Consider the following 127837-nt stretch of genomic DNA (forward strand, 5'->3'; position numbering starts at 1 on the left):
TAACTTAGTGACACTATATATTTCCTATATATACATTGATATACATGATATATGCCGCTTCATAATCTGGCTGGGAATCTGACATGCTCAAACCAATGTGATATCTTATCTACAAAAAAAATATACATTAAGAATAAAGTATTTATTATATATAAACTTGTATTTATCTACAAGAAAAACTAGCAATCATAAGTTGCTTGACAACAAAGTTTAATGATGTAAAGAAATGAATTTATGACTTATACAATTTAATTGATAAATGAGAAGAAGAATAAAACCCTTTTTTGAGGTTCTATTTCTAAAACAAAATGTTCTCTCTTTCTACATCAATGTTTTCTTAGGTGTATACTTCATTGAAGGGTTACTGTCTAATAGAGGCTATAGCACTATACTTGTTGTGATCAATTTATAATACTTTTTTATTTTAAAATAGAATTTGTTGAATATTACTACCAACGTGACATGGTGACAAAGCAAATAGTATTTATAAGATTCTTCTTCTTCTTCTTTATAATCCATCAACATACTGATGATAACGTGTCGGGCACTTATTTAACTATGCCGCGCATGCGTGGGATCTAATTTTTATTTAGTCATGACAGTCATGACAGTGAATAATATACAAAAGATAAAAATAAAAATTTCAACATAATTTCTTTTTCTTGTTATAACATATATTTAAGTTCTACAAAATTAAGAGCATAACAAATCATTTATAACAAAATAATGAATCATACCCGGTAAAATCTTAAATTTCTTATCACAAAAGATGAAAAGTGTTAAAAATTGTTGTTAAGGACGCAATGCTGTCTCATCATTTGGAATCAGGCATGTCAGGGCACAATATCAATATACTCTTTTTTTTGCCCCGGGCAATTTTGAGGTTATTGCATATATACAAACCCAAGCCTTGAACATGTTGAAGGTATTCATAACACATATGTGACAAATTATAATTATTGTACATCACCCACCAGTGGCTATATAAATAGGTATATCATCGTCGTAACTAGTCCGAGATTACTCTGACGTCCAAACGTAACTAGTCCGAGATTACTCTGATGTCCAAACGGCTGTTTTGCCAGACAAGCTTGTCTCGGACTACATCGTAACATGTGAAGATTGGTTGGTTATTGGTTAATAAAAAAAAGTGACAAATATTTCATGCAAATTTAGGACGTGACAGTTATCAATACATTAACATACAATATGTAGGATTACTCGATCAGGGGTTTAGGTCTTGTAACTGTTGTATAGCCTATAGGCCATCCCGCACAACCATACCATTGTGAATACCCCACATGTCAATGCATGTTAGGCAATAAACAGGGGTGGATCCAGCCATTTTTAAAAGGGGGTTTAAACCATACTTGTTTATATGTAACTTTTTAAATCATGCATTGATCTTCCAAAAAAAATGAAAAAGGGGGGGGGGGGTCCAATCACAGGAACAATTTTTTAACAAGCCCAAATTCTTACTTTGCCTTTGAACAGGCTACTATCCAAGAGTGTGGAGTATTGGAACGTCGATTCATACCTGTATGCACAAATTTAACAAATGTGAACATTTTTCCTTCAAACTCTTGGGTGATGATCCATGATCAATGATTATTCTGATAGACATGTATTAAAATATTCATTTCTACTCACCAATTGCAATTTCCAGCTCAGCTTATATTGTACTATAGTTTCCTTCTACCATGTCAACGATTTTGTGTAAAATAAGTTAGCTATTAGAAGCGCTGACACTGCCGACACACATGCGACATGAATGCAACAAAAATAAAGAGGGTACGGTAACGTTAAATCGTTAACGGGCGAAGAATTATTTTCCGTTTTTAATTAAACTTGTCAGATTTGATTAATTATCGTCGAAAAATGTCCCTAATGGATAGTCATTCAAATTAAACCAGCTTTATTATGCTGTATGCATGTAATATATATGTAACCTGGTCTTTAAATGTACTTTAAGTACAGTGTCTGACGTATTTATAAACATTTTCTTGATTATTTATCCTATTTCAAATATTAATTTGAATGAATTTATAAGCCTTTTTCTGCTATAATATTCAAACTTTATTTTTTAACGAAGGCTTCTGGTATGTAGTTTTTTTTACAAAAGGCCCTCGAATTATAGACACATTAAAAAATAAAGATGGAAAGTCAAACGCATGAGTCTGGCAAAAATAAAGTTAACGGACAATGTCATGACAATAAACGGAAAACGATAAAAGACAGAGTTATATCTATATATTTTTTTCCCTGCCTCAAATTTACTCAAATGCAATTTATATAGGTAACATAAAAAAATAAATGATAATGCATTCATTTACAATATTTAAAAATAGTTACATCTTAAATTTAATTCAACATATTAAGATCACGTTTTCAAGTGTTCACGGCCGACATCCGTTATTATTAAATAAGGGTGTAAAAATGAGTGACAAATTCTTCACCACGTACGGCAGTCTGTAATTGCATATAAAACGTATTGCAATCACTTGTAAACCATTAAATATAAAGGTTCAGGTGCTTATATTCAATAATCAAATATTATTTCGGCAATCTGTTGATTTTTTTTAGTCAATTCGCGGCGATTTGTGCAGCAGTATGACTTCAATTGAGCTACTTTTTTTATTTATATAATTATAAAACAGTGTTAAATAATTAAATAGGAAAAAGTTAGAATTCAAATTGAATATTTGTTTTATTTAAATAGCATGATTAAGGGGACGTGGTAGACTTTCAGTTAAAAAAATCGTCTTCTTTCACAGTTTTATTTTATTCTTGAAAGGGGAGCAACCCCTGATAAATAATGGGAAAGTTTCACTCGTTTTGTGTCCAAATTATTAAAATCTGAACACGACTGGACACGGTCTGACAACATCTTGACGTCAGTTTGTATCCATGGTCTGTTTTGGTCTGACACGGTCTTAACGGATCTAAACAGCTCGCTAGAAGATACAGTCTTAAATATCTTGACATGCCTTAACGGGACTAATTTACCTAATGAGACTATCGATCCGAATGGAGACTTAACGAACTGACAAATCTTGACGTTTTCCTCTAGCGGTAAATCCAGTCAATTAAGATACGATCAGACCAAAATGACCGTTTCAGACTGAAATCGTGCTCCTAGTGCTCTTGGGTACGTTCGTACCATATTTTGAATTCACTTAAATACCAGTTGAATTGATTGATGTCTTGGATATTTATTTTTGAAAATGTTTTGCAAATGACGCAATGATTAACTGTAAACAAATGATAGCGATGTAAACAACTTCATGTCATCGTACAGCTTTCAAAAACAGGCAAACTTGTGACCCGTATCAGAGACATATATTTGTATATATGTCTCTGCCCGTATAGTATGGTTTAAAACATCGGGGCGGGTTTGTTATCATGCTATAATCCGTTTGGCGTTTTATAACAGTTTGTTTCTGTCATAAATATATTTAAAACTTGAAATATCTTTATTTCCAAGTATTTTTAGGAGTTTATTCCCGAGTATGCGATATATTTTTCCATTGCAATATTTTGATAATTAGAGTTATACCAAAACAAATTTGAACATGCCAATTTTCTAACAAACTTAATACTTAACATTTTCATTTAAAGATTTGTTTACCTGCACGAAAATCATCTGATAATTTTTCTCGTATCACAATTCCATGATTTCCGGAACACTAGACTAAGTCCTATAATCTAAGAAATCGGGGCCAATGTTTTCTATTTTTATGATACTTTTCTATTACTTATTTTTTGAATTGTTATTTTGTTGACTTGCAATTTTCTGTTGTATCTATCAATATGTCAACCGAGTTCATATTAAAAAAAAAAATATCAGCATTAAAACTAAAATAATTGAATCAGAGCACTGAATGTTATTACAATAGACTAATGGATCCAGCAACGATCAATCGGGCGATCCAGCCATTTTAAAAGGGGGTTCCCAACCCAGGACAAAAAGGGAGTGTTCAAACTATATTTCCCCATTCAAAGGCATTGATCGTCCAAAAAAGGGGGAACCCGGAACCCTCCCCCTGGATCCATCACTGTCAAAAGTAACCGGAACTGGCCTAGTATTCCGACCTTATATATCGGTCTATGATATAATTCCTTAATACTGCATGCTTTGCGGAGAACCGCAAAAGTTTTGGTTTCACCATGTCGCGATTTTGCTAGGACATACATCCGCAGCGTGCCGGGCAGTCTCAAACACTACTAAAGACTTTATATATAAAAAAAATCTATACTACTACTAGGTTCAGGAAAAGTTTGGATTGTAATTTAAAAACTACGCCCTGTATACACAAGAACGCTATATTAGCCGGTGATGTTGGCAAACTTTAACTTCTATCTTAATTTTTGACATGCTTTTTTAAAAGGTAAGCTAATAAGGAAAGTTCTTGATTAAAACAAATGATCACAAATATAGTTGAGTGATGTCAATGCGGCAAAAAATGTGAATGACAATTTTGTTTGTGATCACTGATTTGATCTTACCGTGGCAAAGAAATGCATAACTAATCATCGATCTATGCGTGATGATAAAAGGAGACAATGTTTTTTTTTTATTTATAATATTGAATTTTTAATATGAACTTTGGTGGATAATTGTTTCATTGGTAATCATACCACATCTGCTTAATTTTATATCGTATGGTTAACATAGAAATATGACTAATCTGACATATGACCCTTTGATTATACAGAATGTTCAAACAGCTGGATGTATACATACGAAGCCTCGTAGGGTAAAAAAGGGGAATTTTGCCTATACATGCACCAAGCGTAATTGTCAAATCATTTTTTTTTATGGCAGTCCATATACCTAGCTCCCGTCTTACTTTGCATAACTTTCATAATTGATACTTATCTGCATGTTCTCATCCGTATTATGCTTGAAATACTTGCCAGTGATCATTCAGTATGCACAACTTTAATTTTCATTATGTGCAGTCATATAAAAAAACGTAATTTCTGGGACTTTTATTTGTTTGACTATGTGGTATATCAGTTTATAGTAATTGTTGAAGTCCGTACGGGGACATAATTGTTATCTTCTATGTAAATTGGTCTCTGGTGAAGAGTTGCCTCATAAACAGTGATACCCATCTTCCTATTTTATATCCTACGCAAGGAAGTGGCGCAGGGTATAACATTTTTTGACCCATCCGTCCGTCCATCAGCCAGTCTATCAGTCCTGTTTCTTGTCATCACAACTCCTCTCAAACCACCCAACAAAATTTCATGAAATCTTTTTAGATAATAAGGACATACTATGCAGATGTGCATATCAACAGGAAATTACGATTCAAACTTTTTCTAGGAGTAACAAAATGTATGCCCCTTTGAACTTATTTGCTTCAATATACTACTGCAAGTTTGTCATCGCATCTCCTCTCAAACCGCACAATAGAATTTTATGAAACCTTTTTAGATAAGGACATACTATTTAGATAAACATATTTTTTTCCTAGGAGTAAGGCCCCTTTGAACTTATTTGCTTCAATATACTACTGCAACAGTTTGTCATTGCATCTCCTCTCAAACCGCACAACAGAATTCCATAAAACCTTTCTAGATAATAAGGACATACTATGTAGATGTGCATATCGACCGGAAATTACAAATTATTTTTCTAGGAGTTACGCCTCTTTGAACTTATTTGCAGCAGTATACTACTGCAAACAGCATGTCATCGAAACTCCTCTGAAACCACACAACAGAATTTCATGAAACTTTGTAGATAATAAGGACATACGATGTAGATGTGCATATCGACAGGAAAGTATCGTGATTTAACTTTTTTCTGATACCATTTTTTTTTCTTAGTTATTTTATTTCTCTAGTGGCAATGTGGGGACTGACTGCCAAAGCGGGGCTGGCTTCATAATCCACTAATAAGCCCCCACCCTATGTCGGACTCTGTAACAATCATCCCATCAACCAAATATTTTGAAACATATTTAGAATTCAAGAAAAGACAAGTCCATGAAAGAGGGACGAAAGATACCAAAGGGACAGTCAACCTCATAAATCTAAAACAAACTGACAACGCCATGGCTAAAAATAAAAAAGACAAACAGAAAAACAATAGTACACACGACACAACATAGAAAACTAAAGAATAAACAACACGAACCCCACCAAAAACTAGGGGTGATCTCAGGTGCTCCGGAAGGGTAAGCAGATCCTGCTCCACATGTGGCACCCGTCGTGTTGCTTAAGTGATTACAAATCCTGTAAAAAGTCTAATTCGGTAGGTCATATTCATGAAAGGGAAGGGGATGAAAATGATGTTAAGTTCAGATAAACCCTGCAAGACAGACATATTTGTTATTCATTTATTATTTTGTACATAAATCACTACAGGTATAGTTATTTCTGTGTTATTTGGTCTCTTGTGTCTCATTTACAATCATATCACATCCTCTTATTTGATATTTTAATTTGTTATAATACATTTAATAATAATTTTTATACACCAAATATACATGAAGATGACCTATTGATTACACAATATTATATAGCATATTAAAAGAGGACTTACTGTTGACCAATGAACCATACAGATTATGTGGTCAATGACAATTGCCAGACAGAATTGTAAATTATTTCACGCAAATAGTTTATCTACTACATGTACCTATTAGTATTTATTATTTTTGAGTATATGTCCGACATGCTGACGACGGACAGTCAATGGTATATACCATAATATGTCCTGAAAATTGGCGTAAAAAAAAGGCTCAACTAAATCAAATTTTTGAAACGTGATTGATTTTATTCCTCTTATATCTATGAGATCAAATTTATAAAACATCTATTAATATAATTAATTTCGATGTACTAGTATACATGTAAGAATTATTGCCATTTATACATCATGTACATAATAATTAGCTGATCAGCTCTATATTTTTATTATTTTTATTCTCCTTCACTGTTTTTTTTATAAGAGTAGACTCATATATATGATCTGTATTCATCATTGGGACAGGTAGCTATGTATATAGGTGAAGTAGGTCCTATTGATTTGATTTTTTAAAGGATTTTGACAGCACTAAAGCATATACATGTAGTTCCAATTTATAGTTGATCTTAGCTCCTTAAGTGGATTGTGGCAACACATATTGCATATATACATGTAGAATGTTGTTCTTAAGTTTCAGCACTTTACGCATAGTTTCCGGTTGCAAGACTAGAATATGATACTGGCTTCTCATGAAATTCTGTCAGTACTTTGCCAATAGTTTCCAAGTAAAGTTGAACATTCCAAGCTCACTCCTTCCATTTGCAATGTACATGTACACATGTACTTGCAGCCTGAAATTAAATATCAGAGTAATTCTGTCAGAAAATCAACAATTATTGACATTCAAAAGCATATATAGATGTAGACTTGTTCATAATGGTAATGTGTCCATGGGACACAGATGAGCAGCCGCTTCCATATATATAATGAAAAGAGTGACACCACCCAAAATTGTACTTGATCTGAGTCTTGCTGTAGTAAGCATTACATATAAGTTTCAGAACATTTGGATGAAGCAAACTTGTGTTTAAGAAAGGAACAAAATTTCAGCATTTTTTTTAATTTGTAAAGGGGCATAACTCTAGAAAAGTAAAAGTGACCCCACCAAAAATTCAAACTTCATGTGTGTTTGATGGTACAATGTAGTAAGCTTAAAGCATATATATATTATATATATGCATTAATTGTTTATTAGTTTCATAACATTGGTAGAGGCAAACTGAAGTTGGAGAACAGAAACCAAATTTGGGAGGTACATGCAAGTTTGATAAGACTGACCATGCAAGGGTAACCTTAAAAGAACTAAAATGGTCTAAATTAACATGTGTTTATTTGATAATAGGTTCGTTTTCATATATTTTTGTTTTCCCTTAAGAACACATTAAATATTTTTTTATAATTTAATTTGGTTGAATATTATACAATTACTGTCTTTTGATCAGGTAAATATGCGGTTTTATTGACTTTTGAAAAAATGATATTCACTGAGGCCGATGGCCGAAGTGAATATCAGTTTTTCAAAAGTCAATAAAACCCCATATTTACCGAAACAAAAGACAGTAATTGTTTTATTCCATAGTCTGAGAGAAGAAAATGTATCTAATGACAAACATATACCTTTTTTTTTTTTTTTTTTTTACATGAAACATTTTACCACAACGTTGCATGTAAAAGCGTGTGACGTTAAGCGCAGTGAATAACACTTTCTCAGGTGAATATGTTTTTTTTTATTCAAAATCCAATTCATATAGAGAAACCTACTAAAATAATACCAATATGGATAAACATGTATATCGAATTTCTGAACAGAAAATAATGAAAATGAGACACAAAAAAATATAACCAAAAAATAAACCTGTGATAATACTGCTTCTATTGGTACCAGGATGCTTAAAATCAATCCAAATTAATTTTTTTTGAAAAAATGTATACACCTATAGTTGTTAATGTCTGTGTCATTTTGGTCTTTTGTGGATAGTTGTCTCATTGGCAATCGTACCACATCTTCTTTTTTACATTATATACAATATATATGAACAGCTAATAATCTCAAGTGACAAATACTTATGGCCACATTCTGTACATGTTTAACCCTGATACTTCTATCATTTTTGTATACCTAACAGAATTAGGGGGGGTATGGTAAACAAATTGTGATTGATAAAGATGAATCCCTCGATATTAGATGTACTGCCTCCTACTGTAGGGTTAATCATTTACAAATTAGGCCAATTATATCATATTCTCAAGAAAATAAACAAGTCAATCAAACCCTAGACCTTAATAGAGGGGTGGACAGGAGTAAGGAGACAGGGGAATGAGGGATCAGAGAAAAGGGGGTATCTTTGAAATATATTTTGTCTTGGGGCAAGGAGATGGAAGAATTGAAGTAAAAAGGGGGGGGGGGGGGGTTTAGAGTAAAATGGGAAGGGAAATATAGTTGGGGTCAAGGAGTAGATAGAAGTTATGGGGTACCCCACATACATATGACCCTAGTCCGAGATTTCTCTGACGTCCAACGGCTGTTTTGCCAGACAAGCTGGGGCTATTCTCGGACTAATATGAACCTAACTTGGCTACGAAATTAGATATTAAAAATGATGATTAAAAAAGACTAATTCCTTGACACTAACGGTCAACGGTAGCGTAAAATTGACAGTAGGCTAGATGTCATCCTTCCTCTTCGGCCGTTTGCACAAGGATATTTTGCAAAACTGGCCAGACATGTTTACAACTTGTCTGTAAAAGGTAAAATAAACACATAAATAACATACCAGCTGTAACGATCTATAATATTAAACATGGACCAGAAATTGAGCCCGTGCAAGGTTTCAGCCGCAGTGATTTTCAACAGTAGCGAGTATTTTGAGACAACCCCCAAGTGTGTATTTTTCGTTATACTGATAACATTTGGCTGCCTAATATATCGAAATCTATGTTTTCTTATGTAATAACCCTACCTTCATCGTCGTATATTCGTCACAATGTCTGTTATGCATGTACATGGTCGTATTCATCAATATAGTATGCTGCTCGGTAATGGCGACCTTGAAATTCCTCTGGTCCGATAATGGCGCCAAATTAGAGGGAAGCAACTCGCGCCAGACAAAATTACCGTATTTCACCAAAATAATCAAAATTTCACTTTTTGATAACAAACAGTAATACGATAACCACATTTATATTCAGCCATCGTTTATTGATCTAATTACAAACATTATTTTATTAAAGCCATCAATAAAGAATTCACAATTAAGTAACTAATGGAGTGCAATGAAATCAGACCTTATGGGGTAAACAAAAGCTCGTAACTTTTTTAAAAGCCTGGTGACCCCCATTTTATTTTACCTTAAAGTGTTTGAAAAGTTCATAGCTTTGACATATCTGTTTTTAAAAAAAATCTACCGGGGAAATTTTACGAAAAATCGATTAAACCAATATTTTTTGCCTTAAACTAAAATTATAAAATGCAAAATTTAGACATAAATCTGAAAATAAAAGGATTTTTAAGTCAAAAACAACCAAGGAAAAGGTTTACATTTCAAATTCTAATGTTTTTTCACATAAAAATCATACCGACTTGGTTTTAAAAGTCTTTGAATTTGATGTAACGGTTATTGTTGGAAGGGTGGGCATGTTTGGAAATAGGGTCAAAATCGCACATTTCGGTTCAATTTGAGGAGAAAACGAGCCTGGTGACCCACTTTTTTCTTTGCATTTTTGGATTCAGCATAAAAAAATCTACAGAATATGTGAAAATAAAAAATTCTACCGGGGGTCACTATTGGGGTGAGCCACCTTAATTATAGCCAATTGTGTAAAGATGTTAATATCAGTGAAAATACACCTACTTCATGTAATTGCAGTAATTCCAAATACATTTATTGACCCATTTCCCATGTTATAACAGGAGATCTTAACATCGTTCAAGACCGAGAGTTGAAATCATTCCTCAGTTAAGGACCTACATGTAAATATCGTCCCCCTTCAACTATTAATTGGAATGAGTGTCGTGATATCATCCACGATTCACTCCGTACTTACTGTTTGAAATGGATAAAACGGGAAAAAGCTGACAAAAATCTTTGGACTCTTTTTTTAATTCAGTAATAAACATTGTTGATATACGTATTCAACATTTTAAAGAACATTTTACTCTTAAAAATAACCACAATAACCTACCTATCGTATCAAACATAAATTAAAAGAACTAGCCAAGGAATTTGTTTTTGTCCCGGTCGATAAAGCTGCTAATAATATTATTATTGTTTGACGTAAATTTTATATTGAGGTTTTACAAAAAGAAATCACCAATTCACCAACATTCCAACTGACTCCATTTTCAGAAAACGACATCTGTAACAAACATAAACTTTTAGCTACCGCTTTACAAGCAGAACCAAAAACAATGAAAGTCCCAACTATGTATTGGCTTCCGAAACTACACAAAACACCTTACAAATATAGATTTATTTCGTCTTCAAGCCATTGTTCCACTACTAAATTATCTATTCTTCTTACTAGTACACTTGGTACAATCAAAATCCTGATAATAAATTGTTCAAATAAAGCCTTCGAAAATAGTGGAATTAATTACTTTTGGAGTGTCAAAAACTCGTTGGAAGTACTTGATAAATTGCATGCTAATATTGGTGATTTTGAATCTGTTCAAAGTTTTGATTTTTCTACCCTATATACCACATTGTCTCACATTCTCATTAAAAAAAAATTCACACACCTAATTAAATGGGCATTTAAAAATTCAGAATGTGAATATATATGTTCAAACTCTTTTAGGTCATTTTTTAGTAGCAATAAACAAAAAAACTATGTCAATTGGACATGCTATGATACTATATCTGCTCTTGAATTTTTACTAGATAACATTTTTGTTCGCTTTGGAGATTCCGTATATCATCAGGTTATCGGAATTTCAATGGGGACTAACTGTGCTACACTTATTGCGGACCTGTTTTTTGTATTGCTATGAGTTACAATTTATGACAAAAATCAGCAAAGACCCATCGAAACAGCATCTGATACACAAATTTAATAATACTTTTAGATATTTGGATGATATTTTAGCTCTCAATAATGACGACTTCAGTATGTATATTTAAGAAATTTATACTGTTGAACTTACTTTAAATAAAGCTAATACTAACAATGACCACTGCCCTTTCCTCGATCTTGATATATTTATCATAAACGGAAAGCTTAATACTAAAATTTATGGTAAAAGAGATGATTTCTCATTTCCTATCGTTAATTATCCATTTTTAGATGGTGATGTTCCCTTGTCACCATCTTACGGAGTTTATATATCTCAACTTGTACGATTCGCTTGTGTATGTAACATTGTTTTAGATTTTAACGAGAGAAATTTATGTATTACTGAAAAATTATTACACCAGGGTTTTCGATATCACAAACTAGTCAAAATATTTACTAAATTTTATCATCGGTATAAGGACATCATTCGTAAATATAGCTCAACATGCAGACTTCTTATACGTTCGGGTATTTCACATCCAATATTTTATGGAAATATTCTTTATAAAGAACAAAAAAGTCAGTATTCACCTCAGAAGCTAACACAACCTTTAAATAGACTTATTAAGAAGGAATATAGTTACGATACTGTTGTCAGGTCATTAAAGATTGCATATTTTGGCGTTAATATTGATTCACTTATAGTAGCAAATTTACCTGACGATATCTGGATATGGGTATTTAGTCGGATCTTAACACGTACTTGTGATTCGTTTAAAACCAGTTTTAACGAAGGAATGTCGAAATGTTCAGAACTTAATTAAATCTGTTTTTGGGTAAGATGGTGCAAGCATACTATTTTTATTGCGTCTTACACTTTGAGAAGCGAATAATCTTTAGCTACTTTATTTAAATATTGTGTAAAAACGTTAATTATGAGCTATGAAAGTCAAGTGGCTCAAACATTTTACTGAGGAAGTTTTAAAAAAATGCAAAGAAATATTTTAACAGTGGGTTAGATTTCATTAGTCTTTACTATCTATAGATTAACAACTTTTGGTTATATTTATAATTTAGAATCATCATTGAAGGTGGAGCGCGATTGCACAGTTAATTAATTATATTGATGTGCCATTTGTATGCAAGAGTGACATTCCGTTGTATTATGTGCCAATTCGAAAAAGTAATGCGAGTATTGAACATAGAAAATGAAAGTGCCAAGTTCAGGTTAAAGTTTTTGGTCAAGGTAGTTTATGATGAAGTTAAAGTCACAACTACTTGAAAATTAGTACACATGTTCCCTATGATATGATCTTTCTAATTTTTTTTACCCCACTTTCACGGTCCACTGAACATGGAAAATTATAGTGCGAGTGGGGCATCCGTGTACTATGGACACATTCTTGTTTTTTAATATTTCTGAGACTATTTTCAACTTACCTTTTGCGTTTCATCAATGATTGGAGTAGAAGGTTTCACATTTGGTTCTGCAATAGATTTTGGAAAAATTTTCAAAGAAAATTTACTTATCCAATAAAATGGTATGAGCAAAAAATCATATCTTAATTTTGTCTACTTTTGACCAGTTCAAACCAGTTTGACCAGTGAATTGTAAACATTTTCAAATAATTATTATAAGGATTATATAGAATCTCCCCTTTTTTATGGGATACAATCACTTTTTTTAAATCTTTTTTATTTTTTGTACTTCAACAAAAAAGTATGAGTTAATTCTGTTTTAAATAAGAAAAGTACTAAAATTTGAAGATTTGTCAGATAAACGTATATTAATATTAGGAATATAATTAAGAAAATACTTTATTTCAAGAAAAATCACTAAACATGCTAAAAAAACCTAAATTCTAAAATTTCACTTATTGCCTAAAATCATGTTCGGCAATAGGATGAATAATCATCACCAAATTTCAGGTAATAAGCTTAATGCCTGGAAATTTCAGGCAATAACTTAATGCCTAGGCGTTAGCTTATTGCCTAGGATTTAAGCTTAATGCCTAATTTCACTTATTGCCGCTAACATATATACTCCATAGGATGACGTACATTTGTATATTGAAGTATGTTGTGCTACGAAATATGTTACAATTGTTGATTTTGAACAGGTGGCTCGTCGTTTATTATTCCCGATGGAGAATGTAGAGAATGTTCAGACGGTTCTGGCTGTGTTTATAGATGGCAATTATGTAATGGTTATAATACTTGTGACAATGGGGAAGATGAAAACGAGGATTTATGTAGAGGTACCAATTTAGAGGTTTAGATATTAATTGATATGTTCATTGGTTATGTTTTTTTTTCTATTAAAGCAAATTCACTTAAGTTTCAAAATACAGCATCCTTTTTTGTTTTCTTAATTTCTAAATACATTTTGCTAAAAAGCTGGTTATTTTGTTAAGAATCCTTTGAAACACTCTTACATGTACATGTACATACACTAAAACTATCATAAAAAGCAATCGTCCTCAACTGTTTCACAAAGTTACTACTAAAAGTATTAATTTTATAGTGCAATGTTTATTGGTCGTTACGGTTACAATCAAGTAGAATCTTAGTGCAGCAATGCATGATTTAAGTTTGAGAAAGAGTTAATCAGATTAAGATGTTTGGCGGGAAAGTTATTAAAGGCCTGCTCGAAGAATATAGAGATAATCGTAAGGGACTCTCTCTGTTTCGTAAGGGTAACATTTAGAGAAACCCTTATGAAGGGAATAATGTATTCGACCACGGGTATATAAGAGAATGCAAAACAGCACTTGAGGCTGTCGGTTGGCTGTCGATGAGCTGTCATCATTCAACAGACCGCGCGCGTTCGTCGGATATATTAAGTGCTAGAAGAGCTTTAATATTCAGAGGAAACTTTGTATTTGTTACAAAGTGAACGCACAAATTGATCGGAATGACAAGGCAAACTCTCCCACTCGGATGACAGGCTGCACCATCCCGCACTGTCTGGTAGTGACAGATTGTCCCACTAGGAGGACAAGTTGTTCCAATCCGTACTGTCTAGTAATGAAAGACTGTCCCATTTGGAGAACAAGCTGTACAAACAACATTGTCTTAGAGTGACATACCGTCTCAATAGAAGGACAGGCTGTTATATTGTATAATACTTGTATATATTAGAGTTCATGGTTACTTTATATCGACAAAGAGTAAACGTGTATATTTTAGTTCATAGTGCATAACGTAGATAGTTATAATTCTAGTATTGCCGTATTGTTTGTGGACAACTTGGATCCAAGTATTAACTAGTTATCAAAGGTACCAGGATTATATTTTTAATACGCCAGACGCGCGCTTCGTTTACATAAGACTCATCAGTGACGCTCAGATCAACATAGTTATAAAGCCAAACAGGTACAAAGTTGTGGAGCATTGAGGATCAAAAATTCCAAAAAGTTGTCCCAAATATGGCTAAGGTAATCTATTCCTGGGATAAGAAAATCCTTAGTTTTTTTAATATATTCAAAGTTTTTTAACAGGAAATTTATAAAAAAGACCATACAATTGATATTCATGTCAACACAGAAGTGCTGACTACTTGGCTGGTGTACAATAGAACGCCTGGTTACACGTTACAATAGTATATTAACATTTCGTGTAATCATTCTAACTGTTGTTTTTTCTATGGTCGGGTTGATGTCTCTTTGACACATTCCTCATTTCCATTCTCGATTTTATTAACTAATATGTAGAATCACTGGATTTAATCTGAATATGGCCTAAATAAATATGCTGTACCTTATAAATAAATAGGCATTATAAATACTAGCGAACCTGAAAAACAGACATTAAATAATCGACACAATAGTGTCATATCTATTTCTATTCAACAATACGCACATGATACGTAAAGGTTTTGTCCTATGTCTGTTATTATTTGATATTTAATTTTAAAAAAATCATGCGAATTATCTTTTAGTCAGCAGCTTCAATATCATTAACGGTACCAACTATACTACACTATATGTACACACTCTAAAATTGGTATGTTCGTTTGTAAATCATATATATGTAGGTAATGTGGTTAGGACTACCCCAAAAATATAATCATGGAATAAGGACTACACAAAAAAACAAACACATTCTACAACATAACATTATGAGTTAGAAACGAAATCTTTATAATTATCAACTGCTGCAGCACTTTAGATTAAATGTATGTTTAAGATTATAGAAAAGTTGTTTCAACTTAAACATGAGGATGAACAAGGGAAATCCATGAAAACAACACTCAATGTTAACAATGTTCTTAAGTCTTTAAAACAAAAACTGATACCAGTCAGACATGTCAGATGCTAATGTATATAAAATGTATATCCTTCCGGAGCACCTGAGATCGGCCAAAAATTTGTGGTTTGGTTCGTGTTGCTATATCTTTAGTTTTCTATTTTGTGTCTTGTGTACTATTATTTTTCTGTTTATCTTCTTCCTATTCATCAATTGTGTCGTCTGTATATTTTTTTATCTCGTAGTGTCGGTGTCCCTATGGTGTCTTTTGCCCCTCTCTTGTATACATTATATGTAATAAGTGATTTGGGATCAAGCATCTCCCTGATCAAGCTAGTGGAATAAACGTTGTCTTAAGTTTTACATGTCTTATGTAAACACGGATATCGTTTCGTTTCGTTTTGTTGTTGTCGTTTTATGTCTTCAACAAAGGGAACACTCCATAATTTCATATGTTATAGAAAAGAATTAATATTATATAATGCATTACGAAAATATCGGGTCTGTTATTGTATTGCTGATTGTTTATATAGAGAAGAAGGTGTGGTATTATTAACTAATTTTTCATCCAAGTCACAATGTATAAAATGTTTAATAAGTACAGGTCAAAATTAATCGTTTATCAGGGACAAATGGCTTACACCGAACATAAAGCCCAAAAAGACTAGCGTAAAACAATTCCAACAAGAAAACCAACAGTCTTAACTATATGAAGAAGAAAAACAGTGAAACACTTATGAACCACACTTACACAAGACAACTGCAGAACAGCAAACTCCAGTTTTAGGACCTGCACTTTAACTTAAAAAAGTAGTGTAACATAACAACATAACAATCAAAAGTAAAGAATATCAATTGAAACGCCTCAAAAATACATTTAAACTAAACACAAGTAATAGTAAAAAGAACACATAAGTTTGATCTATGACACAATATAAATACAGGTAGGAACAGTGTCAAAAAGACAACTATAACATGAAAAAATAAACTGACGATGATATCACAACGTACAAAGGATATAAAAATATATGATTTTGTTGATAAAGAACTTAGGTAAACATTTTGTTATACAATTCATAAGTTTTTCATTCATAGAAAAAGTACAGAGGTAAAAGATAGATCGTCACTCTAAATACTGAGACGAGATATATAAAAAAGAAAATGTGATACGATTACCCATGATACAACTATTCACAAGAGACCAACTCACACCAAACATTGACAAATATAGACCTTCAACAAATTGTACCGCATAGTCAGCTATAGAAGGCCCTGAAATGACAATTGTTAAACAAACAAGAAAATTAACGGCCTAATTTATGTACAAAAAATGAACAAAACAAATATGTTACACATCAACAAACGACAATAGCTGATTACAGGCTCCTGACTTGAGATAGACACATACATACAGAACATGGCAGGGTTAAACATGTGAGCGGGACCGTCACACTAACCTTGGACAGTGGTATAACAGGACAACAAAAGAACGAACTATCAAAATCAGTTGAAACAATAAAGTACTGTTAAGTTAACCCTAAAGTTGACTAGATTTCCGAAACACCATAATCCCTTCATTTTATTGGACCGAAAACCCGATTACAACACTTTGGTGTCTATTTGTTTGTACGGATTAATTAAGGTTTATGTGGACCCTTTGGCTAAAATGGCCGTATTTTCACCTCAAAATTTACTCTGAGTGCAGACAAACCTGTTCATCTGTAAAAGTTTTAAGGCATATCATCATGATCATGCCCTAGATAAATAAATGTCAAATATGTTTTATGTTATAGGTGTAATACCCCCATTGATTTTTCCCTATTAGTCTTTGTTAAATTGGCACTTTTAAAAAAATCGTACGGTATTTACCTTTATTTCAACCAAAGAAATACTTTGCATGTGTAAAGTTCAATCCTTTCAAGTGATACACTGAAAATTTCACACTACATTTCATTGCATATAAGAAAGTAACCACCCCCGAGGGTAGACAATCCAATTTTTACACTGTTATTTACTGGTTACCTGCTTTGGTAACTATGTAACCTTAACGTTCCAAAATATTTTATAAGACCATCAAATAAAAAAAGAATGATGCTTTCAGACACCCAACATACATATTTACGACTCAGAAAAATTTAAGTGCATTGAAATGCAGGGTTAATTTTCTACAACTGTCAAATTCAAGGGAATATTATTTTAGGCCTACTTTCGTATGCAACCGGATGTGACGTACCATGATTTGGTGGTATTACACCTATAGAAAACAAAACTGAACATGATATTACAGTGCACTTTTTTCATTCTTCCAGAACATGCAGAAGGTATCAAAATAAACTAAGTTGGGAAAGAGGTTTGAGATCTTCCCCACAGGTAATTATTGAAGTGAGCTGTTTTGTTTGACATGGACAATGGATGGACAATAATTGGTGATTTAAACTGTGTACCTGTGTGTACCATATCAAGCAAAACTCAACTGTTTGTTAATTTTATCGTCTTTTGCGGGGACGAAAAAAAAGTGCACTGCAAAATCTAGTTAAGTTATGAATTTTTCTGAATCATACAACATGTACAATGCATTTGAATTCTAGTTATCATGGGCATATTATGCCTTAAAACTTTTCCATCCGCACAGGTTTGTCTGTACTTAGAGTAAATTTTGATGTGAAAAAGCAGCCATTTTAGCTAAAGGGTCCCCATGAACCATAAATACGCATCATCTTTAAATTTGGTGTGTAAAATGTAATGACACTCGTAGTTTTACTGTCTATATATCCGTTAACATTTAAATATAACGTGTTTTAAAGGAAATAAAAAAGAGGAGCGAAATTTACCAGAAGGACAGTCACATCCTAAATTGAAAATTACCAACAATGACAAACAAACAAACAAAATGATTAAGCAACAGGAAATCCACCAAAATCTGGCGATTGATATGTATTCCTATTCAAAATAGATTCACGTGCCACTGACCTTTGATATTCACGTTTTTTTTTTCCAATCTGGTAGAACATTTTTTTTCAATCTGGTAGAACATTTTTTCATTAAATGCCCTGTAACAAGTTAGAAAAATGGCCATTGCTACATCATAGTTCGTTTCTGTGTGTGTTACGTTTCGGTGTTGTGCTCTGTTGTGTCGTAGTTCTCTTATATTTGATACGTGTCCCTCAGTTTTAGTTTGTAACCCAAATTGGTTTTTTCTCTATCGATTTATGAATTTTTAACAGAGGTATACTACTGTTGCCTTTATCTAATAAGTGTATTCAGATGATTTCGTCTTTACCATATACAAGAATTACGGAAATTTCAAGGCGAAATAACTCACGTGAATTTTCTATTCTAGTTCCAATCTTGTTCTCATCGTCTGGGGACCAGAAGTTAAGAAAAGATAACTCATCTAAACTAACACATCACCAATAGATGTCGTTTTGCCGTTCAATATATCGCGTAATTAATGATATTAGCAATTATACGGTAATTCCAGACGCATTTTAGAAGGAACCCTCACTATGACTATGAATAGATGAATGGTGAGAAACTGCTGACAGAAAAGAATTAATTAAAAAAAGGAAAAGTTTTGCCAGACCTTTACTATGGACATACCAGAGACACATGTACACATAAATATGACTCTGGAATGCTGGACATACCGATAATAAGAAAGGGAAAAAAGGCTAATGAAAAAAGTTGTATTCGTTGACAAATGTCCTTAAAAACTCTACGTCAGCGAAATAAAGGTTAATGATCCATGATTTTAGAAGACATTTCCGAAGCAGATATCAATAATAAATTATCTGTTCATTTTATAAATATGAACAAGGGGGTTATATATTACAGACCATTCTTTTGAATTGAATTGAAAAGTAATGGTGTAAAAACAAAGTTGTGGAATAGAGAAAAGCTGTAAAGTTTTTATTATGTCATTGAATGTGAAAATTATTTGCTTAAATATGTATTTATTGTTATTTCGTTATATACTTTATTTAAGACAAAAGTATCAACAAGTTTTGATTCATTTATTCTACATTTGCTAGAGGTACAATGTATATACATGTATATAGCGGGAGGGTTGAATTCTCACAAAACATGTTTCACCACGCCGCATTTGCACGCCTGTCCCAAGCTGCTGTTCTGTCTTTGTTAGTCTTGTTTTTTTTATAATTTTAGTTCATTTATGTTTTTTAATTTTTGGATGTCCATTTTCATTATTTTTTTCACCAATATTCGAAACTCAACTAGACCTAACTAACATGACTAATCCAACAGCGATAGACACAAAGTAGGAAATCTTCGTTATTTGCAAGTTTAATAGAGATAATCGCATATTGTTACCAAATATACACGGAACAGCAATTTAAGACATTTTATGAACAAAGAACCAGTAATGACCGCTAATACACAGAAATCTTGACACAAAATTGTTGTGATAAAGGAAACCTACCTTAAATTTTTTAAGAATATTTCCAACAACTGCTGTCTGTTTGCAAACACACGAAAATAATTAAGAACAGAAACAACTTATCTAATAGCGCAAAACATTTGTCAATGAGGAATGTCATGACACATGAAAGTCAGGTGCTCGTTTAGTTCACACCTTTTTTATTGTTTGTTTAATTATTTTTTTTTTTTAAATATTCGTTCATATTTCTCAATTTATTTTCACTTAATAAAATTCGTTTTTTATGTATAACCCTCCAGATCTGTATATTCTTATGTGTAGAAATAAGAATACTATTTCTATACAAAAGAATAGAGGACAACACATATGAATAGGTATGGTTAAATCGCCAGATTAAGAGTTATACACGAAAGAAAAAAAAATAAAATATGAAAAGAATATTTTCAAATAAAACTTAACAAAAATAATATAAAAAAGGGGGGTCACTCAACAAGAGCCGGTGTGTGAAATACTTTTATATGTTCAATATAATGCTTCCATGATAAGATAAAATAGTCACATATGGTATTGATTTGTGATACAGCACTCGAAATGATTTGTTGTGGCCCAATGGGACGCTTATATATGTAAATATTGACACACTATATACGTTAAATTAGACAGAGCCATTTGTTAGAGAAAATGATGATTTTTATACCATTTGATAGGAAAACTTTTTGCCAATACTGTATAATTTATAACTTTAATTTACAATAAAAAATGAATTAAATAAGATTTTTTATTAGACATGGTTACCTCGTATTTGGTATATTCAACTAGAAGATGCCCCTACGTTCAATACGATTAGGACACAAATACATTTCAAGATAAAGTGAATTTTATTACACCATTTTAAAACTATAAAATTGGTGCAATCTATAATTTGTTATAATATGATATCTATAGTATAGGCAAAGTATTTGTTTATCTAACTAGTGGTCATAATTCCCCGAAGACAATAACGTTAAAAAAATCAATGATAACTGCTCTCTGTGAGATAGTTGGTAAGGCCATCCAGCTGAGCTGTCCGCAATTCGTGTGTATGTATGAATGCAATATTCCAAATGGGATAAAGAAATTATGAAACAGTAAGTCAATAGTTATGACAACCGAGAAAGGTACTTATAGTGTAGTCAGTGCAATTTATGTAACATATGGTTTATTTTGGTGTATCGATAGAACATTACACAAAAATGAATTGTAATTATATTTTTTTGTCAAAGAACCTTAAGCTGTATGGAAGCTGTTATTATCATCAAGACTTTTTTTTATCGTTAATCAAAGTCAAAATACAAGTGTAGCAATGAGGATTTTTTAATTTTTTTTTCATACTGCGAAATTCCAATGCATACCATTCATTTAATAGTGGCACTTATGGCAACAAAGTCCATCATCAAAAACCTCTTCGCATCCTGTACATTGAACATCCCCTTACTTTTCTGCTTGACAATTCTTTGGGCGGTTACATCCGATGGCTGAAATAAAAGTTTTGTTTTACTATTGAATGTAATAGAAACTTTAATTGTTGTAAAAAATCATTGGCACAGCAAAGCTGTTTCAAAATTGATTCTGTCTTCTTATGGATTTCTATACCGTTCCGGGATTTGTTGGAATGTGTCTTAAACAATTGTAAGCTTAATGTTTTCAGTCTTCGTATACTGTATTGTTCTTGTTGCAAGCATATAATCGTCGTTGGCATATTTTTGGCGCTGCAAACTTCCGCCAGATACCTTCAAACGACCTTGTTATTATTCAATGTAATATTTCACATGTTCGTTCTGTTTTATAGAAGATACAAGACCGTAAGAATACTGTTTCATTTTGCTCTTTTAAAATAGGATATCTCCTCCTGCTATTAGAAGACCAATCGATAAAGTGCTAATTCAAATGTTCCTGCTTTTTTTTATAATAAATTGTTCTTTATTTTCTCATGATATTCTGTACACTTTGAAACTCTTTCCGGGAACTGTTTTTTTAGACTTGTTTTCTTTTCATCATTTTACATACATGTATGTGGTACATACGTATAATTATAAAACATAAGTTAGAGAGATAAAAATATCTAGTCTTTTGATAGAATACACCTTATCGCTATTCCCGGCTAACCCGAGAATCAGTCCCGCTTGAACTATTGACGTCATACAACAATCATTTTTCCATTGTGGCAACATATATAATTTGTATTATGACGTTAAATTTACTGGAACCTGTGTGATGTCAAGTTATGGGGGACAAATAGCGATATGGTGTATGCCATTGGTCGAAATGTTGTTAATCAAGTTTAAAGTGAATTCTTATGGATTCTTTCGACATTTTAAGCTCTGTTTGTAACCACATCTTTTTAAAAACCGTGCATACAAACTATTTCAAATCATGTAAAAATGAAAATGCGCTCTTGTAACTCTTTGCAGATTTTACAAGATCTGGTGCATAAAAATTGGTACCGTTAGTGGTATTATTCCTCTCAAATTTCAAAATTATGATTTTGGTATCATTCACCATAATGTTATAGACCTGATTTCATTTGATTTGAGATCTTTGACTTACAATTAAGTTTAAATATGTAAATTGGCAATATGATATTTAATATTTTTACCTTCCTAATACCTCCCGATTGGTACAGAAAAGCGTTTGGGTATTTTGCATTATGTTTGGCGAAATACATACTTCAATAAGAGATATCTGGAAATGAATTTTATGTAGAGAGGGTTTTTAAACTAATTCATGGAAACGATGTCTTCTTAAACTTAGTGTGTGTTTCATTTGAAATCGGAAATGATATTAGGAAAACCAGAAGTTGCAAGAAGTATATACGATAAAGCAAATGAATTTTGGAATCATATGACAATGCGATCTTTATTTCGAACAACAAAATAACCGATCATCTCTGTCAAACTTTAACAATATATATAGATTAATTAATTGGTTTTTCGTGCGATTTAGTTCAGAAATATCGAAATTTGACTACCATTGATATCTACATGTAAAAATATGTGCGATTACCCTTTCAAATCGCAACAATATAAGGATCTGATCCATTGGTCATGATATTATACGCAAGACTTAGGATACAACATTTGTGCCCTAAACACCAAATCTGGCAATTTGATTGGTTAAATTTTGAGTATGAATATCATAATCGAGCACGAAATATTGATTATCATAAAGCCTGATTACAATTAGATATAATGTAGTTATTTAAACTATTAATATATTGTTATTCCTTTTTCTTTTTTGGTTTTGACAGAAGAGACCTTAAATCAAAGCACGACAAAAGACTTTTACTTCTTTGTAACTGTTTGGCTATATAACTATTTTGATCTGAGCGTCACTGATGAGTCTTATGTAGACGACATGGGCGTCTGGTGTATTAAATTATTATCCTTGTACCTTTGATAACTATTAACTTACCTCTGTTTTTCACTGAAAGAACAAATATGAGAAAGTAATCACTAAAAAGTTTGCTTTACTCATATCATACATGTTAATCGTCATCATAAATTTCTATTTTTTTTTCACTCTTAAATCTGTAAACCAAAGTAGTTCGATCTAAACAAAACTTCAATGTGTCGATTCATATATGTATAGAAAATGAAAAGAGTACAATGCGGTTGAAGTATATAAAATATCTTACTTTATAAAAGATCGACATAACTATTCGACTACACCACGTGAACCGATATACACATATTGCGTAAGAAGAAACAATCTTGCTCTTCTTAAATAATCTACTTCCAAGTTACCTAGTTTCAACGATCTAAATGATCTCACCTAGTCTAAATAAAGCGGGTTTATAAAATTTCCCGACATGACAAATTGAAAATACCATTTTTTAAAGTCTCAAATTTGACAGGGTTACAATTGTAATTAAAATAATTGCAAGCTTCAATTGAAACAAATACCTGTCCAGAATTTAGGTTTTCAGTATGACGTTCATTTGATACATTATCATTAAATCATTTAATGTTTTCTCATTACATTCGTATGACTGATTATCTGATAGGTTAACCAACTTACGCTTCAGAGTGTCACATTTTGAAAAAGAAAACATAAAATATCTATTACAATTTCAACATATTCAATTCTGATCACAGATCAGTCAATCTGAAATTATCATACTGATCCAGTAATAGAGTCATACCGCAGCTTTTTTATAAGGTCCTTAATCTGTAAATTTGAATCAAAGATCAATTATAATGCTTTAAAACACGATGTGTAGTTAGAGTAAATGCTACAGTACAAAGCTTATGCACCAAACACCCAATCCCCCTACAACCCCTGTGTTATCGAGAGAAAAAGCAATGGACACAAAGCGGGGATGAGTGACCGACTGACTGACAGACATATAGACCAGCAAATGAACAGACAGACAGATGGATGTGGTTATTCGTATATAAACTCAATTCGACGGGTGCAGCAGGATTTGCTTCCAGTCATGAGCCCCTTAAATTATTTAAAGTTGTTTGTGTGATGTTCTGGTTATTCATGTTTTAATATATTGTGTTTGGAATTACTCTCTCTAAATAAAGATATTATTATTATTATTATTATTATTATACTGTTGTTACGTCTTTGCGGCGTTTTCCGTTTTTTTGTGTTTCCCGTGACATTTTCAGTTTGTTGTCGACATCTGAATTTTAATATCAAATAAGGTACATCCGAATTTAGATATAATATTAGGTATATGCCACCTTTATTTTCACTCCCACGTATCAGAATGGAAAAAAAGTTTAATTATGATTTTAGAAAGTTTTAAACATTGTGGTACTTACTGTTTAATTTTACATTATCGCCTGAAATAGAGAAAATAATGTATATAAACATATATGTTTACTTAGTTTATGTTATGTATTTTGGTGGTATCTTTTTAAAATCAAGCACACAGAAGACTATGTACGAAAACCTGAAAAAAACATGAAATGAAAGGGGATATACATTACCTTATTAGGTCTTTTGTGTAAATACTTTTTAGTTTTGTTCTAATAATTTTGTTTTCTTCCGCCAATTTTTTTTCTCTTGCGCGATATGTTTGTTTTTAAAGATGTTGTTTAGATTTTTGTATATAATATTCTGTGTAAGAATAATCTCCTGGAACACTTTTTTTTTTGTTATGATATCTCCTTTTCAACCGTAAAAGAAAGCGACAAATTTATGTTTCAATAATACTCAAAAAATTCTTTTATAAATATCTTGAATTATTTAAAACATTGGACAGAAATGTGGGTGTGCAAAATTAAATACTTGTGTTGCGGAATGACATTTTTGGGGCTAAGGTTTTTCCGGTTGTGTTATTACTTTTATATGTGTTTATTTTAATAGCTAACTGATATAATTAGAAATGACTACGTAGCGCAAACAAAAAAGTATGCAGAGCATAGCACACTAGTATACATTTAGATCATAAGCATATACTTGAAAAGTTCTATTCCATTTACTTAACGATAAAGCATTCTTTTTGTTGGCGCAAGCCATGTTAATAGATAAAACATGCCGTAAGATAAATATGCACAATTAAAATATGACTGAAATATTTATATTACTTGTATACAGATTAGTTTATAAAAGAGCACTGCTCTTGTTGCCTTATCCCTTTTTTTTGAATTACATGTATATTTCGTAATTATTTATTCTCGTTCATATATCAACAATATATACATTATTTAGAATATGTACGTACAATATTTATAGACAAATTGTTTGAAATTAACACGTATATATATATATATGTGTGTAATTCCTATGTTTACAGGGGTGTATTTGACTACAATACACATTGGCAAACTAAGAAAAGTATTATTTTTTCAAGATTAAAAATATTCAAAATAAAAATTAAACACCAAACACCGTTTGAAAAATATCAAAGTTACAATACAATAATATTGAATCACATAAACTTTATAAAACAAAATGTGTAAAACAAAAAAATCTTGATAATCAATTAGATACAAAACATACAACTATAGACTTGCGGAAAAGATAGTGTACATATAGTTGACTCATTGTAATCATACCAGGTCCCCCCTTATGTTATATTTAAAATAGATTTTTCAGTATTTTGTATCTAAAGTTGAGAATTAAATGGGGAATATGTCCATGAGACAACAACCCGACCAAAGCGTAGATAACAGCCGCAGGCAACAAATGGGTCTTCAACGCAGGAAGAAAATCCCGCATCCAGTGGCCGGACTTTGTTGGCCCCGAAACAAACATATGATTTAGTTCAGTTAATAAGGACGTCATAATAAACTCCGAAACATTTATATGAACTAAAATTTAAAAAAAATCATTCAAGACTTACATAGGCCATACACTCTTTGGACAGTCGCAAAATACGGCTGGGTAAAACATGTTTTGTGAGATCTTAACCCTCTCCTATATCTCTATCAAATATCGACTGTACTAGCAGTAAGACTAGGCGCTAGTCTGTGATTTTTTCACTTGGTCTTGATATCAATTTTGGTATTGCAGAGACATGGTGAATGGTTTTTTTTTTTATTTTACATATTATTCAGTGGATAATGTAGAAACGGAAGATATTTAGCAACATGGCTCTTGTATCATATGTTGTATTATGATATTGTAGTAGACACGGTCGATAGCTGTTAATGAAATATGAATTCTATTATATAAATCTGTGTTTAATTTTTCTTTATAGGGTAACACATTTTTCGGATGTCTTTAAAACCGGGAGATGGATCGATATTGATTATTTCGTCAGACACCAACCCAATCCATGCATCTCCTCGTAGATCAGATACCAACCTTTTGTGTGTCATCTATTGAGCGAACAACACTCAACGACATTATAGATATGTTTTCAACGATTTCTGTAAGTGGTATTTATCTATTAATATTTCATACACATTACCGGCTTCAGTTATTTCTTTTTCATCATATTTGTTTTGGGTTTTTTTAACAAAAGTTATTAAATCTACTAGTAGCATATAAAATGAAGGTTTTTTTATGTTATAAGTTAGGTTCATAGATTAACTGGAGTTGAGAATCCGTGTAAATTGGATTTGGTTATTTCTGTGAAAGAATGATCTTTGGGATCTGTTGGAGACATTGTTGTTAATAAAGAACCTATTACACCAGAAATTTTGCATCAAATTGTTATTCTATATTGTAACGAGAAATTTAATCTTGAATATGAAAAAAAGCTTGTATGTGTCTTTTTATAAATTTGGTTGTTTTTGTATGGTATTCGGAATCAGCAAATCTTGAAAGAAATCATATTGTTTTTCCTGATTCGTACATTGCTTTACTGAACATGCTGAAAGAATGGAAAACTGATATTTACCGTTCGAGAACTGAAAACATGCATGTCCTGATAAAATGTTAATGAGATATTCAAATTTAGCAAATATCAAGTCTGACAGCAAAGATTTAATTTTTCGTCCTATATCTTTTTGTAAATCTGTAAATGGTTACAAATTGAGAAAAAAGTAAAATGTCGTAAATGACTTTTTTGGCTAAAATACTTTTTGTCACCAATGGTCTGGGCGGGAGGAAATCTTTAGTATTACAAAATAGCATACAGTTAGACCAATTAAAACGTTTGAAATAAGACATATTACAAAATTGCTAATGTCAGTTGTTTGTAAAAGTTGCTCACAAAATGTATGAAAACTTGAAAATCGTTGTATAATGGCTTTGGGAATAAAATAATTGTATATTTCTTTATTTCTGTGAAAATAATTTAAGTTCTCGGATAATCCAGAAATGTCAAAGTATTGATTTCACTGCTATCTACAAAAATGTTCAAGTTCACATACAACATTTTGGAAGCATGCATTTTGTCAAAATTTTCAAAGCCTGTTTGTGAGATATTTTTTTCTTGATTTTTTTTTTTTATTTACAACATTTTGGAAGCCCAGCGACGTTATACATGTTATACAAGAAAAATTTTGTTAGCTGCTTCAACATCTATTTGATTAGACAAATAAGTATTTTCGATTGCATAGTTTGAGGTCCGCAGCCACTACTGCCGCTGCAAATGCGCATGTGGACGATCGTATCTTAAAAAAGACATAGTTGCCGGAAAATAGATCGTGCTAGGGACGGATCCGACAAAGGTAGCATCATGAAACGTCTGACAGTAACTAAAAATTTAGGAATTTGAAAAACACGTTTGCGCCTTTCTTTGTTTTGTCGAAAATATCTGCACATGCTGGCGAGCTATTTCTATGAAACAACTAAAATTGAGAATGGAAATGGGGAATGTGTCAAAGAGACAACAACCCGCCCAAATAAAAAACAACAGCAGAGGGTCACCAACAGGTCTTCAATGTAGCGAGAAATTCCCGCACCCGGAGGCGTCCTTCAGCTGGCCCCTAAACAAATATATACTAGTCCAGTGATAATGAACGCCATACTAATTTCCAAATTGTACACAAGAAACTAAAATTAAAATAATACAAGACTAACAAAGGCCAGAGGCTCCTGACTTGGGACAGGCGCAAAAATGCGGCGGGGTTAAACATGTTTGTGAGATATCAACCCTCCTCCTATACCTCTAACCAATGTAGTAAAGTAAACGCATAACAATACGCACATTAAAATTCAGTTCAAGAGAAATCCGAGTCTGATGTCAGAAGATGTAACCAAAGAAAATAAACAAAATGACAATAATACATAAATAACAACAGACTACTAGCAGTTAACTGACATGCCAGCTCCAGGCTTCAACTAAACTGATTGAAAGATTATGATTTCATCATATGAACATCAGGCACAATCCTTCCCGTTAGGGGTTTAGTATCATACCATCATAACATATATGAGAAGAACATAACCCGTGTCATGCCAACAACTGTTTTTAGAATAAATGTGTTTAGTTCCGATGCAAAGACCTTATCAGTGACTCAATATTAACTCCAAAATATGCAATCTTTAATGACTTGACAACAGTATCGTAATTATATCCCTTCTTAATAAGTCTATTCAAAGGTTTTGTAAGTTTCTGAGGTGAATACTGACACCTTTGTGCTTTATAAAGAATATTACCATAAAAATTGGATGTGAAATACCTGAACGTATTAGAAGTCTGCATGTTGAGCTATATTTACGAATGATGTCTTTATACCGATGATAAAATTGTTTTTATTTAATAAATACTTGATATTCGTTTTGAGGTAACGAATTATAATATAGATAATGAATAGTCAAATCAAGGGTGATACGTATTAGTATTTTACATTAATCCCATGCTATTTTTATGTCAAACTATTTTTTTCCGAATCGTCAATTACTTTAATAAAACTTTTAAAATGATGGTTATAGGTGAAATGTGAACGTTAATTGTTAATATGAAATTCAATTTAGAAAGGCGGATAATGATTTAATGAAGGTAATTGGTTTATAAAGAGATAAGTGTTTCACACCAGGATAATCGACACTTTTTGAAATGTCAGTAATTGGTTGTAAAAATTTAAATACGTCTCCTACTCACTTCATGATTTATTTGAATATTCACTTCTCGAATGTAAGCTTCTATTCTACATAGTGTAAGTATAAATTTTATTATTTTTAAGTCAGATAATTCTTGGAATTTTTTACACTGGACGTTAAGCAAACCACAGTTAAATAAAGGCAACAGTAGTGTACCGCTGTTAAAAAAAAAGGAAAATCACAAAAATACTGAACTCAGAGGAAAATCAATTCGGAAAGTCCATAATCACATGGCAAAATCAAATAACAAAACGCATCAAAAACGAATGGACAAGAACTGTCATATTCCTGACTTGGTACAGGCATTTTCAAATGTAGAAAATGGTGGATTGAACCTGGTTTTATAGCTAGCTAAACCTCTCACTTGTATGACAGTCGCATCAAATTCCATTATATAGTCACCGATGCGTGAACAAAACAAACAGACATAATAGGTAAAAATGTCAAAAATAGGGGTACAGCAGTCAACATTGTGTTATCATCTTAATCACTATAAAACAACAAATGTAACGAAGAAGCACAAAAAGGCATACATTAAATTAACATCCTCATTTTGATTATATTATACGATTATATTTGTCTATGTAAAATGCACCCATCAAGGAAGGAGGGTATGGGTACTGGTGTAAAATTGCGCGTTTGAAATTCGCACAGGTAGACATGAAATAATTTTGTCGTTCAAAGTATGACGGGATGCATAAATAAAGTCACGCAAAATAGATATAACAAACACTGACTTAGCAGTTAAAGTAATAATAATAAATAAAATAATAGTGTGGTTCAAAGTATGACGTGATACATAAGTACAGAGTCACGTAAAATGTATATCACAAAAAAAGTTGGTTAACAGTAAAAGTAATATTAATGAATAAAATAATTTTGTCATTCAAAGTATGACAAGATACATAGGTACAGAGTCACATCATAAAATAATTTTGTCATTCAATGTATGACAAGATACATAGGTTCAGAGTCACATCATAAAATAATTTTGTCGTTCAAAGTATGATAGGATACATGATCACAGAGTTACGTCAAAAGGATATCTCTAAAAACAGACAACAGTAAAAGTAATATTAATAAAGACAACTAAAAGAATAATATAACACATAATTAAGATGATAAACAACGTCAGTACGCAAAATCTGTACTTCAAGACCATCGTGTATTATTTGTGAAGTTGATACGGAATATTTATCAATAAGTTCTGGGTACCTTCCGATGAACTTTTTTAGAAAAAGGACGAGACGTTCTTTGACATACCCCTGGTTCATCAACTTTCTGCTCAGACACTGGTGACGTTTTACAAAGTCTGAGTAGGAGCTGCAAGCTCTTGAATACCGAATAAGTTGGGAAATGTATATTCCATATGCAGGTGAAGTTGGTATGTTGCTACTAAGGTGGGGGAAATTGATAATTTCAAAATCAAAATCGTCTCGTTTGTCATAGATTCTGGTACTAAGATGACTGTGTATGTCAAATTCGAGGTATAAGTCTAAAAATGAGGCGGATGAAGCCGTGTCTGTTGTCTCTTTAATTTCTAGTTCTGGTGGATATATTAATGGAACCCAATCAGAAAAGTTTGGATTGTTAATGGAAAGAACATCATCAATATATCTGAAAGTGAAATTAAATAACCTGGCTTCTTTGATCTTCTTGTTTTTGACAAGTGTCTGAAGGAACTCCGATTCATATGAAAACAAGAAGAGGTCAGCAAGGAGAGGCGCGCAGTTCGTTCCCATAGGAATGCCGACAGATTGTTATAACTCATAAATCATAAACTCATAAATCCATGGACAAAAAACAAAATCGGGGTAACAAACTAAAACTGAGGGAAACGCATTAAATATAAGAGGAGAACAACGACACAACACTACAATGTAACACACACAGAAACAGACCAAGCAACATACAAAATCCCACGAGAATAACAAATATAACATCAAAACCAAATACATGAATAATCTCAGAAATTAATCTGAGTAAATCATTGATGGAAAAAGCCATTAATCACTGTCACAAGTTGTAAAAAATGTTATTCTAAAGTCAATAACACATGATGATGCGTCAAAATTCTCTGTCTAAAAACACAAAGATACATTACTGAACATTAGAGTTCGATGCTCAAAGGATCATTAATAGTATCGATACAAATTTACAAGTGTCAACTTCATCATTGTTCATGTTCTACTTATGTGCCAACAAACTGCAGATGGACCGTAAATCCCCGACGGCATCACCAGCCATGTACTCAACAAAATGCAAATGTCTTCTTATGAAGAAAGAAAAAAAAGTTAACAGTATCCTTTAGATTTAATATCCGCTATATAGATGATGTTCTCTCACTAAAAATTCAAAATTTGGTAACTATGTTGAACGCATCTACCCATCGAACTTGAGATAAAGGATACAACAGATACAGTTAAGTCTGCCTCATATCTTGACTAACATCTAGAAAATGACAATGAGGGTCGGTTGAAAACAAAACTTTACACCATAAGAGATGATTTCAGCTTCCCAATTGGGAACTTTCCTTTTTTATGTAGCAACATTCCAGCAACGAATGTATACGGATAATGTATCTCCCAATTGACACGTATTCCAGGGCTTGCACTTCCTATCAAAATTTCCTCGTTTTAATTACTTATCTCCTTATGTATCTATGCATTCCTGGCTTTCCTTTTGGGGGTTCCTGATGACATCAAATATAGACAAAAGCTTGGTATATAATACATTACCTGTAATGTTGGACTGCTATTCTCTGATATTATCATTAGCTCATTATGTTGCGCACAGCAATTTAAATCTGTAACATCAATCTCTGATAGCTGCTAATTTTCTGTATTTTCTAGAGGCAAAATTGGGCATTAAAGGTTTGTAATTTACTTGATGATTTCTGTTCGAATAGCTTTTAAAATACCCGCTATTTTTTATATATCATAGATATTGTTGCTTTAAACGTTAATTGACAAATGTTAATTCATAGATATTCTTCTGTTTGACCAAATTTATCAAATTTTATTTTGAAAATTGATTTTTCATTGTCCAGTTCCCTTTGTGTTGTTTACATTGATAAACGTACAAACGTATATACGTCGACGGGTTTCATCATTACAAACTTATAAAGTATTGCGCAATGTGAACCATTCGTTAACATGCATGTACATGTTTTATGAAGTCATACAAATGTTGTTATGTTTAGGGGTTCGATGTTCATTGTGTTTTGACATTTTGTTAGATATTCGAATTCCTCTGAGTTTATCGACGATTTGCCATTAAAAATTGGCCCGCTTACTCCTATTTTTCTTTTCATAATTTTGATACATATAAAGTATTGACCCATATGGAACCAATTTGATTATATTATATACATCTTATTATTTTTGTATTAATTCTGATCCAATAATTTTAAATGAAGGATGTTCGCTGTTCTTGTTTGTGATTTTTGTCAGATATTTTGACTCCTCTAGTTTTATCGATGAATTGCAATGTAAATTTGGCTGGATCACACCTACTTTTCTTTCCATAATTTTATCACATTTAGGTTACACAATCATTTTTGAAAATCTTAAACAATGCTTGTTGTTGTTTCATTGTTTATGAAAGAATAAAAGTGTATCAATGTTAAATGTTTTATTAGAATGCCCTGCCTTTAGATCAATTAGGCCTTAATATTTGACAAAAGTTATTGTTCTTGGCAAAACATTACTTAATTACAATATCTATTACAGTTTCGTCTATGTTTTACGTATAAAGGAAGAGGTCAATCAGATCACATACTGTTGCTTAATGTTATTGGTGTTCTTATAATGCTTTTAATGTATTGGTTTAATCTGGAATTAATTTACCATGTTGTAAATATGTTTTCCTTGCTATAATATTTTAAGTGCTTCCTACAACAAGGTATTCATTCATTTCAAAAATATTGAGAGAACCATGTATTGCAAAATGTTCAATGTCTTGTGAGTAAAAATTAAAAAGGACACGAACCTTTCATTTTGTCTGATCAATTGGTTTTATTATCTATATACTATCAATGTACAAAAGTTTTTGAAAAGGCTTGTTTTTTTGACATAGACCATCCAACATCCTTAACCTATAAAAACGACTAAGTTCACATCAATGTGTATGCATATTTTCACGTACGCTATCGGGATTTGGGCTTCGAGCTTTGCTTGTGAAACATTTATAAGATTAAACAATGCGTAAATTTGCATCCATATGTTCATTTTGAAAAATATAGTTTGTAACATTCAACCGAGAACGGAAATTATGTCTAAAAAACACTGTTGTTGGTACTCATATCCTTGGTATTGTTTTTTAACGTATATCCGAAACCTAATTGCAGTTGTGATATTTTGGTTTTGTAGCTAAACTTTCAACAGATTGACTGAATCAGACATCTTTTTGCTAATTTTGAGGTCGTGTTTTACATCATTAATTGTTTTCGAAGTATATATTATTGGGTTAAGTGTTCTTTAATAGTCACTCTAATTTTCCTTTCAACAATTTTACATTAAGCTAAGTTATCATGTCATGACAAAGACTTGATAAAAATAACAGTATATTCGAAAGATGTGCTAATTTGGCATACTTGTTTACTAAGTAACATTTATGAACTTATTTTTTACAGGGCAATGGAAAACTATCCTTTCTTTGTTGTGTTGTTTTTAACTGTAATAACAGGTAAAGTATACTTGTATCTATGCAAGGTTGCACTTAAATGGGTGATTTCATATTATAACTGTATTATGTTCAAGTACAGTCATATTGGATCGATGTAAACTGACTGACGTTTTTAAATACGACTGTCGGAAGAATCATACAGGATCAATAAGAACTGCTTGCTTTAATTATCATTCTAATACAATGTATGTCGAATAATACTAAAAAGTAATGATGTGCGATGAATTACCATTTTATTTCCCAATAAAAAAAACTTTCAGATTCTCGATTTTTACACGAGTCATCTCCCATCAAAATGACGTAGCTGACGTATGTAAACACAAAAGACAAAACTTTAAGTTAAGAACTGGTTTGTGGGCTAAAGTGACAAAGAAACAAATATTTTAAATCTATCTGGTGTCGAGGCAAGCATTCACAAACGGCCGTGTCCGCGGCACCAATAATTTACAGAAAGAGTCTTCATTTGTTGTACATAGGAGATCATATGTGGCATTTCCATTAAAAATAATTCTCTGGCTTAATTGTTTTGACAAATTATTAGATGCTACAGTAAGACATGTATAAGAGCGGTGCATATTCGAGATTGACAACCCTACAAATTACTTTCACTTCAGTCTGCACCGTCCGAGAAATGATCTTTTACTGTTGACAATTCTAGATATTCACACATTCTATCATCCATAAATGTATATACTCATAGCAATAAATATAACAAAACCAACTCTAAAATCAAACATGTTGAAATCTAATATTTTGCATAGTACCTTTATTTAATTATATTTCGACACCTTTTTGAACCAAAATAAAATTCAGTATTAAAGCCAGTAAAAATTATGTTTTAACTGTTTTTTTTTTGTTTTTTGTTATGAAAGACTTGTACTAACGACCATTTCTGTGACACACTGAATCGTATTAAAAGACAATTTATAATGTATTTTAAGTCATTGGTTAATAAACGTCTGTATCGATAGCTGCTTAATTTCCAATAAAATTGAGAATAGAAATGGAGAATGTGTCAAAGAGACAACAACCCGACTAAAGAGCATAAAACTTCAGCTGACCCCTAAAAAAACGGGTACTAGTTTAGTGATAATGGACGTCAGACTAAACTCCAAAACATATAAATGAACTAAAATTAAAAATCATACTAGACTCACAAAGGCCAGAGGCTCCTGACTTTGGACAGGCGCAAAAATGCGGCGGGGTTAAACATGTTTTACGAGATCGCAACCCTTCCCTTATACCTCTAGCCAATGTAGAACAATACACAGCAATATGCACAGTCAAACTCAGTTTAAAAGAAGTCCGAGTCCGATGTCAGAATAGGTAACAAAAGAAACTAAGCAAAATGACAATGATACATAATTTATCAAAGGACTACTAGAAGTTACTGACATGCCAGCTCCATACCTCAATTAAACTGAATGAAAGATTATGTCTTCATCTTATGAAAATCGAGCTCTACCCCTCCCGTTAAGGGTTAAGTATCATACCATCATAAAATACTAGAGAAGAACTTAACCCGTGTCATGCCAACAACTGGTTTTAGAACAAATGTGTTTAGTTCCGATGCAAAGACCCTATACATGAATCACTATTAATACCAAAATATGCCATCTTTAATGACCTGACAACAGTATCGTAATATATGTATTAATATCAAACATTGGGATTTGCTTTATCATTATTCATTAAGCACGAAACGTGTATTCTACGTTTTTGTTTTAAATGCACAGTAAAAATCTGCTGTGTCATTAATCACCTCATATAACAATTAGGAATGGCAACGAGTACTCAAGTGCTCGGGTACTCTATCGGAAGGCCGAGTACCCGAGTACAGTTTTAGTACTCGGATATTCGTTTGCTTGTTATACATCTTGAAATATTTCTCTTCACATTTCCACTCACTTTAGTTCCGTTGAAATATCCCCTTCGTAATACTGAATAAAATCAATTAACAACATAAATATGTTTATGCTGAGGATACTATTTGTTATAGTAGTACCAGCAACGTCCTTTCGTTCGAGAGAATGTATTCATGTGCACTACTTGTAACAAAAAATTAAAAAGTCGAACAGTCTTTCGTCTGAAAATATTGACCAGATCATATTTCTAAACAAGAACAAAATCAAAGTGACCTGCGGTGAACCCCATGCAACTGATTAGAGACATTTGTAACGGTGTTTGTACACGGATCAACACTTTCACGGATTAATTATTATCTCAACACAAGTTGTAAAAACTTAACTTTGTTTGTTAATCAAGACATTTAAATTAAGTTAATTGCTCTGTATTTGAAACTTAACTGTAATTGTTTAATTTACAATTTAAAGATAGGCGAAATTACGAGAGCATCATTCAGACCCAAAAGTCGAAAATTAACTGACAATGTCATGGCTAAAAAAAAGATAAATTTAGACAAACGATAGTGCAAAAAAACAAAACACAGAAAAAGTAAGACTGAGCAACAAGAAAAAGCACTACTAATTTGAAGTCCAATACAGTTGTTGACAAATTAATGAACAAGTCGGATTATAAAAAAAAATACCAACTCCTGAGGAACATATGATACATATATTGTCTACTTTTTCGGACTTTATACGAAAGTATTTTTGATTTTATTAAAATTTGGTACAGAAACACGTACACAAACAATAATTGCTATTATGATAGGTTATTTGTAGAAAGGGCGGTCGGTAATTCATTGTTCGATTGACACAAAAACAACAGAGGATAAAGCTATATTTGCAGTACGTTTGTCGTTCGTTGATATGTTTATAAACGGTAATAACATAAACACTGCATCCCACCTAAAATCTTAACTTTCCAATAGACGTTTGAGACTCATCCGAGTACTCGAGTATCATGACCAAGTATCCGAGTATTAAATTTCCGATCTTTTGATATCCCTAATAAAAAGTGATAATCATTTGGATAAATCATAATATATATTATGGTGTTATTAAAGAGGCATTAGCTACGTGACATACTCAAAATTTAAAATATGATTATTTTTTGCAACTATTAATAAAATTGAAATAGTAAAATAATAATTCGCTTTCAGCAGCCAGTTTGGTTCAATTTTGTCAAAATAAGCCAAGAAACATCGGTGATAAATTATTCAGTGCTAAATGAGTATTTCGACCTAATTGAATCCGTATCATGTGACCTTCCTTTTAACCCCTTAGCTAGAGATGGGTTACACATGAATAAGGCGTGTTCAGTTATTAATGGAAACTAATGTCAACATTGAAAGTGAAACTATGGCAAATGTATGGTAAACCATTTGGTTTACTGATTCGATTCACAAAAACTCATTCGTATACAGGTAAAACGATGATAAACATATATTTATAACCTATAATATGAAATTGACCTAGAAAAAAAACAATTGCACGAGTTCGCTATTTTTTTCTATCTATATTTATGTTTATTTATGTTTAAATTACCGTCGACACCCTTCGAACGTCACCTCGATGGTTAATTAGACGGCGTCTAGACTAGAATACACACGAAATGCTGATACATATTATCGATCCAATAATTTGAAATTTTTTATTTTAGACTTTTCATAATTTTGATATACTTTTTAAAATGTTATAAATCAAATATGAGAATTTGAATGAAATTGGTGAACATGGATTTGACAGCTAATGTCCCTTTAAATGGGTGTTTTCTTATTAATTATGTATTATTATGTTCAAGTACAGAAGTATAGAATCGAGATTAGCTGTATTGGATCGAGACGTAGCCTTTGTCAAAAACAGCTGATCCACAAACCACCGGACTAGAAACTTGTAATAAAATGCGAACGAAAAGAAAACATATTTTGTAACGACCATTTAGTAGTTTTACGAAAAGCATTGACGCTTTACGTAACGGCTTTCGAAATTGTGTAAAACTTATTTGGCAAAAATGTAAAATCAATATAAAAAAAAAAGATAATGACCGTGTGATCATTCGGCCATTACCGTACATTTCGAATTTAATACTGCTATATCCTCCTTCTCTTATGGCTCGGCCAATAACATTCCTGGACAATGACAAACTAGGCATAAAACAAATTTGGCCTGACAAATTTGGCTTCTCACATAATAGGCCGGTGAAACAATCTGATCATGATAGACATTAGATAAGATTGTGATATCGATATCATTAATTAAAGGAGTAGGTCCTGTAAGGACCGATTTTGGCCTGAAATTTCAGGTTCATCATTTTGACCACTTTTCAAACACTTAAGTGTCTATTTCATTTGAATCAATTAGTTTATGTGAAATATTTGAACTAATTTAGTCATTAAAAACGATCCGATTCAAGCTCAAATATGAAAAATCATTTCAATATTAAGGATGAACACGAATGCGGTTACTTTCGTTTTACACGAAAACCGTCTAAAATTTAACTAAAATGCTAGACTGCTAGAATTGTGAAGAATTTAGTAATTTAGCATGACTTTAAGGTGCCAGTACCCGATATATGTTCATTGTATAGTCAAAAATAGCCCATATTTATGTAGAAGAAGCATTCTACTGTTCAATAAATAACTAACAGTTTACATTTTATCAATTTTGTAAAACTGCTTTATTTTGAGGCCAAAAAGGGCTCTTACTGGACCTACTCCTTTGATGAAAATTAACTAAATTTAATAAATGAATATACAGTTTACAAAATTACCAATGTAAACAAACACAAATATAAAAAAGAGATTTAAATTTGTAAAAAGTAGTTTATTCTATACATATTCGTATACAACAATAGATATAAAGGAATTAGAATATTTATTTATTTAACGTCAGATTTCCAGAGGAATATGTTCGTGCATATTAGGTAATTAGGTCTCCCTTAAGTGAGACTGCTTATATATTTAAGACACATATCGACCATAGCCCAAATAGTACCAAACGTACTGTTATTTTTGCAAGTAACACATCATCGGTGAAAAGCAAAATTTGGTTATTTCACAATCGATGATATGGACTAGATTTAAGTTTAACAACAAATAGAACATGTCCGTGGTCACATATAACAAATAAGTATATAAAATTATACAGTCCCTTTTAACATTCGTTGCTTGATGTTTGCTACACACATGGACATTTCTCATAATCAATAAAGATATGTTGTAATTGATAATTGTAATATCTAAACAGGTGGGTCGACGGACGTTATTTCTCCAGGAGAATGTAGAGAATGTTCAGACGGATCCGGCTGTGCTTATAGATATCAATTCTGTAATGGATGGAATACTTGTGCAAATGGCGAAGATGAAAACGAGGATTTATGTAGAGGTACCAAAGTTAAATGTTTAGTTGTAACGGAGTTATATATTTATAGAATGATTGTTTCATTGTGTACGTATAATTCATGTTTTGTATCTAAACAGGGCATTTTTTTTTTGTCTTTTCTTTAAATATTTTATACTTAATGGCCTTTAATTATTTTAAGAATTCCTCGAAATCACAGATTTTAAAAATATTACATAAAATAAATAAATAAATATTCGTATTATATTTGGTCTCATGTGAAGAGTTGTCTCATTGGCAATCATAACACATATTCTTTTTTTATAAAGAACGACAGCCCTCTACTGTTTAACCAAACTACTACTAGAAGCATTCTGCTCTTTTAGAAAGATAACATGAACGTTATATCATGTCCAACAAAATCCATATCAGACTTTCCTTGATATCATATAAATATACCCGGTCAAAATGAGGGTTCGATCAATATTCTGCACCTAACAATGCTGTAATAAAATACTTATACGTAGTTTACCTTTTAGTTTTATTATATACTTGGTTTTATTTAGATTTGGAATGCGAAACGGGAAAAATGAAATGTAAAAACGGGATACATTGTTTTCCTGAATATACTCTTTGTGATTACTACGCCTACTGTAAAGATGGTTCAGATGACGATCATGAAATGTGCAAGAGTAAGTAGTGAGTAATAGCTGGATATAATTTAAAAATTGACATAATATTGTTGTGTCTTGTTTTTTTTCTAAACATAGTAACGGTGTGTTTAATCTTTGTTTTTGTAGTGTATTCTGTTACTTGTTACTGGCATCAACATATCGACATAACCTGTGGGCTACCAATCGGTTACAATTTAATTGTTTATTTCATATATATATAAAATATATTTATATATATAAATGAATATATGTACAACAGACACACAGGGCTTGTACTTTTATATATACATAAAAGGCTAACGTATAGTATGAATTGGTAGCCACAAGGTTTCATGGTTAAGATAAACGGGTTTAAGGTATGGACTTGTCTGTTTAGGTTCGAATCCCTGAATTCTCGTTGTTGTCCATATTCACTAGTTTTCTTGTTTTTGTTTTTGTTATTGTTAAGTATGTTATTGTAGAAATTTTGTGTAATAAAAGCGAGTTTGTTCATTTATTATCATTTATTAACTTGTAAATAGTTAGGCACCATATCATTTAAGTACAAGTATTGCCTTTTGGTATTGCATGCGTTTATCGGAATATTGTTGGCTATTCCACATGGTTGAAACAAACATGATTTGTTCTATTTTCCTTTTTTGATTTATAAATTAATGTAATATGATTTCATCTGCTTTACTACATAATTTTACAACTGTTAGTTGTAAATTACTATGCTAGAAAATCGTGATGTGCTTTTTGTTAAACATTTCGGAAACATACATTTTCTGGACAGTTGTCTCAATGGCAATCATACATCTTCTTTTTCATTATTATATGCACTATATATATGTTTTTTGTCGTGTTGTTTTATCTTTGACACATTCTCCTTTTTCATTTTCAATTTTAGTAGAAATAAGTTCTAATATATCTTATTTTGTAAAAACAGACAATATTCAGATGCCTGCTAGTATGAAGATCTTTATGGACAGACGTGTTGTGTTATAATATATTTGTATTTTTTTAATCATTTAATATTGATATCTAATTTATTGTAATGAATCGTTTGACACGAATATATGGTTATTTAAACTCACTAACAATATAGAATAGGCGTTAATTTTAAATGGCATTAACACAATAGTTTACGTTATAGATACAATGGATAACCGTTGATTCATGAAAAACAAACCATTCGACCTCCGGGCTCATGGTTTCTTTTCAAGAATCAACGCTTATCCATTGTATCTATATCACAGAAATATTATTTTGAAACTTAATATCGTAATTGCATTACTGTCATTATTTAGTCACCTTACTGTTCCAATTCAACAGATCGAACGTGTCTAACTGATACAACGAAGTGTAATGATGGCATTGCCTGTTATTCGCAACAAGATCTCTGTAATGGTGTAGAATTATGCCAAAGTGGTGATGATGAAGATATAGAAATGTGCAAAGGTTGGTTCTTACGTGCAAAATGTGAATGTTAATTCTGTATGTGTCATAGAGTACTTGACAAGCACAGGTTTATAACACGTAGATTTAAATATTCATATTAGTTATATACAAGTTAATATAAATACACTTTTAAATTATTACATGGTTAAACAAAACACGTCAATTCACTTGTCATTCTCTATTCTTCTGGAGTATCGACATTCTTAAATTTTCATATAACTTTGACTGCCCCTTCCACCCTTTTTTCACTCATCAAAGTAGTATTCTCCTCATGAACACACACATATAGGGACAGAGCATATAAAAGTCATAAAAGTTACAGCGTAATATGACAATGTTTGATTGTAAAAACACAGCTGCATTATATATATACTATGTATTCATATATGGACCATTTAGACAGTCGGCTACAGTTCCTCAAAGTAATGATCAAAGTATTAAACAACTACAACCTTATCAATTTACTACCATCTGTTAAACAAATGATTACTGTTGAGATACAATTTTTGGAAATACGGTTCAATGACTATTTCGATATCAGCCAAACATCTTTTTTATTGGTGCAACATTCTAGCAAACTATAATTCATAATATGCAAATTTAAAAAACAAAACAATTTACTGTCTTACATTGTTGAATGTTTACAATTAGGTCGGTTCACAAAATTGGAACGATTTAAAGACTACCATGGTAAACCAATTGCATTTACGAATTATACAGACCCTTTGTTGAGGTTTTTGGACTTTGCGCTCAGCGACAAAACATTAAGCGTTAGAGAATGTAAGCGCTATTTTGTCTGCAGATAATCGTATTACTTGCTAGCTGTGAGTATCTGTGAGTACTCTCAGATCTGTACTTATTGTCGTTTTTGTTGAGTAGTTTATAAATACCCTGTCACTTCCGGTCTGTGTTTTGTTAGATGTTTTCTGCTTTTATCGATCTGAGCAATTTTCAACTATTTTGTATAGTTTGTTCTTCTGTTGTAATGTTACACTTCTACTATCCTAGGTTAGGGGAGGGTTGAGTGCCAGAAAACTAGTTTTAACTCCACCACATTCTGTTTTTGCCTGCGTTAAGTTAGAAGCCTGAAATTATTATTTGTCGTTTTTTTATATATATCATTTATTTTCGTTTATAGTGTGTACATAAATTAGGCCGTTAGGTTTATTGCTTGAATTTATTTAGATTTGTCATATCAGGTCCTTTATAGCCCACTATACGGTATGGGTTTTGCTCATTGTTGAAGGCTGTACGATGAGACATAGTTGTTAACTTATATGTCATTTATATAGTCCTTGGTGGAGAGTTGTCTCATTGGCAATAGACCACATCTTCTTATTTTTATAATACAAATCAAATATTTTTTTAAAGATTTTCAGTGTCCACCAGATCATGTTAAATGTGCTGATGGTTTACAGTGTATTAGAACGAAGTACCTCTGTAATGGATATCCAAGTTGTAAGGATGAGTCCGATGAAAGTAAAGAGACATGTACAGGTATGTATATCCTCATTCGAGTAACATTGCTACATGTAGCATACTCTTTATTTGTAGGTTGTTCTGTGTATTTTACGGGATAAATATGCTACCTATAATTGCTTCTTATACCCTGCCACGTCCGGTCTATTTTTTCGTTGGATGTTTTCTATTTTGTATTTATCTGATGAGTTAAGCACTTTTCAACTATTTTGTATAGTTTATTCTTCTGTTGTACTGTTACACTTCTACTATCCCAAGTCAAAGGGAGGGTTTGGCGTAAGCAAACTAATGTAACCCCAATGCATTCATTATTTGCCTTCCCGAAGTTAGAAAGTTTTGTACAAAAATAAGGCCGTTATTTTTCTTTTTTGAATTGATTTAGATTTGTCATATCGGGGCCTTTATTACCCACTGTGCGATATGTGTTTTGCTGATTGTTAAACGCCGTATGGTGACATATCGTTGTTAAATTATATGTCATTTTATATTTGGGGAAAAGTTGTCTGATTTGCATATTCCACATATTCCTATTTTTATTACACAAATCAAATATTTTTTTTAAGATTTTCAGTGCCCACCGGATCAAGTAAAATGTGCTGATGGTTTACAGTGTACAAGAACGTCCAGCCTCTGTAATGGTTATACAAGTTGTAATGATGAGTCCGACGAAAGTAAAGAGACATGTGTAGGTCTGTATATCCTCATTCGTGTAGCATTGTTTGCATACTTTTATATAATTTTACATACTCTTTTTCTTGTTATTAGTAGCTTGTTCTGTGTCTTTCACCGAATAACTATGCTATCAAACTGCGTCTTGGATTTTTAATCGTTTTTACATGTATCTTACTTAATCCGAATTTCACATAGACCTCATACTATTTCAAAGAACGTTGATAAATCTAAACCGACATTATCATGTCCTCTACTTACCGATTTGATGGTTAAGTCAAAAGTTAAATTTGTGACTAATAGCACCGACATAATAAAGATAATTTTCTTTTGAACACAGTATACAAAAGTGTTATTATTCATTTGATTATCAATTTTCTCATTATGATCAAGATTTCGAATGTGGTGAAGATAAGGTCAAATGCCAGGATGGTATCCAGTGTATATATGAGAATAATCTATGTAATGGTTGGCCTGATTGTAAAGATAAATCTGATGAATCAGCTAAAGTTTGTAATGGTAAGAATACACTAAATTATGGAGTGCAATGTATATTTCAAAATTCAAATTAAGCACAACATTGACCTCGGCTCACTCTCATTTATTATTATTTTTTTTTATTATTATTTAAAAAAGCACACTCACTCATAGAAACACCACTGTCCAAGGTTAGTGGGAGGGCGGAGCACTCACAAACATGTTTAACCACGCCACATTCTTTATGTGCCTGTCCCAAGTCAGGATCCCTTAGTTCAGTGGTTGCAGTTAGTTCATGTGTGTCATATGTGTTTCCGTAAATTGTTTTGTTATAAATTAGGCAGTTAGTTTCTTCAATTGACTGTTTTGATATTTTTTATGTCGGGCCTTTTATCCATGTTATAGTCGACTATACGGTTAGGGATTTTGTCATTGTTGAAGGCCTTACGGTTGCCTGTCATTGCTAACATCCATTTCAACTTTGGTGCATAGTTGTCTCATTGGCAATCGTACCACATCTCCTTATTTTATATTAATCAACGAAATCAATACAAAGAAATATCAATCGTACAATAACAAATATTAACATGGAAATCTATATAAATAGTCCTCTGTGTAATGAATGTAACATTAACATGATTAAGGACATGTATATTTCAACAACTTATTCCCAATACTTACATTAGTCATGTATTTGTCTAGATATTGATATATCAAAACAAGATTAAGTTTATGCAAGTATTCCATCATAATTGATTGGTTATATTAACACATATCAGCAATTATTTTTTAATCGATTGAGAACCGAAAATTGATCATTACTGTTATTTGCATTGAGTGAGTACCAGAATGGCCTCCCACAGAGACGTTACTTTATTGACTGAGTACCAGAGTGTTCCACAACAGAGACGTAAACGTATTGACTGAGTACCATAATGTTCTCTCACAGAGACGTGAACGTATTGACTGAGTACCAAAACGTTCTACCACAGAGACGTGAACGTATTGACTGAGTACCAGAATGTCCTATCACAGAGACTTTAACGTATTGACTGAGTACCAGAGTGTTCTACCACAGAGACGTTAACGTATTGACTGAGTACAAGAATGTCTTACCACAGACACGTTAACGTATTGACTGAGTACCAGAATGTCCTACCACAGAGACTTTAATCTATTCACAGAGTACCATAATGTCCTATCACAGAGACATTACCCTATTGACTGAGTATCAGAGTGTTCTACAACAGAGACGTTAACCTATTGACTGAGGACCACGGTTTTCCACCACATAGACGTTAACATATTGACTGAGTCCCAGAATGTCCTATCATTGAGACGTGAACGTATTGATAGAGTACCAGAATGTCCTACCACAGAGACGTTACTCTTTTGACTGAGTACCAGAGTGATATACCACAGAGACGTTAATCTATTGACTTAGTACCAGAATGTTCAACCACAGAGACATTAACTCTTTACCGTTCCTATGACCCGAATTCGGGTCATAAGCACTTTTTTGCGTAAAATTTAGATTAAAACCTTAAGTTCTCTGTCATTTGACTATCAACAGATTTCACCAAGGGCTTAAATGAAACCTGTGAGTTTCAGCTACACATTAAAACGCCAGTTGTGTATTTTGGGGTTGATCTTTATGGTAAAATAAAGCAATTAAACTATTGTCGTTTTTTTAAAAATCTGCTAAAATTTTGTAGAAAAAACTTTAGGATTGTGTAAATCTTGAATTATCGAAACATTGTGTTTGGTTTCTATAAACTGCAAAAATCGGTTCTTAATGGATTGTTTTCTTTCAGTTATGTTTTGAGCTTTATAAAATGAAGGTTCAATAAGTTTTCTTATGATTAGTTTCTACGAAAAACGGATACAAACAGTTAACATTGTCAATATGTCAGTAACTTTCAGCAACTATTTCTTAGAATTTCTGCCAATACCACTTAAAACGTGCATATTGCTGTTCCAGAGGCCAAATAGTATAAATAAAATGCATTTCTTACTACTTGTGTTACTTGGTTTTGACATTAAATTATAAGTACCCCCCCCCCCTTCCACCCTCTTCCCTATTCTCCCCGGGTTCACACACCATTCCACATTGTGTGTTGTTTTAAAAATGTAAAAAAATGCAGTTTTGACGTCTTTCTTAGTATCTTATTATAATCTAATATTTGTATGTTAATGGTCAACTTATAAATAAATATTATAAATAACATTGAAAATAAGTATGAATTTAATCGAATTTAACTGTCTGCCTCCGTAGCTGAGGGGATGCATCTAAGGCTAGTAATCAAGCGATCTGAGTTCGCATCCAGCAAGGGTGAATGTACGGTTAAAAAAAACCAACACAAATATTAAATATCTTGACTTGACTTTAATTTAATTCTAATTTCAAATTAAAAATGCTTTTTTCCTTGTGACAAAGTAAATTGTCTGTTTTTTAGCTACAGTCGTTTATAGAATAATAGAGACATACATATTAAGATAATCTATTACAAATCGGTAACTAAGGGATGCTGAGGCTGCCAGATTTTTGTTTTTCTGCCCTTTAAATGATTGTGGGGATAAAAGTGTGGATGCACTTCAGTTGCACAGTTGAGCTACGTTTTTTACCCCAAAAGCTCGAAAATAGCAATTTTGACCCAAATCACCACATAGCATGTTTGGCTATAAAAATTGCTGTTTCTCACATAAATAGACCATTGAGGGTTCTTATTCGTGGAGATGTTATTCGTAACATTGTATTTGAATGCTCTGTTGATACTATTTCCATAAATAAACTACAAAAAAGTACATTTTGAATCGAAATTTTACAATTTTCCGATTTTTTTGTTGTTGTCACGTGACATTGGACTGATTATCACGTGATCAAACATGACAAAAAAAAATTACAAACCTTTCATTAATAATACTGAAAAACTGTTTTCTATAAAAAGTCTTAGTTGATAAGTCTACTAACAGTAACAAGAAAGTTATGAATGATTGAAATTTGATCGTTCCTCTGCGGCAAAAATAGTGCATTTTTTGCCGAATGGTAAAGAGTTAAACGTCAATTAACTCTTTACCGTTCCTATGACCCGAATTCGGGTCATAAGCACTTTTTTGCGTAAAATTTAGATTAAAACCTTAAGTTCTCTGTCATTTGACTATCAACAGATTTCACCAAGGGCTTAAATGAAACCTGTGAGTTTCAGCTACACATTAAAACGCCAGTTGTGTATTTTGGGGTTGATCTTTATGGTAAAATAAAGCAATTAAACTATTGTCGTTTTTTTAAAAATCTGCTAAAATTTTGTAGAAAAAACTTTAGGATTGTGTAAATCTTGAATTATCGAAACATTGTGTTTGGTTTCTATAAACTGCAAAAATCGGTTCTTAATGGATTGTTTTCTTTCAGTTATGTTTTGAGCTTTATAAAATGAAGGTTCAATAAGTTTTCTTATGATTAGTTTCTACGAAAAACGGATACAAACAGTTAACATTGTCAATATGTCAGTAACTTTCAGCAACTATTTCTTAGAATTTCTGCCAATACCACTTAAAACGTGCATATTGCTGTTCCAGAGGCCAAATAGTATAAATAAAATGCATTTCTTACTACTTGTGTTACTTGGTTTTGACATTAAATTATAAGTACCCCCCCCCCCCCCCCCATTCCACCCTCTTCCCTATTCTCCCCGGGTTCACACACCATTCCACATTGTGTGTTGTTTTAAAAATGTAAAAAAATGCAGTTTTGACGTCTTTCTTAGTATCTTATTATAATCTAATATTTGTATGTTAATGGTCAACTTATAAATAAATATTATAAATAACATTGAAAATAAGTATGAATTTAATCGAATTTAACTGTCTGCCTCCGTAGCTGAGGGGATGCATCTAAGGCTAGTAATCAAGCGATCTGAGTTCGCATCCAGCAAGGGTGAATGTACGGTTAAAAAAAACCAACACAAATATTAAATATCTTGACTTGACTTTAATTTAATTCTAATTTCAAATTAAAAATGCTTTTTTCCTTGTGACAAAGTAAATTGTCTGTTTTTTAGCTACAGTCGTTTATAGAATAATAGAGACATACATATTAAGATAATCTATTACAAATCGGTAACTAAGGGATGCTGAGGCTGCCAGATTTTTGTTTTTCTGCCCTTTAAATGATTGTGGGGATAAAAGTGTGGATGCACTTCAGTTGCACAGTTGAGCTACGTTTTTTACCCCAAAAGCTCGAAAATAGCAATTTTGACCCAAATCACCACATAGCATGTTTGGCTATAAAAATTGCTGTTTCTCACATAAATAGACCATTGAGGGTTCTTATTCGTGGAGATGTTATTCGTAACATTGTATTTGAATGCTCTGTTGATACTATTTCCATAAATAAACTACAAAAAAGTACATTTTGAATCGAAATTTTACAATTTTCCGATTTTTTTGTTGTTGTCACGTGACATTGGACTGATTATCACGTGATCAAACATGACAAAAAAAAATTACAAACCTTTCATTAATAATACTGAAAAACTGTTTTCTATAAAAAGTCTTAGTTGATAAGTCTACTAACAGTAACAAGAAAGTTATGAATGATTGAAATTTGATCGTTCCTCTGCGGCAAAAATAGTGCATTTTTTGCCGAATGGTAAAGAGTTAAACGTCAATTAATTAACTCTTTACCGTTCCTATGACCCGAATTCGGGTCATAAGCACTTTTTTGCGTAAAATTTAGATTAAAACCTTAAGTTCTCTGTCATTTGACTATCAACAGATTTCACCAAGGGCTTAAATGAAACCTGTGAGTTTCAGCTACACATTAAAACGCCAGTTGTGTATTTTGGGGTTGATCTTTATGGTAAAATAAAGCAATTAAACTATTGTCGTTTTTTTAAAAATCTGCTAAAATTTTGTAGAAAAAACTTTAGGATTGTGTAAATCTTGAATTATCGAAACATTGTGTTTGGTTTCTATAAACTGCAAAAATCGGTTCTTAATGGATTGTTTTCTTTCAGTTATGTTTTGAGCTTTATAAAATGAAGGTTCAATAAGTTTTCTTATGATTAGTTTCTACGAAAAACGGATACAAACAGTTAACATTGTCAATATGTCAGTAACTTTCAGCAACTATTTCTTAGAATTTCTGCCAATACCACTTAAAACGTGCATATTGCTGTTCCAGAGGCCAAATAGTATAAATAAAATGCATTTCTTACTACTTGTGTTACTTGGTTTTGACATTAAATCATAAGTACCCCCCCCCCTTCCACCCTCTTCCCTATTCTCCCCGGGTTCACACACCATTCCACATTGTGTGTTGTTTTAAAAATGTAAAAAAATGCAGTTTTGACGTCTTTCTTAGTATCTTATTATAATCTAATATTTGTATGTTAATGGTCAACTTATAAATAAATATTATAAATAACATTGAAAATAAGTATGAATTTAATCGAATTTAACTGTCTGCCTCCGTAGCTGAGGGGATGCATCTAAGGCTAGTAATCAAGCGATCTGAGTTCGCATCCAGCAAGGGTGAATGTACGGTTAAAAAAAACCAACACAAATATTAAATATCTTGACTTGACTTTAATTTAATTCTAATTTCAAATTAAAAATGCTTTTTTCCTTGTGACAAAGTAAATTGTCTGTTTTTTAGCTACAGTCGTTTATAGAATAATAGAGACATACATATTAAGATAATCTATTACAAATCGGTAACTAAGGGATGCTGAGGCTGCCAGATTTTTGTTTTTCTGCCCTTTAAATGATTGTGGGGATAAAAGTGTGGATGCACTTCAGTTGCACAGTTGAGCTACGTTTTTTACCCCAAAAGCTCGAAAATAGCAATTTTGACCCAAATCACCACATAGCATGTTTGGCTATAAAAATTGCTGTTTCTCACATAAATAGACCATTGAGGGTTCTTATTCGTGGAGATGTTATTCGTAACATTGTATTTGAATGCTCTGTTGATACTATTTCCATAAATAAACTACAAAAAAGTACATTTTGAATCGAAATTTTACAATTTTCCGATTTTTTTGTTGTTGTCACGTGACATTGGACTGATTATCACGTGATCAAACATGACAAAAAAAAAATTACAAACCTTTCATTAATAATACTGAAAAACTGTTTTCTATAAAAAGTCTTAGTTGATAAGTCTACTAACAGTAACAAGAAAGTTATGAATGATTGAAATTTGATCGTTCCTCTGCGGCAAAAATAGTGCATTTTTTGCCGAATGGTAAAGAGTTAACATATTGACTGAGTACCACGGTTTTTTACCACATAGACGTTACTCCTTTGACTGAGTACCAGAGTGATATACCACAGAGACGTTAATCTTTTGACTTAGTACCAGAATGTTCAACCAAAGAGACATTAACCTATTGACTGAGTATCACGGTTTTCTACTACAGAGACATTACTTTTTTGACTGAGTACTAGAGTGTTCTACAATAGAGACGTTAACATATTGACTGAGTACCAGAGAGTCCTACCACAGAGACGTGAACGTATTGACTGAGTATCAGAATGTCCTACCACAAACACGTTAACGTATTGACTGAGTACCAGAGTGTTCTACCACAGAGACGTGAACCTATTGACTTAGTACCAGAATTTTCAACCACAGATACATTAATAGTTATCAAAGGTCATTAATCAAAGAGACATTAATCTATTGACTGAGTACCACGGTTTTCCACCACATAGACATTAACTTATTGACTGAGTACCAGAATGTCCTACCACAGAGACGTTACTCTTTTTACTGAGTACCAGAATGATATACCACAGAGACGTTAATCTATTGACTTAGTACCAGAATGTTCAACCAAAGAGACATTAACCTATTGACTGAGTATCACGGTTTTCTACTACAGAGACATTACTTTTTGACTGAGTACTAGAGTGTTCTACCACAGAGACGTTAACATATTGAATGAGTACCAGAGAGTCCTACCACAGAGACGTGAACGTATTGACTGAGTACCATAATTTTCAACCACACATACATTAATCTATTGACTGAGTACCACGGTTGTCCACCACATAGACTTTAACGTATTGACTGAGTACCAGAATGTCCTACCACAGAGACGTTACTCTTTTGACTGAGTACCAGAGTGATATACCACAGAGACGTTAATCTATTGACTTAGTACCAGAATGTTCAACCACAGAGAAATTAACATATTGACTGAGTACCACGGTTTTTTACCACATAGACGTTACTTTTTTGAGTACCAGAGTGTTCTACCACAGAGAATTTAAACTATTGACATAGTATGAAAATGTCCTACTACAGAGACATTAACCTATTGAGTTAGTATGAGAATGTCCTACCACAGAGACGTTAATCTGCTGGGAAATTATATATTCCGGAGTCGATAGTTGTAATAGGAAAATAGACTACTTATTTAGGGAAACAATACTTCAATTCCTTACTGCTGTCGTCTGTTCATTTTATTTTGGGTTTGGCGTTTGCCTTGTCGTATTTTGTACCCAACCACTTATCACTGCTAAGTGTCTGTGTAAAGCGTTTGATACAGTTTTTTTTTATCTGATATGCTACTCAATCAGAGCTATACAATTGTCGATTAAAAGCACCGATATAAAACAAAGCATTTCCTTTGAATAGCAGTAGAAAATAGTGTCTTTATTCCTTTGGTTATCTGTTGAAAATTATAGACGCGGTAATAATTTTACTGATGATAATTAAGATTTTTAATGGAATGGAGGCAGATGCCAGAATGGTATCGAGGGTACAAATAAGGATGGCCTATGTTCTGGTTATTCACAATCTCATGATGGATCTGACGAAATGCCTGTATTCTATTTTATATTCAAAAATTATCACTTGCACATTCCATGGCGATTCGATTAAAATTCCATCAAATAGTTCCAACGTAAAAAGATGGGGCAAAGTAACGACATAATGTTGACTTGTTTACAAATGCAGTCGAATGAATTTTCGCTGAATTTAGATCGATATCTTCAGTTGTTCAAATTGACACAAACTAACAAATGTTTAATATTTGTTCGATTATGAAACGAGAATTGTTCATTTCCTGAGACTATGTTACAAGTAGACATTGTCAAAGTAAGAACTATTATGTAAAAATTGATATCAAATAAAAGTTTTGAATAAAGAAAATATGGACCATTTGTTATCGTGCGCAATAATAAGTTTTTTTTAACTTGCTTCAAGCAATGATCAGGACACTTGAAACGAAACATTTTTAAAGTCAACTAATATTTCAAATAACACTACTCATGTTTTCGTCACCTGGACATGTTTTAAGTAATTAATATTAAACAATTGTTGTAATTATGCAAACAACGGAATAAATATAAACTTATACTGGAAGACACACACAATTTACCATTTTGTATTAAAAGCAATCCACGAGAAGGACGGAAAAGATTTACATTATATATGTTAACCGTGTCTTTAACGATATTCGTCGACACCTTTCTCAAAATAAAATGATAGTAGATTTTATATGTATTAAATTTCTTTTGATTGTAGGTTATAAGTGTCCAGATGATCAAGTTAAATGTAGGGATAACATAGAGTGTATTTATAAATCAGGCCTATGTAATCAATATACCAGTTGCAATGACGGATCTGACGAGGATGAAGATTTGTGTAAAGGTATATGCACGTATAAAAGGTCGTGTAGGGTATTTGCATTAATTAGATGTATTTTCAACAATGAAACTTCAAAAGATATATGATTTATTAACTAAAGACATATATGGTTAACGATTACCTGTTTCATATGGTTAGCTGTTAAACGCGTAAAATATGCAAACCTTTAAAAAATGTATGTATAAGACTCAACTCATCTGCCTGATAATACAAACAAACAAAACAAGTGCTTTTAATTATTCGTGTTATATTTTCGGAGCCTTTTATAGCTCACTATACGGTATGGATTTTGCTAATCGTTGCAGGGCGTACGCTGACTTACAGTTGTTAATGTCTAGGTCATTTGATCTCTGGTGGAGTTTTGTCTCATTAGCAATCTTCTTATTCTTATCAAAACAAAAACAAACAAAAACAAACCAGCATAGTATAGGTTTAAAATGCAAAAAAAAAAAACAATTATAACTTTTTGGCGTCCAAAGCGCCTATTTGCATTAACCTTCATTGTGAACATAACAGCTAAACATTTTGAAGCCATATGAATGAATACCGACTTAAAAGTCAAATATGCCTGAGAATACTTTGCTTGCTGGAGTATTAAAGAACCATAGCTTGGTACCTTTGATAACTATTTACACTACTGGGTCCATGCCACCGCTGGTGGACGTTTCGTCCCCGAGGGTATCACCAGCCCAGTAGTCAACATTTCGGTGTTGACATGAATATCAATAATGTGGTCATTTTTATAAATTTCCTGTTTACACAACCTTGAATTTAAAAAAAGGATTTTCTTATCCCAGGCATAGATTATTTAAGCCGTTTTTGGCAAAACTTTTTGGAATTTTGGATCCTCAATGCTCTTCAACTTTGTACTCGCTTGGCTTTTTAAATATTTTGATATGGACGTCACTGATGAGTCTTATGTAGACGAAACGCGCGTCTGGAGTACTTAATTATAATCCTGGTACTTTTGATAACTATTGTTTATAATTTAAAAAAATTTGAGGACTATACACATTTTTAATTATTTTATTCAGCCTTTCCTTGTGAATACAACCAGGTCAAGTGCGCAAATGGTCTTCAATGTGTCTATAATTCTACTTTTTGCGATGGAGTGAAACATTGTGCAGACGGTTCTGATGAAGAGGGAGAGGTGTGCAAAGGTTTGTTAAAATAAATCAACTGTTTATTTTACATAGCATAGCCAGAGTTTTTAGTTTTACTTTCAATGAGTAATATGTAAATTCAAGTAAACTTTTTTTTTAACTTATAACATGTATAACTGAAATGAAAGGTTTAAATGTTTTCGGTTTTGTTAGTGTAGAATAGGTATTGAATGTCCCATTTATTTGGAGTGTTGATAGGGGCGAGAGAAAAATTATGAGAGATAAAAATAAAATACTTTCCAAAAACATGAATCCAATCAATGTTATAAAATATTTCACAAATAATTGTACACAATTGTTAAACTTAAACTATACAAAGATAAACAAAAACAAAAACAAATCAAATTCCATTGAAAAGAGTTTTGCGATTGCCGAATTATATTTTCCTCGGGTACACTTTGCCTTTTGCAGATTAACTTTCCCTTAACACTAAGATCCCAAATTCTAAACATTTAATTCCGACTTATGACTTTTGTCTGCATTAATTTTGATTAGAATGCCGGCACTTCCTGTGTTTTCCAAATTACTGAACCGACACTAAAAATTAGTATGTTTCATATCTCAGAATAGATTGTATAAGAACAATATTGGATTGCATCAACAAAAACTGACCATATTTGCAGTTAAAGAAATCAAATAGCGGTATCATAAATTGGTAAATTTGTTAACTCGTGATGGATTGTATAATACAAATGACAGCAATATTGGTACACATTGAAAACAAAAACTTGTCTGCATCAGTTTAGAGTGCCAACAATTTCCTCTTTTATGTCAAAGTACTGGACCGTCATTAAAAATCAGTAGTTTTGATATCTCAGGATGGTTTGTAGAATCATTTTGTCTGCATCAATCAAAGGTTACAATATTTATACTTTGTAATATAAATGATCTGGCGGTATCATAAATCAGTAAAATTTGTTCACTAAGAATGATTGTATAATACAAATTAAATCGATATTGGTATACGCTAACCACAAAATTTTGTCCGCGTTAATTTCGAGTTGCCAACGCTGCCTCTTTTTAGTCAAAAAAACTAAACCGTAACTAAAATAAAGTAGTTCAGATATCTCGGGATAGTTTGTATAACAAACCGCTGTGTTCGTATCGATCAAAAGTTACCATAATTTATAATACAAATGTTATAGCTGTATGATAAATAGGTAAATATGCCGAAATTGGCTAGAAGGTTCGTAAATAATTCAGAACATTATACAACGCCTATATATAATCAAAGGTCATGTCTGATATGGATATGATATGAAAAGGATTGAGCAACAGGCAAAGCCTATAAAAGCTCTCTCCATATTACATGTACAAGGTATAATTCAACTGTATTTAAAGTAAAATAATATAGTGGAACATGCATGCTACTTATGAGCACACACGAGCAAATATATGTTTACAGTGTTACTTACTAAATGTAAAGTACATTTAAGTATATAGGTAATTACTCATCATTTATTCAAGTACCTTGAAACATGCAAATATCCGTTATAAGTCATTAGAAATATATGTATATGGCTTGAAAGAGACAGTACGCTTGCTTAGTGGAATAAATAAATTAATGTTGAAGTGGAGGAGAAAAAAATAAAAAATAAAACTAAATAAAACAAAAATTAAGTAAATTTCAAACAAACGTTCAGTGTCACTGATATATTTCTGAACAGATTTAAAAAAAGCAATATTCATATCATATGAAAATAATCTGTTTCCAAAAAGTAATAATTCAATATTTATGTCAACATTATCAGCAATGGAGTAAATGGAATCAAGTAGGATCTGTCTTACATCATTGCACTTAGGGCGAACAAAACAGAAATGTTGGTTATACTCAACAGGGTGATTACAGTTTGCACAAAAAGTGTTCTCGGATAAGCACTGATTAAACAAATGAGATTTTATGTTGCTAGCATTATTTCTGAGTTGACAATGACTTATATCAAGCAGACCTATCCTTGTGTTAGTTCAGGAGCTGATCATACATAAGAACCGTTCAAAAGCATTCATGTTCACAGGTCTGGTCTGGAAAAGACATGTCAGTAGGTCTGAAGCAGTCCCGAAAAAGCAGATTTAAGTCTTGTTTACCAACGATGAAGTTACCTGGCTTGTCTGCCTTCTTTTTTTGTTCGGGTTAACTTGGACAGCAGTCAAAAAGTCGACTCCAAGTCAATTTGTGTATATGTTCTGACTGCGCCCATCTGTCAATCAAATGTCTTTCAAAGGCTACACGTATGAACCCTGTAATGTTATGATTAACACAGATGAAAATGCAAACTACAGTTTATAAAATTATTTAATTCACTTAATCATGTTAATAGTAGTCTTGTTTTGCTTCCAATTTCGGGTTTTCTATTCAATTAACAATCTTAAATATTCTTTCAAGGTTTGAGATAAAATGGTTATTTCCTCCGTAAATTTCATTGAAATACTAGATCCAAACGTCTTTAATGCACAGTTTAATTGTCGATTCAAATAATGTGAAGTTTTGTTAATGTATCGCTTCAAAAAAAGGCATTATGTTAGATAAAATTATATAATATTCTATCATAATTCTCAATTATCTTTTTTTTTAGACAACCGGCAATGTTTTTTTAAATAATTTCTTTTTAAACGTTTGAAAACATAAGTGGCTTGTCAGCAGTGAAGGCCTCATAAAGCCAGAGAGAAATTTCTAAAATAAATCAAGGGTAAAGTCAATCAACGTAGGTCGAAAAAAACAAACAAGTAACACCATAATCAAAGGTAAACGAAAAAAAAGTAAATACAAAGAGTGCATAAAACACTTCACAGAAATGCAAACGATAATTAACCATTGCAGGAAAAGTTTGTTTCAACTAGGGAGAAAAATGGCGGGTCTTTTGTTTAGCAAAACAATATAATTATGATTTAGCAACACATGAAAAAAAACCGCTTTAATTGTTGTGTTTAACCCAGTCAGCATATATAATTTATATCGTTTCAGTTCGCGCTGCTTCTTAGTGCAGTTGTTTTTCAAAACAATTACAGATTATATTTCGACAATATGCTTACAATAAGACATGGGGTTTACTCATTTATGAAACCGAGCAGTGATATTTAGTCCCACATTAAAACCTTTTGATCTTTGGTTACTATTTGTATAATATTTATATACAGTGGAGATCACTTCTAACCTCTCATTAGAACTGTCAGAATAGTCTGTCATAGAACTGTTCTAAACTGTCCTAGAAGAGTTCTACCTAGAACAGTTCTACCTTAGAACTTATCTAAGTAGAACTGTCAGAATCAGTTCTAGGTAGAACTTACTAAATCAGTTCTAGGTAGAACTTACTAAATCAGTTCTAGGTAGAACTGTCAGGATCAGTTCTAGGGTAGAACTGTCTAAAACTGTTCTAGGTAAAACTGGCCAAATCAGTTCTAACCATAGAACTGTCCGCAGAACTGAATAAATCAGTCAGGACTGTAGAACAGTTCTAAATGACGTCACTGCAGTAAGGGCATCTTAGAATTTAGAAAAAAAATCAGTTCCAATTACTTTACTGTATAAAAGCAGATTTTCTATATTTTTACTGATCAAACGTTACATGTAACGTTACAAATATCGAAGCGGATAGAAAGGTTATCCGACACTCTGAGAAATATTTTTATATAATTGAATATAAACATCATGGTTTACCTTACCTCGTTCCCCGTTTTAACAGTCTCTTCCTAAATATACCTCTGCGTTTAATTCATGGAATTTTAATCGTAATTTACCTTTTTTGCCTTGGAATTACATTCATGATTTAAGATTCTTTTTTGACAAATGTTCAAACGAAAATTGTACAGTGGATGAATTATGGGATCTTAATGAAATACGTGTTGTATAAGTATGTACATTTGCACCATCTCGTAAATTTAGACAGACTTATCCATAACGATTATTTATGATATCGGGGAGTCTGGGACGTCAGAAAAATATACTCGATCTGAACATGAATGTAACATTTGTCCCTGGACGTTAGGCTGCACATACAATCAATCATTCTTCTTTGCCTTCTTCAAAATATATTAACATTATACGATTCCAAGAAGAAAACTTCTCATACATGTGCTTTTCATTTTAAAGTATATGAATCAGTCATGTGAGTGTTGGATGATGCCGTTAAATAGTTTTGTTTAAAAAAAAACAATCACAAACCACAGACTTTAGTGACGGTTCTTTATTATGGATACAGCATGTACAGAGAGGAAATAATGGCACTCTAAATTGATGTGGACAAACTTTCATAGTCATGGTAGTCATTGTGTTTCAAAGTTGGTATCATCTTTATCATACGATCCGTCTTGACATAGAAATATTATTGGTTTACAACATGTACAATGAGGCTATATATATTTACATGATAAACTGTAAAAATACTCAGTTTTGGTTGATGCTGTCAAATAATTTTGTTAAAACGACTCAGTCTGATATATCGAAACTACTGAAATTTGTTTACGATTCAATATTTTGAATAAAAAGAGGACATGCTGGTACTCTAAATTGATGTGGAATTTTTTTGTAGTCAATGTGTTCCAATATTGGTGTCATTTGAATTATACAATCCTTCGAGAGATGTTACTATAAGTTATTTACTATGCGGCTACATGTATACATATATATATATATATATATATATATGTATTAAGATTTACATAATAAAGTGCAAATATGGTCAGTTTTGGTTGATGCTGTCACATATGGTCCGTTTTGGTTGATGCTGTCAAATATGGTCAGTTTTGGTTGATGCGGACAAATAATTGTGTTATACGTTATATGAGTCAGTCTGAGATATCAAAACTACTGAAATTAGTTTACGATTCAAATTTTTGAATAAATAGAGGATATGCTGGCACTATAAACTGATGTTTTCCAATATTGCTGCCATTTGTATCATACAATCCATCCTGATATAAAAAAATATAGGTGATTTACTTTGCGGCTCTTAAAATTTACATTATAAAGTGCAAATATGGTCAGTTTTGGTTGATGCGGACAAAACATGTTGTTATACCAGTCTGTTTGAGGTATGCAAACTACTGATATTTGTTTATGATGCAATATTTTGAATAAAAAGAGGACATGTTGGCACTCTAAATTGATGCAAACAAAATTTGGTAGTCATTGTGTACCAACATTGCTATCATTTGTATTATACAAACCATCCTTACATAAAAATATCATATATAAAGAGCAAATATGGTCAGTTTTGGTTGATGCGGTTAAATATGGTCAGTTTTGTTTGATGCTGTCAAATATGGTTTGTTTTGGTTAATGCGGACAAATAAAGGTGTTACACGAGTCAGTCTGAGGTATGAAAACTACTGATATTTGTTTCGATGCAATATTTTGAATAAAAAGAGGAAATGCTGGCACTCTCTATTGATGCGATAAAATTTTTGTGGTCATTGATTTCCAATATTGCGGTTATTTGTATACTACAGTCCCTCTTGAACTAAAATTATAACTGAATTACTGTGCAGCTATATAGATTTGCAAAAACTACTGATATCCCGATGCACTTACCACTACACCACGGCTCATCAGTCTGAGGTATGAAAACTACTGATATTTGTTTCCGATGCAATATTTTTAATAAAAAGAGGAAATGCTGGCACTCTCAATTGATGCGAAAAAAAAAATTGTGGTCATTGATTTTCAATATTGTGGTTATTTGTATACTACAGTCCCTCTTGACCTAAAATTATACATGAATTACTGTGCAACTACATAGATTTACATAAAAAAAAAGCAAATATGGTCATTTTTGTTTGATGCGATCAAAAGATTTTATTACACGAGTCAGTCTGAGGTATGAAAACTACTGATATTTGTTTACGATTCAACATTTTGAATAAAAAAAGAGAACATGCTGGCACTTTAAATTTATGCGAACAAAATTTTGTGGTCATTGTTTAACAATATTGCTGTAACTTGTATATTACAGTCCCTCTTGACCTAAAATTATAACTGAATTACTGTGCAGCTATATAGATTTGCAGAAACAAGAGCAAATAATGTCAGTTTAGGTAGATACGGTCAAAAGATTTTTATTTAAACGGGTCCGTTCGAGGTATGAAAACTACTCGTAAACAGATCATATTTGTTTACGATTCAATATTTTAAATAAAAAGAGGACATGCTGGTATTATAAATTGATGCAAACAAAATTTTGAAGTCATTGTTTTCCAATATAATTGCTGTCATTTGTACAATCCATCCTTGCCTAAAAATATAAATGTATTTCTGCAGTGTGCGGCTACACGTATGTAGATTTACATGATGAAGAGCAAATATGGTCAGTTTAAGTTTGATTTAAAAACATAATTATTTATAATTGTGGATTGGGAAACAAGTTATTGCATTTGGTTAATGAGGTCAAATAATTTTGTTATACGAGTCATCCTGACTCTCGGAATGACAAATGTAAAACAATTCAACTGATAAAACTAAGGGCCTAATTTATATACAAAAAATGAACGAAAAACAAATAATTTATGTAACACATCAACGAAAGAAAATCACTGAATTGCAGGCTCCTGACTTGGAACAGGTACATTCATGCAGAATATGACGGGGTTAAACATGGTGTCTTGACTAAAAATCTGAAATAAGACCGGCAGAATAGCAAAACTCTATATAAATCGCTATTTTGCCGAAGCCTTATATTAAAGACAGAGTTCTTCAAATTTATAAATCAATTCTAGCCGTTGAACTTAGAAATCAATTATAGCCGTAAAATTTATAAATCAATTCTAGCCGTAGAATTTATAAATCACTTCTAGCCGTAGAATTTATCAATCAATTCAAGTCGTAGAATTTATCAATCAATTCTAACCGTTGAACTTTTCTAGTCGTAGAACTGTTCTAGAAGTAGAACTGACCAAAGATTTGGTCAGTTCTAGGTAGAACTGTCTAAAACTGTTCTAAGGAAAAACTGTCAGAATCAGTTCTAGGTAGAACTGTCCAAATCAGTTTTAGGTAGAACTGACCAAATCAGTTCTAGGTTAAAACTGTTCTAGCTAGAACTGTCTAAAAGGCGTCAGGCTGACAGTTCTACATACTGTCCTTGAACAGTTCTCCTGACAGAATCTGACAGATTTAATGAGAGGTTAGAAGTGATCTCCACTGTATAACATGTTTTTAAACCATATTAAATGCTCAGATAATATGATTTTAACCAGGTTTTTAAATTGTATGTTTAGCATATGTTTGCCCTGAGTGGAAAAGGAAATGTGCTGATGGACAACAATGTGTCGACGAAGACAATAGTTTGTGTAATGGGAATGTAGATTGTAATGATAAGTCAGATGAAGATCCAGGCTTTTGTCGAGGTACTTTAATAATGAACTGTTTACTATTTTTCTTGAACAAGGATTTGATTTTTTTATATCGTTGTGGAGCTTTGCTGTTAAATCTATATACTCAGAATATCTTCCAAATTAATTATCATATTCAATATACCATGATACTTTGGTAATAATCAAAATCAACAAAAAACAGTATGTTTGCAAGTTTAAAAAGAAACCACAGCGATTTAAAGAAAATCACATTTGACATGGTAATATATTCCGTTTTTAGCTCACCTGGCCAAAATGACCAAGTAAGCTTTTCTTATCACTTGGCGTTAGTTGTCCGTCGTCGTCTATCGTATACTTTTACAAAATTCTTCTCGTCTAAAACTACTAGGACACATTTATCCAAACATGATACCTAGTTTTAAAAATGTGTTCGATGACCCCGCCTGCCAACCAACCTGGTCGACAAGGCTAAAAAAAGACTAAAAATAGCTTAGGAATGGTCATTATAGGAGGAGACATGAATGACACCTTAACTAATATAGACAACAAGCATAATATGTCAAAAAAGTCCTTTAAAGAAAAAAAAAGCTGTACCCAGCTTAAAATCTTTAATAAAAACGCATAAGTTAAGTGATATATGGCGAGAAATACATGGTAAAAAATTACAATTTACTTGGAGAAGGAAAAATAACATCAATGAAGCATCAAGAATTGATTTCTTTTTAACCTGTCCTGAAATACGAACTCAAATAGAATCAACAGACATAAGACCAGCCATTATAACCCATACAGATCATCAAGCAATATCTCTTATGATAAACTGTAGATCACAACAAAAAGGAAAAGGATATTTTAAAATAAATAATAGTGTTTTAGAAAATAATGAGTATCGAAACATAATTTAAAAACTTATAAAACAGTATGAATGTAAAGTATTACTTACCAACGACGTTGGGCTTCAATGGGATCTCTTTAAAACAGAGGTGCGAGACTATACTATAGCATTCTGTAAAAGGAAAGCACAAAACAATGTAAAAGAAATAAACATTTTAGAAAATAAACTTAAAAATTAAATGAATGTATAAATTTGAAGTGCCAAGAAGATGTTATTGCCTATTTCAATGATGAAATCAATAAATTAGAAAACAAACTTAGTAATTTATATGAAGCGAAAACTAAAGGGGCACAAATTAGATCTAGAATTAAGTGGGTGGAAGAAGGGGAAAAAATACAAAATTCTTTTAAGAATTAGAAAATCTAGGCAAACAAAAAAAAACAATAACAGCCCTTAAAGATAAAGATGGGGAGATACACAGAGATCCTACAAAAATATTGCAACTTGAAAGAGAATTTTATCAAGATATATACAAAAGTTCAAACCCTAACATAACTTATATTAAAGATTACATTATGAATACAGAAATTGATCATAAATTAACCAATAAAGAAAGTGAACGTATGGAAGGTCTATTAAGTATCCAGGAATGCACAGAATCTCTATTTAAAATGAAACTCAATAAAGCCCCAGGCATTGATGGTTTAAGTGTAGAGTTTTACAAGATATTTTGGGAAGATCTGAAAGAATTTGCTGTTAATACATTCAATTTTTCATATGAAAAAGGGGAGTTAACTAATTTACAAAAATAGGAGTTATTTCCCTTCTACATAAAAAAAATGACCCACTATCTTTAGATAACTATAGGCCAATAACATTATTAAATGTAGATACAAAGATTGTAGCTCAGTCATTAGCACAAAGAATTAGTAAAATATTACCACAAATTATTCATGGGGATCAAAATGGGTATGTAAAAAATACATATATTGGATATAACATTAGACAAATTCAAGATATCATTGATTTTGCAGAAAAATTCAACATAGAGGGAGCTCTTCTTTTCTTAGATTTCTCTAAATCTTTTGATTCTTTAGAGTGGGATTTCATGTTTTTAGCTTTAAAAAAATTTGGATTCAAAAGTTCAATGTTGAAATGGATTAAAGTTCTATATACTGATATTAAATGCTCAGTTATAAACAATGGTTGGATTTCAAAACCTATAAGCATTTTTCGTGGGATTAGGCAAGGGTGCCCATGCAGTGCGATAATTTTTGTAATTGCTGTTGAAATTTTAGCATGTAGGATCAGACAAGATCATGACCTCAAAGGCTTTGAAATTAAACTTGATGGCAAAATTCACACATTAAAAATTAGTCAACTAGCAGATGATACCACTCTTTTTCTTAGAACAAAACAAGACATTTCAAAAGCACTTAATATGATTGAAACATTTGGAATATTGTCAGGTTTGAAATTAAACAGAGCTAAAACTGAGGGTGTTTGGCTTGGGAAGCAAACAAACTGCAAAGATAAACATGAAAATATTAACTGGACAAATATACCTGTAAAAAGCCTAGGTATATATTTTGGTCATAATAAAAAGGAGTGTCAAACATGTCAAAGATTAAATGCTGAAAAACTTTTAGAAAAATCAGCAAAAATTATTCTTAATTGGAAAAAGAGAAACTTAACCATGATAGGAAGGATAACAGTTACTAAATCATTAATTATTCCTAATATTACATTTTTAGCATCTGTCTCAACCATAGATAAAGAGTATTTAAACCAGTTTAAAAAAATGATATATGAATTTTTATGGAATAACAAAACAGAAAAAGTTAAACGCTCCGTACTAAGTTACGACAAATTAAATGGGGGATTAAAAATGATTAATTTAGAGAAATACATAGAAACAATAGAAATAGGTTGGATTAAAAGATTAAATGCAGAGCAATTTTTAAACTGGACGGTAATACCAAAATTTTATTTAAACACATTTGGAAATAATCTTCTTATATTGCAAATGAATCTGGATAGTATAAATTCAATACCAGATATAAAACAGATACCAGAGTTTTATCTTGATATAATCAAAGTTTGGATCAAGAACAAAAATAATAATCATAAATACCCAAAAATCTTCAGACTAATCCGCCAAGAAGTTATTTGGGGAAATCAGTGGATAAAATTTCAAGAAAAAACATTATTATTCCAAAACTGGATAGATAGCAACATAATATACATAAATGATATCATAGATGAATCTGGAAATATAACAGAAAGATTTATTAGACAAAAGCTTAATAAAAAGACAAACTGGATTACTGAATTTTTAAAATTAAAAAAAGCTATACCAAAAGAATGGGTTAAAATATTAGCTGAAAAATGTTCAAGAACAACTAATGTACTAACAGATAATGTTGTGTATATTTATGACAAAGATAACTTTAAACAAAATATAAATAAATTAGAAACAAGTAAAATTTACAAAATACTATTAGAACAAGATAAAGAAATACCAATTGGCTTTTACAAATGGAAGAGACTACTAAATTTTGAAAACATAGAAAATAAAGCTCAAAACATACTTAAATTTGTTCATAATTATTTGAAAGAAAATAAATTAAAAATGTTCAGATGGAAACCATTACATTTTATTCTTCCAAACAAAGTTTTATTAAAACAATGGAAAATATGCCAAAACTCAGACTGTAATCACTGTAATATTACAGAAGATTATGAACACTTTTTTATTACATGCCACTTTCTTGATAAATTTTGGAAAGACATATTTAATCTGTTAGAAAAAGTTAAACTTGGAAAACACATTTTAACACTAAAAAATTTGATTTGGGGTTACAAAATAAATGATATAGAATATTATGATATTAATTTTTTTCTTACAGTTATTACATTTTCAATTCACAAAATACACTATTTGTCAGAGTTTAGAACAAAGAAGATAAATGTATTTTCTGTTTTTAAAACTGAGTTTAGAAATAGGCTCGTTCTACAAAACAATTTTTTTAACCATGAAAGAAAAGGAATATTAGGAAAATTATTTAAGTGTATTTGAATTGTTTGAACTGATAACATGGTTGGTAAAGTTATCATTGTGTATTAATTAATTTATTATCTAATTTTGTATTTATTTATGATGCTTGATAGACATTAATTACAATATTTATATTATAATCTGGTACGAGGCATTATACATTACAAAAAAAAAACCCCAAAAAACAGCATAGTTGTTCTTTGATTACCGTACGACTATTATTCTTTCAAATTATAGCTGTCTTACCTGAATAATGATGTAGATCAAAGATAATTACAATCTTTTTCGATATTGATTGAAAAAGCCGTTATCCGGAAACACATGGAAACTGATAGAAGTCATCCCAAACTCGGATGAACTATGAAAATTTTCCGAAAATAAGACTATATAATATAAATACTTTAATATAATTAGAATAGCATTATTTATCTATATTGATGTAATATTTATAATATTTTGTAAACGACTAACAATATGCAGTTTATCTACCTGAAAAATCCCTGAACTTCTGGTACTAATGAAACAGGGACCTTCGCTGAGATAGCTGTGTCAGTGGAGTAATTGTTAACAGCGAGCAATACTGTTGTTGAATAAAAAAAAAAAAAAAAAAAAAAAGAACAAAGGGGTAAATTTGCAGTTTTTGGCTTATATCTCTGAAACTAAAGCATTTAGAGCAATTCGGATAATGGGTAAAAATGTTCATCAGGTTACGATCTATCTGCCCTGAATCAGAGAATCCGTTGTTGAGTTGCTGCCCCTGTATTGGTAATATTAAGGAAATTTTGCAGTTTTTTGGTTAATATCTTAAATATTATTATAAATAAAGATCAACTATAAACAGCAATAATGTTCAGCAAAGTAAGATCTACAAATAATACAATCGGACCAAAATTGTCAATTGACCCCTTAAGGAGTAATTCTCTTAAGAGTCAATTTTTAACATGTTTTCTTAAATTTGTGTAATCTTTTTAAAAAATCTTCTCCACCAAATCTACTGTGCCAAATAGAATCAAACTTAGCCACATGCATCAATAGGGTGTATTGATTGATAAATTTAAGATTATAAATTACCCTGCCATCTAACCAACATGGTCGACATGGCTAAAAATAGAACATAGGAGTTTACTATAGAAGTCTACGGGAAAATTGTAAAAAAAACCAATTCAAAATGGTCACAACTTGAAAACTAATTTAGATAATGATAAGGGGTCTTCAGTAACTATTGTAAGACTACAATGGGATGACCTGTTTTTAATTAAATTACTGTCTAAATCAAACTAAACTTGGCTTCAATCATTATTAGTCTATCTAATACTATTTATTATGATTTTCACCTTTTTTTACATGATTCCCAAAACCACAGTAGGTACAGGCTCCTGAGAGCCTCTAGTTATACCAGTTATGGTAAAATTGATGTTGTAACTTGATACAATAATGTGTCCAATGCGTATACAGAGGCATAATTGGAAATAAACTCAGTTTCACAATACAAAAATAAAATTAAAAGAATATCATTGGAATCACATATACTTATTTTTAGCGGCGCAAAAACGGTATATGATTGATGTAGCAAGTCTTTTCATGTCTGGACATATCATTTTATTATCTTTTACATATATCTAGATTATAGCTGCAGTGATTACAATCAAAAGTGTTTAAACGGATTACAGTGTATCAGTGAATACAGTTTATGTGACGCCTACGAAGATTGTACAGATAAATCAGACGAAGATCCAGACGTTTGTAGAGGTATGTTCGAAACCAGTTGTCTTTTTTTCTCAACATTCTTATTGTTTTGCAAAATAAAATGTGACGTTTAACAGATGTAACGTTTATACATGTTATACAAAAATTTTATACGCAGAAACACACAGCCTGCACGAGAACATTTTTTTCTTGTATATTTGCACCATTTCATTTGTGCTCTTTTCTTTTGAATGACAGTTCTTAAATGATGTAAACCTCACACATACGTTTAACCCCGCCGCATTTTTGCGCCTGTCCCAAGTCAGGAACCTCTGGCCATTGTTAGTCTTGTATTATTTTAATTTTAGTTTCTTGTGTACAATTTGGAAATTAGTATGGCGTTCATTATCACTGGACTAGTATATATTTGTTTAGGGGCCAGCTGAAGGACGCCTCCGGGTGCGGGAATTTCTCGCTACATTGAAGACCTGTTGGTGACCCTCCGCTGTTGTTTTTTATTTGGTCGGGTTGTTGTCTCTTTGACACATTCCCCATTTCCATTCTCAATTTTATACATGTAATACACCAAATATCATTACACTATACACATTTCTTCGTTCTCCTACACTAATTGCAACATTGAAAAAAAAAACACACTGTTACATATTTGCTGGAAATTCCAATTTTATTACACCATTTACAGAACTTTAAATAGTCGGCAACGATTACTGTTCTAAAACGGAAGCAGAAGGTAAACCATACTCACACGCGTTTAATTAGAAGTTGTACACTATTTAAATGCTGTATAGTTCATCAAAAAGCTAATTGCTTTTTAAATAATTCAACAAATGGTTATATGCAGTATATAAAAGATAGATTTATTTTCATCTGCTTTAAAATATTTCTAGAAATTAAGAAATATATTACTTATTGCTTTCGGTTTCAGACATCTAGTCTTTTTTTCAAATGTTAGTAGGGTAGGATAATGAAATCAATAAGGGTTAAAATGTTATTTTTTTATGATAAAGCTCCTCTTGTAAATCACAGCTAGTTGACCATAAAAGATTACGTGAAAAGACATGCAATCAAATAAAATGAAGCCCATACACTCGTTCACTAATTACGGTAAAAACAAATACGTTTAAGCTACTGATATATATTGAATCTGCGGTCCTTTATACCAATATTATGATAAATACACCTCTAGTTATAGCATAAACACTGTTATAACCACCACTGAAAGTCTTGAGAGAAGTGAAAAAGTTTATAGATTTTATTACTTAAACATGAATTTTTGATAGCAAGGTTTGACTTTCTGCTAATTTTCTTTCTGATATGTTTGATTTAGTTTTTATCTTTGGCAAAAATTTTAGGAATTTTTGGTTCTCAATGCTTCGTACTTTTTTTGGCCTTTTTAACTTTTTTTTATTCGAGCGTCACTGATGAGTCTTTTGTAGACGAAACGCGCGTCTGGCGAAAATACGAAATTTTAATCCTGGTATCTATGATGAGTTTATTCATACCTGTTAAATCATCGTTTTAAAGATATAAAAAGAAATAAATACAAATGTTCATGGTTATCACACATTCAAAATCAATAGTGAAGATGAAAGGTATTCAAAATTGAACAATTTTCCTCCGTCACCCAAGACATACTAAAACGCTAGTTGGAATTAATGTGAGCTTGACAAACTAGAGAATAAATATCATTGCTCTAATTATTATGTTTTCATGCTGATCATATACAACTAAAAAATAAACACATTTGCTTAAACATGTATAAAATTATTTTGCAGCAAGGGAATGTGACAGCGACAAAGTGAAATGCGATGATGGCATACAATGTATTTATAAATCAGATGTATGTAACAAATACACACATTGTAATGACAAATCTGATGAGGATGAAAATATGTGTAAAGGTGAGATATTGTGAGTCAGGTATCTGATTTTGAGAATTTGGAATTTGGATATGTATCTGTATAGTGATTTGTTGTCAAAAAATCATTAAAAGTGTGGCATGTTTATATTTCATTGTGATGTTTTCGTTATTAAACAGTAGGAGTAGAATCAATTTTTAAACATATTTTCTTTTTAACATGAATAAAAAGAGGCTTTGGTTATAGATCTACCAGACTGCAACCCGACGACATAAATATCCTTTTGGAAAAAAAGTGGTTACATAGTTTACTTTGTCTTCTTGATAACGATGAATGTTATTAATATTTGTTCTGCAATACTGATTCAGATCACAATTCTTAATATTCAAAAGTAAATAATTATAGATTATAAAAAGTCCTTTGCTATATCGACCCCGATATCATCCCGAGACTCCCATAATAGACGCGAGGACCTGGCCGAGGGCTTATATGGGTCGAGGGATGATACCATTGCCCATATAGACCAGCACGTGTTATAATCTGTTTTTCACATATTTTACAAATGCTTACAAAAGTAGAATGAATTTTAGTATTCCATCTGGCAAGATCATGCAACTAGTGTCCCCCATTGAAATAACTTCATTATGACGGAGTCCCCAAGCCGTTTCTTAGTACTTGCATGTTATACTGTCAATGTGAAATTTTCCTTTAGTAGTAGTTTTCATAATTTCATTAACACATTCCGGTCTCATTTAATCATTTAATTTCGTGGTTTTGTCCAAGTTTGCATACACACCTTAAAGATATTTGTATTCCGTTGAACATTTTGATTTGTGTTTGGTCTTTACCGAATCAACGTAGATTGGTATCCATCAAATAATAAAGAATTCACAGTTAAGCATGCGTGTACTTGAGATCGGCAGAAGCGTCTAACAAAGAGTTATAAGTGATTCCAAATAAAAAAAAATGCAAATAAAAAGAAAAATACATTTCCAAGATGAAGAGAAGGAAATTCTAAAGGATTTTTCAACCTTCTCTAATGTCATCTATTTTAAAATCGTATTTTAAATCATTTGTAAGTTAAGAATTAATGTATTATCGAAAAATGACCTTTTAGCTAACGATATTTCATGTCAACATGGTCAACGCATGAGTACTGACCACCGAACGATTGTTACCCTCAGGGAGGAAACATCTAGAAAAAGACGGCTAGGCCCAGTGATTGTAAAACTAAAAAGAGGCATACATTTTTTCAGTTTTGGAAACAAGTCATACTTTTCAGTTTTGTTTAAATATTTTTTATGATGACTCGGTTCGTAAAAAGTATTTTCTGATTGAAAATTTGCCTACTGAAAATTGACTACATAGTAGAAAATCAAATGTTTTCCGATCTGTATTTTTGACACGCAAATAAATATAGCTATTATTTTTCCTGGAGTCCATTTTTCATAATGTTCATGATGTTATTCGGATACTATTTCTTACACTTGGTTCATTACGGATAAGAACTACTTTTGTAAAACAGTATTAAGGTTTTCGTACATGTATCTAACGATATTAAACTATTTATTTAAACCAGGATTGAGACATTCACATGGTAAATATTGCGACATTTGTTTTTATTATTATTCTATATAGAGGAGTAATATGAGGGTTGGTTGAATTATCAGGCTATTGTGATAAGGTGTTTTAATATGATGAATGTATACGTCAATTACAGCTAGAATTTGTGAACCGGGTGAGACAAAGTGTGCAGACAATTATCAATGTTTAAACATAGATAATTTTTGTAATGGATATACGGAGTGTAATGATGAGTCTGATGAAGATGTAGTTGCCTGTAAAGGTATCTTTTTTTTACATTTAACCTAAAGTCGCCGTCAGCTAAAATTCGTAGCGGTTATAGGTAAAAATAATCTAAACTATCAATCGCGTTCACTCGAGATAGTTTTTTCACATTCCATTCATAAAGTGCAAAAAGAAAAAAACACTACTGACCTACCTTTTAAGTGATTGCACTGTAATAATCCTGACCTTCACATTTTCCAGAATGTTTTCCATTGTAATTCCGCCATCTTCGTTTCTATGAGGATCATTTGTTTACATCTGACATTCATCACTTATGCAGTTTCCTGAAATGTTCTTTTCATTGATGTGATAAGGTTTCCCGCGCTTTATGCAAATTTTATGAAATTGAACTCCACGGAAACACTTCCGGTTAAAACAATGGCGGATTCCACCATTCAAAATCGTCTTGGAAAATGTGAAGGTCAGGATTATCACAGTGCAATCACTTAAAAGGTAGGTCAGTAGTGGTTTTTCTTTTTGCGATTTATGAATGAAATGTGAAAAACTATATCTCGAGTGAACGCCATTGATGGCAATTTCAGCTGACGGCGACTAAACTGCTTATGTACAGCTATATTTATTCAATTTATTTTTTGTAAAGCACTACGTGCTCTTGACTTTGGAATTCCGTTTTTAAAACCAATACATTTATTGAATCATAAATCTTGATTTTCCACGTATATCATCTGCGTAATAAGCAAAATAATATTTTCCTAAAAATTATTAATTGTTATTTATAATCAATGATTACACCATAAGGATTTCAGAAAGATTGCCACACACCACTGTTAAAAACTTTGAACATATGATGATGAAAGGTATATTGCAATAGAGAATAAACGTACTGACTTCGTAACTTAAACATTGTCAGAGTATTATTAATCACAACCAAACTGGGCAGAACATTGAATTAGAACCATCTCCAAGTTATGAATGTCGTAAACATAGTTCAAATAAATGTTAAAGACAAATAATTCTAAACATTCGACAAGACATACCGATTATAAATCTGATGGACTGTTCTGGTTGTTGTTTTCTAGAATACCAATGTCCAAGTGGCAGAGTTAAATGTGCGGATGGAATAGAATGTGTACGTATAGACAGAATCTGTGATGGCCGTGAACATTGTCGTGATGATAGTGACGAAGATAAAGTAAAATGCAAAGGTAAACACTCATCACAACATAGGAGGAAACAATAAAAAAAATTATTTTCAACAAGAAGGTTATCCCCTATCATTCGAAACAAATAGTTGGTCGTCAATTCCCCCATTTTCATGGTTGTGTTTCGATTTGTCAATTTAAGTCATATTTGCGCAAACAATCGTTGGAAATGTTGTTACATACTATTTTTTGTATGCAACTATGACAATCCCTCTACGTGAAGTGCAATATAATTATTGATAAAAGATAAATGCATGTGTTAAAGATTTTTTTCTGTAAAAAGTTGCAGGTGGATGGTCAATATAGGATTCTTTTCACAAGTTAAATATGTAATAGCATAAATGTTTCAGACACAAAGAGGTAATTTGTGATCGTATCTGTATTTGACGATGGTTCTTTTACTTTATGTCCATATTCTCATACTCTCAGAAATATTACACCAAGAAATATGCAGTTTTTTCGTGATCTTATTTCAATATAAGAAAGATCATTACCGCAAAATATTTTACACATCAACATTGATATAGGTTGTTTTTGAGGTTGGGAAATTTTCGTTTGATCGGATTATGAAGGTTGAATTTTCTGCCGGTAATAAGTGACTCAGTGCATGTTAAAGAACCCTTACAAGAAGGTTAGATTTTTCTATAGAAAGACTGCTCGCAAAAATTCTATCTCATTCAAAATATTTGTCAAGCGGAGGTTTTTTTTTTTTCTTCCAATTTTAAGTTTCAATACTTTGCCCGCCATACTTCTTTAATTCCCTTAATGTATCTATCTCTTAAGTATGCATTCCAATAGTGCTTCATGTTTCTCTTATCCAACAAAATAACATTGGTTTAAGTGACTTATAATAACTCGAGTCGATACACGTTTTTTTGCAGGTTGCATTTATCCTCCTTCTTAATATAATTGCAATATGTGTCTTTTGGCATAAATGAACTTACGATCATGCAATGCAAAAGATGATCAACTCAGATCATGTTTTGTTTTCGTCGACATGAACGTTTTCAACATTTCAAATCAAACACTTTGAAATGCATAATATTTAAGGTATATTAATATGTAGTTAGTTAAAAAAGTTCGTGAATATTTTCGAATAGTTTGACGGTGTAAGAACAAATGGTCAAGTATGTGCCGAAGGTCGCAGTTTCGCAACCATTTATGACATTCGAATATCAATTGAATAAAAACTGTGTATGATTAATCATGTTTTCCATTAATGAACATAGACCGATTGAAGTATTGTATCAACCGTCCCCTGTCATAGGGGGTGTTATGGGAACGATCATTGTTCACAGGGGGTTAATAGATCATGTAAATGATTGCAATCAATGACAAAACGTACGACGACCGGTCGCAGACTAATTTTAGCGCTATAACCAATATTCAGAATGTAAGACAATTGTCATTGCAGTTCGCTATAATCAACAGTGGCGTAGCTTGCATGTATGCTCAGATGCTCAAGCATCCACATCATTTTGACAGGAAAAAAAATATAAATAAAGATATGTTCGCAGCAGTTAAACTCGGAGGTATCCGTATGTAACAAAGGTTAGGATATGAGGATAGCATCCAGTTATTTCCGATGAAGTATCGTGGTCTTTTATTAAGGATAATTTAGTTCATGTAATAAAACAAGATATCGCAGAAAAGTGTTCTTGATTTTTTTCGTAAAAAGACTACGTCGTCGGCTACGGCAAGTGCAGAAAATGATGAACATATCCTCGGACATGTTTCATCTGAAATTGAGCCTAGCGGAGCGACGGCTTCTTCAACTGACTAACAACATAACTGACAACTAAACCACCATATCCTGATATCGTTTACTGTGAAATGAACGACGACGTGAAAAAAACTAATCTGTAATAGAGTGTGATCATTCCTGGGCTTATTAGAAAATTCCAGTTCCTATCTAGGTCCACATATTAATTTTATTTTCAACAAAAGAACAAAGTTCCTATGTCCCCTGCATTGCACATATTTTATGTAACCAATGAACAAGAGCAATAACTAATAAAAATTAATGTTTTTCCTTTTCCTTTTATTTTTAATGGAGAAATAAAAACTTTAGAGAAAATGCAATGGGATTTCCATTTTAATTTTTATTTCAAAAGGTCAAAGCTTAGGACTTATTTTCGAAATTGTCATTGCTGATGATATAAAAATCTGGCAAGAATTGTACACATGAGAGTGGAAACAAGACCGGATGGACGAACACCAGGTATTTCGATGATGTCCCCTGCGACTCGTTAATGGGGTCACTTCAGTTCCTATATTCCGAAGTGCCGCTGTGATAGGGCCGTTTTTTGAGAAATGCTAGAAAATGGGATCACTTCAGTCCCTTTATACAGAAGTGCCGCTGTGATAGGGCCATTTATGAGATGTCAAATATTAAGATTGGTGGGAAACTTTTTCATCAAATAAATAAATTATGAATTTCATTCAGTTTCGAGAATTTCGAGAAAACATTAGAATTATGTTTGAAATATAATTATATGAATTGGTGGGTATTTTGAAATTAAACAAAAATCTATATAACCAGTGTCGGATTCTATGGGAGCAAATGTGCCTACAGGAACAATGTCTGAAAAAATATAATTTTCTGCATAAAATAGTTCCCAAAAAAATTCGCCTCGCTCCGCTCGGCGAAGGCATCCACATCATTTCAACCCTGGCTACGCCACTGATCAAGTATAAATAATTACATGAAGTTATTCTCTCAGTTAGTAAACTTACGATACCTGGTTTCTATGTGTCTTTAAATAAAAATTAATATACCACTGAAATATGTAGCACTATATTCTTAATTTCTTACCATGATCGACTTATTTCTTTCAGCAAGAGAATGTCCTTATGGTTCTAGAAAGTGTGATGATGACTACCGTTGTATTAATGAAGAACAGTGGTGTGATGGACGCACTGAGTGTTCAACAGGAGAAGACGAAGATCCACATATGTGCTTAGGTAAACATGCATCTCGGTTATCTTAATTATTAGGGACTGTGTTTGTAAACTGTGCTACAAAAACGAAATAACTAAACATTGACTAATTAGAGGGAAAAATTAAAACATATAAAACTTAAAAAAAACTAAAAAAACAAAAATACCGAGCTCTTAGAAAAAATCAAAACGGACAGTCACTTAATAAATGGCAATAGCAAAAGCTCAAATACATCAAACGAATAGAAAACAATTGTCATATTCCAGACTTGGTACAGGTTTTTCTGTAGAAAATAGTGGATGAAAACTTGTTTTATAGATAGGTGAACCTCTAACTTTTATGGCATTCACTTAAAATTCTATTATATTGACAAAAATGTACGGAAATCAAACAGACATAATAGATAAAAATGTCAAAAATTGGAATAAAGCAGGCAACATTGTGTTTTCAGATATTAAAACTTATAACATATCCAGGTATAAATCTTCTATTCAGATTGTTTGACTTAGCGTCACATATTGTCTCAAAATAAATGTATAAACAGTTTTTTAAAACATCCTACAATATTATCAATACTTGTAAACCTCTGATACCGCTGAAAAACATTCTGATATCTTTCAATCATATAACAATATGTCTACAGGGAGTCAGATAACAATTAACATTAGACTCGTTCTAGATTACAACACTCACCCATACACACACACATACACACAAACACACAAACACTTCATTTGATATCTGGTTCTAGAAATTGCACTTATTACAAAATGTTTAGCTTCACTTATATAAATCTTAAATATCAGACGTATGCTTTTGGTAGTGATTGATGAAATGTTACAAATTCCATATCTTCTATTTTTTCAAACGCAAGTTAGAATACTACCAAGTTTCTGTAATTGGATGTCTTATTTATCCGATACTTTTCTAGGGGAAAAAATTTTTCTAGCCGTCTCTAACAAATGTATGGAGAACATAACACATCGCAAGTATCTTCGAACCGACATTGAAATAAGCTTCGTTCTGTTATTCATAATATTTGAATAAAAGCAGAAAAATGCATTCAAATAAGATCATTTTATATCTGTTCAATCTAATCTATAGCCAGACACCCTATTGACCGTATCACCCTTTATTAAATTCATATGATTCCCTCATGTGTTCTTTTTACCTTGAGTTTTAATCTGCTAAATGATATGAAACGTTAAACGGCAAACTACAGTTGCCTGTCACTGCTAATAGGTTTATTATCAGGGGTCTGTTGTTCAACTTGTCGTTCAACTAATCATATGATTAATTTTAACGAGTCGTATAAGGCTAGTATTTTCTATCATGCTATCCTTGATAGAAGGTTGCTACTCACAAGGATGCAATTACACCAAGATTTCCAAGTGGTGATGTTGAAATTGTCCCTTCGTAAATTTTTGGACGTCATCATGAGTTGGTTGACCGTTATGGAATATCCGTTTCACAAATGACAACGGATATGTTCCAAATGTCGTAACTACAATCCGGTGCCCCATTTCACTGAATGTGGCCTACCTTATTAGACCTATCACCGGGTTTGTACTAGCATGCGCAACACAACGGGTGCCAAACTGGAGCAGCATCTACTTACCCTTCCGGAATACTTGAGATCACCCCCAATGTTCGAGTTTTTTTTTTTTATTGCCCAGTCTTTAATTTTCTATGTTTTTATTTTTGTACTATTGTTTGAATTTTATTTTTAAGCAATGGCATTGTCCGTTAATTTTCGACTGATGAGTTTAAATGTCCCTTTGGTATCCTTCGCCTCTCCTTCATGTCCTTTGCATACATTTTATTTTTCATGGAATTTGGGTGTTTTGAATTTGATAACCGATAATTAAAAGTCTTTGTTTAATATATATATATATATATAAGTACATCAACATTATAATGGGTCCTTCAAAACATGTATTTTCTGTTGTTAATTTAGAACAACTCTATACAGATTCCACGTATATTTTTGTTTTTGATAATTGATGAAATCGTCGTATTGTAACATTCGTGAAATATACGGACTGTGGACGCTTTGCTGATGAGTGCTTTCTTTCACGTCTGCATTTCTATCAAATATGGCATGCCAAGTTTTAGATAATTATTACGGTTGATGAAGTAAATTTAGAACTGTAACAATAACATACATGTGTGACTACTAAAACTTAAAAATTGAACTTTGTCGACTAAAAGATGCATACCCTGCCTTCAGCTTTCAATAAAAAAAAATAGCAAAGGAATACATCGTGTATTTGCATGGGTTGTTTGTCTAATGATGATGATGATGATGAATGAATGATTAATGTTCAGCGCGGGAAATGAGATACTTTTTAAGACTACAACATGTTAATGCAATATAAATATATTATCCCTACTTTGTACCAGACTGACAGCCTGGGCCTGATTTTTTACATGTTTGTACACAAGGTAACAGTGCTCAAAAAGACATATCAGACCCGTTATTATGCCAATGAGCTGACTATCCTATCCTCTTATCCATTAATGTCGCGTGATTAGCAAATACAAGTCACATTGTAAGTAATTTAATATACCAACTTAGCTTATGGAAGGGGTGCTATGTTTTTTTTTCTTTTTTCTGTTTGTAATGGCATTTTTATCGCGGAAAAGTGATTATTCTTTCAACGATTTATAACAAATGAACTATTCCGAATAATTTTCTTTTGAATGGCAATACATTTTGTTTAATACAGGGTATCAAGATTTAATTCTATACTCCCGCGACCCCATTGTGCCGTATGTGGCTGTTATTCATAAGAATATAATAATATTTTATCAGTTGATCATTTGATAGAGTAAAAGGTATATAGAGATGTAAAAAGTTAAGAACTGACACGAAGAGAGCACGAAATCGTGATACATGTACATGTACACGTAACACGAAAACGAATATCAATACATGCAGGTCACACATACATGTAGTATGATTTCATATTCAGTGTGAAACAATAAGATTTTTAAAATCCTACACACGAATGTGTTAAATCTGACTTGTTTTAAAAGTGTAATGAAAAGTTTTACATTAAAATTCATCTCACATTTATGTTAATGTCCCTTTATTGTATCGAAAAATAGACAAAATATTACATTATTTGTTTCTAAAGTTAAAATGCGCGTCAATGACGAATTTTTGTTAAACCTGTCTAAGATGGAAATTTAAAAATTCCCCAATTGGCAACAACAAACTACTAGCAATGTAGTATCGAACGAATTAAATGTTGGAGTAAATTATAGTTTGCATTTTTATCAAGGAAAATAGTGACCTCACACAGGGTTTTATATTATGCCTTGAAGCATATTTCATTGAACATGTTCAAACATGATATCATCCGGGTTTATTCCTCGAAAGAATGACCTATCGTTCTGAGAGAAAATAACTCCATATAGGTATATAAAATGTGCTAATATTTGAACTTCGAAAAACAGGAAAATTAGTTAAGACATGCTTTGGAAATAACATATGGCCTGTACATTTATGCTGTTGTAAGATTTCTTATTAAAACAAATACTGGTTCGCCATAATTTGTTGAAGGATACCGCACAATAACGAGTCCGTGTTTACAATCAGAACTGCTCAGAAAGTGATAACATACAACCTACCAATTTCTTTCTGTTATCAGATTACCATTGTATGTATCCCTAAGATCATTCGCCTTGTCTTGTCTAATCCCTTTCCAATAGTTGTTTCAACTCAAATCCTAACAATTTTGTTGTGTCTTTTTTTTTAATCTATGACGCTTTCAGAGCTGATCTTTGATCTTTGATCAAATCCCATAGGAATGAATACCTCTAAAACGTCGCATTTTCCGAGCCTAAACCAATTTTTGAATTACTACAGCAGCCATATTGGATGTTTTATTCATATAATTGAAAATTAATACACCCTCATGGATTAAATCTAACGATAGGTTTAGCATTTGTAACAACGCATTTAATTTAACGACAGGTTGAACACTTTAATCATATGATTATTTTTAATCGAATGTTTAGGAAATGTTTACGACTCGTTCGTACTAACAACAAGTTGAACAACAGATTCCTGATCAGAAGTCAAATGTTTAGGTATCGAAATGAGTATGATACATGTTCCTACCATTTCCTGGTGATAAATAAAGAAACTACCTAGAAACTAAAGTTCTTACTCCCTAAGATAAATATGACTTTACATAAACAGGTTTTTACTTCAGGTCTCCATTAGTCATATAGTTCTCATGCTTTTGAGTTGATACATCCTGGTTTCTATTAAATGTTCCTGATGTAGGTAAATAGCTCTGGACGCAAGATCACTTGACAAAAATGGACGAATATGTCATTTAGGTGCCTAATTCCATATTACGTCTTAAGATAAAGAAAGTGTGTTTGGAACACTTCGGCCTCATCCCTATGGCATTTACTAACCCTCTATTGATCCCCAAGGGATCAGAAACAAACCATATAACATATAGTATTGCCATAATCTGTGATATATTTGTAACATGAAATCTGCTTTTCTTTCTAGATTATGAGTGTCCTGCCGGATTTGTAAAATGTAAAGACGGACTGCAGTGTATTCGTGCTTTTACCATGTGTACTGGAAATGTTCTTGGTCCGGGTTCAGAGTGTAAAGATGGTTCCGATAATGATACAGATCATTGTTTAGGTATAGATTTGTGAATTATTTAAAATAGTTCAACTTAGAAATCAAACGTTACATTGTATAAAACCTTTCAGACTGGTTCTCTTTGAAAAAGATGAAAAGGAGAAAATGTTCTTTCGAAAACGTATCCTTTGCCAACAAAAGTCTCGATAAAATAAACTGGGACAATTTGCATCTTTGAAATTCCAGAAACAAAAAAAGAAACGCAATGTTAATTGTATATGATGTGACAGTGTGCATGTAAATATTTCTCGGAATGAAAAGAAAAATGAATATTGTCGCTGAATTCAAGCTTTTAGAATATATCCTTTCTATTGAATTTTATCTTATTCATTTTTTTTTTCTAATTTGGAGAAAAACAAATTATAAGCAGTTTAAGGTATAATAACATTTATGCTATCTTTAATATCCGAGTTCAACTATAGTATGTACTGACTCATTGTAACTCTATTTTGTCTGGTTTGTTGTGCTGACCCTTTGGCATATAATCATGATAAACCATATCAGTCATGAAGATGTGTGAACAACATTGCGATCAAGTTTGGTAAATAGGAGATAATAAAAAACGAAATAAAAAGAGAGAACATATTTCTTTAAACAAATTAACGTAAATGATCTGTAACCCCTAGCAGGTGATTGAGCAACTTATATTATTACTACGTGTATAACCGCTACAAACTAATGTTTGAAAATCTTCAAATATTAAACGACTCATTTGAATGCACAGTTAACAAATTTAATTTACATTTTGGTCCTCAGGACCCCTGGATTTTCAAATCCGGAATAAAACAATATTAGCAACTATTTTTCATTTGAATGCACAGTTAACAAATACAATTACATTTTGGTTTCAAGACTCCTGGATTTTCAAATCCGGAATTAAACATAATTAGCATTTTTTTAAATGAGTGATATATATAACGCTTTGTTTACTGTGCATTCACATGAGTCGTTTAATATTTGAAGCGTCTCAAAAATTAGTTTGTAGCGGTTATACACGTTGTAAGAATTGTTTAATTAAATCATACAGTGGATGAAATTTGGTGTTGCATCGCCAGGTGCTCATTTTATATAAATACATTCGCTAGACACATTCAAAGGTAGTATACACATAATTGATATAATGAATCGAATTTCATTAATTGAATATATTTGTTTTATTCACACTAAAGTGTATAACATGAGTCTGTTACATGTCACTTAATGCGAATCTGAAATGCATGACTCTTTTGAACCTGTTTTTATGTCCCAAATTAGTAATTTGTCAAACAGGTATTTATTTCTTGGTTTGATATTGTAGCTTACGAATGTCCCGTGTATTTTGCAAAGTGTCCTAATGGTCATCAGTGTGTACATCAGTCAATGATTTGTTCAGGGGAACAGATGTGCGATGGCGAATCAGAAGATGAAGAACAGTTTTGTAAAAGTAATTCATTAATTAACTTTTTTTTATTAAGATACGTATTTTCTATCGTTACAAGTAGAAAGGTAAAATGCAGAGACTTCTTCACATTTCACGGTTGACAGAACAGAGCTATTCTAATTACCAGACATTCACTTATTCTCATTATACGTTATAGATAATAAAACAGTTAAATAAGAAACCCATATGAAGTGAGTACGAATGTATGTATTTCATGTCTGGAATGTAATAACTAATACATAGGCCAATTGCTATTTTGACTGATGTTCAAATAAAGTGGCAGTCATTTCATAGTAACACAAACCTTATCCTGCTTGCTCCGAAAAGCGCAGTGACTTCCGGAAGTTGGAATGTATAGAAACATGTACTTCTGAGAGCTTTAATTTGATATCGAAGCTACCTAAATAATTTTGTTTTAACAAAGTTACTGGTATGCGTTGGAACTATTTTCTTAAAAAAAAACAATCTGTACTATATTAATTTATGTTCTTTATAATCGGACCCGAATAAAGGTTGTACATGTATAGTTATTACATAATCAATCTTGCTATATTAATTTTTTCTGCACTTAAATTCATTGTATCATATATTTCTAACAACTATTTAATTTCTATTAAATCACCATTTTCACCTATGTTTTGTCTTCGGTCTCTTATCTTGAAAATCATTATAGAAAGATAGCCACTTTAGATAGCAAACATGATCAACAAGACTATTGTCTCATTGGCAATCATGCCACATCTTGTTATGTTTATATATCTACAAATAAATCAACAAAGCGAAAATCGTGAGTTCACTTATTATTGAAAGTATTGTTTGTTAATGAATAGGTTGATGAATACTGTAAGATGTTGACTGTTGTCTTAAACATTTTTAAAAGATATTTCTTTTTTGTCTACGGAGAGGAGTTGCAAGATGAGGATTGTCAGTGATGTGGTATATGTATTCTATGATGCGAACTTGCATAACAAGGATTGAATGATTATGCTATTTGAAATGTTGGGTAAACAGTGTACCAAGTCAGGAATATGACAGTTGTTATTCTTTCTGTTGTTGTGTTTAAGCTTTTGATTTGGCACTTGCTTAGGAACTAATCGTTGCAAATTTGCCTCTGAGTTCGGTATTTTGGTTAATTTTGTTTTATGCATTTTTGATGATTTCTTATCAGTGGCCGCATGCACGTTTGTTAAGCCTTCCTTTCGTTTGCCCGACATATTCTCATCAGTAAAGGTAACACTCTAATCCGTAAACGAGACTTGTTGATTTACAATTCAAATCATCAGAGCTTCTGGTAAAGTAGGATTTCTCAGTTAAATTGCTAGTGAATTGAGCATCTGTTATTAAGATTTTACAGGTCTTACAGTGTTTGGTTTTACATTTCGAAATAAAACAGTGTTGTTCAGAGTCAATAAACTCAAGCATGTAAGAGGTTTAAGATAATCTGTTTGAATAGAGAATGTTAGGTGTATTTTTGAAAAATAGACAAGCGTAATGTTTAGTAATCTACCGCCTGTTTTTATTTTCTTTCATTATTTAAATTGCATGAATATTTCTGTTGTAAACAAAGCGTCTGAAGTACAATATTTTTTTTCTACACATCGGCTTATCATTCCGAGGCACCTATGATATACCCCAGTTCTGAGTGGGATTTCTGATTATAAAGTATTTCGTGAATTGTTTTATAGACTATTATTTGTTTTTGGTATTTTTTTTTCATTTCTTTGTCAGTTTGTTTCCGACTTATGAGTTAAATACTCCTTGGTATTTCTTACCCTTTTTTCTCGTTTCGCATCTTCTGGATATGTCTTTTTTGTTTGCCTGAAACATATATCTAACAATGAAACAGAAAATCATCATCATTATCTTACGATAACTGCACATTGACAAATTGAAAATGAGTACATGTATTATTCATGTTATTGTTCAATTGCAGCACGCAGCTGTGGTGACATAATGTCGAAATGTGATAATGGATACCAATGTGTGTTCGATTTCAAGACATGTGATGGTGTTGCAGATTGTGCAGATAGTTCAGACGAGGATCCAGACTTATGTGTAGAGAGTAAGTTTATTTGAATCGACTGAATCAATGATTGACATTATGTCAATAAAACAAATAAAAGCTGTAAGGTTTAAGTAATGAAAATAATTTTCCAGGTTCAAAAAAGTCTAGGATAACTTTTTTTTCATTTATCAAATAATTGACAGATTAATTACCCTTACATATGTTTTCATAATATAGTGTGTGTTGTGTTGCCCGGCATATATTTAGGTTGTCTTTGATTCAAGCATATTTAGTCATTTATAGAATAGAAATTGATTTATAATAGATATAGGAAGATGTGGTGTGAGTGCCAATGAGACAACTCTCCATACAAATAACAATTAAAAAAGTAAACCATTATAGGTTAAAGTACGGCCTTCAAAACGGAGCCTTGGCTCACACCGAACAACAAGCTATAAAGGGCCCCAAAATTACTAGTGTAAAACCATTCAAACGGGAAAACCAACGGTGTAATCTATATAAACAAAACGAGAAACGAGAAACACGTATATATTACATAAACAAACGACAACTACTGTACATCAGATTCCTGACTTAGGACAGGTGCAAACATTTGCAGCGGGATTAAACGTTTTAATGGATCCAAACCTTCTCCCTTTTTCTGAAACAATAGCATAACATCATAACAAAGAAAAACATACGATAAAATATCAATTGGCAGACTTAACTCAATCAAAAAACGTATGATTAAATATAAACATGTTTCTATAAGATCATTTCTTTGATTCAAGTACACTACCACAAACAAAGTGTACTAACACAATAAATCTGACGAAATCGTTGTTTTTTATATTGGTGTGAAAATCAGATTAATGGTAATTACTGTAAACTGATTACTTGTTTCTCTAAAAGAAAGAAAGTTTAGCAAATGTCCTTCCAGCTATTATCGAGGCAGGTTATATTCGGTCATGCAATGTAATGCAATTTGAAATTATTTAAACAGGTATCAGAACACGCAGAAGAGATTTGAAATAAGCAACATAAGTTTGATATTATTTAAAGTAAAGCTCAAATGATTATAAGTTAGAAAATAATTAAATTGTTAAACAAAATATTAAGCACATAGTTCGTAAATCATATATGTTAGACCTACATTAATATTTGAAAAAGTATTCCTAAAACAACACATATTTACAAAGTCGTTATTTACAGTATCATTATATATAACTAATTTTGTAATGGTCTTTATTATTTGGAAATATTCGCAACTTTTAATTGACAAGTCGACACCCACTTAACCTTTCAGATCCAAAGAACATTTAGTTATGTAAAAGTCACATTTGAAGTACAAGAATAACATACAAACTTTAATTTTGTCAAAGTTGCCACATTTCAAACTTAACACTTAAATCAGCTTTATTGACAAAAGGAATACGAATATTGTTTCTAGTGTCGAGTCACTATTAACAAAAATGTTCTTGAAATGATGTGTTGGTGTTTCTTTAAAAAATATCATCAGCACTGAAACCTACTTAACTTATGTGTGTTTTTTGCTGTCATTGGTGTATACTCAAATATAGAAAAACCAGGCATAAACACATGTTAAATTGTAAAGGGACATCAGTCAAAGGGTTTAAGATGCATAAGTTTATTCTAATTTCTTTACATCTTTATTAAAGATCGTATTTGTCCAGTTGGAATGGTGAAATGTGAAGATAAGGTTCAGTGTATTTATGAAATACAGTTTTGTAGTAAATATCCTGACTGCAAGGATAAATCGGATGAAAGCCCTGAGATTTGTACAAAAGGTAATAAAATATCTTTCATTATTTGAAAAAAAAATGCTAGTTTTAGTACGCAGTACTAATAATGTTTACAAATTGTAATGGTTATTTTTAGCTATCTATATCATGTTTCATATTTTGACAAGATGTTAGTAATATGGTTTAATATCCATTAGTACGTCTATGTCGGAAGAATTACAGAAAGAGATATTGACCAAAGAAACGGTACACATATATCAGATTCGCACATGCTATTGTCTGTCCTCTTGGTTAATAAATCTTATGTACGTAGAATCAATATACCAACTTCACCTTTATATGGGATATACTTTCCCAACCCATTCCGTATTCAAGAGCTTGCAGCTGCTAGTCAGACTTTATAAAACGTCATTAGTGTCTAACAAAAAAAAAGTTGATGAACCAAGGTAATGTTAAAGAACATTTAGTTCTTGTTAAACAAACAAAAATAATCGATGGATTCCAAGACCCAGTTGATACATATTTTGTACAATTTCACCAAAAATATATAATGGTCTTGAAGTATAGATTATAGGTACTGAGTTGTTTATCATCTGGATAACGTGTTATAGTGAACTTTTTATTTATCTTTGTATATATTATAATATAGTCCAACATAATATACTGTTGTCTTGGCTTTGTATTTGTGTTATTGTGATGTGGACATTTTTGTATAGTTGTCTTTCATTTATGCTAAGGTACTCTGTCTACCAAGTGTATAATATATATATATATATACCGTTTAGTTTTTCTATGTTAAAATAATTATTTGATTTTATTGATAAAAGATTGAAATACAATAATTGACTGATGTGCCTCAAATTTTTAAACTTTTACCTATTATATCTGTTTGTTTTGCTAATACATCGTTGTCAATATAATATAATTATATTCAACGGTCAGGAAAATTACAACCGCTTTCCATTTGGTTGATTTGTTTTCACCTTTGATTTTGTCTTTTGATAAAGGAATTTCCGTCTCGATTTTTCATAAGAGTTTGGTATTTTTGTTATTTTACTTTATACTTTACGTTTTCTTTTTACCAGTGTTAGTTTCATGTGTAAGTTAAAATAGTTCATTTTTTTATGCATCATGTACATGTTAATGTTTGCATGTACTCATGATTTTTCATTAGCGGTTATAGAAAATATAGACATGTATATAGAAAAATAAAAATAACCGAGTTGAGTACAACTGATAATGGGGGGGGGGGGGGGTCGTGTAATGAGTATATAATTTTGGACTCAACCATGAGATAAAGACTTTAATGATGTTCTATTTGTTCTAGTATTAAAACAGCATCAAACAATGAAATTGAAAATGGGAACGGGAAATGTGTCAAAGAGACGACACCTAGATCAAAGAGCAGAAAAAACAGCTAACGGTCATAAATATGTCTTTAAAACAGCGAAAAAAATCCCGCACCCGATTGCAGACTTCAACTGGTCCCTCAACAAAAAGATGTACTAGTTCAGCGACAATGGAAGTCACACTAAACTCAGAAACAAACAAAATTGAACCAAAATTTAAAAAAAACATACCATACAAGACTAACAAAGACCAGAGATTCCTGACGTGGACAGTCTACAAAAATGTGACAGGGCCAAACATGTTTCGGTAGATCTGAACCCGTCTCCTATACCTCTAGCCAATGTAGAATAAAAAAAAATACAGCAAATCGCACAGTAAACCTCAGTTAAATAGAGGTACGAGTCCCATGTTATAATAGGTAACAGAAGAAACTAAGTAAAATGACAATGATGCATAAATTAACAAATGACTACTAGCATATACTGAAACGCCAGCTTCATTTAAATGGGTTGAAAGATTAATGTCTCCATCTTTTAATTATCAAGCACAATCTCTCCCGCTAGGAGGTAAGCATCATACCATCATAAAATATAAGAGAAGAACATAACCCGTGTCAAACTAACTACTTGTTTTAGAATAACTGTGTTTATTAAATGAAAGAGTGAATAAAAAAATGACCCGAGAACAGTGTCGTGACTGTATCCCTTCTGAATATGTCTGTTTAAAGGCTTGATTATCTTTTGAGATAATTGACGATATGCTTGTGCTTTGTATAGAATACTATCATAAAAGATTGGATGTGAATACCTTAACGCATAGGATTGACTGTTTTAACGTCACTTTTAAGCACTACTTTTTGGGCTATTTCGTGGAGGCCAGTTTTTATTGGTGGAGGAAGCCGGAGTGCCCGGAGAAAACACCAACCTTCGATAGGAAAACTGACAACCTATAAAAAAAGAAGTAGTGGTATGATTGCCAATGAGACAACTAGCCACAAAAAAACAAAATGAAACAGACATTAACAACTATAGGTCATCGTTCAGCCTTCAACAAGGAGCAAAACCCATACCGCATAGTCAGCTATATAAGAACACGATAAGACAATGTAAAATAATTCAAACGAGAAAACTAATGGCCTTATATATGTAAAAAAATGAACGAAAACAAATATGTAACACATAAACAAACGACAACCACTGAATTACAGGCTCCTGACTCTCTACAGGCACATACATACATAATGTGGCGGGGTTAAACATGTTAGCGGGATCAACGCTCCCCCTAACCTGGGACAGTGGTATAACAGTACAACATAAGAACGAACTATGAAAAAGGCTTAACTGATCAGATGGACAAAAATACAAGTGGACGTGGCTGGGTACTTATACATCCCGACAGTCAAAAAAGATTAGAGTCGAGTGCACCGGCACGGGCGGGGTTGGAACTTACAAACTCAGTGTTGACTGGCTAGTGATTACAGTTCTAACTACTTAGACAACTCGGCCATATGATGTCTAATTTATACATACGAATGATGTCCTTGTACATTAAGTACAAATCATCTCTTTTATCGTAAATGTTGGTATTAACCGTCCTGGTAAAGAAATATATATAGAGATCCAGAAAAAGGCAGTGTTCTTGACTAGTATTAGCTTTATGTAGTATCAGTTCAGCAGGATAAATATCTCATGTATACATACTAAAGTCAACATTATTGCGAGCCAAAATATGATCCAAATATCTAAAAGTATTATTTAATTTTGCTTCGATGGTTCTATACTGATTTTAGTTCGACATTGTAACTCGTAACAATACGGAAACATGTCCGCAGTAAGTTATGCACAGTAAGTCCCCATTCAAATATTGATAACAATATACGGAATATCCATAACGAACAAAAATGGTATCTATAAAAATTCAAGTGCAGTTAACGTATCAAAGCAGGTCAAAATAACCTTTTTTTTCGATTGTTGTTACCAAAAAATACTAAAAGAGTTATATATATAATTTTTAAATTTTTAAATACCCGTTTAGTTAGGTGTGTGATTTTTTTCTTAATGAGATAATGAGGCAAAGTGGTATATAGGGTAGACAAATCAAAGCTTTGAATAGATTCGAAATCACCGATATGAGCATGCAATTTCTCAAGTATTTCCATCGAATGTTTGACACACCAAATATTATAAATTCCACTATTTTCAAAGGTTGTATTTTAACAATTTATTACCAGGTTTTTTGTTTGTACCAAGTGTAAGTAAAATAGACAGTTTAGTAGTGGCACAATGTCTTGAAGACGAAATAAATCTATATTTGTAAGGTGTTTTGTGCAGCGTTTTAAGTCATTGTCATTTTATTTTCGACATATGAGTTTGAATCTCCCTCTGGTATCTGTCTGCTCTCTTTTTTTAGCCTGTACGTAGTTGAAACTTTCATATTATTCCGTTCTGCTTTAAAAGAGGTAGCTAAATTTTTATGTTTGTTACAGATGTCATTTTTCGAAAATGGAGTCAGATGGAATGTTGGTTAATTAGTAATTTTCTTTTGCTGAACCTCAATGTATAATTAACGTCAAATAATAATGATATTATTGGCAGCCTTATCACCCGGGGCAACAATTTATTCCTTGACGAGGTCTTTTAGCCTCTATTTGATACCAGGAACCGGGCTATTATGGTTGTTGTTAGGATTACAATGTAATATGTTCTTTATGTTGAATACGACTACGTTCATTATTGAATTAAACATAAAGAATGTAAGGACTTTACGTCAGCTTTTTCTTGTTTTATCCATTTCGTGCTGTAAGTAAAGAATGAATCGTGGATGATGTTAAGAAACTCATTCTAATCGATAATTTATTGGGGACGATATTTAGATCCTGAGGAATGATTTCAGCTCTCGGTCATGGACGATGTTAGGTCTCCTTTTATAACATGAGAACAGGGGCCATCAATGTATTCGGAATTACTGCAATTTCATGACGTATGTGTATTGTATATTCAAATCTTTACGCTATTTTTACAGACAGGGCTTGCCCTACTGGAATGTCTAGATGTTCCGCCAATGACCCACATTGCATATATGATAGTTGGTTCTGCAATAACCTACCAGAATGCGCAAACAGAGAGGATGAAAGTCGGAATAGTTGCTTTAATCGTAAGAAGATATTTAAATTAACACATGTGTACATAAAGATGTTATCTCGTGTATTTTTAATTAACGCCATGTAAAGCACGCCTTAAATCGAACTTATTAATTTGTTATGTGCAAAAAGAGGCAGATTTGTCTTATATCGACCGCATTTACTCACTTCGTTCGTTTGGGTTAAATTGGAACGATAACAGGACTGGTGAAGTTGAACTTATCATTTTATATTTGCTCAAATGTGCGTGAAATATCAATCGATGTTTCTTTTCATTTTGTTTTTCAAAATGAAATACAAGATATGTAAAGTTTCTCAAATATATGCAAAATACAGTATAAGGTTTATTCTTCCCCCTTTTTTGAATTGACCTTGGGATTAGATTGTTTTGTTTAGACTTTTTCAACCCATCGTGTTCTTTGGAAAATGCCTGTTCAAAGTAAACAATATAACAGTTAGTTTCTGTTGGTTGATAAAGACTTATGTTGTCAAGTTTGATACATTTCTTTCTGAGACTCCTGAAATTACCTGCGAGTTCGTCATTATTGTTCATACTTGATTTATTAATATGTTCAGTATTAACAATACATACCAGCTGGTACTGGTACTTTTTAAGTGATTGCTTGTTCTGCACTAATTTTCTTACAACTATTTATTTGTGTACATGACAAAAACAAAGTGTTCATACTATTACTTTAAAAATGATACGTAATGCAGTGTCCAGAAATGGAAGATCGTTGCATGTAATATATATATATATATATTGATAAGACATTGACATAGATTCTTCTTAATTTATCTTTTCAGGTCCAAAGGGATCCACTGAATTTCCGTGGCTGACATAGCTAGCAGTCTGATTGAATTTTAAGTAAAAACATCTTGCCATACGACAACAGATTAAAAATTGAATTATGTGAATTAAACATCACGCCTTTATTGTATCTATAAACAGTTGTATAGACTATTATCATAAAATATTGGGTGTGAATACCGTAACGCATAGGATTGACTGTTGGTGTTTTAACGCCACTTTTAAGCACTGCTTTTGGGCTATTTCGTGGCGGTCAGTTTATTCTAAATGAGATAATGAGGCAAAATGGTATATAGGGTAGACAAATCAAAACTTTGAATAGATTCGAAATCACCAATATGAGCATGCAATTTATCAAGTATTTCCAAAGAATGTTGGACACTCCAAAAGTTATAAATTCCACTATTTTTAAAGGTTGTATTTTAACAATCTATTACCAATGGCAATTTGGTTTGTACGAATCTTGCTTTGAGATTTTATCATTATATAATAAACAAAATATGAAATATGTCATGGTATTGTTCAATTGCGACCCGTATAATTTGTATCGTTAGTCTTGTCATTGGCATCTCTGGTCACTGCTAATATGACTTCATGACGATATAAAAATCAGCTGAAATTCAACACAATGTTTACAGGTTTTTTTTTCGAGAAAAAATACCATGGTACAACTGATCTACATAAAATATGAAAATTAAATAAGAATGAAACGTTTATTTGAGAGACATAAAACTTTCTTTCAATTTCAAGATTTTTCTCTTCAGCAGTATAATTTCGACGTTTTAGTTATCCAATTTGTAATTTACGCACATTTATGACCAATGTTGTTTTCTTTGCAAGAGGGTAGGACAAAAAAAATATGTGTACGCGAACACTAACTATGCTTATCCAATCAAATTTTAAAGACAATTATGATTTTAAATTTGATTGTTCACTGTACTTGCGTAAAAAAAAATGTCGACATTAAGTGTCTGTATGTGTAAACATGTGCTCTTGTATGTAACATATTTCCCTGCAATCTTTAGTGTTTCTGTTATATTGTCTTTTGTGTAAGACTTTCAGATTTGCTTGTCAATAAATTGATACGCATTTTTAATAATGAATCACTTCAAACCTGTGGTTATCGGATTTCTTATTGTCATACACACATTTCCTGGCTGACATTAAACAGAATTGAATCAAGCCCTTGCATATGTCGATGATAAAACGTACCATATACGTTTGTTCTGCTATAAAGGGTATACAGTCGCCTCTTACAAGTCGGTTAATAATTTAAATAGTTCACCATGTTCATTCTATGTCCTATTTCAAGATAAGTGCAAAACCCTAGTAAATGAACTTTCGACGGATTTGGCTTTGTTGATCTTATGATAATTAGAAACTGACGATAACAATGTTTACTGATTTCAAGATTTTAACATGGAATACAACAATAATAATTTTTTGAAGATATAAACATGGCAGTAAATCCATTACTGGTAAACAAGGGAAAAAAACAGAAACAGTCGAATTCCATAAGTCCAAGAAAAATAGACAGTAACGAAAAATAAAATTACCTAAAAGATAAAAAAAAATCCATATAACACTACAGTGAAAACCTTAGTTAAGCAACACTGCCTCATTAGACACCGTTTTTGAACTCGTGTACTTGGAAAATCCTCAGTCCCATATATTATTATGATACCCACATGACCAATGGTGTTACTTGTGCACGTGAAAATGCTATGATTTTATAATCATCTATATTTAGATGAATAGAATGGTTCTGTGACTACGACTTATGTTTCGTCTTAAATTTCGATTCTAAAAAATCCATATATGGTACTGTCGGAAATTTTCGACCACTTAACGGTAAATTCGATTATGACGTCAGTGAAAAAGCAATGGTCATCTTGACATTACAAGTAAACATCTTTACATAACGGTTATTATTTTCGTCAAAGAAACAATACATAATTTTTGATAATTGCATGGCTATTTTAACGTTGTTAAATATTCGGGAATTTTCGACCATGGTCGGGTGTTTTCGACAACGGAAGGGTATTTTCGACCACTTTACAATATCTTTCCGTGATTTCACTGATTATTTTATATTATGGTTCTACCCCAGAAACAATTGGTCATGAAGTGTTTTATTGATGATGTTTGCCGTCGTAAGTGGAAATAAACGACCATTTTACTTCTTAAAGTGATACCGTTTCGGTATTCACACGAACATTACAAGAGCTGATCAGCGACTGATATTATGCTCGCACTGGGCTTGTAAATACTCGTGCGTATTTCAATCAATTGTCGTGAACTGTATTGATAAGATCACACTGATGACTAGTTTGTGTGCTCTGTATGTGAATAACTATAGTGTTGTACGTGCTATTGTTCATTCAGTGTGCCCTACGTACGGTCCATAATAGGTCCATAATTACTGGATAAAGAACACGAACTTGTGCATGTATTGAACTCCATTTTTTTAAAATTAGGATCGGGCCGTGGCAGACTAGGTATACCATGGACATTATTTTTGTTTGTTTTTGATCAGCGGTATACCACTGATTTTATCTTTTATCTTCATACTGGTTTGTGAGATGTAGTGCAGGGAAAATGTGTATAAAATTGAAGAAGTATGTCAAAACCATGCTTTGACGGCATATGCAGTCGCTTTTTTTGGCTGATATATTCAAAACACACTGTATTTATGTTTGATTGACATTCACAACCACTTTTTTCGCTCTCTTCGTTTTATGATTTGCAAAGTTTTCTTTATCAAAGTAATGATCCAATTTATATTGGATAACTATTAAACTAAATTTTGATGAGGTTTTTTCACAATATTTAAATTTCTCTTAATTTGATTCAGTTGATAAAAAATATCTTTATGCTAATTTTGTGTGTAAACATTTCCTCATCTCTTTTTTTTCATAAACGGTATATTATTATGAAAATATTGAAGCAATATAATTTACATTATTCATATAAGTACAAATATGTAAGTCTATGTTGAAGCGGGTAAAATATCTATACTTCTAAAAAAACGAGGTCAAATTTGATGGCTGACGAACTTAACCTTATATATTATTGATATAGGACAACGGTGCTGATTAAAAATTACACAATTGTAGGCCTTTTTGTTTAGCACATAATTAATATTACCAATAATTAACAAGTTACGGATCGAATCCGATACCGATACGAGTAGAGCATGCATGTTACCTGTTACTTGAAACTAAGGTTTTAATGCCCTAAGGCAAGATGGGCCTTAGAAGTATAAGGCTATTATTTTAGATATTTGTTTTATTATATCTCTTTTCAACTATTTCTATGTCATACGTCCTTGTATTTTAAATATTTGACTTTGAGCGTTCTTGATGAAGGTCATTCCAGAAAAGCAATTTGGACGCATGACATTCATGACGTGTTGTTTTCGTTTGTTAATTATATACACTCAATTTTAAACAAAATAACTGTCGATAAAACGATCTAAACCTTTTAAGTTTAATAAGGATAACTTATACTAGATGACTGTTGTGAACATATTTTAAATACATAATATTTAATTTGATTTAACGTACCGTCGTTTACCGAAACAATGTATTTGTCTGTTATCATATATATTATTTGGAAGCCAATTTTGTTGTTTATATTTATTTTTGGTATGATATTTTTAGGAAAAAGTCAGAACATAACTTTCTTTTTCTTAAACGTTTACTTCTTTGGGATATAAAATTAATAACACAAGAATTTAAGAAATAAAAGAAACAATTTCAACTACGGGTTGATCAAATTACAGTCAGTTGTATCATGTTGTATAGTTTATGGACAAAGTTCTTTTGATTTTTATCAGCAAGATTTTTTTAAATTTTTTTCCAATCATTTCAAATATGATTTTCTATCAGGTACATTTAATAAAAACCTGACCTGCAAATAAAAACAAAATATATGCATCAAAGGAATTCATAGATATTTTGTTTATCTTTTACAGTACGTACATACGACATTAGAAACAAGTAAATAAGATATTCAGACAAGAACTTCGATATTAACATGATGACATTACAACTTTGCTTGTTCACTTACTAAATTTATATAGCATGCAGTTGTTTTTAAACCAGTAAAAATTGGCTTCTACAATATATGATTGGAGCTTAGTTGCAAATGCATTAACCTCAAAATATTAACGTATTATTGAAATCTGGTTGTAAGTAAATATCAAGAATAATAGATTCGGACGAAGAAGCTTTACTATAATTATATTGTAAATAATACAGGATTGAGAATAAAAAAAAATTAAGGTTAGCTGATGAAACAAACCGACACATACATATTAACACATATATCCATTATCTGACGTTTCCCATAAAGGAAACGCATTTGAAGAATTGTAGGTCTAGTTCCAATCAAACCGGTGTTAGGGATCGTTTGAAACTTGCACGGAGGTAAAAAAATTTCTTTCTCGTTATTAAAGCCCTCGCTGTGACTTTGAGACAAAGAACCGCTATACAAGCGATGTTCATTTACTCTTTGTGTTTTTCCTGTGCATACATTATTGTGTCATGGATGAATACCTAATACCCTTTCTCTTCTGGTATAATTCTATAAACTATTTGTAACAAAAACCTATGCCTAACTCGAATTAGTACGCTTAATTTGTGAATTCAAAAACCTAACAATTTCCTTATAAAACAAGACAAGAAAGTGCTAGCTAATTCCGGTTAATAAGTTTGAATGTCCCTTGGGTATTTTAGCCCCTTTCTTTGGAATACATTGATAACCACGTACTTTCTACTTAAGAATATAAGTGCTTGCTCTAACAAGTCGATTCGATTGCTATTGTTGAAAATTGTTACTGGGGACACTTTACCGAATGTTTTGATTTTTTAAGAATCCCTAATTGAATGACGCTGATTTTGAAGCAGACCTCTTTATAATGTTTGTGAAGATGAAATAGCAATCAAAAACAACGACGTATGCCATATATATGCCAAAACATTTTCTTCAATAAAGTTTCAGCCTTGCCTTTAGGACTGCAACAAAACTAGATAATATCTTTCAAATAAAGCTTATTCAAACAGACAAACACATTGTTGCTTTTGTAGTGATCAAGAGTATAACACAATGTTGACTGCTGTACCAATTTTTTGACATTTTTACCTATTATGTCTGTTTGATTTGTTCACACATCGTTGTCAATATAGTGGAATTTTATGCGACTGTCGTACAATTTATAGGTTAAGCCAGCTATAAAACGAGGTTAAGGTGGCTCTAGGGTACAAAAATTTCAGCAAAAAATTCAATCTGTATTTTTTCATTACAAATTTTATTTATTACACTATTAGTTAATACTTTGTGATATGGTACAAAACTCAACCCCAAAAATCGATTCAAGTTGGCTCCAAATGACTTTTAAATGTTTATATCATTGAAAAAGCTCCAAATTATCTCCCTTTGGTACAAAAATTCCATTTTTTGGCATTAAATTTGAAATATATTTTTTAACTCATCAGTGACCTATGTTTTTTTATTATTGTCTTCAAATAAGCTGTACATAAACTAAATAATTGTAAAATTTAAACGATTTCTGTAATTAGGTTATTTTTTTATTTCGATGTTACCTCTATTTCTCCTATTAGTGCAACAGAAAAAAAAGGACATTAACAAAATTGTATGCTTCTTCCGGAGGCAGATTGTGAGCTTAAATGAACGGTGACCCCATTTTTTTAATTTCATTTTTCTTTTAAGTATATGATAAAGTTCATTTATAAAAAAAATATAGCGAAATCCTATATTAGGCAAAAAAAAAGATTTGGAGCCCCCTTAAATTCACCATTTTCTACATAAGAAAATGCCTGTACTCAGTAAGGAATATGACAGTTGTTATCAATTCATTTAATGTGTTTGAGCTTTTGATTTTACCATTTGCATAGGGACTTCGGAGTTCGGTATTTTTGTTATTTGACTTTTTATTTTTTTTATTTTCAGACAGGTTTTTTTCATGTTTATTAAATTTATCTGATAAAAAAACCTATTTGGAATGATTCGACAAAATAAACGGCTGATAAAGAATCAAAAGAATATTATTTTCGTATATTATAAAACTGACTATAATTTGATAAAACCGTAATTGAAATTGTTCCTTTACCTAAAATTGTAGTATTATGAAGTAAACGTTGAAGAAAAAAAATATGTCCTGACTTACCTAAAAAAAATATATAATACTAAAATGAATCTAAACATAAAACAATGGCTTGAAAATAAAACTGACACAAATAGACATACACATTGTTTCGCTAAACGACGCTAGGTTAAATGAAATTAAGTATTAATTACATAAAATATGTTAACGACAGTTATCTGCTATACTTTATCCTGATTAAAATTGTTACTACCAGAAATCACCCTTAAATTTTATCTAACTAAACAACAATTTAATAATAACATTTTAAGATTTATTATACACAAGTTTACAAGAAATATTATACAAATTGAAATGTAAACTTTTAGTCTGATGTAGACGAAACGCGCGCCTGGCGTATTAAATAATAATCCTGGTGCCTTTGATAACGATTTATCATGACATTGTTTATATCGAAATTCTTTTCTGAACCTCTGATGTATTTGTTCCCAAAGTCGTATGTATATGATGTAAAAGATAAACAAAACATATCTTCTTTGATGTATTTTTCTGGACAGGTTTTTTAATAAATTTACCTGATTAAAATTCCTATTTGGAATTGTAAAAATATATGTCCGATCCTTGGTCTTTTCTCTTTATCCGGAATTTTCTCTTAACTGAACGGAATATGCCCTCTCTAGTATGATGTAGTTAATGTAAATAAAAGTGTCAACCAATAACTTCTATGAATCAAGGTATATTAATGTCTGATCTGTCCAACTTTGGTTTCGGTAGATATAGCTGTCACGGAAACCTCTAGAACACCGTAGAAAGTTAACTCCTAGAAAACTTCAGAACAAAACTTCTAGAATACGACAGAAGTTAAATTACATACCGTAGATTATGATCATTTTGGAATCATTATGTAAGTCAAATAAAAAGTTCTAATCATTCTATCATTATCTATGATTGTTCCAGTGATTTTCAAACTGCAAAGTTATAACACTATTTTGTCAACAACTATAATGCCACACAAAACAAATTAGACAAAGATAAATAAACATTAAAATTACAATATTATAACAAATTTAAAAGGTGTAGATCGGTTGTATTGGCATTTATTCTGTTGAATTGAGTGTATATAATTAAAAAAATTAAAACAACACGTTCAAAAGTGCATACGTCCAAAGCGCTTTTCTGGATTTACCTTCACCAGTAACATTGTAAGTCAAATATTTATAGCCAAGGATGTGTAAGAAACCAAACAGTTGAACAGCTCAATTGCCAAAAAAGACCTAAAACGATTTACTACAAAATATGTTGACGACATATCCTTCTTCGGATAAGTTGTCTAGTAATTTCTTAACCTCATATACATCCATGAACATACATAAAGGGGCTGTTAAAGACATACAATTGAAACTTTATGCATTTGATTGTAAGATATTTGTAGATTTTTTTTTATTAACAAAACGATTAACACATAAAATATACACACAAAGTTACAATGTATATATGATATGATGACATTTCATACTGTTATTATCTAGTGATAACTTTTGTTTAATTAACTATCATTTATTAAATTGATTGTCAGAATGATTATTATAGTTAATTTAACAATAGTTGGGTGCCCTGGCCATACATTCGTCTCCTTTAGAAAAATTTACAAAACATTAATGAAGGTAATTGGCTTATAAAACATAGTTAGCCTTTCAAACTTCTGTGAGATAATAGTTTTTGAAATGTCAGATATAGAATATAATGCGAATTCCGTCGTATATGTAAGTCTATAAATATTTTGTTTTCTTTCTAAGAAAGACTCGTTGCAAAAAAAAATGCAATTGTATTACAGTGACTTGATTATTAGTGTTACTCTCCACCAATTGCAACTCATTCAAAATTTTGACCAAATTGCAATTTGTTTTATTAAACCAAATTGTTCAACTGGTCAGAATATTGAACACATTGTTTAGTCAATATGTGAAAGTGCAAGGTGATAAAATAAAACATACTTACAATCCTATCAGATTTTAACTCTACTTTAATGATGTTATTACAAAATTAGTCTATTTGTATAGATATATTATAGTCATTTTCATGCTGAAGGAACTGTTATTATTTTGAATTGCTATAAAAATGTCCAAACTAAGCTTTCATATAGTTTTTCTTTCTAAAAGTATTCTATATTCATAAGAATCAGATATCATTTTAAATAATATAATATCATATATTCAGTAAAATATGTGTGAAATAACAATATGCTATTGATCAGTTTCCATGGGGAGATAACCTAAAATATTATTCTTTTGAGTAAAGACTTTTTGAAAGAAAAAATGAGTATCTCCCCATGGAAACTTCCTACAAACATATCGCATTTCACCTTGCACTTTCATGACTTGGCTGTGGTTTTATACATCAGTTTGTTCAAATTTCTGACCAGTTGAACAATTTAATTTTATAAAACAAATTGCAATTTGGTCAGAATAGCAACACTAACAGTAAAGTCACTGTAATTTATTTTAACGGTATCTAAGCCAAAGTGGTAATAATATAATCCGAGCGTCTTAATTACACCTTCAAAAGTGTTTAAATGCTTTATTGTAGAAACTATCCAGTGGAACATAAAACGCTCTATTAAGAAACAAAGATAAATTTTGTTTCATTTACAATTATATAAAAGAGGGACGAAAGATACCAAAAGGACAGTCAAACTCATTAATAGGATACCATAGAACATATGGACTTGTGGTGTATCTGCACTCATGGAAACCATGACCACCAGTTACCAAAGAATACAAACAAATTCACAGTAATTACGTGGTGTATTTGCACTCATGGAAACCATGACCACCAGTTACCAAAGAATACAAACAAATTCACAGTAATTACTTGCTTAACCCTTTTGACAAACAGTAAACAACTATAAAGAAACGAATCCAACGTACAATTTCATTTTTAATCGTACCCACAAACATATTCTGTTACTTATTACTCTCAAAATGGTTTTACCCAAAATCCAACTCAAAGGTAATTTAATAAAGGAGAAGTCGATAAAACTGACACAAAGCGCTGGACTACATCAACCGAGTCATTATTCCCATGATTCTATTATAGACTACATCAACTGAGTCATTATTCCCATATTTCTATTATAGACTACATCAACTGAGTCATTATTCCCATATTTCTATTATAGACTACATCAACTGAGTCATTATTCCCATATTTCTATTATAGACTACATCAACCGAGTCATTATTCCCATATTTCTATTATAGACTACATCAACCGAGTCATTATTCCCATAAATCTACTATATTGACAGAATTGTGGGAGAAGCATTATATTGACAAAAGATCAATCACGAAAAATCGCAAACAATTACAAATACATTTTTTTTTAGTTTACAAACCTGCTCGTGCATTTTTCATTGTTAAACAATTTATTTTTTAAGATACCTGGGACGATCTTATTTCACAAAGGATTTCTATTGTCTACTTAGTTTATCTCGAACTTATTTACCCGATGCAGGTCTTTAAGTTGAGGTTCAATTCAATTAAAATTAATCGGGCATGACTAATTAGATACGCCCTCTTAAAATCAGGGGGTCCGAAATAGGATTAGAAAAACACCCAGCAAAATACCTTAATTTACGATTTCAAGAATTTGTTTGATTCAAAGTGCTTTTGGTTGCTTAAATATCTTCAATCAATAATCAAACGGTATCTTGTGGAAATAAATAACCAGTCAAACCGGGAGATGTTGGCTGCAATAGGGGTTAATTAATAAAAAAGTCCATATCTTATTTTCTTATAGTGGCGGTTATTGTTTGCAAATTCGTGACGCTTTGTTTATGGTATTCGTCTATCGTGGGGATAAAAGAAGGAAGAAGGGCTTAACTTAGGAGTTAGATCATTACGGTTCAAATCTATTCTATAACGGCTACGCTTTACCTCTAGCGAACGCTCTGCCTTATTGTAAAAAGTGCCACTCTAAATTTGTAAACATTTGCTTCAAATTAATCCACTTTGAATCTAGTTGTGAATATATATGCATATTGTACCTCGAACGTATTTACCAAACTTATTTCCAATCTTTTCTACATTGCATGGTTAGAGTTATAGGGAAAGGGTTGAGATCTCACAAACATGTTTAACCCCGCCGCATTTTGCGCCTGTCCCAAGTCAGGAGCCTCTGACCTTTGTTAGGCTTGTATTATTTTAATTTTAGTTTCTTATGTACAATTTGGAAATTAGTATGGCGTTCATGTATTTGTTTAGGGGCCAGCTGAAGGACGCCTCCGGTTGGGGGAATTTCTCGCTACATTGAAGACCTGTTGGTGACCTTTTGCTGATGTTGTTTTCTATGGTCGGGTTGTTGTCTCTTTGGCACATTCCCCATTTCCATTCTCAATTTTATTTTGTGACCTATTTGCAACTGAACACAACGGAGCAATAAATTAATCACCTCCATTTAGTGATTTATAATTATTTGTCCTCAATTGATTATAGTCTCAAACAGTTTTACAATTTTTATATAATATTCCATTTTTATTTACATTTGATTTTTTATGCGTAAATCTTAGCATTTCTTCCATCATTTTTCTCTTTGCATTTATTTTTTTTTAATATTAAAAAAACGTTGTCGTAGTAACATCAGGGGTTACATTGTATAATTTCCAGCCAAACCAATAGGGGAGGGACTAGAACAGAAAAACAATTTTCATTGAGTGGCAATAACTCATATATTGAAGCGTACAATGACGGCTGTCTCGTTTAGGTGACACAATTTAATTTACTATTTCAAGTTTATTTATATCTCAGACTGGTATAATAGTTGTCATAAAAGAAAAAAATGATAAAAAATGGTTGACAACAATTTATAAAAAAAGATTCAACTTATTTTGAGCGTTTCATCTTTTTTATAATGTCTTGCTGATCGGTTTTGTTATATATCTTTTGTCATCTACTACTGTTCTAGCAAAAGTCACAAAAAATGTTGCTAAAATCAGCCATGCGACTTATTGAAAAAGATTACGCTGACCTTTCTTGCTTTACACATTTCAATCATTCAACTCGTGCGTAGATCGTCTTTTCCTCTAATGTGTTTTAAAGTAAAGATAGAGAGGAATTATCACTGCTCCAGGCATCTGATATACATTCCTATTATATTTTGATCGGACGAAGCTGCGTATTTATATAACCAATAAGCCAAACGAACACACCCATTTAGCAAGGGTATACTGTGGGACGGGAGAGGTCTAGAGATGTCAATATTTATATACCTATTAAGCGAATCCTGGTTTTGAATAAAAGGAGATGAAGGTATACATTAATGCGACAGCAACTCGAAGACACAGATAAATACAAGTATTTAGAGTCAACATTCTGTCTTTTTTTTATAGAACATTCCGTATGCAGAATAATAAGCTCAAAACCGACCCATGACTAAATAATAATGATACGGAGTTAAGTCAATAATATTTTCCTTCAAATATTATATAACCGAAAAGGCACATTTGATTTAACATTATTTACCGTCAAAGATAATAATCCCAACAATTAAGTGTCTGAAAAATTTCACCTGCCATTTTTTCAATTTTGATTGGAGAAAATTGAAGAAGTTTTAATATATACCAGTAAAAGAAAAACACTTCACTGTATAATAAAACGGTAAACTAAATAATGATAATGGATGACCAGCAGCGGGGAATAAAATTAATATTCGATTACGTGTAAATATAATAAAAGTATTAACCCCGTTTTTTTACTAGACTGACAAGCTGAGTCGGTTTTTTTATCGTGTAAGTTCACAAAATATCAGTTCGCAGGAAGAAAAGCCACCCGACCCAGACACATTTCCGACTCTGAGCCGGCCAGTCTGTGCACTTTCTCTATGATGCCACGCGTTAAGCGTTGAAATAATACCAATTTAATTAACGTCTTTGTTTGACATATTCGGGATTCGAACAAATTTAATGACCTCCCGGTCTCGTGGCGAACGCCCTCACACGAGACCAACACGAGACCAACCAGGAGAGCTGTATTGATCGGTAGTACAGAATATCATACCAAAAACTAAAGTACAAATACACAATACAGTTTCACAGAATTCTCATAGTAACTAAAGCGAGCTAAAAGTATCTAACCTAAATTGGATGCGTGGAATGATATTGTTAAGGGACAGTCAAACTCATAAATCTAAAACAAACTGACAACGCCATTGCTAAAAATGAAATGGACAAACAAACACCAGCACGCACGACACAACATAAACAACTAAAAAATAAACAACACGAACCCAACCAAAAAACTAGGGGTGATCTCAGGTGCTCCGGAAGGGTAAGCAAATCCTGCTCCACATGTGCATCCGTCGTGTTGCTTATGTGATAACAAATCCGGTAAATAGTCTAATTCGGTAGGTCACATTTAGAGGGAAGGGTATTGTAGTTACGACGTAAGGAACATATCCGATATCATTTGTGAAACGGTTATTCCATAACGGTCAACCAACTCGTGATGGCGTCTGTAACATTTACGAAGGGATGATTTCAACTTCACCATTTGGAACTCTTGGTTTAATAGCTACCTTGTGAGCAGCAACCATCTATCAAGAAAATCATGATAGGAAATGCAAGCACGGGAATATCGTATCAATTGGGAGATATATACCCCGTATACAGGTGCTGCTGGAATGTTGCTACTTAGAAATGGAAAGTTCATTATTTGAAAGCTGAAATCATCTCTTTTGTCGTAAAGTTTTGTTTTCAACCGACCCTCATTGTCAATTTCTACATGTAAGTCAAAATATGAGGCCGACTTAACTGTATCTGTAGTATCTTTTATCTCTAGCTCGATTGGAGAGATGCGTTCCACATAGTCACCACATTTTGAATTATTTAGTGAAAGAACATCATCTATGTAGCAAAACGTAGAGTTAAAGGATATTGCTAACTTATTATCTTTTTTCCTAAGAAGTCACGGTACGGGCCTTCAACAATGAGCAAAGACCATACCGCTTAGTCAGCTATAAAAGACACCGAAATAACAATGTAAAACAATTCAAACGAGACAGGCACATAAATTTACATACATACATAATGTGGCGTGGTTATTTTTATTTTGCAAAAACTTGTTATATTGATAGTTAGTGACTATTTTACAAAAATATTAGATGGATATTGTTAAGTTTTTAACACATCTTTTATCACAAAATGTTTGCATGTAAACTTGGATTACAGTATAAGTCCTTCGTGTTTATATAATTTATATGAAAAATATTTGTATCGTTAATACTGTTATACTGCTTACTGGATGGTTTTTTTCTGTACACAATTGTTAATTGTTACTTTTTTTTACAGGTTCAAGATGACAATGATGAGAACAAAAGTGCAAAAGATAAGCCTTACATGTACATTGCAATACATGACTGCAGGATGTATGAACAGTTGATAATCCACAACCTTTGTGTCAAAATTCTTCTTTTTCAACACATATTTTATCGTCATCCAGAAAACATGGACAACCTCATGTAATTTATAAAGTAATTCAACATCTTGTAGCAGCCTCGTAGAGATCATTACACAGTGGTAAAGGACGATCAAAGGTGAACAGTTCTAATTTTCAACATGAACATAGACATGTCAGAGAGAGATTATTCTAAACAAGAAGTACAATTTGATTAAAAAGAATTTGTGCACATATACATGTACATTGTACAATGTTGTACCTGAATAGTTGAAAAATTACATGTGCAATTTATTACGAACAGAAGACCAACAGAAAAGGGCTTAATGTTATAGATATCTTTACATTATGTTTATAAGAACAGCCGTATCAACATTTGAACAGTAACTTTAATCATTAATTTTTTTTTGTCAAGCGTGTGTATCAAAACATTAATTTGATTAAATATTTCTTTTTATGCACTGTACTTACATTACAATTTCATGAGTAATTAGGCCAGTTTGATTTTAGATTTTTATGAAAGTTCTTGGGTTTTTCATAATCATGATCATGCTCATCACAATTATTTATAGGTTACTGTACATGCTGTACAGCTTTCAACAATGAATAAAACTCTTTATATATCATTTGCATTTATACATACAATTACATTTGTACATTAATTTTGCTACCTTTAATACACAAATTAACAAATAATGACAGATAGCAACCAAAAAAGAACAACATAGGCTTTAGCTTGAGCATATTGAGAGACAGGCACATAAAATGTGACAGTGAAATATAAAAAAGAAGATGTGGTATGATTGCAAATGAGACAATAGTAAACATGTTTTTGAGAGTTTTCTGTGACATTAACATACAAATTTACAAAAATGTTTATCAGATTACGAAAGGGCATTAGATACTATGTACATGTATGGGTACATACAAAATTAAGAACATGTGGTTTCATTGCTAATGCGACACCTCTCCCAAACATGGACAAGCAACTAAATGACGTAGCAGTCAAAAACAAAAGGTCAGTGTAGGGCCTACAACTATGAGCAAATTTCATACAACATAGTCATTTAGCTGAAATGCTCGTCTTTAAAGGTGTACTGCCTTTAACAATTAAGGGTGTTGCAGTACAGAATTCAATAAAAATGAACCAGAGAAAAAAAATTCAACCTTGAGAAATCCTTAGAAAAGTATGTAAAAAAAGACAAATGAAACATGCAGTGGTGAATACAGATTCAAAGTTTGAGATGCAGGTTGTTCAATAGAAGGTGGTACCTTGTACTTTTAATTCTAATGTTACGGAAAGTTTCATGTACATTCATTAGCTTAATTTAGGATTTTTATATTCCATTTATTTAAGTATAAATTGCCATTTCCATTATCAAAATAAGATACAGATGAGACTCCTATCATTGTCTTCGCTTATTTATTTTTCTTCCGTAAAGCTCCATTACACATATTGCCTATTGTAAACCACTCAAATGTTATACAGTACTGTAAATTCAGAAATAATTGAATGCGAATAATATGACTAAGTAAATACCGCAATAAAAAGAACTTGCATTCTTAAACATTTGTAGCTGAAACATACACATTCATGAGGAATTATTTGAAATCACAATAAATAAACATTTTTTAGTAAAATTGAGAATGCAATTTTGGGAATATGCATGTCAATGAGACAACCCAACCAAAGAGCAGAAAACAGCTAAGGCATCCATACTTGAATAATTGCAATAATAAATGATCATTTACTGGAAATAGTATAAGAGATGCTTGCTAAACTTTCAGTATTTACAGTTTCTAAAAAATGCTGGGTATCCTGATTTTGCATGTTTTATAAACTGATTTTATTTTGAATAATGAATCATTTTTTAATAATATAAAGTAAAAAAAAAAATGTATATAGTAAAATCTAATTTGATTAATGTTGGTTATAAAATTTCTAAGTTTATCCAGATTTTTTAACGAGGGGTCAACAAGAAACATATAAACAATACATGGTCACACAAAAACTTTAATGCAATTTTTCTGTTTTTTATATCAAATAAGGAGATGTTGTATGATCGTCATTGAGACAACTATCCACCAATTGTAAGTGCTAATGAAATAGCTATATAATTAAGCAATTACACTATAGGCAAATTCCTCCTTTGACAATGAGAAAATTCATACTGAATAGTGGGCTAAATATATGGCTTGGACATAAAAAAAAAATCAATTGAGAAACTTTAACATGTTTAAACAGCCTAATGTATGAAAAAACAGATATGACAGACATGAACCAGATTAAAACAAGCCACTCTACCTTTAAAACTTTAAAACACTGGGACATCAATTTTGGAAATGAATTATCCTTGCCTAGTAAGAATTGGAAAAACACAAAATGGAGGGGAAAAGTGAAAATAATTTTTCACACAGCAAGTGAGCAACCCCCAGAAAAAAATATGTCTGTGTAGCAACAGATAATAGAAAACTTTGAAGTGGCTATACCCTGAATATCAAATTATCTTCAATTTAAAATTAAGTGGTTATCTATACTTTGCAAGACTTCGGTTGAATTTGTCTTACTTATTTTCAAACCTACATGCAACTGAATATGTCAGAACTGCTTGTTTTCTTTTATATAATATTTTATGCATACTATTAGCATAAATTTACAAACCCATATTTAATAGAAAGGATTTAAATATGTTGAGATCCAGGATTTATTCAGCAAAAGATCAGTGATTTATAGCAAGGTCTAGCTTTACACCAAAATTAATAGTCTGACATAGTCATAAATCACCTGGGGCTTGAAAAAAAAACGGTTGATTAACAGGACCAAGGACAACTCATAACATATATTTAGCACTCAGATAACCAACATATACACCATAAGACTACTCTTGGAAGTTTAAGCGACCAAATTTGCAGAGAGATTGGTATTACAAATTAGTTATGAAGGTGGAACTGCACATATGTTGTCAGTCTTTTTTTTCCGGGAACATTCGACATTCTACATACAGTTGAAACCTGTAATCAAATTAAGAACGAAACTGTGTACAAGTTTAACGTTTTATGCTGTCGGGTAAACTAAATGTATTATTTCTATTTAATATGTTCACTTCTGGAAAATCGCGCAGCACTTTTAAGCAACGGGAAAGCACAAGGATTCGTTTAAAAATTTTTTTTTTTATTTTCATTTAGTGTAGTAACCCGTTTTTTTGCCAATTTGGTTAAGGCATTTTACCCACTATGTGGAAGTCACGTGACCTAGGCGATCCTGAACAAAATTTGGGTTTACTGAATCATTACTACATGAATCTATAAATTCAACAACTAAGATTAATAAATTGTTGTTAAAACAATTTTATTCTTGAAACATCATATGTTGCCCCTATTTACGTTTAAAAGTACCTTAACCTACTTGCGTTATATTTGACATCACCATTTTCATGGAAAAAGAATGCATGTAAGAATTTTCAGTATGTATACTAAAGAAATTTATCCTGTTGAACTTACTTTAAATAAAGCTAATACTAACAATGATCACTGCCCTGTTCTCGATCTTGATATATATATCAATACATCAATATCAATATATATATAATACTAAAATTTATGATAAAAGAGATGATTTCTCATTTCCTATCGTTAATTATCCATTTTTAGATGGTGACGTTCACATGTCACCATCTTACGGTGTTTATATTTCTCAACTTATACGATTCGCTCGTGTATGTAACATTTTTTTAGATTTTAACGAGAGAAATTTTTGTATTACTAAAAAATTATTACACCAGGGTTTTCAATATCACAAACTAGTCAAAACATTTACTAAATGTTATCATCGGTATAATATGGAAGCGCATATGGTACACCCGTTGTAAAGTTATTTTCTTGCATATAAGTCGGAATTATAAGTTACGTTGTGTGTTATAAGCTGGAATCAAATCATCAAGTTGAAGTCAAGTTGTCGGAATGATGTAGAAAAATGGCTTAACAATGTCGACTTGCTAATATAAATATAATGGCATAGTAATAAGAAGTCGACATGTTGAAATCAACTTGTTAATTGATTAAGTCGACAACTTGTTTATTTGATATCAAATCATCATGTTGAAGTCAAGTTGTCGGAATGATATAGAAAAAGATTTAATTACAATGTCGGCTTGCTAATATAAATGATATAAAATAAGAAGTCGACTTGCTTATTTGATGTCAACTTTATTCGTTCTCACGGTCCGGTCAGATTCCCACGGACCGCGTATTTTACTTCCTATGCTGACGCATTAAAGATGGAGATCGACAGCAACAATAACGGCAGCGGGAGCAGTGGAAACGAGTAATAAGTAAGTTTTTATTTGTTTTCTTTGCGTTATATTTCAATATGAAGCAATACTAAACACAAAAAGAAAAAAAAGATCATAGGGAGAAAAAACGTTATTGTTTGAATGAAAGGGCATTGAAAAGTTACAGTTTAATAACGTGACCTGTGTTTCGATCTAGACGTCTGCTATTATTAAAGGTACTAGAACACACCCGCGAAATCGCAGGCATTCAGAGCGTAGTTGAAAGTATGTAAAGTGTTTTTGGAAGAATTTTGTAAAATATTGAATGACTGGAGAATTTCAGGAAAAGTATCAAAAATCATAGGTACATGGGAACAGGAAAATTTTTTTTCTTAGCCCTCCTCCTTTATTTCCAAAATTCCCAATTTTTGGTTGTCTATTAATTTCAATATTTAGTATGATATGAACATTCAATTAAGGAGCCTGTTATCCAGTGCACGTGGTTATCGTTTGTTAATGTATCACATATTTGTTTTTCGTTCATTTTTTTTTGTACATACATAAGGCCGCTAGTTTTCTCGTTTGAATATGTTTTACATTGTCATTTCGGGGCCTTTCATAGCCGACAATGCAGTATGGGCTTTGCTAGTTGTTGAAGGCCGTACAGTGACCTATAGTTGTAAATTTTTGTGTCATTTTGGTCTCATGTGGAGAGTGGTCTCAACATGGCAATCATACCACATCTTCTTTTTTTTTTGTAATCAATTATTTTTTGTAAAAGAATTAATGACTGGAGAATTTCAGAAAAGGTCTTAAAAGTTCACATGAATAATTTTATTACTTCAGTATGATCCTGTATATTATGAACATTCATTACTATATAATTAAAGTTTACTAATCGATCGGTGGTCATTGATATATCATACAGACCCTCTCTTTTTAATAAACTCTGTGACCGCCGTTAAAAAACTTGAAAATGATAGCAGATAGAATTCTGAAAATACACTTTTTTCGTAGTAGATTTTATGTTCAAAGTATACAGAAAAACGCAAACCGGAAGTTTAATCTGACTTAAAGTTTCGTCCAATGACGGAAACAATATTTGGATGCCTTTTTTCTCGTTTTTCTCCAAAAGTAACTCAATCTGAATAATCATATGAATGGATAAACAAATGCGACTATGCACTGTACCTATAGGACACAGAGGCATGTTGATTAATTTTTGGGGGAAAGAAGAGAAGCGACACACAAAATGAGGTCTTCTCGTTTAATAGTATAGATATTCTACTTAAAGGGTTTGACCCCTCTCCCCACCATTTTATAACAAGTACACCACCCGCTCTGTCCGACTATCAATGAAAACAGTGACTATCTCCGAGCTCGAGTTTATTTCCTTGGGTTAATTGAAATTGTTTTCATTGCCTTCAGTCACGAGGTCAAAACTCGGGTTTTCAAGCCTGATTTAGCTCACCAAGTAGCATTACGTATCGTTTTGATGTGACCTGACTGGGTAAAATTATAGCGCCATTTATTAGTATTGGTGGTGGTGGTGGGGTGGGGGTTGGCAAGAAAGGAATTTAAGAAAATTTATTCTGATCCGAAATTTGAAGAAAAATATTGTCAGAACAAAACATGTAAAATAAGAATAAGTCATATTTGATAAAAATAAAAAAAAATAAAAACATCGCTAAAAAGTTTCCAGGACTCGCAAAGAATAGGCGGTATCATGCCCAAAAAGACTCAATGGTTCCCCCCTTTCGCCTTTCAGAGTCCTTTTTAGTAATCTAAACAAATAATTTGATTCACAATTGGCAGGGGTGGATCCTGTCATTTATAAGGGTTAGGTATGAGGGTCCTAGCCCACGATAAAGGGGAGTTCCAACTTTATGTCCCCATTCAATTGAATTGATCTTCCAAATAAATGTAAAAGAGGGTTCCAACCCCCTGACCCATTGGATTCGCCACTAATGTCAGGTAAAAAAGCATGATGCGAAACGAAATATGCATCCACTTTTTTTTATATTGACCGATTAAAAGATTTTGCTATTCTTTAAACATTTAAATTGAAGAAAAATCGTCTATTTCAGCTGCTTCGTCACCTGCCGTCTAATAAATGGTCGAAGACTATGGAAGCAAGCCATATTTAAAAGGTAATGTTGAAAGTAAAACAAAGAAATATGTTGCTGACATGGAACATCAAATCAACATAATTTCGCTTAAAAACAAACAAAATTTATCAAAACTTTCTATTATGTTTTTTATGATTTTTTCTTCATTCAGCTAGACTAATCAGCTCCATCTTCGTGGAGAATATGAAAAAAAGGTTTCATACTGTCAATGTGATTTCTTCTTTGTAATGAAACTGCACCTTAAACTGCCAAAAATTACAAAAAAAAAATTAAATTATCAAAATAGGAAAATTGGGCACACATTTGCACGGCTATAGAGAAAAAAATAGTGCGCCACGATATATTTTTTCTTCATATTTTGTCTCGCCTGCGCAGCAAAAGCAAGACATAGGTATGGTTTTACAGGGCGAAGGTGAATATATGGTGTTAACATTGCAACCAAGTTTGCTGCTCAAGTCTTCATCTCGTGAAGCATAATGAGTAAGGTTCTTATATTTGGTATGCAGATGTCCTACATATTGTTCTTGCCAGTCTGTCATGTGCCATTTATCTTTGACCTATTTTTCATGCTTGAATGACCCCGAAGACTTAGTCAATTTTGCAATCGAGTTTACTGCTTAAGTCCATATCTCAAGAAATAGAAGTCTAAGGTTGATAATATTTGGCATTGACGTCTCCAACTACCAGATGATGTTAGTCTGAAGTGCAATTTTGGCTTTGACCTAGATTGATGATATTAGACAAGGAGGTTCCCTACTACCAGGGGATGTCATTTTGATACCTGTAATTTGATCTTGGCTTTGTTTTCATGGTTGATAGACTTTGACAATGTTGCGACCAAATTCTATAAATTAGTCAATGATTGCTAAAGTACTAGATATCTTGTTTAAGGAGGTCTGAGGGTCAAATAAAATTAATTAAGCAAAAAATGAAACATATTGTTTTCATCAGAAATTTTATTTACTACACTATTCGTTGTTTCTTTAAGATATGGTACAAAAATCAATCAAACAAAATAAATTCGTTTAGGCCCCAGATGACTTTTAAAATGTTTATTCCATTGCAAAATGCTGGAAGAAGATAATTATGTCCTCTCGTTTGAAAATGAAAACATGTTCAAATGTAAAAATATAATATTCTTATACCTGATACCTATAACGGGTAAATTTAAAAATGAAATATCTGATAAATATCGTCATGAAAATTTATTTTTGATCGTCAACATTTACTGTGTATTTTGTCCATATCGTATTCCATTAAATGTGAAGGCGCAGCGCATATCCTAATAGTTTAGTAAGCCAATGACGTCACTGTGAATTCTTTGTTTAGTCATTACTTCATACGTGTAATTTCAATTTTTACGTTTCAGTTACTCTGTTGTCTCCTTTGTGTTGCTGATCATGACGTTGCAGGAATAACTTACCCAGGTGAGGATGCTTCTGTGCCTGAACTAGTCCGATACTATCACCAACTATCCTACACGTCCCTTCAAATATGTGGATTTCTTTTGTTTGTTCATGAGTTGTTCCATGTTAAAAAGACTTAAGAGAAGATTAAATATCAGACGGCGTAACAACCAGTCGCCATTACCTATAGTTGTAAGGACAATCCTGGCTTTACTCGGAAATGACCTATCTGATGTTGGATACAGATATATGTGGAGGACTCTGAACATAGGCTTTGGACTTTGAGTCGCACAATCAAGAGTAAGGCTTTGCTTTAAAAAAATAGACCAACAGGGTGTACTTAACAGATCGTGTCGAGTTCTTCGAAGGAGAGTGTACTTCAATAGGGGACCAAACTATCTGATTCATGTCGATGGTTACGATAAATTAAAACCCTACGGCATAGCTATACATGGGGCAATCGATGGATACTCTCGTAAACTTTTATGGTTGATAGCAAGTCCCTCCAACAATAACCCCAGATATGATTTTTTTGAAAATATCTTTTAATACATATCGCCATATGGTATAATCTCAACTACGTTCGTCACTGGCAATCAAGTTGGATTGTACCCTGTCCTGCAACACAATTTTGCAAGAAGGCCATCCAATGATAAGTTTTGCTTCAATTGGCTAAGTAGTTTCTAAGTAGAAGATCTTTTTATGCATTTCCAAATAAGATGCACTTATATGTTTTCCGTCGGGCAGCCATCTTCGATTGGACACAAACTGACAGACATATTTATGGTAAGAATTTACTAGTAGTCTGGTTGTAATTAGTTCTCTAAATACTGAGTAAAAAAGTGCTCCGTAGAGCGTTGCAAGTAACGACCGTATAAAGGTCAAGTGTTGACACAAAGTAAGTGTAGACATATTAAATTGCTGGACTCCATCAAATTCAATCAAAAGGGAAAAATCACATCTTTTGACCCGATTTGGGTCTCTTGTTTGTTGGAAACGGTTAAAAAGTTTAAAAATAAAGTAAAACACAGTATATGAAATCTACAAAATAAAAATATAAATGAAGCTATAATCTATAAAGTATACACATGTCGAACAACATTTTTTGTTTCATCAAATTGAAGCATTTTCAGTTTAGATCCTTTCTTGTAATCTTGTTTCTCAAAACCGTCAACAAATTAAATAACCCATTAAAATACCTTCATATGATTTCTGTTCCAAAAATCTGCATCAAAATCGGACAAAAAATAGATTTTAAAGTTTTTCTTGGTTCACCCCTTTTGGCCTTGTGTTTCTCAAAAACTGTAAATTCAACATTAGATATTTTTAAATGTATTTCCTACAGGGTCCAATGTAAAATCGTTGTTTCCCTCGGAGGCCTTGGATCAAAGCAAAACATGCCGGAAAAAATTTGCAAAGGGAACTAGGTTTTGTTCCAATTGGTTGTTTTGAGCCACTGTCTAGCTGTGTTCCCACTATGCCAGATCGTTTAAAAATAATCAATTCAAGAACCAATGTAAACAAGTTTGATCCAATTAACTAAGTAAGTTCAGAGAAGATCTTTGAATGCATTTCAAACAAGGTCCAATGTTAAACTATGTGAAGAAGAGCGCATGCGCAGCTGGAAAGTCAAAACATTCAGAGCTCAGAGAGAAATATTCGAATTTTCATATTTCTTCCAGTGCAACCGATAATTTAATAAGTGAAATTAGTATAAGTAACATCAATAACACTTTTACTATGAATAATATAGTCTAAATACGGCCTGGAAAGTCGGTACCCAGCCCCAACATATCACCTTGTCAAAACAAAATCAGACGCCATTTGTCAACATAGATCGACCCAAATACCAACACACCACTATCATATCTAATGACAGAGAAAGTAAACAATAAATTAAATGAGTTCTTAAGCAAACCAAGGCTTTTTGCCGAGGGAAACAGGAAATTACAACTTATTGTGCTGACTAATAGTAGAGGCAACATTAACCGCCATGCATACCTGCCAACTTTTCAAAATGTCCATGAGGGTTTTGCCGCGTGCAAGATGGCTGCCATAGTCCTAAAAATCCTTCAAGGGGGCTTTCAAATACATTTAATGTTTTTTTTGGCTTCTTCATACTTTTTTAAGCCTAAAGTCAATGTAAAATTAATTGTTTTATTTAATTTGTGGAAACATTTGCTCTTTCCAAATTTCAATTTGGGAGCCCCCATGGGGAAAATACCCCGCAAATAGTGACAGTGGCAGGTATGGCCATGCAGCACACAACGCTGAACGAGACATCATTTGTTGGACCAAAATGAGATCCAAAATTGAACAAAGCGCTAATTGGCTAAAGAAAAACATCGCAAGCAAAATTATAAGACACGGAAACATTTGCGCATAGCTTGAAACATAAAATTTAAAAACTAAAAACAAAAGATGTATATCAATTGCAAAAGATAACGATGGAAAAATAAATAAAATCAGTGAAAAATAAAGGCAACCGTATTATACCGCTGTTCGAAATTCATCAATCGATCGAGAAAAAAACAAATCCGGGTTACAAACTAAAACTGAGGGAAACGCTTCAAATATATAAGGCCTCGGTCACATCTTACCGGATAGCTCAAACGGACGCCTAATGGATGAGTTGTTTTCAATCCGTTCATGTCCGTTAGACGTCCGTTCTTATCCGTTAGACGTCCGTCCATGTACGTTGCAGGTGCGTTAAGCGTACGTTTTATCCGTCGACGTCCGTTCTGTCCGTTGGAAAATTTTGAGCATGTTCAAAACTTTGAATGGACGTCCAACGGATAAAATTGAACGTTGAACGTCCGTTTCGTTTCCGTTTTGTATCCGTTACGTGTCCATTAAACATCCGTTGGAGGTCTGGAAAAAAAATTCACCAACGGACATCTATCGGACGTTTAACGGATAAAACGGACGAGAAACGGACTTCTACCGGACGCTTAACGGATAAAACGGATGATGACCGGATCTGAAACGGATCAATGCCAATTGAAAGTTTCGCGTTAGAAATGCCAATTATTGGTATGTCAGATTTCTTAAGGTTCATGAATTCTTATTATTCATAATCGATCTTAGAGTATAGGCACGTCTTTACAATCAAGCAGCTCTTGTTCAGGCTAGACACTGCCTTTTGGTGACATTTTGAAGTACAAACCAAAACCAGTTACACAGAAACATTTTGAATATTTATGCGATTTACATGTATTTTTATTGTCGCCTTTGATTTTGTCGTATTGTTTGTTCATCCGTTTTATCCAGTACGCCTCCGTTAGGTGTCCGTTTTATGCGGTACCCGTCCGTTGGATGTACGTTCGACATCCGTTCTGTCCGGTACGTTTCCGTTTCTCGTACGTTGCATATCCGGTGTGTGTCCGTTATGTATCCGTTACACGTCCGTTTTATTCGGTCAGCACATGAACGGACTACCAACGGATAAAAATTTTGTCAACGGACAACTTTTATTTCCATTCGTTAGACGTCCGTTCGTATTATCCGTTAAGGTGTGACCGAGGCTTAAGAGGAGAACATGCTCAAAATTTTCCACCGGACAGAACGGACGTCGACGGATAAAAACGTACGCTTAACACACCTGCAACGGATATGGACGGACGTCTAACGGACATGAACGGATTGAAAAAAATTCACCCATTAGGCGTCCGTTTGAGCTATCCGGTAAGGTATGACCGAGGCTTTATATTTGAAGCGTTTCCCTCAGCTTTAGTTCTTAACCCGGATTTGTTTTTTGTCGATCGATTGATGAATTTCGAACAACGGTATAATAAGGTTGCCTTTATTTCTCACTGATTTTATTTTTTTTTTCGTCGTTGTCTTTTGCAATTGAAATACATGTTTTGTTTTTAGTTTTTAAATTGTATGTTTCAAGCTATGCGCAAATGTTGCCGTGTCTTATAATTTTGCTTGCGATGTTTTTCTTTAGCCAATTAGTGCTTTGTTCAATTTTAGATCCCATTTTGGTCCAACAAATGATGTCTCGTTCAGCGTTGTGTTCTACATGGCCATACCTTCCAACTGTCACTATTTGCGGGGTATTTCCCCCATGGGGTCTCCCAAATTGAAATTTGGAAAGAGCAAATGTTTCCACAAATTAAATAAAACAATTAATTTTACATTGACTTTAGGCTTAAAAAAGTATGAAGAAGCCAAAAACAACATTAAATGTATTTGAAAGCCCCCTTGAAGGATTTTTAGGACTATGGCAGCCATCTTGCACGCGGCAAAACCCTCATGGACATTTTGAAAAGTTGGCAGGTATGCATGGCGGTTAATGTTGCCTCTACTATTAGTCAGCACAATAAGTTGTAATTTCCTATTTCCCTCGGGAAAAAAGCCTTGGTTTACTTAAGAACTCATTTAATTAATTGTTTACTTTCTCTGTTATTAGATATGATAGTGGTGTGTTGGTGTGTGGGTCGATCTATGTTGACAAAAATGGCGTCTGATTTTGTTTTGACAAGGTGATATGTTGGGGCTGGGTACCGACTATCCAGGCCGTATTTAGACAATATTATTCATAGTACAAGTGTTACTGATGTTACTTATACTAATTTCACTGATTAAATTATCGGTTGCACTTCAAGAAATATGAAAATTCGAATATTTCTCTCTGAGCTCTGAATGTTTTGACTTTCCAGCTGCGCATGCGCTCTTCTTCACATAGTTTAACATCGGACCTTGTTTGAAATGCATTCAAATATCGTCTCTGAACTTACTTAGTTAATTGGAACAAACTTGTTTACATTGGTTCTTGAATTGATTCTTTTTAAACGATCTGGCATAGTGGGAACACAGTTAAACAGCTGTTCAAAACAACCAATTGGAACAAAACCTAGTTCCCTTTGCAAATTGTTTCCGGCAGGTTTTGCGTTGATCCAAGGCCTCCGAGGGGAACAACGATTTTACATTGGACCCTGTAGGAAATAGATTTAAAAATATTTGATGTTGAAATTACAGGTTTTGAGAAACACAAGGCCAAAAGGGGTGAACCAAGAAAAAATTGAAAATCTATTTTTTTGTCCAAATTTGATGCAGATTTTTGGAACAGAAATCATATGAAGGTATTTTAATGGATTATTTAATTTGTTGACGGTTTTGAGAAACAAGATTACAAGAAAGGATCTAAACTGAAAATGCTTCAATTTGATGAAACAAAAAATGTTGTTCGAGATGTGTATACTTTATAGATTATAGCTTCATTTTATATTTTTATTTTGTAGATTTCATATACTGTGTTTTACTTTATTTTTAAACTTTTTTAACCGTTTCCAACAAACAAGAGGCCCAAATCGGGTCAAAAGATGTGATTTGCCCTTCCGATTGAATTTGATGGAGTCCAGCAATTTAATATGTCTACACTTACTTTGTGTCAACACTTGCCCTTTAGACGGTCGTTACTTGCTACGCTCTACGGAGCACTTTTATACTCAGTATTTAAAGAACTAATTGCAACCAAACTACTAGTAAATTCTTACAATAAATATGTCTGTCAGGTATGTGTCCAATCGAAGATGACTGCCCGACGGAAAACGTATAAGTGCATCTTATTTGGAAATGCATAAAAAGATCTTCTACTTAGAAACTACTTAGCCAATTGAAGCAAAACCTATCATTGGATGGCATTCTTGCAAAATTGTGTTCAGCAGGACAGGGTACAATCCAACTTGATTGCCAGTGACGAACGTAGTTAAGATTATACCATATGGCTGAATGTATTGAAAGATATTTTCAAAAGGTACCGTGCAAATTACAATGAAACTTGGTCACAATGATCTTTTAAAAGGCACAGGCAAAATATATCTGGTAGGTTTAAGACTATAATCCAAGATTGCAGGAATTAGTAACAACATAGATTAACATTGGACCCTGGGCTGGGGGCTGGGGGGTGGGGGGGGGTGGAGATCAAAGATCTCACCAAAGCTACTGAGACCAAACTTGATAACACTTATTTTTGTATGAATACTTTTCAAGATTTCGTCTAGCAGTGCTATGTCAATATTTGATGGGCAACAACGGGGAACTTACTTATTATATCGGGGTTTTGATTGGGCTGGCTAATGTAGCCACGGTTGAGGTAAGCGATACAGCCTCTTTATAGTCTTTTGTTTGATATCCTAAAGTATTGGCACAACAAGTTTGTCATTAAACTAGATCCTTGAGTAGAACAAAGTAGAAAACAAAACTATTCAAACGAATGCGATCCGCATAGGAATATCATATCCCATTGGCAAACTTTTTTGTGCCGAGATCATGCGGTACAAATCATGCTCAAAGGGACAAGCTTTGTGTCAACACTTGCCCTACTGTTTATTCCCTTGATCAATGTGATCATATCATGCTGCAATATACGTATAGTGTATTTTCTTTGATATTTACCATAATCAACAACAAGAAATCAAGACCAAGAAACAGTATAAAGTAACTTTGTTTGATTTAATTCTTGTATGGTAAAACTAAATATTAAACCTACTTATATTATATATATATATCTACATAATTAATTTCTAACAAATTGTATATACAAAATCATTTTTGTATAAAAAATGTATAGTAAATTTTCAATTCGGTAAGGCAGCAATTAATGTCCGAAACAATAGCTCTGCGTCAGCGTATGATGTGATGATGGGAAACTGATCTCGTCTTTTTCCAGTAAGCAACTCGACGATGTTAATAAATTTATTGCTACAGCCATGCTCTGGAAAGTTCTCTGTATATTCCTCTATGAGATTGTCAATTGTTTGTAAGTTACATGGTAAAGGAAATGAACAGTCTCTTCCACCAAAGATCTCTGGCTGACAGTATAACATATTTGGAATACCACTTGGTGATACCACTTCAGCACGTTGTCTTCTTATTCTGTGTGAGTTCCAGTTCTCAGCAAACATGTCCGATTGATTTTGGATAACGGAGAGAAAACAAAATCGAACACATTCTTTTTGTACTGGACACGATACATTAAGAAGTCCAGTGTCTTGGAAATCCTGGAAACGGTTTATCCAAAACTGGGTGAAACTCGTTTTTAGTGTACCCCCAAAGCCTTTCTATTCTTTGATTTGCAACAGATCTACCGACGAGAAAAGAATTTTGTCCCGACATTTCATCGTTTTGATTATGTCGCAAAGATCTTTGTAAATCCCGCATTATGACGTTTTCTGTTCCTGCATCCGATCGAACAACCCTTGGAAGCATCTTTCTTTGTTTGATCCTATTAAGATACCAGTAACCAACATATCTGGGGCTATTGTTGGAGGGACCTGCTATCAACCATAAACGTTTACGAGATTATCCATCGATTGCCCCATGTATAGCTATGCCGTAGGGTTTTAATTTATCGTAACCATCGACATGAATCAGATAGTTTGGTCCCCTATTGTAGTACACTCTCCTTTGAAGAACTCGACGCGATCTGTTAAGTACACCCTGTTGGTCTATTGTTCTTAAGCAAAGCCTTACTCTTGATTGTGTGACTCAAAGTCCAAAGCCTATGTTCAGAGTCCTCTACATATATCTGTGTCCAACATCAGACAGGCCATTTCGGTGTAAAGCCAGGATTGTCCTTACAACTATAGGTAATGGCGACTGGTTGTTACGCTGTCTGATATTTAATCTTCTCTTAAGTCTTTTTAACATGGAACAACTCATGAATGTACCGTAAACAAACAAAAGAAATCGACATATTTGAAGGGACGTGTAGCATAGTTGGTGATAGTATCGGACTAGTTCAAGCACAGAAGCATCACCACTTGGGTAAGGTATTCCTGCAACGTCAAGATCAGCAACACAAAGGAGACAACAGAGTAACTGAAACGTAAAAATTGAAATTAAACGTATGAAGTAATGACTAAACAAAGAATTCACTGAGACGTCATTAGCTTACTAAACTATTAGGAAATGCGCTGCGCCTTCACATTTCATTGAATACGATATGGACAAAATACACAGTAAATTTTGACGATCAAAAATAAATCTTCATGAGGATATTTTTAAGATATTTCATTTTTAAATTTACCCGTTATAGGTATCAGGTATAAGAATATGATATTTTTACATTTGAACATGTCTTCATTATTAAACGAGAGGACATATCTTCTTTCAGCATATTGCAATGGAATAAACATTTTAAAAGTCATCTGGGGCCTAAACGAATTTATTTTGTTTGGTTGTTTTTTGTACCATATCTTAAAGAAACAACGAATAGTGTAATAAAAAAAAATTCTGATGAAAAAAATATGTTTCAATTTTTGCTAAATTTATTGTACCCTCATGTCTCTTTAAACTTGATATCTAGTTCTTAAGCAATCATTGACTAATTTATATAATTTGGTCGCATCATTGTCAAAGTCAATCAACCATGAAAACAAGGCCAAGATCAAATTACAAGTATCAAAATGACATCCCCAGGTAGTGCGGAACTTCAGACTAACATCCCCTGGTAGTTGGAGACGTCAATGCCAAATATTATCAACCTTAGACTTCTATTTCTTGAGATATGGACTTAAGCAGTAAACTCGGTTGCACAAATGACTAACTTATTCAGGATCATTCAAGCATGAAAAATAGTTCAAAGATAAATGGCACATGACAGACTAGCAAGAACAATATGTAGGACATCTGCATACCAAATATAAGATCCTTATTCATTATGCTTCACGAGATAAAGAATTATGCAGCAAACTTGGTTGCAATGTTAACGCCATATATTCACTGTCGCCTGTAAAACCATACCTATGTCTTGCTTTTACTGCGCAAGTGAGACAACATATGAAGAAAAAATTATATCGTGGCGCACAGCCGTGTACATGTTTTCCCAATTTTCCTGTTTTGGTAATTTTATTTTTTTTTGTAATTTTTGACAGTTTAAGGTGCAGTTTCATTACAAAGAAGAAATCACATTGACAGTATTAAACTTTTTTTCATACTTTCCACGAAGATGGAGCTGATTAGTCTGAATGAAGAAAAACATCATAAAAACCATACAAGAAAGTTTTGACAAATTTTGTTTGTTTTTAAGCGAAATTATGTTGATTTGATGTTCCATGTCAGCAACATATTTCTTTGTTTTACTTTCAACATTACCTTTAAAATATGGCTTGCTTCCATAGTCTTCGACCATTTATTAGACGGCAGGTGACCAAGCAGCTGAAATAGGCGATTGTTCTTCAATTTAAATGTTTGAAGAATAGCAAAATCTTTTAATCCGTAAATATCAAAATAAAGTGAACGCATATTTCGTTTCGCATCATGCTTTTCTACCTGACATTAGTGGCGAATCCAAGGGGTCCGGGGGTTAGAACCCTCTTTTACATTGATTTGGAAGATCAATTCAATTGAATGGGGACATATAGTTGGAACTCCCCTTTATCCTTTTAGGACCCCATACTCAACCCTTATAAATGACAAGATCCACCCCTGCCAATGGTGAATCAAATTATTTGTTTAGATTACTTATCATTTTTTTGCTTAGCTGTTATGAATTAAATGAGTCATGAAGATTGATCTAAAAAGGACTCTGAAAGGCGAAAGGGAAGAAGCATTGAGTTTTTTGGGGGCATGAAAGGGGCCTTTGATCCCGCCTATTCTTTGCGAATCCTGGAAACTTTTTAGCGATGTTTTTTATTTTTCTTATTTTTATCGAATATGACTCATTCTTATTTTACATGTTTTGTTCTGATAATATTTTTCTTCAAATTTCGGATCAGAATAAATTTTCCAAAATTCCTTTCATGCCAAACCCCCATCCCCACCACCACCACCAATAATAATAAATGGCGCTATAAGTTTGTCCATTCAGGTCACATCAGAACGATACGTAATGATACCCTGGTGAGCTAAATGAGGCTTGAAAACCCGAGTTTCGACCTCGTGACTGAAGGCAATGAAAACAATTTCAATTAGCCCAAGGAAATAAACTAGAGGTCGGAGATGGTCATTGAAAGTCGGACAGAGCGGGTAGTATACTTATGATAGCATGATGGGGAGATGGGTCAAACCCTTTAAGTAGAATATCTATACTATTAAACGAGAAGACCTCATTTTGTGTGTCGCTTCTCTTTTTTCCCCAAAAAATTAATCAACATGCCTCTGTGTCCTATAGGTACAGTGCATAGTCGCATTTGTCATCAATTCATAAGATTATTCAGATTTAGTTATTTTTGGAGAAAAACGAGAAAAAAGGCATCCAAATATTGTTTCCGTCATTGGACGAAATTTTAAGTCAGATTAAACTTCCGGTTTGCGTTTTTCTGTATACTTTGAACAGAAAATCTGCTACGAATAAAGTGTATTTTTAGAATTCTATCTGCTATCATTTTCAAGTTTATCCACGGCGGTCACAGAGTTTATTAAAAAGAGAGGGTTTATATGATATATCAATGACCACCGATCGATTAGTAAACTTTATATATAGTAATGAATGTTCATAATATACAATGATATACATGGTCATACTGATAAGTACTAAAATTATTCATGTGAACTTTTGATACCTTTTCTGAAATTCTCCAGTCATTAAATCTTTTACAAAAATAATTGATTACAACAGAGAAGATGTGGTATGATTGCCATGTAGAGACAACTCTCCACAAAAGACCAAAATGACACAGAAATTGACAACTATAGGTCACTGTACGGCCTTCAACAACTAGCAAAGCCCATACCCAATTGTCGGCTATTAAAGGCCCCCAATGACAATGTAAAACATATTCAAACGAGAAAACTAACGGCCTTATTTATGTACAAAAAAATGAACGAAAAACAAATATGTGATACATCAACAAACGACAACCACTGGATAAGAGGCTCCTTAATTGGATGTGTTTTAGTATCTTTAGTAATAGCAGACGTCTAGATCGTAACACAGGTCACGTTAACCTGTAACTTTTCAATGCCCTTTCATTCAAACAATAACGTTTTTCCTCCCCATGATCTTTTTCATTTTGTGTTCATCATTGCTTCATATTGAAATATAATGCCAAGTCTCCAAAGAAAACAAATAAAAACCTACTTATGACTCGTTTCCACTGCTCCCGCTGCTACTGTTGCTGTCGATCTCCATCTTTAATGCGTCAGCACAGGAAGTAAAATGCAGACCGTGGGAATCTGACCGTGAGAACGATTAAAGGTAAATATAGCTCAACATGCAGACTTCTTATACGTTCAGGTATTTCACATCCAATATTTTATGGAAATATTCTTTATAAAGCACAAAAGTGTCAGTTTTCACCTCAGAAGCTAACAAAACCTTTAAATAGACTTATTAAGAAGAGATATAGTTACGATACTGTTGTCAGGTCATTAAAGGTTGCATATTGTGGCGTTAATATTGATTCACTTATAGGGTCTTTGCATCGGAACTAAACACAATTTTATAATTAATGAACCAGTTGTTGGCATGACACGGGTTATGTTCTTTTCATAAATATATGTTATGATGGTATGATACTAAAACTCTCACGGGGAGAATTGTGTCTGATATTCATATGATGTAGACATAATTGTTCAATCAGTTTAATTGAGGTCCGGGGCTGGCATGTCAGTCAACTGCTAGTAGTCTGATGTTATTTATGTATTATTGTCATTTTGTTTATTTTCTTTGGTTACATCTTCTCACATCAGACTGACTCGGACTTTTCTCGAACTGAATTTTAATGTGCGTATTGTTATGCGTTTACTTTTCTGCATTGGCTAGATATATAGGGGGAAGGTTGAGATCTCAAAAACATGTTTAACCCCGGCGCATTGTTGCGACTGTCCCAAGTCAGGAACCTCTGGCCTTTGTTAGTCTTGTATTATTTGAACTTTTAGTTTCTTGTGTACAGTTTGGAGTTTAGTATGATGTTCATTATCACTAAACAAGTATATATTTGTTTCGGGGCCAGCTGCAGGACGCCTGGTGCGAGAATTTCTCGTTGCTTGAAGACCTGTAAGTGACCTTCTGCTGTTGTCTGCTCTATGGTCGGGTTGTTGTCTCTTTGACACATTCCCCATTTCCATTTTCAGGGCTTTCAATCTCTCTCTTTCATCAATTTTACTGAATGGTTAAATTGTATTGAGATATTGATCGAATCAAAGGTTTTAACAAAATTAACTATAGTTCTGAAAAAAAAACCACGACAGGCCTTAATAGTTCATTGAAATTATTTCTTCAAGCATCCGAGTTTTTATTAGAAGGTAGCGTAACGTTAAATCATAGATGTAAGAAGATGTGATATGAGTGCTAATATAAAAACTCTTCATCCAAGTCGCAATATCTGTATAAAAGGTAAAAGTACGGTCTTTAATACATACTCGTTTGATCAATGTCAAACTTTACTGGATGCCATCTGAATATCCCTGGTCGATCGTATCAAAATCAATGTTCTGTACAGGATTCGATTGTTCATCGAAACCTGTTTTGTATCGATCTAATGAGTTCACCCCTTTTCAACGGCTTTTTACAGTGTGTTCTTATGTTGTGTTGTTACATACCTTTTTAAAGAGAGATTGAGCGCTCACCAACATATATAACCCCGCTTCACACTTTGCACGGTTCAGTAGTTGTTGTAGGTCCATGTCTGTCATATTTGTTTTTAAATTAAGTTTTTTTATTCTCAATTGAATGAGGCATATATTTCATGGAGGGGCCTTTTATGTGGCATGACTTTTTCGTATTGTTGAAGGCTGTATTGGATTACATTCACTTTATTTGACATTTGGTGGATAATTGTCTGAGTGGCAATTATACCTCATCTCGTTCTTTTTATACTGAGTGCACATCCAATGCAAAAAATATCTCCAACAACAACGGTACGTTTCGTCCCCGAGGGTATCACCAACCCAGTAGTCGTGTTGACATGAATATCAATATGTGGTCATTTTTTATAAGTATCCTGTTTATAAAAACTTGAATTTTTCGAAAACTAAGGATTTTCTTATCCCAGGCATAAATTACCTTTATAGCCGTATTTGGCTCAATTTTTTGGATTTTTCGATTCTCAATGCTCTTGAACTTTGTACTAGTTTGGTTTTAAAAATATTTTGATATGAGCATAAGTGATGAGTCTTATGTAGACGAAACGCCCGTCTGGCGTACTAAATTATAATCCTGGTAATTTTGATAACTATTAACACAACTGGGTCGATGCCACTGTTGGTGGACGTTTCGTTCCCGAGGATATCACCAGCCCAGTAGTCAACACTTTGGAGTTGACATGAATATCAATAATTTTTTTTTATAAATTACCTGTTTACAAAACTTTGAATTTTTATAAAAAACTACGGATTTTCTTATTCCAGGCATAGATTACCTTTCTAGCCGTATTTGGCACAACTTTTTGGAATTTTTGCTTCTCAATGCCCTTCAACTTTGTACTAGAAGAGGGACGAAAGATACCAAAGAGACAGTCAAACTCATAAATCTAAAACAAACTGACAACGCCTTGGCTAAAAATGAAAAAGACAAACAGAAAAACAATAGTACACACAACACAACATAGAAAACTAAAGAATAAACAACACGAACCCCACCAAAAACTAGGGGTGATCTCAGGTCAGGTGCTCCGGAAGGGTAAGCAGATCCTGCTCCACATGTGGCACCCGTCGTGTTGCTTATGTGATTACAAATCCGGGAAATAGTCTAATTCGGTAGGTCATATTCATGAAAGGGAAGGGGATTGTAGTTACGACGTAAGGAACATATCCGATATCATTTGTGAAACGGTTATTCCATAACGGTCAACCAACTCGTGATGGCGTCCGTAAAATTTACGAAGGGATGATTTCAACTTCACCATTTGGAACTCTTGGTTTAATAGCTTCCTTGTGAGCAGCAAACCTCTATCAAGAAAATCATGATAAGAAATGCAAGCACGGGAATATCGTATCAATTGGGAGATATATACCCCGTATGCAGGTGCTGCTGGAATGTTGCTACTTAGAAATGGAAAGTTCACAATTGGAAAGCTGAAATCATCTCTTTTGTCGTAAAGTTTTGTTTTCAACCGACCCTCATTGTCAATTTTTATATGTAAGTCAAGATATGAAGCCGACTTAACTGTATCTGTAGTATCCTTTATCTCTAGTTCGATTGGATAGATGCGTTCCACATAGTCACCAAATTTTGAATTGATTAGTGAAAGAACATCATCTATATAGCGGAAAGTAGAGTTAAAGGATATTGCTAACTTCTTATCTTTCTTCCTAAGAAGTTTCTGCATGAAGTCAGCCTCAAAATAATAAAGAAACAAGTCGGCGAGTAGAGGGGCATAGTTTGTTCCCATTGGAATGCCGACAGTCTGTTGAAAAACACGTCCTCCGAACGTAACAAATATGTTGTCAATCAAGAAATCAAGCATCTTGATAATATCAGTTTCAGATATTTTTTTGTTTGAATCAGAGTGATTCTTTACAAAGTAGGATTTATCCCTCCCTAAGACAAGATACTTGTATCTACGTTGGCCATTCTTTTTTATGAAGCAATGTAATACCAACTCTTTCAATTTGTCTTTTAGTTTGGAATGTGGAATACTTGTGTACAGAGTAGAAAAGTCAAATGTTTTAATACTGTTACAAGATGAAAGAGAGTTAGATTGTATGTACTCTAAAAGATCTTTTGAATTTTTAAGTACAATGTATCCACATCTGATTCACGCCACCTCTAGAATAGGCAGTTTCACAATAACTTTGAAGCCCGTCTTTGATTGCTGATAAAATAGATGTTAATAATTTAGAAAGAGGTTTCGTGGAGCACTTGGAAGACCCAGCAATATACCGTTGTTTGTAAGGACACTTATGTAGTTTAGGTATCCAATACAGTGATGGAAGATCCAGTTCTTCATCTTTGGTTGAAATTCCAAAGGAACATATATGAGACCTATGATTATCCAGGATTTCCTCTTTGGTAAGTGTCGTGAGTGTATACTAGTTTTGATTTAAAAATATGTTGATATGAGCGTCACTGGTGAGTCTTATGTACACAAAACGTGCGTCTGGCGTTCTAAATTATAATCCTGGTACATTTAATAACTAACTATACCGTCAATTGTATGTGAATAGTGAATGAAGAAACACCAAGCCACAGAACAAGATCGATTACTACAAATAGAATTGAGTTCTTAACCACACAATGACCATTAAAAGGCGATTTCTGGTACACCAGTCGCAAATGACCAATTCATAAGGAGACAAGTTCTAAAATTGTAAAGGTTTTTGATGTTGACTTGGAAACTGGTTCTGGTTCATATTAAGGTAAACAGAATTTCTTAGTTTACGAGTCATTTTTGTTTGTTTATATATCGGTATTTCAAAAAATATATATAAATATAATACATGACCTATAATCTGATAATGGTTTTTCTTGTACAAATTGTGACCTGGATGGATAATTGTCCCATTGGCACTCATACCACATCTGTTTATATATATATATAACATATAGTTTGACTATGATGATGAACGGCAAAATATAATCGTCGAATAAAGTAGCATTAACGGATCCGGAGTTGAATCAAAATACCTGGATCCGGGCCTGTGTAGCAATGTTTAAAAATATCACTGTACCGAGTTAATCAATAATTAGTTCTACTTTTTTTAGTAGGTTCCTTATTTATATGTCTTAATTGTAGACTCGCGAATCTCAATTGTCAACAATAGTCCTTTATCTAACATGTCTTGTAATACGTCCATGTTCACTGTACCAGAACACAATGTTGTTTGGGGCCACCTGAGTATCTCTTCCGGTTGCGGGAATGTCTTGCTGCGTTGAAGGCCTATTGGTGGTTGTTGGTCGGGTTGTTGTCTGTTTTACATATTCCCAAATTTCATTCTCAATTTTATCAATTTAACCGTGGAAAATATCTGAATGCTTTATTGTAGAATTGTGACGTGATATAAACGTTCTATTAAGAAACAAGAGTATGTTTCGTTCAATTCATAATTTTATAATTACGGATACTATAGAACATTTTCATCCGTGATGCATCTGCACTCTTGATACCATGACAACCACAACCACTACACTACTGTCCATACCAGTTATAGTCGTTCTACGACTTATAATGTTTCTTTTTAAAGTTGTAACAGTTGTTAATTTTTCACTGTTGAATTTATTATGTAACTGTTCAAAGCAAATATTGCAATATTTCCCGTTGAACATTTTGGTATGTCCCGCTGTGGTTAATTTATTATCTTAGTAATACTCCCTTGTCTCTCATCTCTTCAAAAAAAAAATCGTAACCACCACTAGATACCTGCAATTTCACACGGTACTGTTTAATACATATGTAAAACGTAACTTCATATACCTGTCAGATAAATCGATAAGGCTTCCTAATATATTTCATTTACTGTAACAATTGACACTTTTCAAAATTATCATAAAAACGTCTTTTCATAAAAGAGGGACAAAGGATTCCAAAGGGACA

General features: G+C 32.4%; 1 protein-coding gene across 1 annotated transcript; it reads left to right on the top strand.

Moving 5' to 3' along the window:
* Positions 1 to 29665: 29665 nt before the first annotated feature.
* On the top strand, positions 29666 to 90540 carry LOC143044366 (uncharacterized). The gene is made up of 22 exons (XM_076216321.1): positions 29666 to 29722; positions 34300 to 34352; positions 39503 to 39640; positions 40162 to 40287; positions 41584 to 41709; positions 43081 to 43206; positions 43752 to 43877; positions 44251 to 44376; positions 52871 to 52996; positions 54028 to 54153; positions 61363 to 61491; positions 66975 to 67100; positions 68834 to 68959; positions 70638 to 70763; positions 71806 to 71931; positions 74767 to 74892; positions 79404 to 79544; positions 80842 to 80967; positions 82898 to 83026; positions 84649 to 84777; positions 89104 to 89235; positions 90029 to 90540. Exons 2-22 carry the CDS (start codon positions 34304 to 34306, stop codon positions 90064 to 90066), a joined length of 2523 nt encoding a protein of 840 aa, XP_076072436.1. The 5' UTR covers positions 29666 to 29722; positions 34300 to 34303; the 3' UTR covers positions 90067 to 90540.
* The last annotated feature ends 37297 nt before the right edge of the window (positions 90541 to 127837 follow it).

This window comes from Mytilus galloprovincialis, chromosome 9, assembly GCF_965363235.1.
Source record: "Mytilus galloprovincialis chromosome 9, xbMytGall1.hap1.1, whole genome shotgun sequence".
NCBI classification, from domain to species: Eukaryota; Metazoa; Mollusca; class Bivalvia; order Mytilida; family Mytilidae; genus Mytilus; species Mytilus galloprovincialis.

Coding starts and splice junctions, on each gene's coding strand:
- LOC143044366 (XM_076216321.1), top strand. CDS start 34,304: ATGGAAAACTATCCTTTCTTTGTTGTGTTGTTTTTAACTGTAATAACA. Junction 41,710..43,080: donor AGATATAGAAATGTGCAAAG/GTTGGTTCTTAC, acceptor ATTTTTTTAAAG/ATTTTCAGTGTCCACCAGAT. Junction 68,960..70,637: donor GGATGAAAATATGTGTAAAG/GTGAGATATTGT, acceptor CGTCAATTACAG/CTAGAATTTGTGAACCGGGT.